Genomic DNA, 120,479 nt, shown 5'->3' with positions numbered 1-120,479 from the left:
AAGTGACAACTCTTCATCCAGGTTTTGTTTAAGAAGATAACAGCATTATCTCATGAACATTACATTATCTCATCTGCTTCGGTAAAGCAGATGAGAGACAAATTGCCAAGAGTCAATTTGAGCTTATCACTGATGTGTTGATAAACACATCATTTACTCATCCAAGATCTTTCAAATACATTTGACTCTTTGGCCCTGGATGAACATCAGGGTCATCAGTGTGATGTGTCATGGCCTCTTCTCAACGGCAGGCAGTTTTCAGTGAGCTACTGTGTAAAGTGAAAAACAGTATGCTGTTCTAAGTTGTAACGGTGTTGTGCAATGAAAAGACAGGGAAAAAAATATATAAATAAATAAATAAATGAATGAACTACCTCTTAAATTTTTCTATAGCTGTATATATGATATTGGCATGGACACTTGACTTACTAACCTTGCCTCTGAATAAATAAGGTACCTATCTATCCATCCATCCATCCATCCATTCACCTGTCTATCAAGAGTGGAGTAAAACTTTATTCATCCCCTCAAGGGAAATTCAAAGCTCATCACAAAGGAACAGATCACAGCCACACCTCCAATTCATCCAAAAGAGCACAAACAAACATAGAGCATAGACAGCACAAGAACATATCATAAAATAAGTTCAAATAAATGAAACTGCAAGTGCAAATTTTAAAATTAGTTAAAACGAATCTTTAAATTGCAGACCGTGACCATTGTAGTGGGTGTGTATGTGTATGTGTTTACATGTGCATGTGCACGTGTAAATGAATGAGGATGACTGTATGTGCGCAGGTGCATGTGTGCCTGAACTAAATTAAATTTAAATTCAGGAGGGTGGGTAGTTGAACAGACAAAGGAGCTCCTGAAACGGTCAGTTCGACAGGGCAGTGAGAGAAGCCGATCGCTGCGGCTGCTCCTCTGCTGCTCTCAGAGGGTGTGGAGATGGTGTCTGCTGTTGTTCATAATAGCTTCCAGTTTGTTGACTGTGCCCTCTCTCCACCACAGTTCTTCACAGCTTCCCTCCCAGCACTGAGCCGGCTTTTTTAACCAGCTTGTGACCAGCTTAGTGTTCTCATCTGTCAGCTTACCACCCCATAAAACATGGCCAGCATCTCCACACACACATCAAAAGAGCTGAGTGTCCGCAGGAAGAACAGTGGACTTTGCCCCTTCCTGTAGAGAGCCTCGGTGCCTATCATCCAAGAGGACCCGCAGATGTTTACAGGTGGGCACCATCTCAGTGTCCTCCCCCTGGACCGAGATTAGTTGAAGTCAACCACCATCTCTTTGGTTTTGATTGTATTCAGGTGGAGACAGCACGTACCCCTCTGGTAAAAGCCACAATAGCTGAGTATTTTTGTATGTGACAGGTCTGGGTGTTGTATTGAAAGTCTGCCGTGTGTTAGTGTAAACAGGAACGGTGCTGAGACTGTCGCCTGCAGGGCACCTGTCCTACTCCCGACCGTCCCAGAGACACAGCTCCCCAGCTTAACAAACTGAGGCCGCTCTGTCAGATAGTCCGTTATCCAGGCGGTCAGAGAGTGGTCTACACCCATTCCCTTCAGACTGTCTGTCAGTAAGAGGGCCTGGATAGTACAAAACATCCAGGCGTCCTCCTCCAGACCAGCAAAAATGGCATCTTCCACCTGTAGTGGATCCGCTGCCTCGGTGACCTCTGACCTCAGGAAACTAAGAACACTCCAGGGTCTAATCTTATGTATTTCTGACATTTTTATACAATAAGGAGTTTTCATGCAGATGTGTATTTCATCATATCAGTCAATCAAGCCAGTGTTACAAACTATTCAACCGAGGTTAATTTTTTCACAGTTTTTGAATTATTATGCCAATAAAAGGTTGAAAACGCCTTTTTTAAGCATAACAAAGCGAAGTGGGAAGTAGGAGGCTTTGAATCCTCTCGCTCTCCGTCCTATGCACTGCTCTTTCGCGGGGGTGGGGCCGTTTAACAGGAGGGCGTGTCCGCCGTCTGGGAACCCGGAAGTACGTGCATGTGTATATATCTCGACTAAATGTTGCTGCCCACCGGCCACACGTCCTTCGGCCGCCTGTCACAAGCTTCTCCGGCTGTCCATCGGCCAGCCCCGGACCCGTCCCTCCATGGCCAACTCAACCGTCGTACCTCGTAAGTTTCAATGTTGATTTGATTTTTGTTGTTGTTGCGTTTCCCCTCTTTCGTTGTCGTCCCCCGTTTGGGCCTTAAAGTGTGCTTTGGCACCGCTGTCCGGTCACAGTCGTCCATATTTCTTGTTTCCAATCTCTTCCTCAGGAAAAGTTAGCGGGTTTTTTATACTTCAAAGTTGCTAATAAAATCAAAGAGAGGATGTAGCTAACAGCTAGCCTAGCTTGTAGCTTGTAGCTAGGCTAGCTTTTAGAAAGGTTATTGCTTTAGCAAAGTAAGTAAATGTAAAAAAGAAAAATGCACATAGGCTAGATTTTAACCTTGTCTGCAGCCCGCGGAGACGCTGGAGGAAAGGAGCTGAAGAAAAATAAAAAGATTGCGGTTACATATGAGAACTTCGCGCTGCCATTGCAAACATGAAGTGTCAGAAAGCTTTTACATGATATCCTCTTCTTCTTCTTTCCTCAAGCAATTTGGGGTTGTGTGTCCAGAGGCCAGTTTTAAATTATTATTTTTATTTATTATTTTCAGTAGGAATATTGACTCAGTCAGTCCTGGTTTATTTAATAAGGGCCATAAGGCTACAGCTGATGCTTCAGCTTATGTTTCTGTATTAGCTCATTTTTCATTTTTCACAGTTTTAATGCGATGGATCCTGTTGAAGCAGAAAAGGGGTTATTGGTACATTGTTACTTCACAAAAATCCTGAAGTAAATCTCTGTTAAACTCTCAAATTCACCCACAACAGAATTTAAAGTGCGCTTTGCAACCTAACAACTGTTATTTGTCTTCATGAGAGATCCAAAATCTACGTTGTAAACCTCTTGACATTTTCCAGAGGTTGAATTTGAACTCATTACCTTTAGTTAGCTCTCAAACTGAAAAACATCAATCCTACTTTATATCTGTTCATTTATATTAGTGACTTTCAGTTTTAAAAAGTGCATTGATAAGGCACTTATTGGATGTATCTAATATAGATTAGTACAGTTATGTGGTATACTTCAATAGTGCTCTGGTAAAAGAGCACAATTGAGCCTATGGGAAAATATTTATAAAATAAAAAAAATATATTTTTTGTATTAGTTTAGTGTAAAAGCATTTGTACAAAACCCAGTTCAAACATGTCTATAAGACTGTTGAAGATGTCTCAGAAGCAACAAAGGATTTTTTTTTTTTCGCAGAAGTTGGCAGTGGGTAGTGCCTTTTGAAAATAAGATGTAAAGCACCGGTGGTCAAGTGGTTTAGAGTGCGTGCCGTGCAATTGCAGTTATGGTTGAATCCAGTCAGGGAAACTTGCTGCAGATCATTCTCACTGTCTGTTTCCTGTTTGCCTCTGACTAAAATGAAGGCATGAAAGCCCGAAGTTGAATGTTTAAAAAAATGTAGTCAGGACTATTTATGTGCCAAAGTTGACAACTGTATATGTGTGTGTATCAAGAAAAGCTCAGACAAGCTCAGACACTTACAGACCAGACTCGTGCCCCACTCTTTGGTTTTCTTCATGAACTTTAAAATGCTGTTTCCATTTTCCATGGAGGGTCTGTGGTCTTATAATGGCCAGGACTGAATCTTCATTTTTATTCAATTACACAAGTCATTCAGTATGTTGGTTAGGAAATTAGAGTACACACAGAATGTGAATTGTACAAGAATGCTGAATGTCTTGGAACCCTCTTCATGGCTTCATGCTATGCTGACTTTGTCATCTAGGTCAGAGGCTCCAAACCTGTGGGTTCCTCAAGATAAAAGTGATGGGTTACAAGCTGATTAGAGGAATAAGAAAGGATATAAAAACATGAAATGATATTTATTCAATTCCCAGGGTTTTTTTTATGTTAATTTAATACATTTGAGTATTAAATTCACAAAGCTTCTCAGGGTTGGTAAAATGCTTTCAAATGAGACATTATGTGAAGGGAAAGCTTGTATTCAGGTCCCCACACAAGAAGACTAAGACTTGTTTCTAGGGGTCACAATGTGTCACTTTGTTGGACAACATTTGTCAAACCACATTCAGGAGTTTAATTCCAAGTGCTCACAAACTGAAGAGATTGGGAATCACTCTCATCTACATGCAACATTTTTCTTTCCTGACTTGTAAAATAAAACCAAACATTATTTTACTTAAGAGGGGTGTTAAACTTGCCTATTGATAGCATCATGTTTGGTATCACATTTAAGATTGATTTATCAGTACAGATTACTGAAGATGAGTTGTTTAATGTATGCAGGAATTTAGGATATCTTCAAAGCAGACATTTGTCAATTGTCTATTTCTACTTCTCAGACAGGTATTGATAAATCCAACATGTACTCATGTTGGGCTGCAGTATTACCTATTTACAGCTTGATTAAATTCAGATTTTTGTGATTTACATACCTCAGCTCTGTATGGTTTGTAGTTGCTTTGTTTCATGCCCTCTGGTCAGGATGTGTTGTGAGAATTCGATTTGGCAACTTTCTTTGCAAGTGTGTGCTTGCTAACAGGCTGCGTTCTACTGAATGAACATTTATGATACATATTCATCATCGCAAAAGTTTTGCCATTTTGTAATATATGCTTAAAGTCACACAACCATGACTCAGATGAAGACATGATTATTTATGGATGACTGTGTGTCATCTGTGAGTGACTAGATGGACAAATGGAAGTCTCATGCTCTGACATATCTGGATGTGAGTCTTAGATTTACTTTTCTAGCTGCGCATGGTTCCCTGAACATGAGGAAATGGGGAAGCGACAGTCAGACAGTCTTAATAAACCATTAATATTCACTGCAGAACTAGAGACAGACTGGAGTCTTGTATTTACTGTCACTCTCAACTGTTCACCAAACTATTTGGAATAACAGCTATGAAGTACATATTTACAGCTATTCAGTATCTTCTGCTGGAATAATACTCAGTGTCTTACCAAGACAATAACAAAAGATTGGAAGTGTGGAGACCTTATTGAGCCTCTATCTATCTTTTATCCTTGAGGTTAAATGAACCAACTCAACTCATTTTGAAAAGGACAAAATTATGGGAACAAACCTGCACTTAGACACTATGGAATCGATGCGTCTTGTTCACAGTTAAAAATAAACATAATTATAAGAAGTAAAGATGTTATTCACCAGGCAGACATTAGGGAACTGAGAGATGTAGCGGTTTCCATTTTCTTCCTCTCTCCTTCCCAAGACAGCCAAATGGAGGAGAGCAAGGCAGTTACATCTCGTAAAGGATCATGTTCCTGATGGATAGCTTCCCACTTTAAAAGATTCCATTCATTATTCAAGAAAGTGGCTCACGCAGTTAGAAAGGATCTGCAAACTGAAATAAATCTGTTTAGGTTTTTAAACAAGCATTGTGCCTCATTATGTAATGAGATCTTTTCTACTGGTCACCTGCATTAACCGCTGATTGGAACTGTGCATGCTAGCAAGGAAATTGCCATGTATGAGATTCAGATTTTCCAGCATACACAAGTAGAAAAAAAAAATGATGTTGGCTTTTTAAAATAGCTACAGCAGTTCCTCGTTAATGTGTCTCAAGTTCAGGAGAGGAGACAGGAAAGTGCAAGAGCAAGGTTAACAAAAGGAGAGATGTAGCTCAACTGTCTCTCAGTTCAGTTTTTAAGGCATTTCCAAATCACCCCCCCTCCCTCCTTGTGTGTTTTTGGAAAGATTGATTTTACATCATCCTGTAAGAGGCTGTTGCAGCGAAGATGTCAATAACCTTCAGACAGACAGCTTCTCCCAGGCTCAAACCTACTTAAACTGCAGGAGATTATTCTAGAAGAACAGTTATGGTGACCTACTGTATTCAGGTAGAGTTTGCCTCAGATGCTGGATTTGGATGGAAATTGTTTTGAATCAGAGAGGAATGTCACTTGTCAGGATGAAAGTTAACAGTTCATCTCAGTGAACTTCTGGTTTGTCCAGTAACTCTCCACTGGAGAGTGCAGTTTGACATTCCCCTGAATCTTGATCCAAAGTATTTCAGGATTGTTCAGCACCACGTAGATCACAGTGTGCAATGGAGTATTGTTTTTATAATATATGAACCTAGGCCTGAGTCCCTCTCTCTCTCTCTCTCTCTCTCTCTTTTTTTAAGTTTCACAGTTGCTCCCCCACTTTTGGTGGACCTGCAAATCTAATGCTCACCCTAAAACTATTTTACGCCCTTAATATGGGCGTATGTCAATGTGGGTTACATTATTTAATAAAACAATCCAACACACTCAAAAATATCTAACTGAACTCTACAGAAGTTCAACATCTGTTTCTGGTTTTCTACAAAACTGGACACAAGCTGGAGAAAAAGAAAAATATCAGAGTTAAAAGCCTTTTTTCTTTTCCTTTTAATTCATTCAATATGAACTTGTATACCTATAGTGTAAATTTACACAATAGGAATACCATCTAACTTCATCTGTATGGCCTTCCGCATTGATAAATGATAACCTGATATTGATGAATGGTAACCTCCATTTGGCATTTGGAGGGACATGGGACTGCTGGGACAGCCAACTAGTGTGGTCCTCACCAGATATCAGCACGTAGACACACAACAGGCGGTCACAGGGCGGTCAGTGTGCAGACAATGGTCTTTATTAGTGTGTTCAGTCTGGGAACTGTGACAATGGTGGAGTGTAAATGCCTGTATGCATCAGGAGGCACATGATTTGGTGTCTGTACACCCAGTGCGCTGATCATTTTTCAAAAGGCATGAAGATATAGTTTAAATTAATGACTGACATTTTGTTGTTCAGCTCCAGTTGTTGTTTAGTGTCCATCTCTTTTGGTCTCCCACTGACTGTCTCTTTCTCTCTGTCTCTCTCATGCACATACACTGATGTGAACAGGAAAAACGGACAAAAGCCCCCTTGTGTGTCGTCCAGGAATGCTTCACGTGGTGCTTCAACAGCAGTAACCAGGGCAGCTTTCACTTATAGCTGACCAGAGGTCATAGTCTACACTTTGAACTTTAACCTGACCAGTTTCATATTTTGTCTAAATCATATATGACAGAATTCAGTTATAAATGTAAGCCTTCAACAGAATCATAGATTTGCTTGGATCTTACAGTGAAGGAAATAAATTCTTAACAGTTTTGCGGCACCCTGGTGGGTCTAAAGTCCGGTGTGTGGGTTGTGGGCATATGGGTGTGGGAGCAAAGGAAGCTCAAGGCTTTTGCAGAGTTTTTAGTCTTTCTTTTTGCTGCAGGCAGTTGTGTAAGAAATTTGGCTTTTGGATGTACATGATATAACAGGCTGCCTCTCCACATTTATCAAGGATGTTATCATTTTAAAGTTGATATCACTTCAGGAGTTAGAGCATCTATTCTGTAGGAAAGCCCAGTAAATGAAAAAGAGGAGTTGAGGACTGATAAAGTAAAATCCTTCAAAAGCAGTGTTTAGCTTAACAGTATAAAGTTCAGTCCAGTTTTGGGCTCATCTTGTCTTTCTGCTCTCTGTCCCCTGCATGTGACACTAAATGTGTCTTCTGAGCTGCGGAGAAAGGACAAAGTTAGAGGGCAGAGACAGAAGCAGACTCGACTCATCCTGGGAGAGATGTGAACGCTCTGTCATGTTGCAGCTGATAGCATTTAAATCCTCTCAGCTGCTCAGCTGTCTCACTGTGGATATCAGATTCCCATCAAGGGCGTTGAAATGACAATGTGTTAGTTTCATTTTCTTAAAAAAAAAAACAAAAAACGACCCTGTGTCTTCTCCCTTTTTTACTTTTCCAGCGAGTCTAACTTCAGTTACTGGAAAAGGTGAAGGTGGAGCAGCGGGGGACAACCCAGATTACACAGCCTTTGTCCTGGTGCCTGTTTTCTTCCTCTTCGGGCTGCTGGGGGTGGTGATCTGCCATGTGCTGAAGAGGAAAGGCTACCGGTGCACCACTGAGGCTGAGGATGATGATGATGAGGTTTTCAACGAGGAGAAGGATCCTGAACTGGGTGGCGGTAGGAAAATCTGAGTAAAATGAGGGAGTACTTGAAATTTCCAGGGACAGACACCATTATGATTTACTTTGTGTTTATTACAGCAACAAAGTCATTGTCCTTAGAAAGTCAATCATCTATATACAGCACACACCCAAGGTTTATTGGTCAGCCAGCTTTAAGTTTACTTAGAAGAGATTATGAAGGTCTGACTCCAGTACAGGAATGACAGGACTCACAACTAATAATGAAAACTATAATTGTTTTACTTAATCTTAGCTCATTAAGTCATAAAGTCCAGTCTGATTAAACATTGAACAAAGCCACACTGCCAGCCTTGGGATGGTGCTGTTTTTCTGTCATTTGGAAGATGTGTTTTCCTATCAGTCTCTAGTCATTGGTCATCGAGGTTTTCCACCGTGCTGCCAGCTGTTTTTTGGAAATAGAGCTCATGTGTTACTTCAATGCTCTCACCTACTCTCGAGTACTTACAGGCTTGTTCTACATTCTTAACTCTTAAGTTAAGTCACATCTCGTAGGTGTGAATAAATGATAAGAATAGCCTGTGATGTAAATGGCACCTTTCTCTTGCCAAAAATCAGTAGTTGTCACTGTTTATCTCTGCAAAACTTGCACAAGTCAGAACGTATCTCAGGAATAATTTACATTTCATGCGTCACCGAATAAGAAATTTTTGCTTTAACCAGAAGGCAGTCTTTAACCAGAACAAGGTCTCTTCAAAGCCATCTTCTTCTGCTGGGCAGAACAAATTGAAACCAGGAATATGTTTGGCATTCAAATCACTCATGCTCTGACTCACTAAGGTGTGTTAAGTGAGGTGTAGCAAAAATAGTGTCTGCACAGGGTCTCTTTTAATTTTCCCTGGTTTGCAATTATAGTCACTGGTATTTCTCCTTTCTGTGGCCTTTCAGAGAACGAGGCTGACTTTCTGAGCTTACTAGAAAATGAGACAGAGTTAACTTTAGAAGTTTGGCAGTTTACTTTTTTAACACATTTTTTTGCAGCCTCCGTGTGTGGCACGGTCTGATAGAGAGGGGTAAGATTAATGCTTCCTCCTCTCTTTCTAGTAGGCTACACCTCGTGTGCTGACGTGAATCTCCTGACTGTACTGGTTTGCCCTGCACTATGTCACAGCTATGAGAAATGTTATGGAAAGAATGAAGTGTTTATACTATGCTGCCAGGTTTGGCCACAGACCCTTCTCACTCACTTTGTGTCTATTTTAAGACAACTGACATCTCAACAGTTTTCCTATATAATATAAATCTCTTTTTTTTTTTTTTCTGCATGTCATCCAAAGCCCTGGATTTTTCATTGAACCCTCCTCTTCAAACGACTCAACTGAAATTACTACCAATTCTTTAAATGTGGATTAAGTACTGAAACTGGCTGGTAGAAATGCAATATCCAAGTTTGTGTATATATATCATGAGGGCATTGGGGTTTGCCCCTGTCGTCTTTTGTTTAGCCTTTTTCAAACAGCCCTACCCATTTTGTACATTTATAAAGGCGACATGGGGTAAGAGCTTGTTTGTTTTGTCCTCATTTATTCAGGCGTTCCACTCCTCTCTTGTTTCCCAGTGATCAGGTTTCCTTTTATTTTGTGATGTCTCTCTGCTCAAAATGTTAACTCGATGTAAAGAAACTACCGACAGCTAAGAGTGTTGTGTAAGTTTCTGGGACAAATTCAGGATGCAATCAACAGGAAGCTGTAGGATGTGCCTCACTGGGGTGTGTGCTGCTAGGAAGGGGTAATTTTCAATTTGCCAAGTAAAGGTCGTGTATTTGTGTATAAGGATGTTAGGCGGGTCTGTGCAAGATTTTTCACCAAGATTCATCAAGACTGAAAATGAAAATTTAATTACGTTATTTACGTCTAATTTAATTACGTCTTTTTTTTTTTTTTGCTTCAAAAAACAAAACCTGTATCAATTTTTGTAGTAGTTGGTGGAGAACAAACGAGGGCAACAAAGTGGGATAATATATAAAAAAAAAAATACAGTACAGGCCGAATGTTTGGACACACTTTCCTATTCATTTGAATGAGAAGGTGTGTCCAAACTTTTGGTCTGTACTGTATATCGATAAGAGAATGTAATACCCAACTAAAAATGAAAGTGTTACTCCAAAGACGTCATGACTATTGCGTGCAAAGGCCTTTTGTTTTTTCTCTACCTGTTGAACTGGTAGTATGTTTTCCTGCCAATTAACTAGTCCCTTCACATCTGCTCTTTGTTAAGCGTTGGCCTAAATTAAGCAGAGCCATCTGACCTGCTTGATGAGATTTTGATTTTGAATGCCTTGGACTCATTTACTAAAAGAAGTGTTTCGATGTGTGTGCTTGCTCCTTCAGAGCTGAACGACACCTTCAGTGACAACAATGACACAGTTGGACAGATCGTTCACTACATCATGAAAAATCAAGGTACTTGTTTCTCCTCCTTTTGCCAACTCTTTTAATCTATTTTTTGAGTACCTGCTGTACCCACCTATTTTTATGAAAATACACAGGCTGCTGAAAAATCACAACAAAACTCAATTTCAGTGTCTCACATGTCTCATTTTGTAATAAAGACCTTTCAACACGCCATCACGAGGGGTATTGACCTCGGTCAAATCCAACCTTCTTATTGTTTCACATTATTAAGGAAGGAAGGAAGTGTGTCAGTTTGTGTAGTGGTAGATATGTGTATGTGTAGCGCTGTTGGGAAGTAACAGATTTTCTGAGGTTACTGGAATTGAATGTCTCTGGAGCTTGCTGTTAAATATATTAGTTATTAGATAGTTATTTGTTTTCCTGTAAACTGAATAGTGATAACTGCCACACTACTTTACCAAGTAATTTCTAGCGTTGTGTTAAATTCAGTCAGTTAGAAGTTAGATTGCAATACTTACCTTTCTGGAGTGCAGTTTTAGATTGTAAATTTTAGTGATAGGGAGGAAATTCTGTTTTGCTTGAAAGGTTTTAAGTATATGTGTTTCTATTTGATTATGCAGAGTTGTGGGGTGGAAGGATGAAATGGTGTTTGTTCGGACATCACAGAGGTTTATTCTTGAGTTCTAGCTGAGGTTATTTCAGGTTATTAATAGTTTTATTAGAAGTGTTCAGTAAATGAGATGAAAGCCTTGTCTGACGTGAAAGAGGAGAAGAAAAGAGTTTGAGTTGTTACAGGAAGCTTGGACCTACTGTGGAGAGTTAGCTGTCCAGATAAGTTGTTTTCCACAACTTTCACCTCAGGCACCACAAAACCATACAGATACTGAAGTTTCTTTAACCTCCTATCTGCAGCAAAATTAGACATTTATGAAAAGGGCATAGATCTTCAAGATTCTCATTCTTTTAATGTCTTATTAGTTGCTTAGTGTCCTGAAAGAGTCTTCATCGGGATCAGGTGGCTGGACTAAGTCTTCTTATCTGAGAGAATAGATAGAAGTACGGCAATAATATTTCTCTGTCAGTATTTTGAAGTCTTCTTCTGATGAAAACAACCCGACATCTGATTTAAACAGGACAGTCTAAAGTACCGTAACGCTTCATATCTTATCCAGATGACTAACACGTGATGACAGATGAACAGAGTATTGTCTTATCTCAGTAACTGGCTATCATCACTTAGTTAGAAATGGATTCCCTGTCCTGATTTGTGCATGTTACATGTTTATGAACAACAACAGTATGTGTATGAATAAACAGAAGAACAACTGTGTGAACTGCCATTTACAGGGATTCATAAAATAATTACAGTCTTACCCTGTTTTACTTCATTACACTGCAAGGAATAATAGGGAAAATATTGTTTTCTGTTAGCTTAAAATAGATGTTAAAAATGTACGCTTTGCTGATACAAAATGTGCTTTCTGGCCACATTACATTGAGATTTTGATAGTTCTGAGAAAATTACATTAACAAGGTTGAAAATTGGTGAAGTTAACTATATTTGGTCAGGTGTTTTGAAGCTTGTATGGCTACATATCCAGGAATCTCTGGCAATAAATGTACAGTTAAAATATTCTATTTTGAAGCCAATTTCCAAAGCATACATACGTTCACAATTGGAAAAACTGATATAAAGATGACATCACTTGGAATCACAACATGAATTCTCTCATGAAAACTCCTATATTTACCAATATGAGTCATCTTTGGTTCTCGGTGCAGTTCAGTACATCTTTCTTTTTCTTTAGTCATGGATGAATTCTTTCATTGTGTTTATTGTGAAGCCGGTATCCAGGCCAGGCCTTCGGGAAATCTGGTTCTTGGAGCAACAGATATCTCAGCTGCTGGTCCTACAGTGAGCAGCAGCTGGTGTTTATTGTTGATGTGCAATGAAAAAATACAACACTTAATCTCCCAGGGCCAAACTATTGACGAGAAGAAGGCTCATATCTGGAGTTTTTTTTCGTCTGACAAAAGTTCATTCTGATTTAGTGCATTCCCCCTGGGGTTGGTGTGTACTGTAACTGTTTGGGTGATTGCATGCAATGTGCTGTTTTAATTGTTTTAAGGTGGTAATCTGTTGTAGCCATCTTTCAATAAGTGCTCTGCTTTTGAAGTCACCGGAGCGTTCTCCACACTAATTCCCCACACTACTGTTATCTCTCTCTGTGTAAGTGGGTAACTTTCTTCCTCTCTCTCTGTCTTTTCAGCAAACTCGGATGCCTTGAAAGCCATGGTTAATGAAAATAGCATTGATTCTGATGGGTAAGTGTCCTTTTGACTTTGTACTAGAAAAAAAAACACAGGTATTTCCAAATCTGTCCATTAATACTCCTTTTATTTGCCTTTCTCTGATTAGTCATAAAATAATTGAGGAGGCCTATGCTGGTAACTATTTGCACCACCAGGTGGCGACATGAGCCCTCTTGACAGTCTTTTGGTTTCACTACTGGAGTGAGTGAATGGAGAGCTGGTAGTGCAAGGAACAAACAATCGAGGCAATTGCGCCACATTTCTTCTGATACTTTTCCACACTGGCAGGGCTTGATTGAGGGCGAGTGACTGGGGATACTTCCTGTAATGCCGCTGCGCCCCATATCCCTGTGTTGAGGGATTATTAAAGCATATCAATTGCAGTTCTTGCCATGTTTTCTCGTTGGATTTTTTTTTTAAGCCATTAAACAGAGTGTGACTCTACTTCAAAGGGGAACTCTTGGCAAAGAAAGTGTTTATTTTTAATCTAGAGCTTCAGCGCTACTGAAGACCTCAACACTATTCCTAAAATAAATTGATGCTAAAAGATTTATCAACAATATTGAAAACTGAGTCATCTTGTAAGTACTGTATACCAAATACAGTTAAGGATTCCCAAATGTGAGGTTTCATGTGTTTGCTATCATTCTACCTTTTTTTTTTTTTTTCCCCCCATTGGCCAGAAAAAGGTATTTAGATTTCTTTTTTTATTATACTACAACCATACAAATGCACGCAGTGTGTAAAGTTCTTAGTGTTAAAACTAGATTAATAATGGAATTAAATGATCTACAAAGCTGGGAGAATACAATTGATAAATAGATTTCTTAACAGGAACAATGATCACATCAGTTTCCCTCTGTGTATGTGATCTCAGCATCATTTGAAACTCTTTTCACACATTAAAAAGCATGGTTGATGACAGTGACTTAAAATAACAAGATCTACAATGCAAGAATTGTTTTCAAAAATGTTGTGTGGTTCAAGCTACAAAAAAAAACAAAAAAAGAATAAGGCAGCTTGATGGGACGTGGTAACAGTAACTAAGCTGATGATGAATAGAATCGGCATCTGATGACCGGGATCATTCTTAGTAGCAGAAAACGAATCAGCCTTGAAATGGGTTTTAGAGGGTCATTCACACTGACATCTCAAATCAAAAGCTGTTTGTTCCTTTTGATATGACCCTGCATCACAAGAACGAAGCAGATGGTTTGAATCTGAGATTAGACCTACTCTGTTCATTCCACTGTTACTCTGGACATGGTGCAAGCAGAGTAAATGAGCAAGTGCATTGCCAATTTTCTATTGAGATAAGGGGAGATGCAGATAGATAGGGGGAGGAGCTGCTAGTGACAGTACAGGAGTCTTAAGTAAATCAAGTTAGCAGGATATGTCTTCCTCTCTCTGTCCTCCTGTCGTCTTTCTTGTCCTGGTAGATATTGTTTTGGGAGGATAGGAGAGAGGTAAAGAGAGGAGAGGTGGTCTCGTTTGTTGAGAAGAAACAGTTTGGATAAATGGCACGAACGTCACCTCTGCCAAGAATTAGCCATTGAGGTATTTTGCTCAGTCATATTGGATGATGTGAGGAGAAAAAATCTGCAGAAATCTGCAATCACACACATTTTCATCACTTTTATGTGTTTTGCTTTTTTATGTTATTTCCACTCTGTGTTCTCTGTCCCGTTTCCTTTCCCTTTCTTGTTCATTTTGTTCAAATTGCTCTCTGTAGTAGGCTGCTCTCTTTGTCTTGCTGCTACTCTTCATATCTTTCTCTGTTTCTCTCAGCCAGGTTGGGCAACCTGCCAGTAGATCACTTAGAAATGGAGGAACCGGGGGAGAGGGATAATTTATGGGATACTTGGGGTAGGAGGGAGCACAGACAGACAGGCAGGCAGAAAGAGAAGGAGGGAAAGGGGGGATGGATTGAGAGGCCACAAAGAGGAGAGTGACTGTAGTGTGGCCAGAGCTTCCTATCTGCCTCTGCATATTTGCTACTTAACTTCCCTTCTGCTCATTGCCTCCAGCAGCCTCCATCTTTCTTCCATCCCATAGTCCTCTCTGTTCACATCCCCTTACTGTTCTTGCCTCTGCTCATCAGGGAAAAGTGTTACTTTTGCACTAAGAAGGTAAGGGCCAAAGGTATGAAATGCAAGTCTTGGATTTCCTTGTCATTGGTTGGGCATCAAAAGTCCACTATTTTGCTTTGTGGATGCAGAAACATGAATATGACTTCAATGCCATAGGAACACAATTGATGTGTGCCATGTGCATTGCAGCTGTCGTTGATCTGCTGCCAAAAAAAAAAAAAATATGCACATGCTTTCAAACCCATTGCATTGCTACGTCCTCCAGCTATACAGTGCCAAGGATACTTGAATGGTTAGTTCTCTTTTGAATTAATTTTCTGATTTATTTGGGACAAACATGTCTTTAAAATGCCACTGCTTCCATATGTATGTTGAAAAAATGGATACAAGACTTTAGTCTGTGGCACTAAGAAAAAACTATTAAGCTGGGCATGCCAGTCTCCACGTTATTTTTAAACGTACTCCTTTTCAATAATAACTAAGCATGTGCTATTGTGCTTATTTACATGTGGTATTGATCATATCTTGGCCCTCAATTATCTCCATGTCCATACCAACACTACTCAGAGGAAAAAAAATCAAAGACTCTGTGTCCCTTAGGATTATGTGTATGCATATACACTATATAATAAGTTGTCAGTGAGAAGAAACACTCTTTATTCAACCTTTGTGTGTAAACAATGTGAAGAGCTGCCCAGGCTCATAAAACATGCACACGGGGGGGAAAAAAAGAAAAAGACATGAGAGTAAACAGGCCAGTGAGCTGGCCTCAATTAGTGGACACTTCTTAGATAAATTCTGCATGAAAGTGGAAAAAAATGGCACGCATTATGATAGCTTTTACATCACTGGTACTGCTCAAAGCGTCGCAATAAATAGGTGTCCAACAACTCAGGAAATGCCTCCATCCAGAAAATTGCTTCTATTATTACTTATAACATAATTGGCATTCAGAAGGATTCTCAAACAGCATGTCAGTGGTTTTCTTTGCCCGGGCTGAAGAGTGAAATATTAATGTGTCATTTCTGCAGTGATATGCTGCGATAAAGGAAGTGCTGCTGAATGCATTGAGCTTGAATTCTCTGAAATGGAAATGATTCGCATTGAAAATAAGTCCGTTTGTGACCAGTTTCACTTGACTTGCAATTTTGCAAGCTGATCATAAAATAGTGGGGTTTCGTTTTATTTCATCTTTTAGTGCTGCACGATGTTGTAACAGTTGCTCTCTGACAAATGGTCAATTTCTTTTCTCTGTGGTGCAATCATTGTTCGTGGGCAGAGTTGCATTGTTTTGCTTGTGCTCTGCTTGTAATAATAGTTCATAGTAATTTAGCAGCAACCCTGATTACACAATGTGTAATTGTGTACTATTATGTATATAAATTGGGAATAATTGTGTCATTTTGCTGTGAAATCACTGAGTTTCAGCTCTTCTTCCTTTAGTCCTCCACTCACCCCAACCTCTCCTGGCACCCCTACCCCTCCGATGACTCCCATATCACCAGGGGCGCCCCCTGGAGCTGCCAAACACACCTGCAGCCACCTGCACACCATCGGTGGACTGGGGGGCAGCAAGAACATCTGCAACCGCTGCAGCCAGAAGAAATGGCCGCTGATGAGGAAGCCATCGGTGCGTAAGGCAGAGCAGCGCCGCAGCCACCATGGCGAGATCACAGTCCTGGCTGTGGGCAGGTGGGCAGGTGTGTGTGTGTGTGTGTGTGTGTTAGTCTGCATGCATCTGTCAGAGTGGTGTGTGTTTGTTTGTATGTAGAAAAAGAGCAAAAAGGGTGTTTCTTGCTGCTTTTAAAATGCTTTCATTCTCATATATCTCTTTTTCCCCCTCCCCCTCACTACACAAGCTGGTCTAGCAAGCTGGGATAAATTAAAACTTGCCCCTGAGTCATAGTGAACATGTGCACACACAACATTAATAATCAAACATTAACTCTAAATAATTGCCACTGAGAAATCCACACTTAATTATGAAGCCGGAGTTTTGTGTCCCAACATCAGATCAGTGACCTGGAAACGAACACAGGTGGACGGTCTGGCTGAATCCTGGGAAAATGGAAGCTGCCGAGTTCAGAGTGTGTTGAGGTTCGATGTTGAGCGTTACTGGTTAACCTGTATTGTTTGGAAATGTCCCTTGTTTAAAAACACACTCAAATGGAAAGAAAGTTACATCAACAGAGTGCCATGTGACTTCTAACTGCCTCCCGCCAGAGTCCGCTGCTTCTTAGGGTTTTATTTTGAGCATCTTGTAGAATGTCGATTTACTTTTTTTTTTTTTTTTTTTTTTTTTTGTACATCTTAAATCATCATCAGTTCCAAGCAGGATCTTGCCATTTAGATCAGCAACGTTTACTATAATTAGAACTTGGATATGTGAGAATGTTGATGAAGTCTAGCTGAGGAAGTGCGTGTTATTTGACTATGTCCTTGTGTCGTTTTGCCCTCGATGTTTAAAGTAAAGAGACCATTATTTTTACTCTAACAAACACAGGACACCGCCCTCACCTCCGTGTTCCCAGCGTTCTCATCCTTAATGTCCTGCTGCGAGGTGATTGGGATGCATTGTGGTTGCTTTTCATTTGCACGCCCTGATGAATGGCTATGCACACAGGGGGTCAACATGGGCTGGATATGAATATTCATGTGCTGATTTAATTAAAGTTTTAGAGTGTGTGCACGGTGAAGGGATGGATGGATGGTTGGTTAAGAGAGGTGTAAAGTTGTGTGTATTATTAGCAATGAGAAGAGGTAGTTGCAGATACCAGCTGTGACAAAAATGAGAATTACTGACGCACACTGAGATTATGTGAAGAAAAATGAATTTTGAAAGACCATTTTTCTCCTGCTTCTTTGTGTGTTTAATTACATGCTCTGCTTATTTGTTGTGTGTTCCAAGGTTCCGGGTGACTAAGTGTGAAAAACCAGCCAGGGAGAGGCGGACTCTGTTAATAACGGACTCCAACGGGAGTGTGCCCACATCACCTACAGAGGCGGAGCCCAAGGACCAGACAACGTCTGAGTCCCTGCAGGTTTGTGTCCTGGAAACTTCTTCATGTGGCTCCCAGTTTGTCTTTATCTCCCATTGGGCTCCCCCTTCCGCTGACACCCTGTGTATAAATAAAAGTGTGACTTACGTATGCAAAAATTATTAGTGTGTGGAAGTATTGTAGCTGTGTTAGGACTCAATATTTTATCATGCTGAGCACTGTTGAGAGAGAAAAAGTGCATCCCCCCCTTTTTTTTTTTTTTATTTTTTTTTTTTAATAACTGCTTCTGAACAGCCTTTTCAGACTGTTATTTATTGTTATAAGACTGTTGAGAAGCACAGAAATGTCCGCGTAGCTGATTGCCTCAAAATTGTCTGACAGCAAATACAGTTTTCCAGAAAACAAGCAGGGGGAAGCTGCCACAGCGTTCAGCCTAAACACTCGTCATCAGAGTTATACGTGTTCATTACTGTTTTTTTTGTTTTTGTTTTTTTTAATCCAGTTCATCCTGTGCTCACTTACGTGTTGTAACTTAATAGACTGTTTTAGATAAGTATTGTCTGTGTGTCCAAAGCCTTGCTGCTCAGAAATGAATATGTAATCCAGTAGGACTGGATAACATCATTTATTTTAAGTGTAAAGTATAATCAACATTATGATCCTTAGACAATCAACTGGATTATTTTTCCTGGATCCTGGATTCTGTGTCAGCCTGTTTTCTCGGGTTTGGAAGATTCTTTAGCAAATCCTGAAATCCAGTCTTGGGGATATGCAAGATTAGTGTCTTGGCTTCAGACTTTTGGAAAAGCCTGTTCAGATTCCCAGAATCAATATCGTAGCCTAATTTGTTTTAGGTTGGAGGGAGATTACACACTGGTTCATATTCGGTACAAATCCATTGAATCCATTTACACCGTTGTCATTTCATACTATTGACTTTAGCGTTTTTGTATTGACTGTGAGAGGAAGAAAAATGTCGATGTCCAAATCCTCTCCTATGAAAGAGTGATAGCCCAAAACATAATCAGGCTGAAAACAGAGTCTTGGTTTGACACAGAAAATGATCATTCATCAAGTTTATTTCCTTTTCCCTATCAGATGCATTCAGATGACTTGGACAATGAGAAACGATAAAAGTTCAGGTAAGGTTGTCAGCAACATGCGTGTTTCCTTTTCTTGACTGAATCGGTCTCTCACCACATCTATCCCCTCACGTTACAGCTTTCCAGACAGAGGAAAGAAACAACATCTGGACACTTTTCAAACTCGCTAAGAAAGAGGAAAACATCAGCTCGGGAGGAACAAGAAGCAGCTGAGTCGATCTGAGAATCGTCGCTCCACAGGGAGAGTGAAGTGCTGCTGACGAAGCCGACGGTGGTTATTTTACAGGTAGAAGAGGATAAGGTGTGTCTGTTTGCGATACACTCATTTCCTCCTATAATAGATTTTCAGTAGTGCCTTGCTCAAGAGCGTTTAGGCAGCGTAACTGCTTGATGCCAAGGAACTCCAGTCCAGAGCTTTCCCAATGAAAAAAAAACTCTCACTACTCAACATGTTGTCATGTTTTTTAATGTGTATATACACGTATGATCCCCCCCCCCCCCCCCCCCTTTGTAATGACCCTGTTAATTTATAAAATTACACTGCCATTAACAGGTAGAGCTTATGTGAGATAAAATTCTATGCTCAAACAGGAAGAAAGTAGTCAGGAAATAAACTGGAGTATTTTTCAGATGTGATAAGAGGAAATCAACAATACGCACATGCTGTAAAGGCGTGAACACGATGTCGAAGTGTTCCCTGTCAGCGTGGCAGTCTGACCTCTATAAAACAGCACGCAGTATTCTATGTCACTTAACAAATAAGACCCGCTGACTGTTTTCTGGCGTTGTAAGTGACATCCAGCAAACAGAGCGACTTTGACTGAAATTTGTCCTCACCTGATTCATGGAAATCCAAAGGTCGCTCTCCTTTTAGATTTGGTGCTTCTCCACTGCCTTTACCTGCTAGTTGCTAACTCTGTCTGCCTGCTGCCTCGTGGTGAACAAGCCATGTACAGCTGTTTCCCCAAACCTTTAGTCGGTGTAAGACTCTGCTTCAGATAGAAATAACATGGATCGGAGCTGTGACACTGAACCAAAACAGAGATGCTACTGGCCATAAATCCAAAACAGTTAGCCAAAGACAGAAGAAATGAAATTCAAAGCCACATAGATGAGTAATACTTCTCAGCAGGTTTGTCCAATGAATTATCCTTTTTTCCTTGTACGTTGTCATACAACCTGAAGTAAATAAAAAATATTGTGTTGGAGCTTGAACTCATAAAAATATAGACCTGTGTGCATTTTTGTAGACTATGCTAAAATATAATAATAGAAATTATAGTGGTATTGTATTAACTGCAAAACATCAGACATATTTTTTTTTTATGAAAGATTATTTATAAAAGTTAAAGGGAAGGGGAATATATTTTTGACCTCATGAACCACAAACTAAATTCCTTTTACCTGTTCGTTTTATGTTTCTTTTCATGTTCCCATCGGCTTCACTCTGGTTTACATGTGGATTGAATCTTCATCTGCTGAAGCATAATTAATCTACTTATTTTAATTCAGCCTGGATTCATCATATTTTACCATAAGCTGCCTTTATATTAATCATCAATGTACCGAGGGGGCATGAGCAGATTCTGTACAAATGACTTAATCCATTATGGATGATCTTTCAGTTGTTCTGCCAGGACATGAGCCTAACTTTTACTTTACTTCCAATGAAATGTCCCTATTCACTTCGAAGCATGGGTGATTATTATTATATTATTATTATTATTATTATTTTTTTTTTTATAGTGAAGGGCAGATGTCATTCAATAAGCGTTTACAGTGTCAAGAATCATTTATTGTGGAGAGAAAATCAGTTGGACACACAAATGTTAATGCCAGAATACTGTGCAGTCTTGCCTTAAATCTTTGTGATTGTTTATGCGTGTGAAAGAGAGGGAGAGAGAGAAATGCAAATGAATAAATTTTGTAAATCTTCCTTCATTAAACAAAGTAAAATTGTTTTTTTTAAATTACAGTAATTTTCTGCCTTTGTCTTGCTCTCATATGTGACCCCTGCGCGCCACATTGACTTTGAACTAAATTATTTTAATCTTTAAAATCGAATGTGACACATTAAGTGTCACTCACACTTGCTCCCCCCTCCGGCCTCAGGTGGCTCACCCTGATTAGTCTTGTTATCTCACTAACAGAGACCTACTGGATACATGTTGAAGTGTGACTACATCATAAATCACTACTGAATTCTATTCAAGTGTCAGGTTCCTGAAAACTTTTTTCTGAAGTCACATTTCCTGAATTTCAAGTAAACATAAGCCACAGTCAGAACAGCAGATATGAGATTAAGATCCAGGTTGAGAAATAGTGTAAATTATTTGAAAAGTCATTTCAGTTATTTTTTTTCAGTTTCAAAACAAAGAGAAATGCCAATGAGAATATAAACTCCAAAGTCAGAGTTGAATATTTCTTTTTTTTTGGCCTGATAATGAAAATATCTTAAATCTTCTGCAGAAAGACAAAACAAATTATACCAAATCAAGATGCACACAGAGCTCAGATGTGTTTTGTACTGACATCGCTAGTTTTGTCTCCCTCTTTTGTAAAGCTAAGGAAGCAACATAGGGGCAGGATCAAGCAGCAGAGTCAACTTTAAAGTTTAATATTCTTCTTAGAAAGGCGCTCCACCAACATTTCCAATAAAGTATTAATGCTGTTTCATTCTGATCTCTCTTAAAATAGTTTTGTTTTTTTGTTGTTTTTTTTTTTTTTTTTTTGTGTGTCTGAAGGTCAATCGCCAGCTTGATCCTTTTAAAGACCCCATTGAGGTGAGACAAGCACACAAATTGTGATCACCAAGTATCATGTTTGATATGTTTTATTCCTTCTTGGTATTTGTGAATGTGTCATTGTGATTCTTTAAAGCAATGGATGCATTCTGTTTTCCATAATCTGGGACAGTTTGCAGTGTTCATATTGTATAATAAAGATAAAAAAAAGGAAATAAAGATGACTAATACACATGAAACCATAAATTATTTACCTCAATGTTGTCACGGATTTGTAGCTTTGCCCCTCCCTCCCTAATTTGACTGAACCATCGATCTTCATTTTCTAGTCTCTTCATTTCCTTCGCTCCTATCGGCACCCTCCTCTCTCCTCTGCTTCTCTACTTCTCTCGCTTTGCGCCGTTATGAAAAGATGATTTGTCTTATTCATCTGGAGTAGGTACTCTGATGACCTCTATCTTCCATCATATTATTTCCAGATAATGGAGATGGGATGGGGTAGGAGATGGAGAGCTGTTTTGAGCCGATGCGCAAGACCGAGGATTAACAATCCTCGACTCGGTGTCCCCTCGTGACCTTTTGAGTTTCTAATCTGAAAAAGACCCCAGAGGATCAGAGGAAAGCAATGGAAAACAGTTAATCTCTAATATTAGAATACTGAATTATTGACACGCTGGTCTATTGTGAGCAACAGTAAGGACGTGATTAAACACGGCCTCTGAGGGACACCTCTTTGCCACCGGTGTCACTTGACAGGGCTGGAGGGAGGACTGACTTTCAAAGTGTTGACACGGAAAGGGAGCATTTACATGCAGTGGAAAGAAGATGGGGGGGGGGGAAGGAGAAAAAAAAAAACCCATACCCTGATAGCACACAAGGTGACATCACCCCACCCGTGGCTGTAGGTGCAACATAAACCCGGTTTGTCTAGAGGCGCTCCGGGATTTTAGACCTGTCAGAGAGGATGAGAATACGTAGCAGAGCGACCTGGTGCAAATATTGACTCCTGTAATGTTAGCTATGTATGTGTGTTTACTTTAACTCTGACGGGGTGTCACACTGCATTACAGCGATGAAAAAATTAAACAAGGAAATTAGGTAGGCCCACAAGAAAGCTATAGATAATAATAAAGCTCTGCTCTGTCTCTTTTACACTACTTCAAAAGCAGTAAATTTATCTCAGGCGCTGAATTATTAAGGCCTCCAGGCGACAGGATTCCCATGTCGACGCCAGGCCAAGTGCCCTACATCTTACCTTCGTTTCTGGCTGGCAGCCAAGAGGATGGAGTCCTGACATGAGGGGAATTTTTTTTTTTTTTTCTTTTCTTTCAGAGAGACATTTAGAACTAGTCAATGTTTAACACTGCATCAAGGCTGCAAACACAGTGACCCTCTGAAACGGCTCACCGGCCTGCTTTTACTTAATGCAAACGGCGTTTTTTCACAGAGAATGAAATGTGTTCCACTTTTCAGAAGCTGAAAGTTTAAATGACAAACGGAAAGTTGAGCTGGTGTGCAATAAATCTGGCCGTGAGGAAAACTGTAGACAATAATGAAGCTTCATTCATTTGTTGCTCCAGCTTTATTGGTCGGGTGTCACTGTAACTTCTGGTGCTTATTTATCCACCACAAAAGTTGGTTGGAGGAATAATTCAAATTTAGTATTCAATATTACCCAAAATAAAACAGTTTTAAATGGATGAATTGAAACATGAGAAGGTTTTTATTGTACTTTGCTGGTCAGTGTCAGCAGTATTTAATGGGTTTTTAAGGACAACAAAAAACAATTAGATCGTTGGAAGGTTTAACACTGAATTCCAGACTGTGTTGAGGCGAACTGTAGTCGGAGAGAGTAGAGAAGTCTTCGAAGCAGATCAACAATTCTGGTTAACAACCCCGAATCTGTAAATGCTGTAAATACAATTCTACTTTATCCTCTGAGAAAAGTGTGCGTGTATGTGTGTTTGCCACAATTAAGCGTGACATCATTAACTCCAACAAAGCCTTGAGAAAAACAAACATGTTCAGCGAGAACACACACCTCAGAGACTTCACAGCAGACTGCCTAATGGACCTAATAAAAAACAACATAAAGGAATCTGACACACAAGTGCTCTTTATTCGCCCGCACACACAATCTGCATTTGATGCACAGCATTAGCTCATTGCAAAACTACCTTTGTGCTGTTATCTTGAGGTGGGGCGAAGTAAATGCATTACTGTGAGTCAGCGAAGTGACAGCAACAGTTTAGTGGAACTTATATTATGGAAAACGGCAGTTAACTGAAAGGTGAACTCCATTTCATGCTTTCATTGAGGGACGTTGGGGTTAATTCACTCACACACATAAACCCAACCAAGTGTGTCCTGGCTCTTTGTGATTTGTTATTCTTTCAAAAAAGCTGCGAGAGTAAAGTTGTTTTTTGGGTTTTTTTTTTTTTATGTTTTAATCATTAACACATTCCACGAAAAGACCAAAAACAAAGATGAATGTATCCTGCTAAGAGAGGACAAGACCTTCATCAGGGTAAATGTTTGTCAGGAGGGAATCTCGTGAGCACACTCAGATTAAATGTGGCACACCTGTGCTTTTTCATGCAAGTGCACATGGGAAAGGTGTTTCACAACCCTGACCCTACCAACGCCACAGTAGCTTTCTAAAACTGCAGAGGAGAAAACCGTTCTTTAGAGGCGAATTACTTTCTCTTGTGGATTTATACACATTTGCTATTTGGCTCCTTGATGTTGAGAAATGTTCTGTCACCTTTGTATCCTGTGGCATTTGACGTAGGGAAAGCGCACAGTTACTAACGACATGAAGCGGAGCACACCTGTGCCCCCTCGTGCACATTTACGCAGGCGAATGGTTCAACCACACAGGAAGTTTCACAAATATGTCACAGAGTCCGGATCATTTTTCAAATGTCCTATTTCCTTAACTTCTATCTACAGTGATTATTCTGGACTTTAGAAAATGAGAACTACATTTCCCAGGGGCTTTGTATGAGAAAGCACAGTTGTGCTCTATTTGGTGTCATTATAAACTCTGGGACTCAGTTTGGGGAAAAGCTGATGAAGGCCTGAAGCTGTGACGCTCTCTCTGGTTTTGCTTTTTTATTTTTAATTTTCTTGTCAAGAGTTTCTTTATGCTGCTGCAAAGAGGCTAAAAATAGTCTTCTGTTTTCTTGAGATGGAGTAATGTTGGCCAAAAACAACAGCTCCTCTCTGTCTGATGCTGTCGGAGTTCCACAGGCTGAGAAAATGTAAATTTAGCAGATTGTTGCTTCTGGTCTTTGCCTTGAAGACTCATCGTTACAAAGTCATCCTCAAATTTAAAATTTTAAACTCTTGAAGATACTGACACCCCGAGAACCAGCATTTCCAACGTGGGCAGCTCACACTGTAGAAGTGTTTCTGGGGTTTTCTGTCTGTGACAAATCTTGCACGTCAGCTGATTGCAAATCAACATCACCCAAGAAGTATAGTTTAAATTAATCCGATTTTTGAAATTAGGGTTCATTCTCTTCTGTTTGTATGAAGACAATCCGCCCTTCCCCATAATTTAACTATCATGCTCGTGCATCCTTGAACTGATTGTAATGATCAAAGTAATCTGGTGACGCACAAACTGAGCTCAGCTCTGCTGTTTTTCCACGAAACGCTGCATTGACGAAAAGATGAGTCAGTTGTTGGGTGAAGTGGGAGCTCACCATTCTGCTGTCATCGCACTCCGTAGACATACGGAAACTGATTTTCTAATATCACAAGACAAAGACACCCACACTCTGACATGCACTCGCCCCCTTCAGGTGGGAGTTATCCCTTCCACTTTCAACAAAACACAGGCTGCACAGTCAAAACCTCATTGAGAAGTTGTTGTGTTGTGTTGTGAGACGTGTTCGTCCTCAGAACAGGATTTGTAGCAGCTTGGCATACGATGTGAAAACGTTTCAACACAAAACACTCCTGAAACTTTCCTTCTGTACAAGGTGCTGACTAATCAGCCACCAGCAGTATCCACGTTGTTAGCGAGGGGTGTAAAAATATCGAGCCTCTTGAGAAAGACGCACACCTTTCTTCCCCAGTCTTTTTGGATCAAAGTTTTGGCTGATGAGTGGATGTATCCACACATGGCACTATGTGACATCACACCGTATGTGCCATGTCACCGTCTCCGGTTTCATGTAATCAGTGAAGGGATTTTGTGAATTCTCAAGAAAATATCGGAAACTGTTTTCGTTCATCGAAACGAGCAATTTCGACTTCCAAATGTAGATTTCTTTAGAAACCAACACGTTTAAGAAGTTGGATGCCAAGAGAGAAAAACAAAGTCCAACATCAGTCAGATTTCAGTCTAAAAAGAGCTCTGTAATTGAGAGAGCCAGTGACAGCATGCAATTGGAGAAAAGAGCAAGAGCGATGAAGATGGAAAGTGGTGGGTGAGATGAACAGATACATTTCTAAAGAAAGGGCTATTTTGGTGTCCTCAGAGCTGTGTCCCACCTCCTCTGCTGAGAGACACGGGGACAAACGAGCCAAAAGGCGTCTCCCGCCATGAAGAGCCCAAGTCGGTCAGTCGATCAGGATTTGTCTTCAGCCATGCCTGTTGTGGAGGTTTCCAAGGCTCGCTGTGTGTGTTTGTGCGCACACATGAGTGTGTATTCCTGGCTTGAGCACAAAGCCCTGAGGTGTTTATTAGCCGAGGCTCCAGGGGCCAGAACGTCGCCTGTTGAGCCCTCAAACTGCTGTGATGGCAAGGTTTTAAACACCTCAATCCCTCGGCGAGGACGCGCTCGTAAACACGGATATAAAATCGTTCAGAAACACAGAATTTAGCTCTGATACGGTCATTTACTACCTTTTTGTTATTGTAAAGATCTATCATGGTGCTAAGAACTCCAAAACACACAGAGTGCCCCTTAGTTTATACTGTTTTAAATTACATTTCTTTATTTTACAATACAAATGTCTATCAAGTAGAAATGATTTGGCAGGCAAACTTACTGAGGGGGGCATCGCATTGAAACAGTTCAGAACTTCATAGAGAAAAGAGCTTATTTAGCATCAACACAATCTGAACACATTCAAAAAGAAGGTTGTCATTTCTTCTGCGCTGTCTGGCCTCAGTTAGTTCATTATTACTGAACTCTGAGTGTAACTAATGTCATTGGCCAGACAACAAACACAAATCCTGACCTATAAAAGTGAAAAGAAAAGCTGCAGGGGTTTGTGTATTAATGGGCCCACTGAGGTTTATTCAACAGATTGGAGCTGGTCTTGTCAGTGAAATGTGCAGGTGGCAGTTTCCATTGTGTCTTCAGTTAACCTGCTCAGAATTTGAAATGTGCATAGCTCTTCTGAAATTTCACCACATGACACGGATTCGCACACATTTTGTGCGTGGAAATGACATATAAATTGACAAAAAAGCACTCAGAGCGGTGAGTGTACATGTGTCTGATAATGTAAGCTCGGTGTGTAAACTAATTTCTATGTTTCCTATGAGATTAATTCTCTTTCACTCTGATTACATCAGTGTTGACACAAGTGGGTAAATAAGGAACATTTCCTGAATCCTCCCTCGCATTTTTCTTCTGCAGTTCCTTCTCACACTAGATCAAAAATGCTATGAGTGCAGATATAAATAAGAAGTGAAGATAAAATCTGATCAACAATATGGGTAGAACATGAAAAAAAAAAAAAAAGAAGAAAGGAACTAAAACCTGGTGACCATCCTTGTTTCACTTTCTGGAAATAAGGCTGAGGCTATAACAATGGCCGAGTCTTCATTATAAAGGCAACAAGGACTTCATCGGCTAACAGTTTACATACTTATGACAAGCAATGACAAAAGCAACAGTTCATTCAGGCTTTTTAAGGCTGTGGAGTGTTAAATACGTTATTACAAGGACAAAAGGGCTGATATGGCAACAGGCGATATTCACACTCAACACACTGATGCCTCTTTGTTTGGGCTTCATGCAAACCTCGAAGCGTTGGAAATGTTTTCTCATTCACAAGGCAGACGTTATCTTCTGTCAGTGTGATCACAATAAAAAAATATCCAAAACTTTAAGTTCAAAAATAAATCTGTTCTTTAGTTTGTAAACAGAGTTTTCCTTCATTCATTCCATATCCTGATTAAGAACACGAGCAGTGTTGATCGGGACTGTGGCGAAGGTTCGTGGCGTCACATTGGAGCCCCAGTCGCTGGTTTTGGGTGATAAGTCTGTCACTCACAGTCCTCCCCGGCGGTGGCGGCTTCGAGGGCGGCGAGCGCCTCGGCCACCATTGACTCTGTGACGCTCTGCACCTCCTCTTCCTCGTCCCTCGCCTCCTCCGCCTCCTCGTCCTCACTCTTCGTCACCGAGATCCCGCTCTCCAAGGTGGAAACCTCTGGAGTCTTTGGTGGTCTGAGCTCGTCCCTGGTGTCGGCTGAGGACAGGCTGGTGGTGCTGGTGTGGATGTCCACCGACAGGACGCTCCCCTCGTCCCCCGTGTCACACAGATACTCCGGCGTCCCTCCCACGCCTTCGTCCACCTCGATCTCGTCTGCTGACAGGCTTTTGCCGCCGTTCACATACTCCATGGTGGAGGTTTCCCACCCATTCTTCGTTGCTTGGTGCTCCAGCTCCCCGTAGCTTCTTTGGTTCTCGTACTCCTGTATGTTGGGGTAGACCGGCACCTGGCTTGGGGTTCTGTCCTGGATCACCCATCTGGGTCCTAAAGCTTCGGGCTGGATGATGTAAACGCTGCAGTCTGCAGCTGGTGGCGGGCTCCCCTGCTGGAGCAGCCCCTTCGTAGGCGTCGGTGCCGCGTGCAGCCGGTGGTTGACGTGGTTGTTTTCCGCCTCTAGCCTGAGGGTGCTGTCGTTGGACTTGCTGTAGCCCAGGTTGTGGAAGCCCTGCTTCTGCTTGTCGTGGCCGCTGAGGGGCCCGCCTGAGAAGTGTTGGGGCTGGTAGAGCGAGCTGCCTGCAGAGTCGGCCTTCCTCACGTCCACCGCCACCGAGGGGTCATAGATGTAGCTGTGAAACAAACAGACGGACAAATGTCTGTAAATGTAGGAGCTAATATTCAAATTGTGGCCGACACAAACAAATTCAGTTCAGCCACATTTGAATGAGAACAACAGCCATCACAGCCCGAACTCTATTCATCAAAATATTTCAAAATACTTGGCTTGGTTGGTTGGCTTCCTGATCTATCAAAATAAAGGCCAAAAATATTCAGCAGTGATGCCTGGTCCAGCAAGTTTAGAGTTTAAACTTTTAAATAGCCTGCAATGACCGTTCATGGTCCACAGAGGAGGAATCCTAGTGAATTCAATGATTTAAATCAGGTAGAGGTTTTGACTGAAATGTCTCCACAGCTAAGTGCAATATGAAGCTATAACCAAGACAAGGCTAGAAGAATTAACATCTTTTTAACCTTCAAAGGAGTCAGAATTACACTTGAGTTGGCTTCACCGTTTCATTTCCTGGCTCAGTGATGCGACAGACGGAAAGGACTATTTCTGTCTATCTGACTGAGCTCAGAGGAGTCAGATGTTCCCGAGACAATCAATAAAAACACCCTCACGCACGGTACACTGCTGGTAACAAGGATTCTCCCCGTGCAGTCGATGCAGCGCTCTAAATGCCGCTGTTACAGCCAAGGCACACATGCACTTTGATTTTTACACAGTGGCGAGTGGTGCTCGTGTTTGCACTGCTCATGTGAATGTCAGTTATATTATGCAGAGACGTGCCGGAGGGAGGAGGTGGAGGTATACGCAGTCCTGTGACTGAACTCCTCTCTAGTTCAGCCTGCAAAATACTGACTGTCGTTCCGTTTGGGCTGGTAACATCCAACAACAGGGTGGGAAAATGAATCACAAAGTTGTGTGTTTTAGGCTTTTTGTCACAACCCTGCATGTCCCTTTAGTTTTTTTCCATTAAACTTTAAATATCAGCATAAACACAAATTACTGGTGAAGTATCTTTTAAAACATGGAAAAATCCTTTTGATCCAGACTTTTTAATTTCTTTACTTCTCCTGACTTTACCTTGTATGCCCTCAGAAAAAGGAGGCCACTTTTAAATCTGTGTTTTATGCTAATAGCTGGAGAAGTTAGGAGCCCCGCTTAGCTTAAAGACTGGATGCAGGGAAAACTCTTTTTGAAATCTGATTTACAAGATACGACGTGTAAATAAGTTCATTTTTATGTGCTTTTTCATCACTGAGTTGGCTCTATCAAAGGCAATTATTAAAGGCTTCTGATTTTAGTGAAGTGAAGGAAAAAAAAAACCCAAAAACACACATTTACCAAAAAAACCTTTTCTTTGAAAGACACAATAAGATACTAAAGAAGACGGCCATATATTATTTTTTATTTTCAACTGGGGAAGCTAATGATACAAGTAATTGCTTCCTTTGAAAAATACAATAAAATACCCCAAAATGCTCGAAATTATATTTTCCTTTTGTAAAACATAAACAAGGTCCTTTTGTGACGAGAACGGCTCAGAAAATACTGGCAACGGGAAGCAGCAGAAGAAACACAAATGAGCTGCTGATTATGTGCAAAAATCTCTATTGAACAGTGAAAGAAATAAATAAATGATAAATTCACAAGAAAACGCTATAAATTCAGATGGCTTTTATTCTACTTCTTTAAAGGGACTGGAAATAATGAGTCCGAGTTATGCCAGTGCGATAGGCCCTTAATCAGCTCATTAAAATGAGTGACAAATGCCTCAGAGAACATTTTCACCTTCAAATAGCATAATAAGAATGTATTTTCTCAGCAGACAAAGTGAATGACAAATAAGACTAATGCATTTTTAAGTCTCGATGTGATGTATTTCCTGTTCACTATGCCGTCAGACGTCTGGGCTGAGTCCCCGCTCTCATCTGCCATGTTTGGCGGTGTTGTTCCAATTCCTCGTTAGGTAGTCGAGGTCGATCAAGGTCTGAGATTAATTAATGAATGCTCATCTGAGCTCTAAACCTTAAATAGCTCCCCGACGACTGGAGTGACTGATGCCACCGTTTCGGAGGATTTTCTTACGAGAGGGCTCTCTTGCGCGCACCTAGACAGGTGTTCAGAGCGTTGGCAGGGGGGCTCTCAGGCCGTCAGACGTCGCCTGCTGAGAGAGCCTCGTGCTTTTCCATCACCTTCTTTTCTTCTTTTCACTCGTTTTCTCCTCCAAACGTGCCAGCCTTGTAACCTCAGGCAGCGCTCGCTTCATCTTGCGCCTCTCCAGGTACCTCTCCCCCTCCACCTCCACCTCCTTCACCGTCACTGAAATGCAGTTGCGGCTCTCTAATCTACTATCCCTTTGCACTTGACTTCTCCTTGATTTGAGCAGTTTCCCTCGAGCTTTTTTCCATCTATTGTCTCGCTCCCTCCCACCTCCTCCTCCTCCATCTTTCTCAATTTCTTCTCTTTGCTTGTTTCCTGTTATCTCACCCCTTTCGGCTTTACTTCAGACAGTTTATTCATGCATTTAACACAAACATGAGTCCAGAGAACGAGGACGATAACTTTCTGATACATTGATCGACTCGGTAACGGGCTCCTTTCGCCCCTGCTGGTTAGCAGACGCATGCAAACATCACCCACGCATTTGTCGACATAAGCTAACGCACACACACGGTCACCCTCTGACTTAAGCATCTCTTTTCTAACCTTGAATCTTTCCCTGCATCTCCCTTCACAGCGGAAGGCTGAGAAAATGAATATTTTCCATTTCTCTCGCTCCTGGGCAGCACTGCCAATGTGTCCTGCAGCCAAGGTGAAATCTGAAGCTCGCTTTTAGACAAGCCAGAGACACACAAGATGTTTTGCCAGAAGTAAAAAAAAAAAGAAAAGGACCAATAATTCATAAAGCTGGAGGAAAGCTGTATGAGAAAATGGCAGCGTATTTTCATCAATGGCTGGAGGTCATCTGTTCTATGTAAGAGCAGAGCCAAATGAAATGACAAGTTGTTTCTGAATTTCGTTTTTTTTTGGTGGAGATGAAAAGAACTAAATGCCTTAATTGTAGGGCGGATTGAGTTAAACTTCACAGCTACGTAACCAGGCCTGTGGTTTCTCCGAGTGCTCGTCTGTGTATCGGCCCCGGATCAAACAGCTGATCCAAATCTCCCCTGGCTGTTAAAAAGTCTTACAGACAGAGAAAAGCAGCCCACTTCCAGTGCTGAGCTCACATTTCAATACCAAAAGAGCAGTTTGAAGTTCCTTAGGAATCCCTGCTTCGCTCCGTCTTCTGGGATTCCCCCTTCCGCCTGGTTTTGTTTGTAAAATAGTTTTCTTTATGAGGCAGCTCCATCCTGAGAGAAGCCGTCCTTTGCATATGTTTGCAGAGTAGCTGCTGTGTCAGGTTAGGCCGGCTAGAGATGAAGGCATTGGAAAACATTTCTCCCACACCTGCAGGATGTGAGGTTAATACCAACACACTATGGTTGTATCTGTTTAACAATATAATGCAGGGTGCGGTGGTGACTATGGATTTTATGCCACCAACACCATTAGACTTGTGATAAACATCCACAGGCTTTTTTCTTTGTGCATTGTTGTCTTAATTGGATGGGGGAAAAGGTGTGATGCTGCGATGTGTAGCTGCTCTTGAAGTGCATGATGCACTCAAACAAAGAGATGCTCATTGTGTAGCACATGCAAGCGTGTTCAATATTTTATTTAGCATTGCTTAATATATGAATATATCACATTGGAATATTACTATCACAGTTTTGGACGCCTGTCTGAAGCCAAATGAAGACGTCTCTTCAACAAATTGAATTAAAAGTGTTTTATTTAAAAAAAAAAAAAAGATGGATTGATAACTATGTGTGAAACTGACAGTTCTCCCTGTTCCTACAGATCCTTTAAAAAACAAACAAACTATATCTGTCTCATGAAATGAAACAGATCTGGAGATTAGCAGAGGATCGGATGGTCACACCTTCAGTGAGCTTCTTCAGGGTTGTTGCTGATACGGAGGCCATACTGTTGACCCAGTAACCCACAGGTTCACCCCGCCAAACCTCGAACACCGCTAAGCCGAGAAATGTGACACTCCAGACAATTAGGGAGGTATGTGTGCGTGTCACAAGCATTCATATGTGTATTTGACATGGGAAAGGGAAAAAAGGGGGGTAGGGGATGGATTATGACTGGTATGTGAATCTCAGTTTTTAATCTGCAATCAAAAGCTTGCTTCGCAGTTCTGCTCTCTCCTTATTCACATCAAATACAGCGATGTCAGTCCTGACAGCGGCGTCTTGTAGGCTTTTAATGAACAGACATTCCTGTGAGGAAATACAGTAACCACGGGTGATGGCTATTGGCATATTGACTCACAGTTTGTACAAATAAAGATATAAAGAGTCCAGGTAAGGCAAAGGGGGGAGGCATGAAATGAATTGCTCACTGTCTGCATGAAACAAGACAAAAAAATCATTGTGTGCCCGAGGAGATATTTGAATCAGCTCTGCGTATGTGCAGATAAGGAAATCCACCATGAAAGGCTGGTAGGGAAGAGGTGGACTTTTTGGTTTCAGGCGAATAAACCACACAGTTATGTCACAGAGCAGCTGAATTAGCACAGGACATACTCACTGATTTATCGGAATAACAGCAAGCTTTTAAAGAAACAACTGATTTCAAACAATGAATCAAATGACCTGACTGCCACATTTGGAAATAGCAGTAAAATGCAGCTCAATACTAATACCAGCTTTCCATGGCAGTGAACATCCTGATGCCTGCAGCTGGAACAGTGTTTGCCATGTTCACCATATTGTTGCATGTTAACATTTTCGATATAAAAACATTTATCTCCCGATTTTTGGATTGGGACATGATGATGATATAGATTACCGTAAAAAAACAGCTATTTGGGTGAATTGAACCTTTGAATCACAAGAAAGAAGTCAGTGAAAGAGTGTTTCCTGACAATATTCATCAGTAGGATGGTAGTAAGGCGTAATTCTCACCTTTTTATCATCCTGCAGCATTGGCACCCCATTTGGCCAGTTGTGTTGAGGAGCTGTAGAGGGACATAAAAAAAAAAAAAAAAAAACTTTAGCGAAAAGGTGACAGAGTGACAAAACTACTGAAATAAAAATAAAAAAGTTGTAAGTTGTATTCAGCCAATGACAGTCTCCCACCTGAGTCTCAGCTGGGAAGGAAAGGTTACAGTTAGCTCCGTCGGTCTGTACAATGATACACGCGGGCTTTGACAGCGTCTGAGCGTGCTATTGATCGGACAGTTCACCCCCCCTGACATGTGAGTGGTTTTTAAATCAGAGTTGATTTTTTTTTTTTTTCAGGGGTCTCTTGAAGATTTCGCCTCATCACTCAAGTTTTTGCTTCGTCCTTGGTCTCGGCGGTGTTTGGGCACGAGGATGAAAACTGTCTGCCTGAAGCACCGATAAAGATGTTATTGCCATCCATCACTGTTGTGCGTGAGTGCGTATTGAGGAGTGTGTATCTATGCGCAAGACTGGAATGACCTTTTCTCTCCTGGTGGTGTGTTTCTTTAGGCTTTGGCATTTCATTGCCTGGGTAAATAATTAATCACTGAATCTTGAATGGGTTTTGTCTCCAAGCGAAGGAGAAAGAGAGCAGCAGAGGTAGAGGACAGAGTATCTCTTTGTGGAAGAAAAGGAAAGATATGTGCCCACGAGACAAAACTGTCTCTCGTTTTAACCTCAACTCCCCAACCCTATAGGCCTTCAGTTTACCTTGAACAAACCCCACCAGGAATCAGCTTCTCAAGTGCGCAGAGTGGGTGGAAATCAAATGAGGGTGACACTGGCGCTCACACATGTCGTCAACAAGCGATGAATTATAGTCCTCGCCGAGCATAATGTCATGTTCATTAGTGGCACGCAAATTGTGACCCTCATGATGGCATTTTGGGTGCAGCGACACCTCATTACAAATGCTGTGTCTTCACATAAAATCAAATCAAACAGCCAGACTTCATTTAAATTATGACTCGGGGATTATTGTACATTTTTCTTGCTGTCAACAAAAGCCATGAGAGCGGCAAGGTGAGCAGCGACCGAATCCGACTCTGACGACTTTCTGACTACTCAGGCGCATTTTTTCCTGCTGAGGATGTAAATTTTCCACTTAATTCAAATTGCCAAGTAATTACTTCAAAAAACTTGGGCACTGTGGTTTTTAATTTCACACAAACAGGTGTAAAGCGTGCATCTGTTTCAGACTATTTCAACACATTTACAGCACTACTGCATATTTACAAGAAGGCTGAACATCATTTTCATTCAATTTTAAAAATGATTACTGCTGAGGAATAAAAAGTTTACATTTGATGTTATTCTCTGCCAACATGCAGTAATTAATGAACAGATAGACAGACAACACTCAGCGGTCTACCGTTTTGTATCTATCAGCCCTGAACATTTTCAAGCTGCAATGAGGCCAGCAGGCAACTATGATGTAAGAAGCTTTAGTTATGCTCTGGGACTTCATATATCTTTGTGCTAAGTCCTGGAGGGAATGAGCTAAGAGGTCCAAGTGGACTTTGCTTGGGGGTTTGGTTTGAAAAATGCTTGTGGGACTGATAGAAACACAGACCTTAAAAAAACACATTGATTTTAAAAGGCTAGCGGATCTGAAGAGGAGCTGTATGAGATCTGTTTTCGCAAGCTGCCTTATAAACAGGGCTATCAATCAAATCTCATGAGAAGGCCCGTCACAGTTTGGGTCACCTTTTCTTTTTTCCAAGACTGTACGTAAAAGCAGCAAAGCCTGTCCTGGCTATCCCAAGACGTCCAATTATCCCGCGACAGATCTGCTGCTGTTTGCAGTGAGTATAGTTAGTGAAGAGAGACAGCGAACAAACCGCAGTAGCAACCGCTCGTCTCTTCACGAGGAGAGTTTGACTCTAACCTGGCTGAAAACTAACTACACTTTTGTTGAACTTCCATCACATCCACAGCCACTTGCGAGAAAACCAAGTGGGTATACCACTCCAAGAGCAATTCAGGGCAGCCGGGAGGGCCTGGCATTTTCGACAGGCTGGGCTTTAAATAGAGGACCCTGTTTCACACACTGTTGCTCTGCCAAGCACCCACCCAACTGGATTGTCCCTTATCTTCCAGGAGGGAAGCAAGAGAGGAAGTAATTTCCCAGCGGGCATCGGGAACTACTCCATTAATGGAGTCGGTGTCGAGAACAGGATTGGCGGACCTTTACGGGTGCTAGTCACATTCAAGCAGGTCAATAAACGCCCGACAAGCTCTGATCGCTCGCGGTGCTGCTGCTGAATTTTCCCATCGCCACCATCAGTTTCTGCCTCCTCCTTGTTGTTTTCCTGCTGTCAGTGACATCTCTTGCACTCTGCATTATGGATAGTCAGCCTCTCAGTGATCTGTGTCTGCTGCTTTCTGCTCTCTCTGGACCTTGGGGGCAGCTGGGATTCGTTTGAGGAGCAACCTTATGCCAAATGACCGTATCTCTGTTTGCTGCGATAAATGGTCTTAAACCTTTTGACTTAACTGTCTCTGACTAAACTGTGATGAATAAATTACGGATATGAAAAGGTTTATTTCCTGCCTGGCACTGTGTTGTCAGTTTCGACAGTACGTGGATTATTAAGTATCGTGACAGTGGCGTAATAAATAAAAAGTTAGTTGACTCACTCCATTTCTTTATAGTGTAATATAGAAGTTGTAAATATTTCAATTAAAGATTTCAATTAGGATTTAATTACTGAACAAATGCCGATCCTCCCAGCTGAGTCAATATTTATTTTACAGAAACAACAAATGAATTATGTTAAGCGTGAACAAGGTTACTCATAGAACTAAGATAAATATCACTTGACTTTAGCTTCTGTTGACACTATAGAGCTTTTCAGTGCCTTCCAGTTTATTGTTTTGCTTTCAGTCAAAGCAGCAAAGCTAAATTACCAACAATGTAAAGTGAACGCTTAGAAATACCAGTTTCCACCCAAAACCCTCTTCCGACATGCTAAATGTTGATGAACTGCTTCAGCTCGTGTCTCACAGCCCTAAAAAATTAACAATACTTAAAATGCAAAGCGGCTTTCTTTTTTTGTAAAGTGAAAAATGTTTATGCAAGTAGTATGCAAGAGTCAAAGTAAAGACAGCACAACGCGACCTTTTAAAAAATATTTAGCCCTGAAGTCAATCTCATGACTTTCCCTCTTGTGCCAAATCATGGGAGTTTAATGAATGTAGGAAAATCTGGAAACCGCAGGAAAAGTTTCAGTTCAGTTCTGCATCTAGCCCTGAAGTAGAGAGTTTGTGACACCCATTTTCTTCAGGCTTACATAAGTCCGATTCAAAATGAATCCACCGTAGCTGTTAGGAGGCATTCGTACTGATACCTGTTACAGAAAATTGGTCTTCATAGGAATTACATGAACGCTGCTATCTAAATCTTCCTGCTGGGGTTTAAAAAACGATTGCACCATTTCATTCAGCTGCATATTTATCAGGCTCTTAACTGACATCCCTGAGTTTTATCTCAAGAGGCTAAATTTGCCCGAAGATCCAATGCTTTCAACTTTCTACAAAGCAAACACTGATGTCTGAAATCTGTGTTTTATGTGAAACACAGTATATTTAATAGTGGAATAACAGAAATCGGATTTTTGGAATGTTTAACATGAAAAAAAAAAAAAAAAAGGGAAATTTATTGCCACCCAGTATGTGCTTTATTTTAATAATGTGTAAGGCACTTGGTTTTTCTCTGATGGGTTTTGTTTGACACCCAGCGAGGAAGCAGAAGTCAGACAAGTGGACTAATGAATGTCTGACTGAGTCGGAAAAAGCTGGTTTGCATCGGAATGGAGCTGGGTTGCGAATTTGCAAGGCAAAACCGGGCTCTGGGTTGACTGAGTGCTGACAATGTGATTGTGGTGTTACCTGCCTGAGGCTAATCATTCTGCTGCTGGTCAGCAGAAACAGCTCCGTCAGAGGGGAACTGGTCCTACAGGGCAGAGACGACACAGTGCCATCTTGGCCTGGGCCGCAAACAACAACCTCGAAGCTACAAGGGGCCCATCAGCTAGTTACATCACCAGACTTATCTCCTAAACTCAAAGACAACTCCCAAGAACTGTGCTTAGAGAACATGACATGGCAAACATTACTAAAAAGGCAGGCTGATGTATGTCCTGGCTCCAGTGTGTCTACTTGCAGCTGTCATTTTTGCCACAGTGTGTTTGCAGAGTAAACAACTGTAGAGATACATGGAGAAGAAGAAAAGCCAAGAATATGCACACAGGACAGTGAACACACCATGGCAACTTTTTTTTTTAATTATTATTATTCTCTAATAAACAAATCTACAGTACACATTATGGCTGCCAAAAGAAACCCTGTCTTTGCCACACAACTTGGTTGTCGACTGGCCTGCCCATTATCTGCCTGATTATTCTTATATTTGTTTAATCCACAAAAAAATTGTATATTATAGGTGTTAGCTGCTTCAGAGCAGCGAGCAACAGCCTTTTCCAAAGCCGTCTCCATTAGCTTTGATATTCATGAGAACACTTGACAGAAAAAGAAAAAAAAAAACATCTGATGTCCTAATTTTGGATGCAGCGAGGTTCAATGCCTTTCCATGACAAAGTGGGAGTCATGCAAACCTGCCAGTAATGAGCATGTGTGAAGCCTCCCACAGCTTTCACAGTTAGCAGCAGCATATGACTGAGGTTCACATTAGAACATCCAGAGGACCAATCATGTTGTTCCCCTGGAGACTTTCCAAAGTCAGAATGAGATCAAGGATTCAATCTGTGCACCAAATGACTATCATTCACTCAGATATTGGCCATTGTTGGCTGGCAATGATAGTTCTTTATCTGCTCTATCTGTCATTCATGTATTATATATTGCCCCTGTTTTTTATGATGGGGAAGATTGTGGGATGATTACTGAAGGGGAGATATTTCAGTGCTGACAGTTTGGCCCAGCTCCCTTTTTTTTGTTCCTATCTAAGTTTTTTTTTTTTTTTTTCATAGGAAATTGAAACATTTCATCTTGGAGAAACAGGTGCAATAAAAGTGAGATTGCTGTAGCGTGTCCTCTAAATGTGGACTGGATTGAAATCCAAGGGATACCTGCAGTCAGGGACATTTCTGAACAATGGCGGTGGGTGGAAAATTTCATCCTGGAAGATAAGGCTTAAAAAAACAAAACAAAAACATTCTCCTTTGGAAAGTGTCCAGGTAAAGTTGGTTTTACCTTTGAAGAGTTTTGTCTGATAACAGGGCTCGTTGTGTGTGGGTGAAACAATTATTTCCATCATAACAGTAAATGGCAGGTTGGTTTTTTTGAGTGGATGATACAACAACCATGGACAAAATTAGACAGCACAACTATATAGTGCATGTATGCCGTCTTATTTTAAGCAATGGAGGAGCTTGGGTCATTTCTATTTTGGGTGAGATTGCACAATGGCTTTCTTAAAATGGATACATGCCAATTAGGGAATTACATGTCATGTAATTCAAGGATGTAAACACTTCTTCAGCTATTAAGAGCAGTGAGAATGGCTGCCTGCTATGGAAACGTCCCAATACGGCATGTTTCACCAGAAAACAAGCTTTTCAAAAAGTAGTTTGATATAAGCTGAAAATGAGATAACAAAAGCAAACAACAAATGATTACATACATCTAAATACCGGAACCATTCATTGTTCATCAGTCGTAATTATGTATGATTGCCTAAAGTGGAACAGTAAGCAGTCTCATTGAACCTGGCCGAGTATAGACCGGCTTGCCAAGAAATTTGCTCAGGAAGGAGAAGATTCTTATTCTGGACTTCAACTTGTTGTAGAATTATACAAATACACAAATCGGGTAATCGTGACAGCCGGTTTATCTGATAGAAGTTGTTTTGTTGTGGATGAAAGGAATTCATACACAATCAATGCTGTATAACTGAGGGTTTGAGTTATTGGTCTAAACATTGTGCATACCAACATAATAAAACATAATACAGGCATCCTGATCCTAATAGATCATTAAATCCTCCTTTCTCCTCCAGCTGCTGCCTCAGGTGAGGATTTGTTTGCTTCTCCCTTTTTGCTGCTGCACAGCTGTCTGAAAAGATCGGCGTATAATGTGTTAGTTATGGTAAAAAACCTTACTTATATTTTGACACCTGCTCTTAGTGTATATGCTGCGTGTTTCTGAGTGTGCAGATCCAACGAGAAGGGGGATCAGGTTCATGTGGGTGACATGTGAAGGGTGTGGTGATGGAAAAGTGGGCTAACTGGTCTGACATCAACCTCGCTGTTTGTTGTTTCTGCTTCTTGCTCTCCGTCTACAGCAGCTGTCTTTTACTCACAGTATATAAAATATTTCTGAACAGTGTTGAAAGTTCTGATTTTGTGCACTTCACATATATTTTTCAGAACTTTTTAGAAGTATCCATTCTCTCTCACAGCGCTGCTCGGAGCTATAGACACACAACCCCAATCTTTTTCAGAGTAACTAACAACAATTCATACCGGCCGCTTAAGTTCGAACAATGACATCTATATCTGAGACGAAGTGGAAGGTATTCAGTTGATGCTGCAATATAGCCACTCTATATTCAGGTTTCAGAAGGAAAGAAATATTCCTGTCGTTATTTGAATCTGATTAATGAATTCCCTAATTCCATCTGCCTGACAGCTGAGTCCATAACCTTTGCTCCGTTTGCTCACTTCAGCTTCAGCTGGGAAAGGCTGTTATCGCTCATACATTATTCCCATCAACACGAAGGTAACCACCAAAGTAAGAATGGGAAACACAGCGCCACTCATCAGCAACCACAGTGACTCTGGGCCTTATGGTGGTCAATTTAGGTCCCTTATCAGCTCTGCAGCTTTTTAAAATCCAGCTGAAATGTCAACACACAGTTTTAAAGTCGGGGCAGCAGAAAAACGACGCTGTCTCGCCTGCTGCTTTATCCAGCTTTTAATAACCAGCATATGCAGTGGATGAGATAACCCACCACACCTGATAAGGCTTCCTGTGAAAGCACTCGGGCTGTTCATCTGAGTGACGTTATTGTGTAATTTTTTCAATTACAGTTCGTACAAAGATGACTGAGCTGCTGTTAAACAAGTGTCTTTAGAGAGAAGACGGAAAGTCTCCGGGACTTCTGATTTCGGCGTTTGACGTGTGCTTGACGGGCTTGACCTTGAATAAACCCAGTGTGGTTGGGCAACTGTATCCATGGTGAGTTGCCACAGCAACCAATTTCTATAAAGTCACAATATGGTTACGTAACAGACAATCAATCATTGGCTCTAATAAGAGTCTGGAATATCGAAATACGCAGTCTAGTTTTAGATGATACCATGAAGATAATGGGTCTGTGCATGTTTGTCTGTGTGTGCGTGTGTGTGTGTGTGTGTGTGTGTGTGTGTGTGTCTGTAATATGATGTGCTGTGTCCAAACATCCCTTTTGGAGATGGCCTTGGGCAGCAGTCTGATGAAAACAAGTCTGTCCTCTCTATTACCGAGCAGCCCACACCTATCAATAGTACGACCCCCCTTCGCTGTCTCTCTCTCTCTCTCACTGCAAACAGTCCTGCTGCCGTTTTTCCTCCTGTAGATCCTCCTGACCCAGGAGCCACAAATTGTACTTTAACAAGTAAACAAACCCGAGAGAAGCCAGAGAAGAGTGCATGTTTAAATCTGATGCAGTGGCAAACAAAGAGGGCAAACTACCTCTCCAAGTTGCTCTTTAACCTTCCAGAAATATTCCGAAAAACTTCCAAATGCATGAAATGAAAAACAGTATCAAATAGTTACCCACAATGATAATCTCACGTCTGTGATGTGAATTTACTTCAGAAACTTCACTGGTTTCTGACTGAATCAATGAGTGCTTTCACTGAGCCATCCATCGTGTTTTCTTGTAGTCGCTTCATCTTTAAATCAATAAAAAGTTTGAAAACCGTGAAATCTGCGATCCCCGCCCAAAGGAAGGATTCCAAATACTTATTTTTCCTTTAAACTATTAATTACCCTGTCAATTTCCCATGAGGCCTCATCTTCAAATTGCTTGTTGTGTTTGACCAACAACACACACACAAAAAACCTGAAGACATTCAGTTTGCAATTATATATTAAATATATTAAATATATTAATATTTAAAACGGAGGAGAAACAGTGAAATCGAAAGGAGCTGGGGGAAGTTTCATATTTCTGAAACTGCGACCAAAACACCTTTTGGTGTTTGAAAGATGTGAAATTGTCTATTTTTTTTGATGCCGTGAAAAAGCCGGCCATGTCTTTACTTTCTAAACAAGTAAAAAGTAAAGACAGCGGGTTTCCCGCTGTTACACAATGTTTCATCGTTAAGTTCCAAAGAACAGCACAATGTCTCAGAGATGTTCAGACCACAATAAAAACAACAGCAGCGAGTCTCAGGCTCATGTTTACATCCTGTTTCATCTTGGTTGGAGTCATCCAGTGGCTGCAGCCTTGTTGCAAAGCAAACTCGACCTTGGGCAAATAGTATTTGCATCCGCTTTTAATGTTTCTTTTGTCTAATGAGCGGCCACATGGGTGGAGTCTGCCACTAAGCGCAGGAATTTAGGCTAAGCTAACCGTAGCTTGGCATTCTATAGAAATCATGTGTCATGATGCCTCCAGCCCGGAGCTATAGAGGAGGCCGGGGAGCGATCGCCTTTTAAAAGACACGTTGACGCATGAGAGCAGCTGCTACGCGGCCGTTAACGCCATGTTGAAGAGCGTGTCACAAAACGACAGACATGACACAAGTTTGTATGCCACTGTAGTTGACACAGGGCGCACTAAAGCTACGTGTTCGATGTGCAAACAAAGCCCAAGGTCATGTACCTGAGCTCTGGTTCACTCAGGCAAGACCGCTCCTCCTCCACCTCCTCTCCATCCCAGCAGAACAAATGACCCCAGTGACAACCTCCATTCACTCATTAACTTCACTTGTGCTTGTGATGGAAGGCTTCAGCCAGTTTTCCCACACAGTTCAACTCATTTTTGGACGTCTATGTAATTAGAGCCGAAGCAATTAGCAGATCAACAGTTTAGATAACTTACACAGTAAGTACAAGAGACCATAGTTTAGCATTTAAAGCCATGAAAATAAAACTCACGGAAAGAAACACTCAGCTGATTTAAATCAGGTTTTTTAAGGCAGAATGCATTTAAAGTAATCAGCTAAAACAGACAGGCTTGTCTTCATTTTCCATCGTTGTAAACTGAATATCTGCGGGACAAAACAAAACAGCTGCTTTGAATATTTCACCTCCAACTCCAGGAATCTGCATTCGCTGCAATTTTCTCCAAACGTACTGACGACATCGTGAGCAACATTGATATACAATAAATGAGTAACAAATCATTTCTGACCCCCCCCCCCTTTTTTTTTTTTTTTCAATTCGGACTCAGACATAGAGTGGCTGTTGAACTTTTATATTGATTCATTCCCAACCTGAATTTGAACTTTTGTTTGAGGAAACAAACTTGACAGAAAATCTAACTAACTAAAGAAAAATACACATATATATATTTTAGGCTCTGGCTCTGCCTGCCACTGCACTTTTATGCAGGTATACAACAACAGGTGTGTGTTTGTGTGTGTTGTTGGAGTTTTACTGTAATATCAGCCAACTCGCTGCTCTTAGCAGTGTGTGATTGTGTACACTTAAACATAAATTGTCCCTCTTTTGTGTAGTAAGCTGAAGTTGTTGTGTTGTTAGAGGCGGCCACTCGCCATATGGCTGCTCATGCCCACCTGCTGCTGTGAATAACAACTTCTCCAATAACGCAGCACTTTTCGCTCTTTTCACGCTCTTTAAGGTGGAATTAGAGACAATAAATATAGAAATGCATTTATTTAAAGCAGCAAATAGGAGCAGACGGTGTTTCTGCCTTACCTGTGGATTAAGCGAAGGTGTGGCACTTTGCCCAAGGTATCAAAAAAGGCCGGATAACTTCAGCTGTCATTTAACTTGTCTCTCTTCCGGTCCTTCGCTCGGCTAGAAATAAAATAATAATAATAATAATAATAATGATAATTAAAAATGTCGGTGGGAAAAGCAGACGCTCCGGTGGACACAGTCTTCGGCTGGACAGGACTTCCTCCGTCCCATGTCTCCGGTCTGACCGGCGGACTGCTGATGGTGGAGAGAGGGAAACTAGTGGACCGGCGTCAAGGTGGACACCGTGGACACCGTCAGCTGTTTCCTGTCACCGCCTTCACAATAAAACAGACGCGCATCAAAAAAAAAATCCAAACCAAAACTTCAAAAACATTATTTTATTTCGCTGAATCATGTCGTCATTTCATTTATTGAAATATAAATATTATAAGGCACTTAGATTTTTATTTATTGCATTTACACACAGCTTTTCCTTTGACTTCAAAGTTATATTAAAATATCGATTTTTTTTTACCTTAAAAAAAGCATTCTAAAAACACACCTTTTATTTAAAGTCCCTAGCACTTTCATTTATTCAATATTTATTTAGGTCACATACTTTTAATTGTGCTAGTGAGTTAGTGACTAGTTTTACTTAGTTAGAGCATTAGAGATGATAAAACACACAAATTAAATTATTTGAACAATGCCAGTGGAGCAATTTTGACCAAACTGGTGCCTTTAGTGGAGAATATAATTTTTTAAACCTAATTATGCAAATTAATATCAGATTTCCTGACAGAGGGTCCCATAAATATGAGCTCATGAACTCAATATTGAGATGCTTTCAATATACACTTTAGGAAATCCTTGAAATGCAGAAATTTGAAAAGAAGAACTATTAAACTTTGATTTAACATCTCACAATCCATGTCACCTTATCTGACCAAATCCACGTCTTAGTTGATTTTCATGTCCATCTATTGCTCTCTATCTAATATTGTTGAAAACCTGAGTCTTTATTTGCCTGCATTTATATTTTGTACTTCATCAGTGACTAAAAGACATTGATTGGGCTTTAAAATACCCAAATTCCTGTCTTGACCTAGAACCCTATATCAGCTTGACATGGCTTAACCTAACCTGCCTCTTCAGTTACCATAGTTGATCATATGACTTAGATGTGATTAGAGTGAAAACACTTTCTCTCCATTTAACAAAACCTGGCTTCGGGCCAGAAAGAGAAAAACGGAGGAAAAGACACTTTATGTTTCCCAGGCAAAGTCTGACACAACAAAACTGTCCAAAAAGTATTTTTTATTTTTAATCCATGAACATTTTCTCATCTAAGGAGTGAGCAAACACCAGAGTTTGAAATATACATTATGTTTACAGGCAGTTTAAAATTTTTAAGGGTTGAAATTATTCATGAAAAATGCTTTTTTAAAGAAGGACACAACACTTGTATACACATGCTGTATAGAGGTCATGAAATGAGCCATTTTTTATTTTGGTAGTACAAACAAAGGGCTGTTTTGTGTGAGTTGATATGTAAATTTATTCACCAGGTGACGCACAACTGAAAAACTAGTGTGAGTGTTTTCAGATGCATACACAAGCAATTTTATCCTGGGGGGTGAAAAACAGACCTAATGTCCTGTTTGATGCAAATAAGAGCGATATTATAACCTTTAACAGAAAAATGTGATAAAGTTTATTTGATTGAATCTTTAAAAGGAGGTGGTATCGATTAATTCCTTTTATTTAAACAGTCCAGTTTAAATAAGTTGGATCATTTTAGGACAATTACAATCATTTTTTCCAATGATAATGTGAGAGTGTAAAATTTTGAGGGTTTTCAGACGCAGGATTTTGGGACATAAATACGAAAACACTGAGAATGTGACTGACAAACACTGGAGAGGGAAATATTCAAATAAAAACACAGGACATGACAGCAATATGACATCAGGTGCAAAGTAGAGATTCTCAAAAGTACAGGTCAGCCATGTGAGTTTTCACTCCACTGCTTTTTCATATTTTTCTTCTCCTGGGGAAAAAAAACAAAACAAAACAAGACTGACACTGAAATATGACTGAAAGAGAATTGCCCAAACTTATTTAACAACCCAACTGGCAAAATCTTTTTTGTGTGCAAAACCAGACTTAGATTGCTATCAGCCTCAACTGTAAAACCATTTCTTCAAGCAAAACCAGGTGAAGGCTAACCAAACTGAGCATATAGACATTAATAGGGACAGAGAAGTGAAATTGTGGTAATCTAAGATAAAACCAAATATTTGATGCTATTTGCACAAATATTAAGCTGCATGTCAGTGACTGCACTTAAAGGTTTCATCGCCTTAAGTCTTGTTTTATTGCTAACTGACGCTCACTGTCTGCTGCTCTTTGCAGCTTCATATTCTGTTCACCTGAACTCGCTGCCTCTCCCACCTCATCAGGACGATTTCCCTTCACCTGCTGCACTCAACTGCTCCTCATCACCAATCAGTCAGTATATAAACTTCTATGCTGACTCGCTCCTTGCCAGATTGTTCTTAGGACTCACTTTCCAGCACGCTTCCCCGGACTGAGTCTGTCGCGGCCCAGGAAAACTGACCAGCCTTCTGCTGCTGTCCTGCTGCCCCCCTTCAGCCTGGTTCCCCTCCCTGGTGGGCCCGGCCAGTTTGGAGCCCCGCGGTCAGCACCTGCTCCAGGTCAGTGGCATCCAGCTTTTGTGTCCATCATATTGGCATGTAAACCACACATAGTGGCTTCGGTCTCTTCGGTCTTATCATTAAGTGTTAAAATGCTACATGTTAAGTCCCTGAGCTTTCATCCATCTGCTGATGGTCATGTGATAACACTGAAAACCTTTGTGGTTTGGTAAGGAATGTGTTGAACATTGCTCTTACATAAACAAGAAAGAATAACCTAAAAACAAAGAAATGCACACATAAAATACAAGACAGGCTTTGTTGTAGTTAATAACATCCAGACACTTTAAACTAACTGGAGATTTTTTTTTTTTTTTTTTTAGTTTCTTGGTCTTATCCTTTTCACCTATTACCGGCAAACAGATTCTCCAACATCTCCCACTTCCTGCTGTTCACCTGAAATCCAAATAAATACAGCAACAGCGTCAGTGTCTCTCCTCCCAGCATGCTCAAGCAGAATTAGGTCAGCGCTTGTTGGTAGTTACTTTTCAAACCACAGTCTAGCGTTGAGGCAATGAGATGTGAGAAGCACAAGATAATGGAGGATGACATGATGGTTGATTCCTAGCTGTTGTGTTTCAGCGATCTGATTTGGTATAACTCACCTCTCAGACGAAGAAGCTTCATCCTCGATTGGCCTAGAATTGACGTGACATCCTTCACATGCCAGAATTGGTGAATATTAGCCTTTTGTTTTTTTTGTTTGTTTTTTTTTTTTTTCCCCCCCAGAAGATGGGTGACTCAAAGGATTAGGAGTATTTCTTTTTTTTTTCCTTGAGCCTGGGTGACTCATAACCTTCCCCATCACTGACAATACACGTTAGGGTTGGAAGAAACAACATACAATGATGACAAAAGGAGGGACCTGGCTTATGGAATACATGCCACTGACAGTGAAGTGGCTATTTTGAGGCAGTGTAAATAAGAGACAAAGCCGTACTGTCCCCACTGTAACACACACTGTGTGACCTATGGAGACCTCCTGCTCAACAAACAAGTGGTGTAATTATATGCCTGTGTGGCGCTGCAGGTGGAATGTGCTAGCGATAGTCAAGCCCTTGTTGTCATAAGGACTAGAAGCTGCCCCAGTAGCCAACAGACATGAGCTCACCATCATTACAATGAGAGGCGGGGCTAAACCCGTCACGGCTGTGGACCTGATGTTGCTGTGGAGACACACACCACACACACACACACACAGATTGGCTTGAAGTGACACCACTGGGAAATTAAAATGGTAACCCAAAGCAACAGGATTTTATTGGCCTGTGTGTGTGTGTGCGTGTGTGTGTGTGTGTGTGTGTCAGGGTACAGGTGCACTGTACATGCATCACCTAATTATACTGACAATGGCAGCCAGCGTTAGAAATATTCACCACACTTGCCTGACATTTGGTATCAAGCGCAGAAGAGCAATTACTGGCCTGTTAATTCATTCTACAGCTCTGTTCTCGCTCCATTCTGTTTGTTTGCTTTTTTTTTTTTTTTTTTTTGAAACAAAGATACAAAACTGATCGCACTGACACAACCGCACACAAACACGACTTACCTGTTTCACAGCACGCAGCTTAACTTATTGCTACTTGCACACTTCAGGACTGAGTTAATTGTAGCCAATTAGATCAGCGCTCATTCACATCAGTCTTTCAGACTCTCTGAAATCAAAGGCTGCAAATAAAAACACGTTCACGTCTAAAAACCAGACATCTTGCAGCAACCGCTAATTACAGTGAAAAGCTCGAGGCGGTGGAGTGGAGGCAAAAAGTGAACCATTTTTATTACATTAAAATGTTTCATACAAACAATGCATACACACTAGTTTCATATTGCTTCAGACGTAAGTTTCTTTTGTTTGAATTCCAGTTAAACAACTCTGTAACAAAATGTAAGTACAACATTTATGAAAATATAAATCTCTAAACAGGTAAGTCAGTCCTGACAATACAAAGAATACCATAGAAACATTCATTACCAGTATGCCAACTATAAGTTGCAAACATGTAAGTTATTAAAATTCATTCAAGTTACTTAACATACAATAATACCATATACTGGCTTCCATATGGACACATTCAAATATACTATAAACCGGCATTCCAATATATTTTATGAGGACTTTTTTATTTTATTTTTTTTACTTTTTAGCAAAGATAGCACATCTTCTCTATCATAAACAGAATCACAGTAGAACACTGAAACAATTTGGTAACAATATAATTACAGTACAAGCCTCAAAAACAAATGAGACAGTCAACAAAATGAAATAAACTATAATTTGGACTTTGGCAATTACAGATTTTTTTTTTCTTTTTTCTTTTTTTTCTTTTTTTCCAATTTAGAAACTCTTGAATTGTATTTTAAAGCTTGATGCTGCTACCGGGTTTTGAAATTTTCCAAGGGCCATAATCTCAACAGTTCAAAACTAGTAAACATACAATAATGTGGAATAGCCCTTAAAAAGTATATGTCAAAGTGTAAGTGTGTGGGTTTTGTTTCAATCATGCCTAGTAGGTGATCGGTCTCATCGGCGCTCCAAACTGCAGAGCACAAATTCTGTTTTGGGTTATTACAGACATGCGTTTATAAAAGCTATCGCGGTACCTGCAAGGTACAACCTCAGACTCCAAAATATTCTTTTAGATTGTCAGCAAACCAGATCTTGACAGCTGTCCCTCTCAATCAGCCAAAAATCTATGGGCTCACATAGAGAAGTGGTCCAAAAGACGCAGAACTTTTACATAATATGGAAAAAGAACATCAAAATCTGTCATTGTTCATTACCTCCGTAAACGTGCACCGGTAGTTTTGCATGAAAAGATCAATTTTGTGATTTGTTCAAGACGTAATAATGAGACTAACTGCTTGTGTGAACATTTGAGTACAGAAATTATCTATTTACAGAGTTAAATGACATGCAAAGAAGTTCTCAGACCAAACAGTGGATGTTATGTGGCATGCACTGTAACGATGTGGCTACAAAGGCGCTCGTTGGGTATAAATGTAAAGCAGAAGGCACATAATAACAATAATAATAATAAAAAAGGAAAGTTTAAAGGGAAATATTTGGCCCTGATTTTGGTTGTAAAAGCAAGGCTTCAATTAGTAACTTAAATGTGTCATTGAAATAACATTGTGTTCTGCTTTGACTCTGTACTCAGTTTCTCATAAGCAGTATTTTATTTTTTATTTATTTATTTTTTTTTAGTGCAGCATCTGTTTATTATGTGTGCCCAAATTGTGACATTCTCAATTTTTTATTTTTTTTTCCAAGGACAATATATATATATATATATATTTTTTTTTTTTTCCCACACGTTTACAAAAGTTTATGTACAACCACAGGTTTTGATTTTCTTTTTTTTTTTTTTTTTCTTTTTCCTTTTCCTGACTTCCCAATGACAGGGTTATTGACCTTATTGACCCTCATTTGTTCCCATAGATTCCCAATTTTCCTGTATCCTGTAATATACACTGAGACTAGCATTTTGAGTCAGCTACAGCCTGCAAGTACCTGGACGGCCACGTGTGTTTGAATTTGTAGGCAAATTGGACACTTTAAACAACTTATACAATGTTAAATATGAATAAATCTAACAAGTTCTCACAAACCACTCGTAAAGTGCTTCCACCTAATATCTAAACCTCAAGATATATTAACACGGGCAAGTTGTTTCAGCGAAACGTTGGGCTAATCACTCTGCCTTTTTCTACTGAAACATTTGAACGAACTCCACTAAACCTAAAGCAAGTACACTGGTTAAGGCGTGAGTGTGTGTGGTGCTATGGTACACTGTATGCTCAATAGTGGTGTTTCCCTTAAAACCAACAGCGCACAAACTGATGGAACAGGTTAAGTCACATCGAATTCACTGTTCCGGGAAATTTCGACAGCTATCATCACAAAGAGCAATGCCCTCCACCTCCCCTGTTGTTGACTCGATTTCAGTACACTGACCGTTTAGATTTAACGCCAATGCAAGTATTATGTAACTGTGTGTTTACTGTGTTTACAAATTCCCTGCATTTTCATAAATCTTGTAATCTGCACATAAAGAACATTTTAAATTCCAGGCACTCACTTTGATTGCATTAAGCACAACGTAACATTTTTAAGGAGTTGCACAAATTGCAGCAGCCAAAAAAGAGATATGTACATATGTTCATAGTTCTTCTATTTTTATACAGTACCGACTGATGTAAATACAAACATAAACATACTCTTTTAAGAACAACATAATGGCTTAATGTGCACAATCTGAATAAAATAAAAGTGTAAAATGAAAGTGGCTAAGATCACTGGAATGGCTCTGAAAATGTTTGAACAAGACATTTGAATAGTAACTTTGTTCTTCAAATGCAAAAGGACACATAATGGCAACTAATAACTCACTGAAATATATATTTATATATTTTTTTCTTTTCAAAAACAAAGTATTTTCCTAACAGTCTTCATGTGTAAAACAAACAAACTGTATCATAAGTTGGAAGTAAGTAATACATCATTTGAGTGCAGCTTTTAAAACGGTCGGCCCATTAACTACCCACAGGGCTGACATCTGCAGCTGAATCACGTGGCTGTAAACAAGAATCAACTGCACCCCAGAGATCCTAAACTTTGTCATCCACCCTCCTGTCCTTACGCCTACTTTTTTTTTGTACCTCACCTATCACTGAAGCAGCTCAGTCTTTTTTGTTGGCGTGGTTGACTCACCCTCACCAGAGTCGGACACGTTGATGGGGCTGTCCCTGGAGAAGACCTCTGTGGACTCCCTCCAAATGCAGTCGGCGACAGACTTAAAGGAATGGTTGCCGCATTTGGGCCGCACCTTCTGCGAGGCATTGTTGACAATCTGTCGGCTGTTGGAGGTGGCTATCTTTATCTTGAGGGCAGCATCCACACGGTCCACCACCGTGTAGGTGCCGATGCTGCCGTCTTCGAAGCCAATGATGATGTTTAGCGCTCTCTGGGAGAGAGACAGGAAGGTGGGAGTCTTGTAAAGTGAGCAAGTACCAATGCTCTTTCCGTCTGCGAGGCGCATCACGATAAGATTGGAAACGACACCGGCATCGTCATCTTCATCACAGTTTCGGAAACAGACGTACACTAGATAACGTCCGTCTCTAGATAATTTCTGACGCCAGATTATACCAGCTGCATGGACAAGCCTCAGCTTCCCACTGTGAAGGTCCAGGACGTTAATATTCTCATCCCCTTTGGAGACAATTCCTAGCTTCCCATTGGGTGAGATCTGAAAGTCCTCTAGATTTTTGAGGAAGTTGGTTGGCAGCTGGACTCGCCTGCAGACTGACTCATCTGCCACACTCCAGATGAAGACGGTCTCTGTGGATGTGATGAACACCACGCAGTCCGGGCAGTCAGGAATGAGCTTGAAGTTGATGATGGTTATGCCATCATCGCACACAAACTTCTTGGATACACTGCCCGACCACAGGCTGACGGCGAGGAGCTTGTTTTTGGAGGTTCCTACAAGGAAAGTGTTTGCTGTGGTGATCAGCGCATTTTGGAGGGTGACTAAAATGTTGCACACTTTGTGACCGGTTGCAAGCCTCCAGACTCTGGAGGCATTCTGCTCACAGAGAGACACCACAAACTGGTCATTGTGGGTGATTAGCAGCTGTGATATTCTCTGTCCGTTGATGCGAAAGATGTTTTCTCCGGTGTTAGTTTGCCAAATGTACTGGCTTGATTTGTCATCGGAAGTGACCATGAGATCCCCTGAGGAGGTTAAGACACAGTTCTCCACTATACCTTCGTGCTTGAAAACTGTCTCAATAAAGCCGGTGCTGAAGTTCCACTTGTGAACAGCTTCCGAGCCGTCCATGGTAAACACGTAATCCTCTCTGCCTGACAGCAGCAAAGTCTGGATCTTCTTGCCTGTTTTGTCTATATTTGACATGGCTGTGATAATGTCGATGTCCCAAACGGAAAGAACTCCGCTGCTTGCAACAGAAAGCAGCATGTTGTGGTGGGCTGATTTGATGAGTTTGACGATAGCCCCTGAGATCTCAATCAGGCTAGCCATGCACTGGCCACTGTCCCTCCTCCAGACAAAGATGGAAGAAGTGTTCTCCATGGAGGCCACGATGCTTTGGCCATTCTTAGAGAGAACAGCAGCAACAAAGCGTTCGCTACGTTTGGCTTTGAACTTCTCGACCATTTTCCAAACTTTAGTATCCAGAACTTCAATACTTCTGGCTTTGCAAATGAGAATGGAGCGCTGGTCCTCCGACAACTCAATGCCTACCACTTCGCTCTCGTCCCCCCTGCAGTCATAATCCTCCATCAGCCTCGGATTGGTGATCTCTTTGGTGTTCCAAACTGACAAACTGCCTTCATTGTCTATCATTACCATTTGGTTGAGGGTGTCCAGCACGAGGATAGACTTCACAAACCCCCCAGAAAACTCAGAGGTCACTGTGGACAACTTGTCCCCGTTTCCTAGGTGAAAGATGGATGCAGTGTTGAGGTACTGGCCACAGAAGGCATACATTCCATCTGGAGAGCACTGAACACAAGTCACCTCATACCAGCAATGAAACTGGTAGAGAGGCCACCCGTAGAGCAGGTCAATGACATTGACATCTTTACTAGCCTCAAGCCAAGCCAAAGCATGATGGGTGGACAAAGTAAAACCATTGATGAAGGCCACCCCACCGGCGACACCACCATGCTTCGACCCCTTTATTTCAACCTCAGATAAAAGGCAGGATTTGTGGTTATCATAGATAAGCAGCGTGTTTTTGGTTGTGGCCACGACCAGATACTTTTCATCAGTGGTGAGCCTGATTCCCAGCACAACGGATCTGGCCGTGTCGATCTGTCGCAGCAGCTGTCTGCTTTCTACATCCCAGGTACTGACAGACCCGTCTTCAAGAGCTACAAGGACTATGTTTGGAGCTAGAGTGGGTAAGATCTCCACAATCTGCATGTAGCTGGTGCAGAGAGGAAGCCTTTCTGGACTGTAGGTGACATCCATAGAGGAGTGAAGAGGCACTATGGAGCAGTACTTCGGACCATCTTTGTCACACTCCAGGAGTAGGTGTCTGAGCTTGGGGAGGGAGGTGACGACTGGAAGGAGCCGCTGCTGCAGTTCTGCAGACAGTGACGCTGGATTCTTCAGCACTTTTACCTTGATGCTACGCAGAGTAGTGGCCAGGAACTTCAGCTCTTTTTCCTGGGTGTAGCTGTACGCTAGGTCAATGTCAGTCAAAGCCTTTTCAAACTGGCCAATCTTGATCATTGTGTAGAGCCAGCTGAAGTTCATGATGACACCAAACATGAGGTCGTCAGTGCGGCCGCTCCTGGTGAGGTGGTACACCAGCTCTGTCATCTTTCTGTGGTTGACAAAGAAAATGTCAGGTTCCAACAGGTTGCACTGGAACACCCAGGGCTGATCGGGAGTCTGCCTGTCATAGGAGTACTTGTCAGAAGATGCTTTTTCGTGTGATTGCTGATGGTGGGGGTTTTTGTGGTGAGATATGTTGAGGGAAGTGAAATGGTTGTTATCGTAGGTGAAGATCTTCTTCCTGCCACCTGACCACGCCCCCAGGAAGTACTCGGCCAGGAGGCTGTGCATTTGATGGACGTCCTCCTCGTTGCTGAGATACAGCTTCTGGGCGATGAGATGCAGGTGTCTGTTGGCCCAGACCATCAGCGTGACGTTGTGTACCTGGCGTTCCACGAGATATCCCTCCAGCTCCTCTTTGAGCTTTGCAACCAAGTCATACGAGATCCTCAAAGGGTTTTTTAAGTACGTTGGCACAATAACATCACCGAGCACTATGTTATCTAGGGATAAAATGTCCTCCAGCTCAACCTCAGTTAGTCCGGCCTTGGCCATGGTGATGTAGCCTAAAGCTCTGAAGACAAATCGTTGACCCAACTTATTCTCTACTGAGTAGAACAGCTGCTCGATGCTTTCATGCACTGTGGAGCACAGGGACCTGTCATCCACGTCTTTGTGAGACCTCCAGTGAACTACTTCTCTGTAGATCAGGTTGACAAACATCGGTAATGTACACTTGGCAAGCGCTTCGTTAACGTAGATCTGCTGGCCTGAGGTGACCTTCCTCTTCACCCCGAGCAGCTGCAGCTTTAATGTTTGGCTACAGACCTTCCGGTCCCTCTGAATCAATTCCACGTAATAGCCTTCATCGTGGATGAGGTTTCGGAGCTTCTGCAGGATGCCGTGTTTATTTGGCAGCGTGGAGACAACGATGCGAACTGTCCGAGGCAGGTGTACGGGGAGCCACCACAGCTTACGAGCTTCATCGGCATCTGAGAGCTGCTCCAGGGAATCGAGGACGATGACCAAAGGCCTGTGGAACGAGGATTCCCCCAGGAGGTTGATCAGGAGCTCCCTCATCTCCTGGATCTTGTTAGGCAAAAAGTGAATCAGGCAGCGGTAGTTTATTGCGATCTGTTCACAGATGCTCTGGAGGAGAGTCCGCAGGTCTGTGGAGAGCAGGCTGGAGCCAATGTAGCGGACGATGACCACTGGGTCGGCTTCAGGGCCCATCTCTGTCTGCAGCCATGTGTAGGCCTGAAAAACAGCATTGAGGGTGGTTGTTAGGACAAATACGAAATATATTTTTCATGAATGGGTTCCACAAATAGTCCACATTTTAATAACAGATGTGATGATTACTAATGACCAAGGTCTAAAGGGAGATCTGAGCGATTGCTTTCCAACAGCACAAGATCATATCATTAGCTCAGCACAGAGGAGAGAGTTAATAATTTATCGTTTTATCTGTGCTGTGCAAAATTTAGAACTTTGACGACACCGAAAATGTATAAAACTCGGTAATGTTCATTGTAAAGTCTTTCAAACAAAGTCATATATTTTCTGATTATTCTGAATAATCTTACCACAGTGGGGAGTATTCTATGAACGAGAGCTACACCAGTTTTGAGACTTCATGATTCAGTCAGTTTTTCTGTGTAGGCAATAGTTGTTTAGAAGTAATTTTTTTAATAAGTCAGCCACTAATCACAATCATTTGAATACATAATTTAGATTTTTTTTGTCCAACCACTTTTTTAAATTGTGAGAATTACTAGTTGAACTTGTGTTTTTTTTTTCCCAGAAAGCAGATTTTTCTCTCTTTGCAGTCATTAAACTTGCTTTCACAGTATGCCGCTGTGTTGCTGTCAGCAGGTTTCAAGGAAGCATTTGAAACATCCACCAAAAGTTATGCCACAGAAACCAGGACAGGTGCTAAAAAAACAGCAACGCTCTCACAATAGGAAAAAAAAATGTGTCAGTGTTGCATTGATACCAAAACCATTTGTGGCTGTATCAGCTGAAACGACAGATAATAGTGGTTTACTAGAGGACCTTTTCATGGCTTTCATTAATGTTGTAAAACATGTTGATCTGTAGGTGTTTTTGTGTCTTGTAACTATTCATAAAACTACTGTACACTGAACATGACAGGAATGTCACTTAGAATACAAGAATCTTATTTTGACATCGCTTTTTTTTTTTTTAAACAAAAGTTGAACAGGAGGCGTCTGTGTGTGTGTGTGTGTGTGTGTGAGAGATCTGGGCTGCAGTGTGTGATCCTAATGTAGGTGGACAACCAGATGGCACACACAAAACTACAGAGTGAACACAGAGTATGTTGCATGCGCACAAAAATAAAGCTACTCATGTGCACACAGGTATCAAACCAGGAAGAGATTCCTTCTTTGCAGGAATCATAAAACATATTCACAAATGTTAAAAAAAAAAACAAACAACCCACTGATGTGGACATCCGAATATACACACACACACATACACACACACACACACACACACACACACACACAGTGGCATGACTTCACAGGAAATTAGAGACATGCACTGGGCGATGGACTTCTCCTTTGGCAGACAGACAGATGGTCAAACAAGTGTTTGATGGGAAGAGGTGAACAGCTGCCAGCCTCCTCATACTCTGATGTCCAAAGACGGACACATAATCTGACCGGACGCGTGAACGCACTGGGGTTAGGGAGAGCAGGCCAAAGCGAGACAGAAAGAGGGACGTGGTGCCTGGGAAGGATGCTGGGGGTTACACAAAAACAGAGAGCATAACTAATGTCTCACCTGTTTGGCCACCTCCGACAGAAGCAGCGTCTTTCCAGTGCAGGGTCCACCATACACCACCAGAGGGCTCATTCTGCTCCCCTTGGATGGCAGAATGTACTCCTGCACGTAATCCAACGACTCGGCCTTGTACTCGTAGAGCGCCGCGTAGCTTTTACAGAGAGACAGGTGCTGTAGGATCTCGTCATACAGCTGGTCGGTCTCTGTGTCAAAGTTTTGCTGGACCGTGGCCTGGATGATGTCCACCATGTCCTCGTAGAATTGCTTGCACAGACCCTCCACATAGTGGCTCTCCACCTCCTGGGAGTAGCCCAGCTTCATGTCACAGTGAGTGACGGAAGAATAGACGCGGAGGTTGGAGGCAGCGACGACCGTTGGGATGAATTCGTCCCGTACTTTCAGGAGACGTTCGTAGGACTCCTGGTTGCGCATGATGCGGTCGCCGCTGACCACAATATCCATGTAGCGGGCCATGTCTGGGAGTCTGGCGAAGCGATCGAAGTTGGAGATCTTGCGAATGTAGCAGACACATTTCCTGAGAAAGGCAGGAGTTTGTTTCCCAAGGGCGAAGTCTAATTCATCTTCCAAGGCTGAGGGAAGAGAAAAACAGGTGAAATATTGTGACTTCTCATTCTTGAATGGCCTAATTGTATAATCTCTCTAAGTAGCTGATAAAGTCTGGATTGTAACGTGCAACCAGTAAAGATAAAAGTCCAACAGATTCAGGATTCAGATATTTGGGGACAAAGCTGAACAAATTTTAGATGTCTTTACCCTCCGATTAGATAGCTTTTCTCCTGAGCCTTATTTAAGAAGAAACAAAGTTGATAAAATCACATAAGCCAGCACTACTGACTTGCATCATAGGCTCCCCCACAAAGAGCTGGTTCACTGAAATTCTGCCAGCATCTCCTGCGTAGTTTTGGTAGCCTGCTAATTAGGTGGGAGAAAGAGGAAAAAAAAAAAAAGTGTGAAAGGAAAGTTGGTTGTGAGGAACGGCACAACTTCCTCTAAACAGTATGACCAAGCACCACTTAAAGCCCAGTGTGCTCAATTAAAGTGCACAAAAACTGCCATTTCCTGACATCAAGCAGGACTTCCTTTACTTGTGGAATTACCTAATTAGATTTGTATCGCGCTTTATTTCTACCATTTAAAAGGCTACAAGCTGTGCTCAGTCTGTAAAACAAAGACTTGTCATCAGATGCTGAAAGCGTGCAGCGCAGGTCATCTCCCCCAATGGCAGTCTGGGGAAAGGAGACGTCTGAAAAAATTACACGGGAAGTTTGTTACAGACAAGAACTGATTTGGAGCATATTGGATTAGCCTTGGAAGGATGAAATAAACAGCGGGAGGACGTATCAAATTTCAGAGAGATGTACTTCGAGAATAATGTTTTTGTTCCGCATTCATGCATTGCATGCTTGTTCTCTTAAAAGAGCACACAAAGGCCACAGTCGTGGCTGATGTTTGGTTTTGTGACGAACACAATATACCGAAGATTTACACATTAGTGAGCCTGATGCACGCCAACGTGACCGATCAATCACTGTCATCTGCTGAGCCGACAGGTCACGATCTCATCTCCTCCCTTGTCAATTTAAGTAGAAGACACCAAATAAGCTCTAAGTCAGCTTCAGTCATTAAGAAAACAGCCTTTAAATTTTACACACTGATTATTCCATCAAAGCATTAAGTCCAATAAAAACCCAAAACAAACATGACAGATTAGAAACCCAGACGGACAGAGAACAAGATGGAGAAAGAGAGCAGAGACTGGAAACTGACCAGAGCAAAGGAATTTCTTGGCCTGAGCGCTCTTCATGGTTCCCTTCTCTTGAAGCTGCAGCACCGCCGTTCGGAAGATCCTCTTGATCTCCTCCGACACATTCCTCCAGGCCTTGTCATTCTTGGTCTTGGCTGCACTGCTTGACTCCATCTAAGCAGGACGGGAGGGGGACAGTCTGACTTCACAGACGGGCAGAGGACTCCCATCACGTACAGAGGGAGTCTCACTGTCCTTGTCTTTGTGCAGATACACTTTCAAAGGAGATTTGTTTTGAGTGTGATGTCAGAAGCACTAATTTAGACTGCTTATGCTGACCCCACACTGGAGGATAATTGGGCAGATTTTGGATCTGATTCACCGCTCTTGACGGCCGCGGTTGCTTTTAAGGCGTGCGAAAAGCTTGCAGTCTTGATATCAGTGTCATAGACTAGATTAGAGTCTCCCCTCATTTCTGCATCCCTTTGTTTCGCCCTCACGTTCACTAATCATGCCCGTTTTGGCGAAATCACAAATTAAATATTGAAAATCTGTCATGTTTGTCGTCGCCCATGTTTTTAAAATCGGTTCAGGATTTGAAAGTCATCTGGTTCACACCAGTGTATATGCCCGGTTGATTCTTGTGTGATTTTCCTGTCACATTATGGAGGCAAGTTTATCATGGAGATTTTAAGAAAAGACAATATTTTATTTCCTCTATAAACTTCTGGACAAGATAAAGGCTTCACTAAAGGGTTCAAGAGCTGCCTGACTCAAATATAACTATGACAGAAACAAAGCTGGTTTTCTTCTCTGAACGTGCATATAAATTATTCTTCACAAGAAGTAAATTTGACAGTGAGTGAAGTTGTGACTCTCATGTGGGTGAAATAACACGACAGGAAGACAAATTACCAGGAAAAAATCTCTTCTCTGCCACTGTTGGCTTATATAACAGGGCAGTCTGACTTACTGAGTTCTGATAGTTCTTAAGCATTTGGGCTTTGGGTTTGAGGTAGTATGCGGGTGGCACAGAGTTTTCATCCCTGCAGTACCACTCTTCCAAGATGTGTGTGTCCAGCCCGGCTTCCACAGCCGCATCCAAGATCATCTCAAACTCCGCTGATTCCACTTCCCCAGGCACTCGGATGCTGCCGTACTTTTCTCCAACTAGACCCTGAGGCGGGGCAGGAAGAAGGAAGGAGGAAGAGAAAAGGTAGAGGGCAGGGAGGTTGAGAAAAAGAGACGGGAAGTGTTTATCATCATTATCTTTTCAACAGTTTTGGGGCTCCTTCTTAAATCAGCGGCACAGAGTGAATAGCAGAATCAATGATGCAGACCGTGCGACCGAGCTGCAGGCACAGTTGCGGTGCAGTTGGGAGATCCAGCAGCTAGTTTGTGACATTAGGGAGCTACAATAGCTGCCACCACAGATGTCAAGGTTGTGTGTGCTGCGGTGTGTATTGAAAGCTCCTTCTTGAATGGAAATGACCTTACTCTACGGCCATATGCAGTGGACAGCTTCAATAGAAAAGGTTGAACTTCTCTGCCCACGGATGTACATTCATGTTTGCAGTGAGTGGTGAAAATAACAAATGTTCTCAAACAAGCAAAAAAAAAAAAACTAAAAACAAATAAGCTTGTGCTTGCCCGGTGAAAACGCCATCTGTCTCCCGTACGTCACAGAAAAAACTTAAAGATATGTAAAAAAAAGGAGCTACTGTATGAGGTGTAAGAGGACGATAACAACAACCTCGGCAGTTCAGTAAGAAATGTAGTGCTGTGATATTAAGAAGAAAGTGTTAACCTATAGCAACACAATATTCATGAAATCACTGTCAATTTTAACTAATGTTTCAAATAGAAAAGAGCAAAGTAGGATTCACTTTGTGTTGTTTTAGTCTTTGACATCCCTCATTTATTGGTGTTCACCCCTCTGTCTCACTGACAGCTTTGCTCTCTCTCAGACTAAAACAGCCATAAGATATTTAAATTGGGAAATATCTGTTCAAACTGTAAGCAAACAAAATATCTAATCTTTCCAAACATTCGGTGCAGTGCAGTGTGCTAATCTGGGGCTATGCAGACATTCTGGTCGGTAACACAAAAGCAGGGAGGTTCGCTACGAATCCCTGCTCATATATCTTTGTGTTCAGTAAGAAAAAGCAGATTTGTTCTGCTGCTGCACTGCAAATGTTTGAATGACACACAGTTATGTAAAACCCCCATCCTTGGCCAAATTTCCTAATGCTCAGTAATCAGTAGCATTAAGAGAATGAGCAGATTTGCTTTTTATACATAACAGATGGGGCTGTTTGAAATAAAAAGACATTAATGCATTAATTAAAGGGCGGTATGCTTACTTGTGAGAATATGACTGTGAAATTCCATTTGAATGTGCTTCTATGCTCCATGAAAAGGATATTGTCAGCACAATCACTGCCTTCATAACCATCACTACCACAATCATCATCAGTCTCACAGACCAAAGCCAACACCGACAATCTCTCTGCACGATCTCCTCAGTCAGAAACCAGAACACTCAGCAGAGAAGCTGCATAATTAGGCATTATCGTATTAAATGGTGGCTTTTCCATTCCACTATTGTTTCTCACTGCATGTGGTAAATCTACTGTAAGCTCCAGTGAGTTTTCATTTTTCACCCCAGCATCTATGAACACGCCAGTTCAATACTATTGGAACTGATCGGGGCCATTTCCTGTCACGGCTCATGATGTGCGCTATCAATCACAGTTGAAGACAATGAGGAAAGAAAAAAGATCCTGTGAAGATCCTCCACTACGTGACCAGCTGATCTTTACTCCATGCGTCGTAATTCACATGCAGCAGGGGCCTCGGGGGAAAAGATGCAGCGAGGGTGAGGGACACGCCAAATGACTGTGAGCTCCGATGAGCAGGAAAACTACGTTTGTATGCTCACGGCAATGACGCTTCAAAGCCACTCCATGTGGGACTCCTTGTTCCCTTGGCATTCGCAGTAGGAACAGATGCAGAGAACAAGCAGAATCAGATGATGGCATGTGGCATGGTCTGTAGGACGGCCTATTCTTAAAACCAACAAATGCCCGCGTTTGAGTCATTTCTGTTCACAGTTTTGTGTACATGTCGTAGAAATTCCGGACCAGAGCTTTGTTTTACAGCTTCTTTTGGATCTTGCGTGTACCCTCTGTGTTCAGTCAGCAGTTTTGGAGGATGAGGTCGAGGATGAGGTCTCACTTTACATTGTGGCTAAAAAAGTCGTTCTTTTATTTTCATTGCATTCAAGCAATCAGCTGACCCTTTTATACAATTAAATGTGTGTCACAATAGGAACAAGCTTAAGGGCAGAGGTCAAGAGAAGATAATATAGCAAAAAAAAAAAAAAAATAATAATAACTCTGCTCAGTAATGACTCACAAAACTCACAAAGCCAAATAAGAGAAGAACTCCAACAGAAGAACTGAGCGTATCTGAAAGGCAGGAACGATACAAAAAGCAAATAAGAGGAATTGGGTTGGGATTTCCCCTGGGTGGCACACTTTGTCTTCTCTTCCTGGCAAAATAAATAGATAAGTAGGGCAGGTTGCTCAATATCTTCCCCCGTGATTGATCAGAAAGGACACAAGCTGGATTCCAGCCTGAAATGCTTCCAGTTGAGAGCAGCACGTTTTAGCTCAGGGTGCTTTCAGAAGAAATGTCGAACTGATTGCCTCGTGAAAACGCACAAGATCCAACAGCTCTGTGTTTCATACGCTGGTTAGGCAGACATGATAACATTAACCACTCATATTAGTGGGAGGCGCTTAGGGAATGGTCAATTATTGGCTTTTCAAACTTGCATATATTATATGAAGATTGGCTTTATAGAAGCTGTGATAGGACAGGGATGTCCCACAGGTTCCCTTATTCACCTGCTTTACGCGGCTCTCTATGACTCACTGTGCTGCAGTGATGTGTCAGGAGAGGAAGGAGGCAATAAGCTGGTCTACAGTAAAGCAGAGAAAGAGAGATGTACAGTGTGAGGGAGCGAGAGAGCAGAGTTAAGGCGCCTCCAAGTTCCTGACAAAATCTCTGTCAGCTTGCCTTGTTGGTGATATAGCAGAGTGTGTGAGTGTATCTGGAGATAGAGGTGAGGATAAAACCTACCGGTGTTTCCCATCAAAATGACAAAATCAGGTCTTCCAATGCGAACGCAGACACCAGCAGCACGGCGCAGCACACACACTACAACATTCGCACCGCTTCACCCTTGTGTGTAATTGACTGTCACTTCTGTCATCCACTTGACTTACCAAACTGTAAAAAAAATGTCCAAATATTTCCCAGGTGGTGTTAACACCCCTGCCTCAGCCAGAGAGCGGGCCTGGAATGAGGCCATCTAAAATGGATTACAGCGGCTGACAAGCTAGAACTCCCCCCGTGTGTCTGTGTGTTTTTTGAGAGGTCCAAGAGGTTGCACAACTTCTTATTACACAGAAACACAGGAGGCTTAAGTGACAATGGCAAAGCAAATGGAGCCCAAATGCAATTCTAGTTTTAGCTGCATTCCTCTGCGCCCTCCCTCCCTTCCTAATTCTCCATCCCTGGAAGGGGTTTTTATACTCTAAGTGCACTTTATCTGATGAGCCAGCTGGGAGAGACGACTAAGATATTATATGCAGCTACAGTATGAATCAACCAATCAATCACTCGCACAGTCAATCAATCAATGAAACACACAGTCGACTTTTCTGATAGTTAATGCATCAGCTTTGGCATTGCAGAGGGAGAAAGGATCAGATGGAGAATTATTTAATTTTCAGTTACAATCCCACTCACTCATGTCATACTACATAGTGATTGTATTTAGTATAATTGTACTGATGTACTGTTTTTGCAGCATACAAAAAAAGTTATTTGTTTACTTCTTTTTCAACTGCAATTATTTCACCTAATGTCCCATCTTGTTGTTGTAAGTCCATCAAATATGTATTATTCCATTGCCAAAGTTTCCACTCCAATCCAAATTCTTCCACCTGCTGTCATAGTAGTTTAAATTAATTAACTTTTATACAAACAAGACTTGTTTTTGAATTGTTACATCTTCGGTGGGAACAAGTGGAGTAATATCAGCCTGATGATTAGTTCGGAAAGTTAAAGAAAAGTTTGCAAGATTCTCCAGTTTTGAGCACTATTTATCAAAACTTCTTTAAAATTCACTGTATGGATTTGCAGCAAAGCTTCAGAGTGACTGTGATGCAACATTTGCATTTTGAGCAATCTCTGCACAAGCATCCAGGCAGCGACAATACCCAACATCAAATGAGAACCTCTTTTTGTTGTAATCTTGCAGGCTTCCTTCTTCTGCTGAGTTCCTGACATAAAAGTCTTTGGTATGCACATCAACTTCCACGGAGGATGAGCGTTAAAGCCAGTCTTGCCTATCACATTTGCAGTTACATCATATTAACTGTATTTGATGTATGATGTCTCTCTGCTGCATGTTAAATGTAGCAGAGCAGCAGAGCAGCAGATTCTCAACTATCCTTACATCCAGCAAAGCTGCTGCAAGGCCAGACAAGTGTAAAGAAAAAAGCAGCAAAACTGGACGAGTGGCTGTGTTGTGTTTGCTGATACGTGTCCTTGAGGCATTTATCAAGTTTTAGTGTTTTTTTTTTTTTTTTTTTTTACACGAGGGAATCTGAGACAGTTGCAGAGAAGAGGAGGGAAGAGGAAAGAAGAGGGAGAAATAGAGAGAGAGAAAGAGGGAGAGAGGGGAGAAAAAACCAGTCATGGCTCATTGTCATGCTTAATCTCCGGGTCAGTGACACCATCACCATGCCAACCCCTGCTATTGCCATGGAAACCGGGTTTATTGGATCGACAGGTTAGAGAAAAGCCCCTCTTACCCAGGTGTGTGTGTGTGTGTGTGTGTGTGTTCACTGCCGCCTGTCTTGTATTCAGCCATGCCCTTTGAAAGACACTTGCTGTGACTCTTACTCATAAAGAAAGACTGACATGTCCAATAAAAAGCCCGTTATATAACAGCTGACTGTTTTATGAACTGAACCTTGATCGTCACACACTCCTACTAGATAAAAAGAGCTTGTTTTAAAACAATAACAAGGTTGCGATGATGAGTCTTTAGATCGACTTGACCAAACAGGAATACATAAAAGAGAAAAAGGACTTGACGAGATATCTGAAGTGATTATTTTGATACTAGAGAGCAGGAGGGACTTCACGGAGCTGAGTAGTAAGAGGTTTCCAGTTGTTGCACAGATCCTGCGTGGCAGCAGGAAACACACCTACACTTCCCATGTCAACCCTGTTTCTCAGTTTCCTCTGTGCTGCTTCTTCCAATCCTCAAACTCCCACCCTGCATCCTTCTCCCCGCCTCCCCCTCTATTTATTTCTGTTCTTTGTGACACAAGCACATCACCCCCGCCGATTCTCCAGTTTCATCTGCTTTCTCCCCTCTGATCCATGCTCTGGGCTCTGTGACAGTCATTGTGGGCTGTAGACCCCCAGAGCAGCTTCCCTTTGAAGTCTCCTCTTACTACCATGTGGGTGTGTGCATACATGTATATATGTATGTGTGTGTGTGTTAGCAGTGGTGCCACTTGTGTCAGCAGCCTCTAAGGAGGGCACCTGAGAGTGTGAAGGTGATTGTAACGGTGTGTTGAGACCAGCATGCTTGAGTGTCAACACTTGAGTTTGAATGATACAAAAGATAAAATTAGAAACAGACAGGGACCGCCTGAGCCACATAAACACAACACACCCACAGTTGCAGGCAGCATGCTAAACCTACGGTATGTTGTTGAATTAACAACGAGACCCTAAATTCTGCTGACATTTTCCCTGTCCGCTCATATATATCTTGCTCTGCCTCCCTGTAAAAATACACAACGCTACTCGGGAAATGGCCCAGACAACCCAGAACTGTCATAAGCAAGTCCCTGATCAAAGGATCTGCCACTCGGAGCTCCCCAGTCCCGGAAACAGGGCAGGCCTGCCGGCCTGTGTGGCAACAATGGAGGAACCGGGGGTGCAGAGATCACAGCAGCTGGCTCAGACTCATCTGAATGGGACTTCATTTTGCAGAGCTATTGTGGCCTCCTGTGTTCTCCATTGAGAGAAGAACAGCAGAATATGTCATTAAAGATTTAACCAACCCGGATGGAGAGGACGTGCACTATGGATGCATGTGTGTGTCTCTAGAGTGAGTGTGTGCTGAGGGGTGTAAAGAGTCTGTATCACCCAGAATCAGAGTACAGCCAAGCTGATTCTATAGCTCATGACAGAGAAAATGCCGCGGGTCAAGATGCTCTGTTTGTCTGTGTGGGTTTGTGTTTGAGAGCAGGAGAGAGGAAAAAAAGATGAATCCGAAGGAGTGAGAACAAAGAGCTGTGTCTGTGTGCTTGTACCTGAGCTTGTGTGTCCCTGCTTTCCCTCATTGTGTTGTCTGGTATTGCCTGGGGTCAGTCAGGGTTAAGATGGTGAAATTGCAGCAGGGACAGAGGGCAGTGAAGCTGATGGGAATGAATGAAATCAGTGCGGCGTGTACAACACAACACCAAACACCAAGCCGACAGGAAAATAAAGGGGAGGCTGAGCCACTTAGTTTTTTTTGTTTTTTTTTTTTACCTCAGATATGTCCATTTCAGTTCTGTTTAGCCTGATTGAGCTCACACCTTACAGCCCCAATGTCTCATTGGGCTTTAAATGCCGTGATGTCAAGTTTCACGATGCTGTCTAAAACTTTAGCACAGCTCCAAGACTGCCAACATTAACAGCAGTCAACTGTTCAAAGTGCTGAGCTCACTAACGTATTCAGGTAGTATTCTGAATAAGATGTGAAAAAATACTCTTCCTCGCCTCAAATGAAAACAACGTAATATGCATGTTGGTATTTTACAGCTTCCAAACTGCTCACGCTGTGGCAGATAAAGCCATGCAGCTGCAGCAGTCACATGATCAGCTCCACTCCCTACAACACATATCCAGCACACCTTTTTCTGCAGGGGGCGGTCTTTTAAAGCTGCCCAGGTTTTTTTTTTTTTTTTTTTTTTTCCTTCTGGAGTGTTAGCACACCTGTGAACTTTGCTGCAGGGCAGAAATGCAAAACTATAAAAAGCCAAAATGATTCCACACACAGCAGGTGGTGGTCTGCAGTGCCCCAAACAAACACAAAGAAGAAGAAACTTTGCTGTAAGCACTTGCTTCTAATTGCTGCTGCCCCTGATACAGCATTTAATAAGATAGCAGGCTTGTTAACACTGATAACTTGCCTTGAATGCAGCTTAAAAAGAACATGCCTGTTTGCCCCACGCTACTTCCACCTCTACTGATGTTTTGTCTGTTGTGTTCATCAATTGCTTGTCATCTGTACTCTAGATTGGAGAGGCCATGCCGGGCCTAATTGGGTTTTCTTGTTTGTGGGGATTCTGCTTGGGGATTGTCGGACCTATCGCCGTACTCCACAAAGGTAAGCAACAATATTTCTTTTGTGCACTAACATATGTGAGCTGATGCCAGTGTTCGGTGGTGCGTTATGTTTTGTGAGAGCTGTTGCTTCTGCTACGCTGCGACCTGTTTGGTTGTTTTTCTGCGCATCTGTTGTGCGTCAGTATGCTTCTGCTTCACTATGTGCTGGAATTGAATTTTCTTCTGCCGACTGAGTTTGAGTTTCTCCTTTTTCTGCTGTTGATTGGTCTGTGCTTCATGACGCTTTCATGCAAAGTGCAATGTTCATTTTCACCTGTGCACCGCCTTGTTTTGAAATCTGAAAAGAACACATCATGTCCTTATTTTTCTTAGTTGTCATGGAGATGGCATAATGCACTGTTTTGACAATCATGATGGTCATTCTCTTAGAGACTCCTTATAATGTCTGGATGAAATGTGCTTTGGGCTATTTTTCTTTCTTTTTCATGGACAAACTCCGTTGTGCTCATGTTGTTGTGTGTTTGTAAGGAACCTGGAAGCAAAGTATCAATATCACTATGTCAGTATCTACAAGTGTCTCATGTGATTTCACTGAAAATAAATATTTTTGGTTAGATTAGATGAAACCAGGATCAGAGTTGATTTTCTCTTTTATGGTGCAATGTTTTTTTATTTACCCCCCCGAAGTATCTGTGTCAGTGAGAGCAACAATTTGTGAATGAGAGAGGCAGGAGGAAGCTGCAAATGCAGGTTTGAGAGAGACAGAAATACAAAACTCAGTGCGGGGAAGGAGATTATGCTCCCTGGAGACCGGGGCTCCTGTTCTACCCATAATGCATTACCTCTCCCTGTACTCTCTCCCCTCAATTTCAACCTCTAGAAACGGATCTGTTCCATTTGAATAATTCACCATCAATTTCTCCTCCCACCTTCTTCGTCTCTTCACTCCTGTGATCATCTTTTCCTTTCCTGGCGCCTGACTTTTTATCTGGCCTAAAATTATCTGAAAAATATCACTGAAATGCCAGCTGTAATTACACGTCGTGGGAGCCTCTCTCGCAGCAATCGTTCACGCAAGTGTAATTTTAAGCTTTGTGTGGATTTTCAGTCCTCTACAGGAAAATTTTTGTTTGCATACAAGTTGTTTAAATGTTGTTGCTCTGCATACACTGTGTACTATTTCAAAAGCAAGCAAGGTCTCTTTTTAGACCTCCACGTGTGAAGAAAAACACATGCAATAGCTGCAAACAGAGCCGTAAAATTGGTGACACGTTTAACTGCAGCCCATGCAGCGTGCAATACTCACAACAAAACACGGTCCTGCCGAAGTCTTCAGACACTCCTCCAGGAGCTTCATTCTCAGTCGCTGCAACTCTGGACTGTCCCACTCCTCTGGATCGATGCCCCAGTACAGGTCCACCACCTGAAAACGCACATAAGCGGTCTGCGTGTTGTGTTTCTCAGCTAAAGAGGAGGATAAATAGCACAGTTGCCTTCTGCAGTTCACAAAAGACAGAGTGAGTGGTTGCGTTTCTTTTAAACCGGGGTTATCCTCTTGCTGTTTTGCAGAGAGAAAGACCTCAGGATCTATTTCAGGCTGCTACAACAACCTATTTTTATAGTAAATCCAAACTCCAACACATATTGTTGTTCCATGACAATTGAATATAGGGTGCTCAGTTTCTCAGCACACAATGAATTTTTGTTGTGAGGGGGAAAAAGCAGAAAATCATTTAAGCAACATCTGCAATGTATTTAAAGAGAACCAGTGACTAAGGAGAAATTAAACAAAAACACATCCTGTCAAATCAGCATCAGTTGGCTTAAATTCTGTCAGTTGAACTGTTGTCATTGTCATTCTAAGATTTACCACTCACACCTGGGTAATGTGATGAAAAAGCCCGACACCGCTCTCACCATCAGACACCAGTAGGAAGGTATGACTGAGCACACACTTACCTACACACAAATGCAATACAGGAGGTCTCCCTCAGCACATTTTTCACATGTTTTGGCAGCTGAGACAATTCAAACTGTAAACACACCACAGGGGGAATCTCTGGTGGTGGAGAGAGGTGAGGAAACACCTCAAAATGTGTGTGTGGCCCACGCCACGCTGCTGCTGCTGCTACTGGCTCAGGCTCGCCCTGTGAGGAAAACAAGCCCTCCCACCAGCGGCTTCCTGGGTCCCGAATAGCTTTTAGACCTCTGGTGGGCCCTGACACGGGGATTTAAAAGATGCCTTATAGCCGATAGCCTTTGCTGCTTGGAGGCACAGGATTCAGCCCCCAAAATCCATAATGTGCGTGATTGCATGATTCCTCTCTTCTTCCAATTCTTTTTTTTTTTTTTTTTTTTATTGCAGTTATTCAGCCGGTCTATCTCCCTGATGGCAGAGTGCAATGAGTAAAAAGTAGAGGATTTTGCAGCGAGGGGGGGGTGAGGGGATGTCAGCGAGGGCTGCAGTCTTCCTTCATGCTCTGCTGCTCGGGCAGACTAGCTAGCTCAAATGAGTTTAGCCTGCCACTATGACTGACGCATCTGCAGTGTGGCGGAGAGCAGCAGTGACTGGCATCCCCGTGCAGCTGGACGGCACAGAAATTGAGAGTGCAGCACTTGGTTTTGACAGTCTGGGAAATATTTGCCTCTTCTATTATTGTTGGGAGCAGCAGGAGGGCCGGAACTACACCTCAGCTCATCTGCTTGATTGTCGTTCTGCACCTGCGAGCAGATGTATTGCTGTGGAAGGAGACAGCTGTCAGTGAGCTGCAGATTTCTTGCACGGCGTCGGGCAGCAATTACTAAATAATTTCATTAAGAATCAGTTCAGGGGTTTTCAATCACCTTAAAACAGAACTATATTTAGCTCTCACCACTTTGAGGTTACAGTTCACTTTTACACATGGTGACCAGGATATAATACCACCTTAAAAGGCAATAGCCAAAATATGGGTAAAGAAAATTCGAATATTTGCCCATATTATTTCATGTTTCGCACAGAGTGAAATGGGAAATCCCCAATCACTGTCTGTTTCTCTCTAAATTATATGAAACAGTAGTTTAATACTAATTTAGAAGCAGCTTCATGCACTTAAGAATGAGAGAATGTTTATTTCTGCCTCATTAATGTCAAAAATAATTAACTGATAATCAGAATTGTTTGAAACTGAATAATTTTTGGCACTACTACCAACTGGGATATAAATGAAGTGTGAAAGTTGGATTACAAAATTAAAGATAGACTGATTAGATATAGTTCTGAGCATGCACATGGTGTGAGCCGCCAAGGCTTTTACTTTGGAAAGAAAATCTCCCACTCACTAGTGCGCGCACGATAAGCATCCCTCATGTTGGCCTGTTGTGGAAAACTCAATGTTCAGCCCATCAGTCACTGTGTATCAGTGTCACTAATCTACTTCCAACGCAAACGCGTGGGAGACTGCAATCGGCCGTGTGTTGACAAGGGCCCGGAGGGAAGGGGCCGAATGAAGTGAGATGGACGTCCCCAGTTACTATATGGTTTCTACCGGGTTTCAGCAGGTGACTGGGAGGATGCACGGTAATTAAAAGATAAATGAAGACATAAGTGTTATGCGTGTGTGTGTGTGTGTGTGGGGGGGGGGGGGGGTGGATTAAATTGGCCCAGACGCCCGCTGCGCTTCACTGGAGTATGGAGGGATGATGGAGAAAAGGGAAGAAAAGACAGTCGAGGAATGTTTATCCAAAAATGGGCAAGGACACATAACTGGGGTTAAGAGGGACAGAGCTTGAATGGGGGGGATTAGTTTAAGGAGGCACAATCAGGAAAAAAAAAAAAAAGACTCCTGTGGGACCGGATCTGACTGGAACTGTTTCACAGTTTCCTTGTGTATTTTTTATTTTTTTTCCTTCTTTCAGCCAACTACTTCTTCACCCTTCCTCTGTTTGATGCCCCCCCCACCCAGCCCCCAACCACCATCACCTCTTCCCCTAAACTATGGTGGTGATGGTGCTTTTACTTACATAAGAGCTGAAGCAGCTTCTGCTAAGCAGCTTTCAGATGCCCTTGGAAGGCGTTTGCCGATGGCAGGTCAAGTGCAGGAGAAGCCTTTTTTTTTTTTTTTTTTTCTCTTCTTCTTTTTCTTATTATTATTATTTATTGAATGTTAGACTATTAGACTTTGGGATTTTGCCCAAGATGCCCAGGAAGAAAGGGCATGAAATCAGGCGGGAAAAAAGCAGAAAAACACTGCTGACAGAAAGACTGTCGGGCAAAAAAAACAACAGTAAAAATAGATACAGTGCCAACATAAATATGTCTTAAGCTTTCTACTGCAGGCAGTTTTATTAAGAACATGTGGTAAATCTCAAAGAATTTTTTTTATGAATACAGCTTTCTCAGTGCTTGAGGGAAGTTCAGGTTTTAGTAGCAAATCCGTCACCAAAGACGATATTCTCTTGCACGCAGATCACATAGATGGAGGTTAAGCAGGCTTTACTTTTCAGCGTTAGATCTCTTAATGACATGTTTTACTTATCTCAATAGTCTGCCAGCTATGATAAAGGGTCACGTTTTCTGCATTTGCTTAATAAAGCTTGTCAAAGTCAGTTCTGTTCGCAAATCATCATGACCGTGAAGATATTCCACCTTTTGTGCACTCACAGGACGGTGCATCAGACGCTGCAGCTCAACCATAGAAATTATGGCTAAGAGCAGTCGAAGCCACAAGAAGCTGAGATCACATGACTTCTGATGCTTAAAATGAGCTACCAGCAACAGAAGGAGCTGATTTTCAGTAAAACCGCTCATGGAGATACATTTTTCATGGTAAACACTTCTTGATAGTAACTCTAGGGCTTGCAGTTTCCTCAAATGAAAATAAATTTCTTCAGAGCCTGTCAAAGCAGAGAGCAGCATTGTTACTCAGAGTTTAGGTTTGTTTGCTCACTGGCGCCCACGCAAGATGGAGGTGTTTGAGCGTTAAATGGGAGCGGGCACCACTTGGAAGACCTAAACTCGCAAAGAAAAACTAATCACAGGTGTTGGTTGCCACCGTGCACACACTGCAGTGATTGAGAAAAGTTGAGCTTACTTTCTGTTGAAATTGCAACTTTGAAAACTTTCCTGTTGTTAAGCTGCTCTCCGGGGAGGCTCGAGGAAAGAAAACCTAACAATGAAATGTTGAGAAATAATTAAATTTAGCTGTTACCTTTATGCAGTTAACAGTCTTTGACTCCTCTTGCAGACATACACCGACTCCCAGCTGAGATTGAAAAAAGTTTGGCAAGTACTCCTTGTGCACAATCATAGTACAGTGTATCCACACAATTTTACTTCTCATCCGTCAGCTGCCACACTACATGCACCATAAACCACTATGTTAAAGTGCACTATCTTAATTGCCAAGTGTTATTAGATACTGAATATCTTAAATAACTGAGCATAAGTCCGGCAGCTTTATGCTTTGCAAGTTGACTCTAAAGGTGTAAACACACTGATGCTCAGCTTTGACATTCACAACGTTCACATTCACTTCTCGAATCAGACAAACGCCGCCTGAGCCGGCGCTTCGGTAACGGCGTTCTTCGATCTGCAGGTTAACCGCAGGAAAAACGTGCAAAAGAGGAAAGAAACTTGACTGACATACAGCTGTTCAGGTCTTCGAGAAGAAGCGTAGATGCAACTACAGGAAACACGGAAAACAAATTTGAGTTGCTCTGCAGTTTAATCGCTCTTCAACATCAATGAGATTACTGTATATGGGGGGGAAACCTTAAACAGAATTTACAATTAGGCCTTATATTTGAGTGGAAAAAAAAAACAAAACACATTGCTGTTATATTTATTCAACCAAATTAAACCATCTATCCATCAAATCTAGGAGAAATATGTTCATATTTTCTGAGATAATTGCTGACACCAGATAAACTGACAGGGCAGAAAAAACCTTCATGGTGACAGTAATAAGACACCTTCTCTACAGTTCTCCCAAAGGTTATAAAAATACAGCGTAGCTGAAGCCCAAGATGTATCTCCTATTTGATTATCCTTCCTGACTGCTGGTATAATTCCAGAGGATTCAGCTGGCATGCTTGCGAGTCAACGTAATGGCAACGTAATTGATTAACTTTTAAAATGTGTAAGTGGTTGACATATTCTGAGAGAACTGTGTCTTTTCTGACAGCCATATTTTCCCTCCTCTTAGTGCAAGAATAATAGGCTTTTTGCAAAGGCTTTTTTTAATTATTATTATTTTTTTTTTATTTTAAATCGTTGTGAAATGTTGCTTCACCCCTCATCTTGTCTCCCATCTTGCTGCTTGAGTTGCGAGTTGTAAAAGACGCCTGAGTGACAGCCGTTGAATAGATTTTCACAGCTGCAGCCAGGAAACTTTTATTATAATTGCGTGTTTGTGTGTGTGTGTGTGTGTGTGATGGGCAGTGAGTTTGTCAACTAGAGCGCGCTTTGACCATGTTATTCACAGAGCTGCTTCAAGTAGCCTTAATATTCAGTTTAATTCCTACATGTGGGCGGGAGCAGCAAGATGATTTATGAACTGCAAGATGAGTTAAGATAATATGAACTGTGGGTTTTTTTTTTTTTTTGTTGTTTGTTTGTTTTTGTTTTTTTTTTTGTTGTGGATGAGAGATGGACATTTTCATGATAAAAATGAGACTAAGGAGTGAATTCATAGACTAATCCGTGTCTCACCAGCCGTGCTGTGGCTGCTTTTATAAATCTTCTGCAATAATGCTGCGGTGTTGGTCAAAAATTTTAATTCTGTGCAGCGTTTGCTCGTAAATATTTCCAGAAAATCCTCCTGCTGCATGTTTAGTTTTCACCTCCGACTAACTTGGTACATCATTACAAATGTAAATAGGATGAACAATTTATTAGAAACTAGTTTACTCAGATTCATCAGTCCTGCAAACTACAACCTGCACAATTAGACTAGACCGAACAAGAAATTGGATTTAACCCCACCCCCCGAAAAAAAAAAAAAAAAAAAAGTATTCTTTGCAAATATGTTTTGATGTTTTTCCTGAGGTGGTTTTTCAGACGTGCCGATACAGAAGTCACAAAAGTGTAAGGGAAACCTTTTGATTCTCATTTAGACCTCACTGGGCTTGACATATAGGAGTCACATGACCAAATCCATAACCATGGAAACGTGAAAATGCTTTAATCGATCTCACGGGATGAGAATTATTGGATTTCACAAGACTCAACTTGATGGGAATTAGGTTTCATTTGCAAATCACCCATCAATGGAAATACCTGCAAGCTTCATTTTCACTTTGTCGAAACTTTAGAAATGTCGCTTTTATTTTGCATAAAACTATCATGGAAACGCAACTGATACAAGCAGATAGTGAACGAGCCTTTGGATTTGTTTTGGCAAAAACCAGACCACCAACGAGCAAGAGAAGAGAAGTCACTGATCATTGTTTAACCAATAACACCACATAGTTAGAGACTGGATCGTTTATTTCCACTGATTGTAGTGAGCCAAGCCAGACATGCACGCACACACACACACACACACACACACACACCAGCAATTATCTAGCTTGGTTCCAGACACGCTGAAACCCTGATCCTCATTGTATCATTAGCATCATCACTGTACAGTCTCCACTCAGTGTCTTTGCTTCGCTTTGTGAGTATAAAGAAAGACAAACGTACAGGAAACACAGGACTGGAAATGGTACAAAGGGATCACGGCCCCCGGCTCCTGCTCCTGCACTGACTGAATGAGGATGCAGCCCTCGACCCCCAGGCTGGATTTCCATCCCCTCTTCCTCCCTCTATTTCCTAATCTATCTCCTGCAATCCCTCTCGATCCCTCTTAAGGAAGATTCTGGATGGAAACTGAGTCAAGCGATGAGGGACCGGGGAGAATTGGGTTTCATCAGCTTGCCGTTTGTGTGTCTGTGTGTGCCAGCTGATGTGTGTGAGAGACAGAGGGTGTTGGGGGGTTGATACAAAACCATATTTTGGATGTAAAATTACATCCAGTAAATTGCAGTAAATTGCACTCTCGAGCTCCAGTAAACTGTGATTTTTTTTTTTTTATTTTTTTATTTTTTTTTTTTTTAAGCTAAGATGCCAATCATCACATAGTGTGGGTGAGGATCGGGGAGGGATGGAATTGGAGGAGGGAGAGAGAAGAGTAAGTGAGTCATAGTATTAACTCCCAGGCCTTCTCCCAGGCTAATCATTTCAGCTCATGCTTCGTCACAGTGAGCTGAATCACCAGACAGACACGTGGCCGCAGACGCCGGAGCCAAAACGCCTCTGCCTGGCTTTTCCTGCATCATCTTGCACATCTCAATCACATTCAGATGTTTCCAGAGCTGCCGGGATGTTTGTTGTGTATTTTGTTTGGTGGTTTTGACCTCTAAGAGTCTGTAGGTGGAGGATGTGCTGTATAGCTGAGGCTTTAGGGTCAACATGTGTCACTGCGGGGGCGCTACCTTTTTTCTGTGCAACGACCGCTTCGGAGCTTTTCAATGGATTACGCTTGTTCCAGGGTATTCAGTAACTGGCCTGTCATCCTACTCAACCTCACTGATGGACATGCTGAAGTATGGCGTCATGATCGATTTTTAGTTTTTAAGTGATTTTCATCTGTGGATTCAAAATTTGTAAGACAGGGATTTTTTTTCTTTCTTTTTTTTTTTTTAATTATTATTATTTCTCCTCACAATTCCAGAACAAGGTCTGTGTTGCGGTTTCATCATAAAATGATTTCACTCAAGCAAAAGCAATGCGTTTCTGCTGCATAGTTTAAGTAAGCGTGTTTAAAATGCGCCTGCTCAATGCTAGGGAACTATAATTGAAGATTAGCTCATCTGAATTAGAAATAATAATAACAATAGAAACATTTAGACAAGGCTCATCACAAAGGACCCTTCAGTTCTCCTAAAGATAGGCCAACATTAACAGATCAGTCCAGTCCAGGGGAAAATTAATCATTTCAGGACTTGGTGTTCAAACGCATGAACATTTTTGCACTTTGCGTCAATCTAAGTGCACATTTTTAACGTCAACCTGTGCGGTCTGATTTTACTTGGACTACTCATTTTTACTGATTCAGAATATTAACCTCAAACAAACATATAGCTCCTTAAATCTGCAGCAGGTCAGTGTGGCTTTGGCTTTCAAGGAGCTTTGGTTTTTCTTATTTAAACAGGATGTCGAGAATCTAAGAACATGGCCTTCTAAGAAGCAGCTGATGCCCCAGTGCACATTTGTGCAAATGACTGAACAACCCTTGTGCATAAACAGGAGGTATCCTGAACTTAAGTCTTGTTATAACGCCTTCAAACGGTACGATCCAAGCATTCTTAGCATGTAATGTGACTTAGCTGTTGCCATCCCGCTGACTAACCGACGTCTCACAAAGCAATTCAGGGGTTGCAAGTCGCCACATCAGAAGTCCTTCCAAGAATAATCTACGGCCGAAATCTCTGCCTGACTGCAGGGCTCTCTTGGCGTTGTTCAACGAACGAACATCTGACTGTAATCTTTCTGTACACGCCGGTGCCAATTTGCAATGCAAATGATCGCGAGCAGTGGACACAACAGGGAGAGCGCAGCAATTCTCCGACAACAACAAAGGGTAAGATCTTGCATCATGCTGCCTTATCCATAGCTAGATTTGTGCCAGCACTCACCGATAGAAGCCTTATCTCTGCTGGCCTTCTGGCCGCTTAAAGGGACGGGGACCTCTGCATGTGGCCCCGGGGGAGTGGGGGGAGTGGGGTGAGGGGGGGCTCCTCCAGGCAATGACAGCAGTACAAGCCATGATGTCATGATGGAGATTCTTAACGGTCCGATCAAGTTCTGGCAAACTGCAGCTCAGGAAGTTAAAGGTCTCTGTGGCTGTAGGTGGAGTAATGAGTTGGAAGAGCGGAAGGGAGAAAGTTACCTGGAACTCAATGCCATAGTTCTCCCTGCAGAAGTCTCGTAGTTTGGGGTAGACGTGCTCTTTCAGTGCGCTCCTTTCTGCCTCTGTGTCTGAAAGAAAAAAAAGACACAAAGAACGTGACTGCAGTCCAAAAACTTGAAGCACTTGTGAATATGAAGAGAAGCAATCAATAATTAATTCCATTTCATACGCAACTAAAGAAAGATGCTTAAAAGACTGACACAATGTGGGATTGTGCATTATTACAAAGGCAGTGATCATATTGGACAGTCGGAGTGTGACAGACCGCGCGCCTTCAGGGCTTTGTTGGTCCACTTTGTTTTCTCCATCCCCCTCTTTTTAACTGTGTTTCACATGGTTACTGTAATTTAACAAAAAAACTCTTCCTCATTTGCTGTTTTTCTGAAGGTGGATAGTTAAAAACAGACCACGCCGACCTGAGAGTCCCTGTGTGCCCGAAGAAAACGCACATAGGACGCAGCAAAAACAGCCCCTCAGCCACAAAACTGTGTCATCCACAGCGTGAGTAGAAGGGCCCACAGACTTAGTCTGACGTATCTGTCTCTCATCTATCTTTAGTAAGGCTTTGGGCTGTGACCGCCACATGTATCCGCCCACAGCTACCCCGGCAAAATGTCAAATCAAAGCCGAGCGGCTGTAATGGTATGCAAATGAAATAAATGGCAGTTGCTGCGTCGGTACGGCTCTCATCTCGTTCCATTGGAGACACGTTAGACTACAACAAATGCAAAAATGTCTTACGGTGACACAGCTGACATCATAAGAGCCAAAACAGCGGCGTTCATGCAGTTCAGATGGAACTGTGTTTCTCTGTTTACGAAGGGTTAAGCTGCGGAAAACAAGTGCAGTTTAAATCTGCATCTGGCTGAACTGTGTCATGATGTGACCTGACAGACTAAACTGTGTTGTTGTTTGCATTGCACCGATAACGGCAAGACGCCTCTCCCCCCCCCCCCCCCCTCTCTCTTTTTGTGGGATGATGATGAGTTGTGGCAGCCTGACGTATGTGTGTGTCGGCTGTGTACACACCCACATGCCACGGAACAAAGACAGGATGCTACGTTGGCCCTCCTTACTCACAGTCTGTTCCTCCCTTCCAATTTTCCAATCTGTTTATTTCAATAGTGCCGACCAATCTCATTCTTTTTTCTCACTTCATTTTCTTTTCTCTCTTCCTCCCTTTTGGGAACTCCTGACAGACAGCCACCTTTCTTGTTTCCTTTCTTGTCCATCATTTTTCATTCTCATGCATCTTATGCTGCAAGTAATCATTCTTAATATTTTCAATTATTTGGTTGTTTACGCCAAAAAGAAAGCCCATCAGGACTTTCCAGAGTCTAAGGGGATGGTTTCAAAATGTTTTATTTATTTATTTATTTATTTTTTAATCAAACGGGACAAAACCCAAAGAGATTCAATTTACAAACATGAAACAAGGGGGCAACCCTCCCCACTAATTTCAGTAGTTACAGTAAGTGCATTCTTGGCTTTTCTTTCTTTTCTTTTTTTTTTTTTTTTTTTTTGCTTGATAAATCTATTCCAGTGCTTTGCAGCAGCAATAACGCCCCCATGGCTCCATGGCTAAAACAAGGCAGAAAGTTAAACAGCTTTACAGCACTACGAAATTAGTTCCACTGACATTTCTGCCGCTGGTCCTCCATTCGTCCACGCTGCGGTCACGATACAGCCGCCCTGTCCAAGTCTCATCATCAAGGCTTTGACAAAGCAATCACTCTGCTCTCATCAAGCTACATTGACACTCCAGAGGCACTTGGTATGCACAACTGCTTGGAGACCTCTGATTAAAAGAGAGAAGCGAGCAATGTCCACAGGACAAGTGTCTTTACAAGTAGAACAATGCTGTGGCACAGTGGTTGTCCACACGGACAAGGCTGCAGCGGTATGTGTGTCTGAGGTGCTTAAGGGGTCAGTGTTCAGATATCAACCTTGAAAATTGGACCTGAGGCAGAAATGGAGCCGAAAGTAATTGAATTTACGGTGCACACGGCACAGTGAGAAAGATTTTAAGAATTCTGCAACATGTCTTTGCAGCGAGTGTCTCCTGTTATTCAGGATAATCAGTGCTTCACTGCCTCCACTCACCTCCATTGTGTCGGACTGGAGTGGATCTGCACGGCTGAGTAGCAGCATGAAGGGGTCTCGAGCTAATATTACCCTGAGGCCGGTGGCCAAAAGGCTGCTTTGAGCACAGAGTAAAACTCTGGTGTTTTTCCAACAATAAATTTCAACCATATACTTTCAAAGACAGGACACTTTGTGCTTTCCTCTGCTCTCCCTCATACCCAACAAACAGCTCTGGGTGTGGCTGCACACGGTGAGTTTTCCCCAGTAAGCAGTTGTGTTAGACCTCCTTGCTTAGTGTATTGTGTAGTGTTTATTGCATCAACAAGTGACAATGCAGCGCGGTGCAGCGAACTTGGACGTGTATGGATGAAGCAGCTGCTAAACTATACAACCACGGTACCATCTTATTGGTATGGAGGTCTCGAGCACATTCATCTGGAGTTTAGAAACACAGACATGTTGAAATGATTTTTGGTCTTCACAACTTTGCTTTGGGCCTTTCATGATTACCCCAACGTAACAATCAGACAAGTTGTGAAAGAGATATCTCTTTGAGGAGAGGGTGTGATGAAGGGTTGCAGTCATTGTAAGAGGTGATAATAATATCCATATAATGTATTCAGTGTGCAATGTTCCTGAATGGCCAGAAAATAAATATCCATGATTTCACACGAAGAAAATAAACAGATAGTGTTCTGTTGTTTTTCGTTAGAAAAATGGATATCTGTGAGTTTTGTATGGCTAATGACATACCGAAGACATTGCCTTTGGATTCTGAGAAACTATGCTGTCTCGCTGACTTTAGACCTGGTTATGACATAAAGTAATCAAAAAATAATCATCAGGACTGATGCGTTTGTGAGGATGTGGCAGCCCGCGTTCAAATTCAGCTCATGATTTGCAGCTTGCTACCTTTTCTCACACTTCAACTTCGAAATTCTTAAAATCAAATCCACACAACCAGAGAATAATGGAAGCCAAATACACCCGTTTTTCTGTCAGCATAGAAAGCCATGCACCAAACTATTTAATGTGCAGATGTGAACCTGCACGGCAATGATGCAAACACAGTCAGTGAACAAATCGATACCGAGTGACCTGGAAGACGCTGAGGGATAATTGAGGCTGTGTAAATCAGCACATCCAGAAAAGCCAGATGTGCATTTCTTGCACATGGGGAGACCCCACAGGTTATGTGAAGACCACTGAATCATGGTTAGATATCCACTGGAGGTTATTCTGCCACCACCAGAGCTCCGTGTTGAGGCTTGATAATGTGAGAAACGCAGTGACGTGGAAGTGGAAGTAACAGTGAGAGCAGAACTTCCTCTCTGCCTCTGCCATTAACGTAGCATGTGTTTGAATAAATGACCGGTTAGTCTATCCGACGTAATAACGTACCACAACAAGTTCACTGGGTAACAGCGGCGCTCATACCTGTTCCCTCAAGATCACGAAGACGCTGCTCTGTTTAAAAGAAAGCATGTAACAGTGTGCACATGGCGCGTGTTGCTGTCGTCGTTGTTGTTTTTTTTTTTTTTTTTTTTTTTTTTTTTTTTTTAGGAATTTAATATTGAAAAAATGTAACATGATCTTACATTTTCAGACGGACTGTTTGGGAAGACAGAATGTAAATCCTTAGTTGGTGGTGAGTTTCAGAACTAAAACATGAATTTTTAATCCCAGATGTGTGCAGCATTTGCTTTCTGTCTGTTTCCGGTAAAATCTAGACACATCAACAGAATCTGTATCATATTCCAAGGAAAAGAGATGAGTGAAATATTGAAGTTATTTTTGAAGATAAGCTCCTCAACTTTGGAATTAATCAATATTTTCTTCTTTTAATTAAATATGATCTGTGGGCGGCATGGCAACTGAGTGGTTAGGGTGCCCTGTGCAGCAAGCCTGTGGTTCGACTTCGGACCATTTACTGCAGATAATTCCTCCTTTTCTCTGCCTTGCGGCGTTCTCTGCCCGTGTCCATTGCCGCTATGAAATAGAAGCAAAAAGCTTTTTAAAATGTAAAATTTAGTTTTGAACTGAATTGTCTGAAACTGAAAATTCAGAAGTCACTAAAAGCTTCTGAAAAACTATCCAGAGTGAGCTTCTCCTCTAGGACAAGAGCGGAGGCAGAGAGGAAAACACACAAAGGGAGTTGGGGATTCGGATGCCGCCGAATTGGGCCAGACTCTTTCCCAAATCCAAAACTCACCGGCCCCCGATTAAACAAGACACCCTTGACACAGTCTTTCCACCTGTCCTCTCTGCAATCCCTCCCACTCGCATTCTTTGTTCTCGTTCAGCGGACTCAATTCCAAAAAGTGGGTAGCGATTTTATTTATTTATTTATTTATTTTTTTAAGGAAAACAGCCACTGACCCCTGGAAATCTGAGCTAAAAACCTCCAACACAAACAGAAAAAAGATAAACACATGAAATAGGAACTCTGGGAATAATTCTGGGGTGAAATGTAAGGTAATTAGCGGTCTCTGTGGTGACATACTACAGCCTTGCAGATGGTGCATTGGAGGGTTAGACGATTTTATGCATCGCATCCCTGAGGCCTGATGCTTTTATCAACTTTAAACAGCTTAAGCGATAGCTTGCATACAAATCGCTGCCTATAGCACAGAGCCGACGCCAGGGCCCCGGAGGTGACTACAGCGAGGTAATGGAGTTGTCTTGATTTGCTCGTATGGACCACCATGAACATACACATACACTGACAGCTAATTCACTAAGCTGTACACACACAACCCAATCAAAACTAAATCCTGTTAAGCTTTTCTCTGGGTTGTTGCTTGTGTGTGGCTGCTGGCAAGACCTGATAGCGCACACATGCGCACACGTGCACCCTCAGTGTTTCATTGACATCATGGATGGAAGATGCAAAACCACCCGAGTTAGTTATTGTGGAGTGAACCTTCTATTGTTACATTTTCAAACCACTCCGCTCTGAAAAATCTATCTGAGAAAGATGATGTGCTTTTGTCCAAATGACAGTTAAAATAGAAGGACAGGCCGCTTTATGGGCGACATACACAAAGTAACACAGCAGACGTCCCTGAGACTGATAATTTTGGCTATCAATTACTAATATTGAGCAAAACTCTGAGCACTGTAGGGGGTAATAAAGTCCCTCACACACGTAAACACCCAATGAAAATCTGTTTATCATTGTTTTCTCATTCTGGCGAAATAACTCTGTTAAGTGCAACATTTTCTAATTTTAACTTTTATGAAGCGAGGTATGTCAAAGCAATGAGGATCCTGCTTGGCCTTGAGCGACTATTCCACTATTGAGACCGCTGCATTTATTGCTCGCACACATTTATGTTTGGGAGGAATGGAAGGATAAATTCCCCGCTGTGCCTCCTCAGCATGTTGAGGAAGGGTTAGAGAGTTACTACTTCAATTTCAAGGCCACAGTTTCCCACTCACGAGTGCAAACAAACTCCATTCCTTCAAAAAAAAAAAAAAAAAAAGCATTTTTTTTAAGGGGTTTTCTTATTCTGAAAGAGTAGTGCCAAAATGTGAATTCCATCTATTCATACCATGTTATTGATTGTGGGTCTGAACCAACCGCATTATACTGTACATGTGCAGTGAAATAAGTGCATTGATAGCCCCCTCTAGTGAACATGGAGAAATTGGCTAAGCAGCAGGGCTGAGGGCAGACCGGGGTCACAGTTATGAATATCTGTGTTTTGCTATGCTTGCGTGAGGTGCCAACAGAATGAGCTTGTCAAACGGGATAGAGATTTTGTAAGCACGGCAGCGTACCTGGGATCAGTATGGCTCGGAATCTATTACTGAGAATGTAGCTGCGACTGGGACACTGTAATGGAGCAAAAGATCGAAAGAAATGCAGAGGATATCGCGTTTCAAATTTGATTTGACTGGGTTGAACCTGAGGCGGATGGAGCTGGGTTTTGCATGCTCCTGTCTGAGGAGAGGACACGTGGCAACAGGTAACGGGTTCATTACTGGGATATGGCGCTGGAGATCAGCACCTCGCTTCCCTGAGACAGGCACTTTATAATTAGCTCTCTTTGCAGCTGGGGATGAAATGTGTGTCTTTCCATTTGTGCCGATGGAGTGAAAAGAGCCACTCGCAATAGACCGCTCATTGTTTTTCCATCAACGTGTCTAACGGAGAGGTTGAATTCATGCTGTGCCCGGGATGGCCTGAATGACTGAGTCAGCTACAGGTGGCTGAACAATGCCACACTTTTTTCGCTGTTCTCTGCAGGCCACACCGGTGCAATAATCTGAAATCGTTTCATTCATTTTTTTTTTTTATGGGTGTATAACAATTTGCTCAGTGAGGGCAAGGAAATGACAGCGTTGTGTCGACCAAAGCCTCCCTTTTTAATCCTGGCATGCCCTCCTTTCCCCCCCCTCTCTCTCGTAGCCTACTCTACTTCCCTTGCCTTGTTTACTCCAGTTTTACTGAGCCTATTTTTACCCCCTTGCCCAGAGGGCATATTCAAATTCAGAGCTGCAAATGGGTGTCTCCCTCACGACCTAACTGTCTTGCACTCTGCTCACACCGTGCACTCTGTGCTGAAGGCAATCTGTTGTTTCGTTGTGTTACCGGAATAAATCATGCACCAATTTGTTTTGGGGTTTTGTTTTTTTGTCAACTTGTCTTATGACCTAATGTACCCCGATTTGCAGATCTTTTCCAGCAGTTCCATTAGGTTAAGTGGGTCTTTAAATGTCACAGCTCAATGCCAGATGAAGAGACTACACTATAAACTGGCAGTCTTGACTTTTCCCACAAAGTAAGGCCCAATCGATGGTAACGATCAGGAGCGTGGGCAGTAGCTTCAGTCTGAACCCAAATGCATTAACCTGATACTGTACTATCGAATGCTTGAGCCAAATAATTTGACTGCAGTTTTTTGTAAATGCACATTTTCCTTGTGATTACTTTTCCAAAGGGGGGAAAAAAAAGCGGTCCAGAGGATTTAGCTCTTTTGAACCATGCTGCAGTAATTTCCACAGATAAATGATCTGAGACACAGCAGGGGCTTGAAACGATATTTGTGAAATGAGTGTCTTGTGTTATTTTGAGGGTCGCCCAGGCTGCTGCTGCTGGCTCTTACCGTCGGGGTTGGCACAGATGAAGACCCGGACGCTGCGGCCGGTGGGGACGTGGTGCGGCGGCAGGGCGTTGATATTGCCGCTGATGGCCGCCCTGCGGAGCGCCGACTCCCGCGGGCAGGGCTGCCTGCTCCCCACTCCCGACGGCCACATGGGGGACGACTTCCAGCGTGGCTGTTGGACACACACACACACACACATGAACGCACACAAAAAGGAGCACGTTAGCGCACACAAGCGCACGGGCGGGCGTGCATGTTGGCGCGCAGGTTCCCCCTGATCCATCCACACACACTCGGGGCGTTAATCACGTCAAAGGCACCTCACAGCTTTCTAATTTCCTCTGAAGTTTGGGCACATTTATAAGCGCTCACGTGGAGTTCAAAATGGTTCCGAAGACTTTTAAATTTAAATAGAATTTGGATTAATTCGCTTATGTATCTTTAATTTTACAAAATCTATAAGATTACAAGTGCAAATTTGCTACCTCGCCATACACACACATTCACACACTGGTCAAGTTAGGACAGATCTGCCAAAAAAATCTTCTGCAAGCACTGAATGTGTTTGTTATTGCATTCACGTGCAGCGGATGTGATCATGATAATAATAATAATAATATTAATAATAATAATAGGATATTACGCACAGCCTACTACCGTCATGGTGCATGCGTAATTTGTATACATGTCCTTGGACGCATTCATGAATTTTCATGCCACTGTGGGACAAACAGACAAGCAAAACAAAACGAGACGATACAAAACTGGAAATAGACGAGCAAAAGGCAAGCATCGGTCGTTTTCCCACCCCAGAGACGATGCTTGTAAAGGCGAATAACCCGCTACGGATGGTTATTCCGCCCGGAGGAGCAGATGTCAAGTCGCTCCGCTTTTCCGGAGTTGGTCTATCCTGAAATGTTTGTTTTTCAAAAACGGAAAACCTCGAAAAAAAAGACCACACAAAAAAAGCAGGCAAAAGTTGAGTAGTCCACTAATGCACACCACATAAAAAAATTTATAATAATATTTAAAAAAAAAAAAAAAAATTCCTCTGATTGCACACAACTAAGGATCACTGAGGCTCAGCATCCACAGAGAGGACTTGACTACTAGTGATGCTGGAGACAAGGCACAACGACAGGACACTTCTTTGTTGCTCACATTCATCCGCTTCATTTCGTGGCTTCCGAAAATATCCGAGCGACGAGGGCGGTGAAGGCAGGACGACAAAAACGCCCATCAGAGTGGCCGCGGCCGAGAGGCGACGCCGGGAGAGGGTGAGGAGGACGCCGTGTGTCGGAGCTCTCCTCTGGGCATGCTGCTGTCTCTGCGAGCCGACCGAGCTCTGAGAGACCGGAGCCAGCGTCAAGCCGGACACAATAAGAGCGACACAACTGGCTGACGATTTCAAAATAAAACACCAAAAAAACCCCAAAGCAATAAAAAATAGGTCGTCTCTGGTTTCTTTAACAGCGTGGGGGGCACATGTGGATAGAAATCTTGAGAATAATGATTTACAAAGCTCTGTTGCTGCATATTTCTTTAACTCACACTCACCTGATTATCTTCCTTCTCACGAGTTAGGCCTTTATGTTGAAAACGAAATATTTAATTCCGGTAGATCTCTATGTCTTCATGTCGGGCTTGACGGTGCAGGAGGGGGGAGCAGAGGAGTTCCTGGGATGCTTTTTCGTGTGTCTCCTCTTCCTCCTTGTCTCCCTGTCCACCGGAGGACAGGCCAGACCCGGCCCCTATTAAAAATGACAAAGGAGCGCTCAGTCAGCAGCGAGGAGGCGCTGGATGACGTACCAAAAGTAAAAAATAAATAAATAAATACATACAATAATAAAAATCCTCGCTGTTAACGAGCCTCACATGTCGAATAAAGTTTGCTCACCCACTTTTAAGTTAAAAATACCTGAAATGCAACCACTTTCCGAAGAGAGTAGGTGCAGGAAACGTGTTATTGTTGTACTATTATTTTTTTTTATTATCATTATTACTAATTTTTGCAGTAGCCTCACCTGGCTGTCCTTTGCAGCGGATGGAGGAGGAGGAGCGGTCTGAATTAATTGCTTTATCGATAAACGTACCTCTGCGCTGCACCCTGTGGTTATTCGCGCTGGAAGTTTAAGTGCATTGGATTTGTACTAAACGGAATTGATTACTGTGCTGTTCTTGTGAAGGGGAAACGCTGAAGCACATATTCAACGCCACCCCCCCAGCAGCAAGCACTTCTTTGAATCTCACGAAGAAGAACCAGGCCCCACTGATGATAGTAATATCTACGCCGCTGAGCAGTACAGATAATTAATCTTCTTTGAGTCAAACAGCATTGTAGATGCTCTTATATTTCATTTCATATTTCAGTCATGACATCTGGACAGCCCACTATGCCAAAAAGCACAATATTAAAAATCAAACTTTTTAAATTTCCCTTGGAGGAGACACATTAACATATTATAAATATCAAATTTAACACATCATTTGCGTAATATAAAATAATTAGGCACTAGATGGCTTACTGTTCTCCTGCGGGTCTTGATGATGATTGCGGGGGCTCTACACACTCAGCCCACTGAGGACAATCCTGCAGGGCAACCAACTCGCACCAGAACAAAATTCAGAGTCCGGAAAAGCTCAAGCAGAGCACCAGGGACTGGAGTCTTGTTCCCAACAGCGCTGTGACCTTTCTTAACTTGATTGTTCCACTCCCTCTCATAATCCCCAGTCAGTTAATCATAAGTGCGCCTGAACTGGATTAATGCGCCATAGTCTCACGAAAGGATGCATTTTCCACAGCTTGTTGGCATGATGTGGTTTGGCAGCTGAAAAGTGTGTGTTTTTTTTGTATGTGTGTGAGCAAGGGGTGCTGCTAGAAATTCAAGGCTCAGCGAAAATAGCTCACAGGGCCTTAAAACAGGAAGAATTTATCATCTCTGCCGTGTCCAGCTCTGCCCCTCTTCAATAATTTAAGCATATCTACCCAGTTCGGTGCCCTAAAGTGTCAGGATGTGAGCATGTGTGTGCGCGCAGTCAAGCATTTACAGTAATTGCAGCTTGGTGGGTTTATTGGCTCGTGCATGCGCTTGCGTTCGTGTGCCTCAAAACCCCCGGACCGCTCTGAGGGAATGTGAGTCACCGCCGTGACAAGATGTGATGTGTCACCTGGGAGACACACGGACACAAAGGACAGACACGAGCTATTCACCAACATTCACACACACACACACACACACAAACAACCACTAACTTCACAAATGGCTAGTGATGGATGGTTGTTTCTGCAAAACAGCTGGAAAGAAACAGAGGGAGTGGGAGTCAGATAAGACATTTGGGAGTGTCTATTTTTGTGTGCTACCCACCGACACTACGTTCAATCCTTAATTGAAATGCCCATCCACAACTGGTTTCTCTTCTTCGCTGACTCAAATATCAAGGTCATCACGCTACACGTTTCCTCCTTTGGTTAAGTTATTGATGACAAATCCTATCGTGGACCAAGTCCAACTCATGTGATTCATGCTTTTATTTCCAGCAGTTTGGCGGATTGGTTAAATGTCTGTCCCTTTTGTTTCCTTAAAAAAACATGATGGGCAAAATGGAATAATTTAGAAAATAATTATAACCAGATCAATTTAAGTCCATCCTCTGTGGACCATGAATATCATGTATATATGCAGTAGGCTATTTTTTAATTACCACAAACACGAGTAGGATAATTGTAATTGAGGTGTAGAGGATTTCTAGAGCAATGAACAAGTTGTATTTTAATTAAAATTTCCAATAACTGATTCTGGAGTGAATTTTCTTTGTGCTATTCACTTCCTGCTGCGCTTTTCGCTGCATGTGTGTATTCCCCTCAGGTAGGCTGGAAAGTTTTGTTTCATAATCAAGAAGATGGGCGAGAAAATTAAATCTAGTATATCAAGAGAGTTTAATTTGCGCTTGCAATTAGGGATCATTTGAATGTAATTCATTCACAGACACTATTATAGATATTAGCGTGAACCTTCCTTCAGTGTGTCCTTGAATGCACTCCAGCGTGACCACTCACTCTTACCCCCCCCACCCACTTCATTTCTTTCTTTTAGTATTCAATTCCATAGAGCACTGAATGAATTTGTACTGGACATAACATGACAGAGGAGCGCTGGGACCTGTGATCACTCAGGCTATCAGACACCTTCACATTCGCATATTATTTGCTAAAAATGAAATAGCCGATTGCTACAATTTCATTTACACGTTCAGGTTTGTCAGTAATGTGTGAATAATTCGGTAATTTTCGGGTTTCCTGAGTTCAATTTTAAGCTCGCGGAAGGAACAGATGCTGCTAACCAATTTGTTTATGCAAAGTAGATTAACTGTGGCACCTTGCAAATCACTAGGCTTATTCAAGAGTGAAAAATCTGTGCAATCGATAAACAAGAGCAGCTTTCACTGCTTTGATTGTGATGTGTAAAATTGATTGGGCCACTTTGAGCCGTAGGTATTTTCCTTATTTGCCCGTCTTTCCTCGTCCGCACTTTCCTCTTGACAGTTTTTACATTCTCACAACCGATAACGCTGCTCTCAAAACAAAACCCGGGAGATGCTCCAGCTATAACTGAGTGAAAACCTGGCAGTGTTGGCTTAGGGGGACTCAGACATAATCCCACTATTAGTCAAGACAGGATTCCAATCAGAAGCTCTACAACAACAGTTTGCCCTCGCTCTCCCACTCTTTCGCCAGCAAAACACGAGATTAAGAGGTGACAGGAAACCTCCTGCCCCCATATAGGATCAGCGAAAACACAACCCTGGTGACAGTGACACTATTAAGTCACAAGCATTTCAAATCCCATGAAGACATTATTTCTTTAGTCTTGATCTTCATTGGAAGAGAAGATCTCACAGAAAAATAATACATGAGTTCGTCGCAATGCGCGGATGCATATGTGGACTGTAAAAATGACAGACATACAGAGACTAACAAACAGTCACACTCAGATCTCTGGGAGATTTAACAGTGAGGCAACAGTGCTGACCACTATGTGGTGCATTTTTTTTTTTTTTTTTTAACAAACATACTGAATCCTCGCAGCTTACTTATATGAAAAGAGAGTTAAATGCTTTATCCGAAGCCAAAGTAGGCTGAACAAATCTCCTGTTTCCTTTTGCTAACTTCCCTCAAAGTGTGAATCCCGCACAGCAGCGAGCATCAGCCAAGATGCCGTAGTTATATTTGGTCTCTGGTGGTGTGAGATGCATCCTGTCCTACCTTTGTGCCAAATCAGAGTCTAGGTGAGGACCGCAGAGTTATGCATGGCTGTTTACGGCCAAGTCAGCTGTGGCACTTCTCCTTGCTCACCAATTAGCGGTCCGTTTTGTGCTCCCACTGTGACCTTTGGTGGTTTATTGATTTGGATCTATTGTTTTCTCTATTTATTATTATTTTTTTTTTCATGTGAGTGAGGCTGAAGGTGTGATAGTTGCAGTTTGGTCGAGTGCAAAACGCAGCAGAACATTCTCACCCACGTATTCATCACCCCGTATTGTAACAGATAAGAAATGTGCAAACGTGGCCAAACAATTAACCATTTTAAACAGGTTTTCACCACAGACAAGTTATGCTGCCGCTGAAGTTGCATAAATTGCGTTCCATTTTTTGTTACTTTTCCACAGAGGAAATGTTGATGTGTCCGCAGTGGAAAAAGTATAAAGGTGTAAAACTAATGATGGCTGAATTCCATTTAGCTGCCATATCTGTGCTTTTCCCACCACAACACAACAAAATATCAGATTTTAAGTTTGTTTTCCTCGCATAGTAACTCTATTCTCACATTACTGTGAAGCTTTTCACATAGAATTGCCTCTTTATGGTCAGAAAAAATGGCTTAAGACTATTTTCCCGTTATATTAAAACGTACAGTCAGTACACCAAAGTTGCAGTGTGCACATCACCTGTATGGAAATTAGTTTTGGTTTTGAAGTCTTGGTTTCATAAAGCATTTATGTTGAAGCACAATAAATGTCATCAATCATCAACAGTGGTACAAATTCCTGCAATAGCCCTTCAACATGAGTAGATGCCTTTGGTAGGAGGGCCAACGATGCCTTTAAATAATCTTTTAAAAGGCATCATAGATACAGAATCTTACAGGAGCGGAAAATGGATAATGGTGTTAAAGATGGAAAATTAATGCTGATCAGTTTCTGAAACCAGACAAATTTCTCATGAATATTGTATAAATGAGTAAAAACTGAATGAAGAGCTATGCCCCTCTTTTCATGTGGGCCCAGTGACCACAGATGATTTACCAGCAAGATTATAGCTGTTAAAAGATTCCATACATTGTGTTATCAATCTTGTTTTCAGCGCATGCTGAGGTGGAGCTGGCACTGACTTATACATGCTTCTAAATTGTGCTATACCATATTTCTGCTCTGCGAGTTTTTAAAATGTAGTGAAAAAAAAAAAAAAACTGTTCCAGCTGTTTGCATTTCATCTGCACTTGAACTGCAGGAGATCCATGACAGCAGTGCTAATTGGCTCTGGTCCATTATAGTTCTTCTGGCAGTCGAAGCTTTGCAACGCGTGCGGAAAAGGAGAGAAGAGGAAGCTAGCTCCCGCTCCGATTCCTCATTAGATCACACTTTAAGGAGATGTTATCCGGATCGGACAGGCCAAAAAATTTGTATTTATTTATTTATTTTTTTGTGCTGCTTTGCTGGAAAAGCTGAGGCCTGTTGGCTGGAAGGGAGTCTCAGCGTGAGAAATCAGTGAGTAAGCGGCAAACTGATTTAAAGACAGCAAGAGAGTGTGTGAGGCAGTGACTAAGAAATGGAGGATACAGTAAATGAAGTAAAATGCAGTGTTCTCCACAATTTAAAATGTCAGGCTGCTAAGTGTGGGGATGTCAGTAATGGTCACAGGGCTGCATATCTGCAGGAAAAGACAAAGCCCTCTGCAATTTGTTTCATTAACGTCTTCTCTTCAACCAGATATGCAAAAAAAAAAAAAAAAATCGCTCTTTCTATAACTCACTCAATGACAGCTCATGTCCACCTATAGGCAGAATATTTCCTGTCATGCTATCCCCTTTCAGCAAGCCGACGGAAAAATAATTTTGTTGTGTGTTGGATTATTTATGAGCAGGATGGCAGCAAAGATACGTCGTCTTTAACATGTCATGTCCAATTAGGACTTGGACTTGCATCCGTAGGAAAGGCAAGTCACGCAACGGCATATGTATGGTGTGCAAAACTGGCCTTAGCAGAGACAGACATGAAAGGACTGATGCCAAAAAATAATGAGTAATTAGGAGCAGCACATATAATACACACAGGGAGGAAGTGAGAGATGGAGAGCGACAGTTCAAACGGTGAAATACAAAGCATCCGTAATATACAGGGATTCATATCTGTGCAACTTTGCAACTTTTTTTCATGTTCAATAAGCAGCTCTTGTCAAGTATTCCTGTCCAATTAATCCTGTGGAAACAGATGCCCTGATGTTCCCACCGACCTACTGATGAAAACAAAAGGGAAATCTGCTCGTCAGATCTCCAATGTGGGGGGAATAGCAAGAACAAAGACTTAACTCACCTTAGCGGAGACCGACCAGAGCAGAGCCACGGCACAGTCACAACCAAATGTCACATAAATCTGAAGATGATAGGTCCTCCTAACTCTGCGTTCTTGTCTCATGGGATTAATATGATGTCAAGGCAGGAAATATAACCCTCCATCTGGTGATAATTAGTCATGTCAGCTGCTGGGAAGAAAAGTGTTGGGGGATCATTGGGGCTTAAATCTCCTGCTGAACTTTGACAGAGACATAAAAATATCAACAAAGTGTTAGGCGTGAGAAAGGCCATACATTCAGATGATCAGGATAACGTAGTTAGTATTTTAATAATTCCTTTTTACTTTAAGATTCTTAAACAGGCAATGGAGCTGTTTTTAAGCGCTCATATGAAGAGTGGAGGTTTTTAATTTAAGTTTCATGCAATCAACATTTTTTTAGCACTTTTGAAGTTCAGATGGTAGTTCATTTGTCACAAAGAGCAACCCATGTGATATTACATTTGTTTTAAAGCAGCACCAATAAATATTCTTCTATCCACAATATATTAAAAAGCCAAACTAAATCTCCATCTACACGCCACTGTGCTCATTGTAAATGCTCTCAATAGCTTACAGACTGCTGTGCTGTTCGCGTGAAAAACTTGAGCCACCTTTTAGCCATTCTTGCTTAATTCAAGTAAAATACATGAAGCATGCAGCAACATAAGTTACTACTGAACCTCCCCATTCAGAGCTCCTAACTTGAATGAACTGTGAATCGGAGTGTGTGCTTTATAGCTGTGTGTGTCCAGGTAGCAATAGGATTCATCAACAAATAGGAGCAAAAGGCAGGGAGAGAAATAAAATTCCCTGTTATCTCTCATCTGGCACTAGAACAGTTTCTCTCCATCTCCGTCTTGAAATGAAAACACAGATTTAGTGTTGCAGTCTGGATCGAGGTCAAATAACTTGGGTCACAGCGTCGTCAAAACAAGAAATAAACTGTATCGTTTTATAAAACCTGCAAAGAAAACTGGAGGTTAACTCATGATGAATATTTCATGTCTGTGGAAACCAAAACCCTGCAGCCGTGTTGTAATTACTCTTTTTTTCCAGATAGATGGATAGGTGTGTGGTGGTGTGTGGAAAAAGATGAACTGAGTTTATTATGAGATGGCTCAAAGAGGCAGCCAGACAAAATCGAATTCAGCTGATGGCTAATCGAGTGAGGGGGGGGGGCGATAGATGTGGCCATGTGTGGTTATGTTTGTGTTTCAAACATTTTCTCTCCCCGTATTTAACATGCTTGTTCACATCACTTCTTCACACACTATCCACCGCCGGCTCGAATTCAAATGACGGGCAAAGGTTGTGATAACAAAATGATGGGGTTCTTAGTTTCCTGCTGCAGCTGCGCAAAAAGATGGACACTAAATCCACGTCAAATCTAAACATAATAACAATAATAAAAAAAAAAGATTACTTTTGGGCTGTGCATTTGCAACGTGTGCTGGAATGAGAGGGGCCACCTTTCAGAATTTTATGGTCAAAGTTTTTCCTTTTAAACACATTTCATGTAATTCTGCAAATCAGTGAATTTGAATAATGTGTTTATCTGATATTTAGGTCACCTGTCCACATCCTCCTTTGTCCACCAGCTCATCGCTGTCCCTGATGTCCACGGGCAACCGCATTAAACCCAGATTGATAATATTGATTCGCAGTTTTTTCAAATTGTGAAAAATGTGGGTTGTTGGCAGCAGCATTGGTTAACAAAGAGAAAACCAGAATTGAGGCAGAATTCACCCATGTGGTAACATTACACAACGCTCACTGAAATACATGAGTGATCCTGAAGTTGATCATCCAAAAAAAAAAAAAGCTGCATGAATGGTTGCATTTTATATTTAATGACTAGATAATTAGCTTTCAGAGACAAAGGCTTTCCTTGTGTGTCAGACAATGACCCTCATCGGGACCAGTTAGCTGAACTGTCACTTATGTTCTTAGCTCAGTGGGCGAAGGACAGGAGTCAGTCAATCTGTGTAATTATAGTCTTTAAGGTGGTTTTAAATCAGTTTAACTTGTAGGGGGAAAAAAAAAAACAAACAAAAAAAAACATGCAGTTTCCATTTGACTTTGGCAACAGCTAACAAGTGGTTAGAAGCTCCATCTACCTTTTTAGAGTGAAGGAGAGAGTCTGTGTATTTCATAAACAATATTGAGTGTTCCTATTTGCTCTGCGACGAGCCTGGCAGAAAGAGAGAAGAGAAAATGAGTATGAAAGGCAGTGCGCTTTGATGTAGCTGTACTTCAAAGATCCCATCGCCTTACGGGTGCGTGTCCCTCCACTGTACCCTGGCCTGTGCTCAGCACTGACAGGAAGGACTTCCTCCTTTGCTTCTCCTCTTTCACTCCTCTCCCCTGCCTTTTCACCCCGGCGAATCTTCACCAATCTGTTCCTTTCCCCTCTTCGAAGTGTGTGCAACATCTGACGGCTTCAGCAGAAATGGCAGAAATACATGTCAAGCGTGTGGGAGAGGATTGGGCTCTGATCCCCGCCTGGTTCTGTTCATCGGATTTAGTCTCCTCTGTATGATTCTGTAATTCATACGAGGTTCTCACCGGTTATTCACAAAAACCTCAGTGATGCGAAGGTTTTAAGTGTACCTTTGGTCGTAATGTGCTTGCTATGCAATGTACAACGTGTGAGGGGAAAAAGCTCCCTTTCTGTTGATATTTACATCCATATAATGGCACAGTTGTGTTTCTATTTGGGGGGGCCTGTGAACAAACTGCTCAGCCATTCCCCCAGAGTGCCAGTAAAAGTGACTTGCAAATGGCAAATCTCTTGATTAATAATCCATCTTCCCTGCTATGTGCATGTGGCACAGAATAATACATGCCATCCTGTGATTAGAAATGATCAAACAGCTTTTTTTTTTTATTTTTATTTTAGGTGAGAGTGTCGCGGTGACAGCTTTAACAGCGTGAGTACTTTGATGGCTTACACTCCGCTCCAAGAACTGGTAAATAATGGAGGTGTACATTCACAGAGAGAGCTCATAAAAGTGATATTTTTCATACGGTTTCATTTTTCACGCGTCTCCCGTGTCTTCCCTTTTCCCGTGGTATCACATGAATGGCGGGTAATCACCCAGAGAAAGTGTTTGCATCTGCACGCTCTCATGAAATATCATTTTGAAGCCCGATTCCTGTTTATACAATCCATATGTCATGAACATCATATCCTCTAACAAGAAACCTGATTGGCTCCAGATCCAGGAGCAAAGCTTGATTTCCACTGAGGTTGCATACTCATTACTTATCATTAAGCCAGCGCAGGCAATCCTGTCTTAATAACCCGCCTCACACAGTTGACACCCCAGTTAAGAGGCCTCTAATTAAAGTCCATATATCACGATCCACGGGTGGGTCTGATTCATTGCTGTCAAAGAGTGCCACAGAGACACGATAGAGCATCATTTCCAGAGAGAAGCTGCCTTTCGCCTCCACGTGTCTATTAATGTGAGAATCCTCAACTGTTGGCTCACCTGTCTTTTTTTTATTTTTATTTATTTATTTTTTTTCAATAGCTCGGGGAGCTGAAGTGTAGTTCCGCTGGTGCGGGATGGAGATGTAAACGTCTCCCAGGCTGTCAGGCAGAGAGGGCTAATTGTAAGAGAGAAGCAGATGGCGCACAAAAGCTTTGACAAAAAGGCGAAAACTGTTAAGCCGGGGAAAACTCCTCTCTCTGTTCGCCTTCTTTCGGGTTGACTTGCCATTAAAACGGGTAAAAAGCTGGAAGAAAGTTGAAGGAGGTAGCTACCTTCAGTCAGGAGACAATCTTTTTGGTGGAGAGCCAGGTTAGAAGTTTGCATGAGGGCTTTTTGGCTCATTGACAGGCTCTTGTGAAGTGAATTTTAAAATCATTTTAAAAGAAGAAGCTTTAAAATAAAATGATGTAGGAGCATCATGTTAAATAGGAAGGGAGAGAAAACGGGAATAAGAATGGAAGCGTGACAAGTGTTTGTTTCCGTCTTTGGACTCCCATTCATTCAAGGCAGGACCACCGGGGCGGCATGCTAAGCTAATGAGCTCCCGCAGGATAGCGCCTGTTTGGCACACTGACAGATTACTCTCTACAACTCCCTTATTACCACCAGGCTTAGTGTGGCCCAGTCTAGCCTTAGCTTAGTTTAGCTTAGCTTGCCAAATCCCCCCAGCAGATCATCAGCCTTGAACTGCAGGCCCACACATGAATTACTCATAAATGCGTCTCTGCGCCCCCGTCAAACTTTCATTCCCCTGCTATATTCAACAGTGGTGTAAGAAGCACAGCTTGAAATTGTCTTTCTAATCTAATTTTGCGTCGCAGCCCTGTTGTGTGCCAACATATTAATCACACTCAACACACCTGCTGCAGGCCGCTCAAACAGTTACAAGAACACACACACACACTGAGATGGATCTCGAGTAAACCACCAATTTATAATTGACTGTACTTTGCTTCCAAAAACTAAGAATGGCCAGATGGGCATACATTAATCAGAGAGTCTTGCATAACTAGGTCAACGGGAATCTAAACATAAGAGTGGTATGAGGTTCAAGATGTGAGTTTTAGTTAAAAATGTGAATAAAGATGTCGTCTTGCAAAGAGAAATACAAACTGGATCAACACATGGTTGCTGCGTTGGTGTTTGGCTGGTTCGGGCGCACACACACTCCACTCGAATTATTGCAAATGAAGCAATTCACAGACCTTAAGTTTCGTTTTTTAAACCCTTTCCCACCAACTTCAGATACATTACAATGTGACCGTAAAGAGGGTGATACTTTTTCTTCACCTGTTTTTCTCATATGAGAAGTGAGATTCTGTCCTTGCCCCCCGCTGGTGAATTTGAGGCCAGTTGAAGAGCATTTTCAGGCATATGGATGGAGGAGAGTGGAGTTGAAACTCTCAAATGCAGCAAATGAAGATGGATTCCTCTGAGACGTGGCTCGGTGTGTTTGTGTGTGTGTGTGTCCGTGAAAGTGAACAAGTGCACGTGACAGCATGATAGAACGTGTTTGCTTTTGAGTTTAAACACAGGAATGATGTTAAAGTGCAGTACGGTGAAATGGTTGTTTCTGAATATTTTAGATTTTTAACGAAATTGTGTGTGCGTGTTTGCGCGTGTCCGCCCTTTTTGAACCACATTTGTGTGAATCTGAAGGACGGCTGAGCTGTGTCTACCTCTGCTTGTGTACACGTTGAAGAGGAGGCCATTGCCTGAGAATCATTTGGATTGAATTGATAAGAAGGCCATTAGCTGCCGCTTCAGCCCGTTGCCATGGCGACGTGTCTTCTGTGGAGAAAGGCATGGTGCCTCCATGGTCTCTCTCCTAAACCATTATATATGTGTGTGTGTGTGTGTGTGTGTGTGGGCTTCTCTGGAGTGCGTCGATGGGATTATTTTGTTGCGTGCTCTTCATTAGCTCAGCTTTCCAAAGACGCTTCCATCAGTCCATGTCACGTCCATCACATGTAATTAAAATAACTCTTTCACATTACGATCTGCGTGTCTCCCGCTGATTAGCTTTTAAAGCGTTTTCCGACATCTGGACCTGCCATTCACATCATCTCCTGAGTATCAGTAACATCTGTACATGCCACTAGTCATCCGTTTGGCTGCGACTGAACATCTGTCTGTTATAATGCGCCATATGATTGGCGGGAGGCACGAGCGGAGGTCGGGGACTTGCATTTCAAAGCCTGCTTTGTTTTTAAATGGCCGCAGCAGATGCTTAAAGGTCAGAGGAGCTTGTGACTGGAATAATGCTCATTCTGCGAACAGAGAATATGTATGAAACCTGCGCCGGAGAAGGCGAATAATCAACACATTGTGAAAGTGCCTTTGAGCAATGCAAAGGCAGCTTTTCTGTGATTGGAGAACCGAGCTGTATTCAGTGAAAGACTAGCAAGCAATAGATATTAGCAAAGAAGAAGAAACTGTATGCCTTGCTGCTCGAGATTCAGATTAAAAAATATGCGTGAACATCAGCGTCTGTGAAGAAGAGAGAACAATAGTAATACACATTTGGCTTCTAGCGTCAGACTGCTTTTACCTCTGGAGGTGGTTACCCCTCCCCCCCCATAATGTGAAGAAGACAAAGAAAAAACTAATCTTTTAAACCCCCAGTACGTGTTTAGGATCAGGCCTGTTAAGCTTTGGATTCTCTACAATATTTCTGGCCTTTGGATCTAAAGGTTGCTTCTTCTTTTTTTTTTTTTTTTTAGCCTTTCAAAATCAAAAATACAAAAGAAAAAGCAGATAGAATTGATTCATCAACATTCATCTGACATTCGCACGTCCAGTTGATAAGTTAACTGCAGGGTTTTCTGTTGTGTATCACTGGTTGTAGCAACAAACTGGCTTTTTCCCTTAAAACACTTTGCAGTAACAGTGAAGAATTAATCTCACCGCTGTCTGTATTAAGAACTTGAAATCTCCAGGTGTAACTGAAGAAAATCTGTTTATTTTCTTGACTTTTACATTAATGATCAACTGATGAAGATGCTGGCTTTTTCCTCGTATATGCAGCTTTTTCCATTTCAGGCATGTGGCCATCAAGTGCACATTTGAGACACTTTCAGAATTTTCAGAATTCAGATTTTTTTCATTTCTTTCAAAAAAAATAAATAAAAATAAAGCTGCTATCACCATAAGTGAAGAAAATTAAAAAAGTAGACCAGAGTAAATGGGGCCGACCTCAGTGGGTGGTGGACTCTTAATTTTTAATAATTTATAAGTGAATTAAAAATAATGAATGATTGCCCGTGGTTTATGCCACCACGTATGCATATCTCTCTCTTCCTGTCACCTCCCTCCCTCCTCATTTTCTCTTTTATGCTCCAGCAACTCCTGGAGTGCCTTCTAATTAATCAGTATTTGAACGGAAGCTGGTTGAATCGTCAAATTCAATAGTTGCTTAACATGGATTCAGGCTTCTCCCCTCTGAGCTGAAAATATTGATATGTACAGTATACAATGGTGGTACGCTGCATTATTTCAGCATCCACTTCAGTTTGGCAGTTCAGTTTTTTTTTTTACATTCAAGAAAATGAGGCTCTTGTCAGTGTTGACTGCACATTACTCCTTTTAGTGTTAGGATGTACTGCTCTTATCATGTTTCATCACGTTTTATTTTTCAGAAATACTTGATGCTATTCTGTTAGAAAATGCAGGGGAAGAAGCAGGTACTCTGTACAACTTATAATACGGCTTTCTAATGTTTTAATGCTGATGTCTTAATTGATGTTTGGTATATAAATGCTGTTTTGAAGGACCTCAGTGAAGTCAGTCAAGAACCATATTGTTTGTGTCTATTTCTCTCACAGGCATTACATGTGCAGATTTTTCATTTGTTTCAAGAAAAACAATCTATTTATTCAAATTGAGCCTCAAGGATACACTCTAGTGAAACATGGTTACATATTTTAGCACACATAAATAACACAATGTACATTTAAAGTCACAGAGCCTCCCAGGGTCTTAAAAATCATGTGCATGTTCACACACTATGTAAACAAAATTTCTTCTAAATCAATTCAAATATTTACTCAAGTTGAAGGCCACCTATGATTCGTATTGTATTTTGCCGTATACAACAACATTTCCTGCACAAATGACATTTCACATTTCACACCTTTTCAACAACAGGTAACCCGCCAATTAGTGGCTCGGGTGACCGCGCTGATGCTGGAAACCCTTAACGCAGCAGGGGCGCTGCGCTGTTGCTTGGTTTCTACGGCGATGTCAGCCATCACTTCCAGGGGTTGCACCTGTCAAATAAACCATGACCGCTGCAACCTGTCATGAGCCCTCCTCGCTTTTCCTGTTAAATGTTGTGCTGAATCCTGTCACTTTAACACACACACACAAACACAAACATACCATGGAGTGAGAGTGCAGCCTCAGCTAACAGCAGTCTGTCACCTCTGATTAATGGGACTATCAGAGAATATTGCTAGTTACAGACGGTGGCTGCACGCATGTACTAAGGCTGTTAGCGCCATGATGTATGAGCAACAATAATCTGTATTTTCAAAATGAGCCAGACATAAATTCGACTTAAAGACATTTACGCTCACACCATAAACACGGCGTAGTAAATAAGCCAAAATTAGCCAGTGAGCGTTCTCATGTTATCCAACTGAGTCATCGTAATTATTTATCATCTCTGTAAAAGTGGCTCCTCCTCGAGTCCCATCTGAACACATGGCTGATACTAAATGAAGATCTGTGGCCATCAAAAACTAGATTTGCCGTAAATAAAGATTGTGCGTAAGAGAGAGTGAAAGCAGTGTGCGATGAAACCGTTATCCAAGGCCAGAGACGTGCGACGTAGATCGGGAAATTGGGCTCATGTGTCCACGTATCACATGCTTTCATACAGATTTCAACCTGTTGGAGGGTTAGAGTTGAATTTGTAGTTTGTAGAAATAGAAATACGGGCAAAGATGGGAAATGTACATAAACCTGGACACAGTCAATAGGTACTTTTCTGTGTTTATTCCTATCGAGATTTAATAAACACAGTAGTAGTAAAATCGGGCAGTGTGTTCTCCGCTAAACAAAGGTTGGTCCACTCCTGGCTCCACCAGTCTGGTTTCCTTTGGCAATGGACCTGATGTCTCATTGGTCTGTGAACGCTTGGCTGCGCATCAGAAAAGCCCTGAATGTATCTGTGATCGGGTGACGGTGCTTTCCAGAAAGGTTCAGTCCATTTACCATGAACCACGTGTATGTCCACATTCAGTATGTGATGTTGGTTCTCGTTCTGTTACATTACTAAAAAGGCAACCCACGTTTAATTGCGTTCAAATGAACAGAGCTGTGTGAAGAGCTTTTTCACTTAAGTGATGTGACAGACAAATTGGAGCCGGTCCTGCTAGCAGCTGCCCAAAAAGCACGCCGTCCTGCTGGAGACATTTAGAATCCGTTTGAGTGCGAATGATATCAGCACCGGCATTTAGTGATAATCAGCGATTTGCCCCGTTTGCTTTAGAAAGACTCTGCATGAAAAAGCAGAGACGAACAAGTCGCGCACATCGTCCACTGCCAGGTCTCTTTGGTAATGTTTGGTGGAGTGTATCCTTCACTTCCCCTGAGGTGTTTCTCTGCCGTTTGTCTTAATGACACAATAACACATTGCCGGCAATTATAACGTTTCCTCCAAAGGCTTTCAGAGAGGCAGTACCCAGATAGTATGCCCTTGTCATCTCTTGAGCGAAACCATCAGAGTGTGTACAGGAAAAAGAAAGATTCAGGGTGACCGTGTGTGGTTTTGGGAGTGTGTATGGGAGATGAAAACCAGAGACTAAAACTGTCTCAGTGAATGTGCTTCCTTAGAGGGTTTTTGTGTGTGCTTCAATGCCACTCCACAGGATAAGGGACATCACGGATGCATTGTTAGTCCTTGCATTTCTTCCCTCCTTTTGCTGGGTAGTGCTTTCTTTCCCTTGTGGGATGGAGAAAGCTCGGCTGTGAAGAGATGACAAATGGGCGCGAATGCAATACCCATTGTTGTTGTAGCTCGGTCCATGGCGAATGGAGCCGAGCTCTCCTCATATTATCATCACACCTATCTGCTGCCGGGGCTATTGGTGTTTTCTGTGGGATGGACTGCCCTGATTTCTGTGCGTTAGTGTGCATGAGCTTTTATTGTCAGCGTTTTGTTTGCTCAACAAGAGTTCAGGGTCTCTGTCGTGGTGACTTTGATGGCTCCAGCAGCAGCAGTTATATTGAGTCTTTGTCACTTGCGAATAAAAGTGTGTGTCGCAAGATACCAACTGGCAATGATGATATAATTCTGTCCAGACACATAAAAAGTTACAATAGAAGGACTGAAATGCTCAAGGGGAGACAAACCTCTCCAGTTATGGACATTATATGATACAGGCCAAATGGAATATTAATGGGAAGAAATCATGTTTGGCAATTGGCCCAACAACATCTGTGACAATAAGAAAGCCCTAATCACCCGCGGCCTCTCAATGATAATTATATAATTAGATTATATTATTTGCGACAGTGTTTCATTCTCAATTTGCATGGCCAAATGGAAACAGCAAAGCAAGAAATCGTAAGACACGGTTGCACTTTCCACCACAGTCATTCTCACATAAAATGTGACTGGTGCTGCGTTAGGAGTTTGGCTCTCACATCTCCATTAATGTCAGCGGGATTTCCAGCTGCTTGTCAGGACAGAGTTGTTTTTGATAAGTCTCCACGCTGACAGTCTCACGGGGCAGGAAATGAAGCAGCAGCGCCCACAGTACTTCCTCTGATGTGCCGAAGCCATTTGTGAGAATGCTGCACTCTTTTTAAAAGGCTTAAAAAAAGAGAGAGAGCGAAACAGACCAAAAGACGGGTTCCTCTCCTTCCATTCCCGCTCTCCAAGACAAGACGACATTCTTTTATTTTCTTCCCTTTTAGCAGCGTGTCAGAAAGATTCTGTCCAGATTCTTCTGCACAAGACAGTGAAATTCTATTACAATCCTCATTTATATGGCTTTGACAAGATTATACTATGTTGCTGAAGTATGTGTATTTTTACATTTTCAGCATTATTTCAGAAAAGGAACGTCGTGTCGTGTTCATTTGCATTTCAGATTTAGACATACAACTTGTTAAATTATTGGTCTGAAACTGCTGACAGAGTTCTGTTAGCAAAAGTATTTCTACAGAGTCCACCTATTTTGTGGCAATCATGTCCCAGTGGACAAAGACAGCAAAGGGCCCTGAATGCATTTAAAGATTGACCAGTTTAAACAGGCTAATACTGACTGGGTACTTTCTGCCATTCTATTGACTGATTTTAATTGTTTATTGCTCTGTAAAGCCCCTAAATGGCCCAGGATAGGGCTTTCTTAGAGGTTTTATTGAGCTTGTGCTGTGCTTTTATTATGTTTTTGGACTGATCTTAATTGTTTGTGGCTTTGTAAAGGACTTTATATACTTTCCTTGCTTACTTATTAAATGAGAGTCTTTGTCAAAAGGATAATTGCATCTGTAAATAGCTGTTAGCTATCTCCTGTTACTTCAGTCAGAAGGATGGGTTTTAAATCATGCGACGTGATTGCCAATAAAAAGCTATGTGCAAATCTCGGCCTGTTCGTGTTGGATGTCAGTGCTGTGAGATGTAAATTACAAAATGATTGCACGACAGCAAGGTTATATTTTTTAAATGGTGACAAAACCATTGCCCGTATGAATCCAACCCAATACAAAAGCCCGAGTAGCTGTTTTAAATTAATTTGTTTTGTTCACTGTCGCTTTACGAAATCACAGGATGAGGATGGAGACTGACAGGGACAATAGATTTGATGGTGTATGTGATTTAATGTATTTCAGTATTTGTGTGTCTGGCTTCCAAGTCAATTTAAGTTGAGGAACCTCCCTCAGGCTCTTAAAACCAAAAAAGAAAAAGAAGTAATCTTTCAATCCCTTTGTGGACCTCAGCCTATACATCAAACCCAATACCAAGTCGCTCCCCAAAGAGGCCTATCCCTTCCCTAAAACACACATGCAGACACAGCTGCATTATCCCTGCACACACCATATCTTCACACGCTGATATGCTTGTACTCTGTCAGCAGTGGGCTCGAGTCCAGCTGTGAGGCGCCCTGCAAATTGCCGGTGATTACAGCAGTTTCACAAAAATTCAGCGGAGGAGAGAGGAAAAAAAAAAAGGGGGGGGGGAGAAGAAGAAGAAGACAGAGACAGAAAGGGAAGGCAATCAATAAATTCTGAGCACAGCGTCAAAGAAACAGACTTTCTGATCCATTTCTCCTCGTCTGTCCGCGGTTTGTGCTTTGATTAGGCAGGGCTCGGCAGCGCATGGGGGTTTAATCAAAGGTCTGTGTTGATGGATGAAATTTCTGAGATGTCTTTTCATTTTTTTTTTTGGCCTGGGAATATTCCAGAAAGGGAGGATAAAGAGGGGATCCGATCGATAATCATTTAAGAGCTCATTTGATTCCTCAGAAAATGGATGCAACCTGAACAGAGAGCGTTCGATTGTTGAGGCAGCGTTGTGTGCGTGATGCACAGCACTGTATGCTTTATACATTAGTTACTGTCATTGAGAGACCTTCCTGCCTCAGAGCACATGGAAGTATGAAGCTCCTCATTGAAACACTCACTTCACTTCCTTGTTAAATTACAGACATCTTTCACATTTTGTTTCCACCATCTTGGCCGTGCCCAACTCTGTCTAGCTCCCAGCTGAGGGATTCATATATATGTATTTATTGTATCATATACGTATCTTAGAATAAATGGCCTCAAGTGAAAAACAAGCAGTTCAGTGATTTTAAAGTTCAAATGCTGCTGCAAAAAACTAGACAAGCACCAGCTGGGTTCATTACTTTTTAATGTGCCCCTGGAAACACCTCTGTTGTGTTTGCAGTGCATGTTTTGTGAAATTAATGAAGATATTTTGTGGAATCATGTGTATTCTTAAGTTGCAGTGCATTGAGCTCTCAGGGCCTCTGCAGGAATTAGCCGTAGAGACTAAAATAATGGTAAATGTGTAATGTGTGTTTTTTTTTTTTTTTTTTTGGTTCTTTTGTTTTCAAACTCTCTAACTCGACCCGTACAGGCTGAAGTTGTCAAATGTTGAGATCTGGAAGTTTTTAATCAAAGTCAAATCGCATTTTCATTTCAATTTAAACCTTTCCTAGAAGTGTGGACGCCGGAAGGGATCTCCCTCTCTCATCGCTTCCACCCTTCACTCCCTTTCTGTTTCTTGATCTCACTCTAACCCCACCGCTTTTAGACAGCTGCTAAAAAGAGCCCCGTAAAAAGCTCAAATCGAGAGGAAGGAAGCTGCCGTTGGGTAAAGGACTCCTGCAGCAAGAGGAGGCTCATTTCCACACACTGCCACGACGAGAAAGGGGGATTTGGTAAATCACAGCTGGGCTTTTGTGACAAATTGTCGATTTTGCCAAAGCAAGAGAAAGGACAGCAATTTGATTTTTTTTTTTTTCTGCTTTAATTTTTGCTGCTTCTTTTTCCCCTGTCTGCATATTTTTCTTTTTTTTCCGGCTCTCTCTTTGTCCTTGTCGCTTAGACTCTTATCTGTCATATTTAATCTCATGCTCGCTACGTTTTTCTCGTCTCTTTGTTGTGTACACAGTCACATGCACTGGTCTCTCATGGGGCACTACTGTCCACTGCCTCCCCACCTTTCCCTGGTCTTGCTTTCTGGCTGTTTTCTTTCTTTGTGCCGGCGGTGAACAGAGATTCAACAGAGACTCATACTTGGTGGTTAAAAGCTCAGACGGCTATGTTTTCTTTATTTTGTGCAAGTGTGTGTGTGTGTGTGTGTGTGTGTGTGTGTGTGTGTGTGTTCCCCTTGGAGCCTTGACTCTGAGGCAGGGTGGGGCTGAACTCTCTGTAACTGGGTATTGATGTAGCACACACACACAGACACACAGTGTTCATGCTTTGCTGAGAGGAGGCCAGCTGACCTGAGATCAGATCAGACACTGATTCAGTCTCCTTCTGAGATGAACATGCTTTTGGTTTGCCACACTGTACCTCTGTGTGTGTGTGTGCCGGGGGATGCACAGCATGGACAAATAACAATTTGCCGACCTTTCTTACCAAACATAGCAGCCAGCCACTGACAACATGGTCATGGTTAATTAGAGAAAAACAGTATTTTCCACTGAAAGTGACATTAGTTCCATATTATATGAAGGTGGCATAAGGACACAAATGTGGAAAGCATAAATCCTTCAAAATGAATGACAGCAAACACGTTTGTCATAGAAAACGCATCCACCGCCTCCATCCACAGCATGAGTCTTTCAAAACCATCAACAAAGGGAGTTATTAAATACAAATGCAAGGCCACTGGAAATCAGGACTGATGAAAATTGCATTCGACATATGATTCGAGTGTTTGTTGTGCATTTGTTGAGCATTTAATTAAAATCAGCCTGGGTGGGTTGGATGGTTAGCCACACAATTTATCACAAACCCGAGTGGAATATATTAATATACAGTGCATGACCATTAGTGAACATCCATCCATCTTCTACCGCTTTTCCGTTTCCGGGGAGAACATGCAAACCCCACACAGAAAGGACCCGCGGCGGGAATGGTTGGTTGCAGCCCCCAACCTTAACAAACAACTTAGTCCAGCATCTGTTATTTTTCTTGATTATGATACTAACCAAGCCTTTTTTGTGCAAGCCTATGTATAAATGTACTGTTCCACGTAAAGGCTTTATTTCTCCTGAACAAGTAACATTTGATCGGACTTAATTTAGAGGATGCGTTGGTCCTCGGGAAGTTTTGCTCCCTCCACTTTTGTTCTGGACCAAAATATAAATATTACACCAACCTTATCCGCATGCATGCATTTTAATGGTCTGTCTCATAATGGCTAGTATCCTTAGCCTTGTTTGGGCTGTAATTATGCAACTTGGTGCACATAACAGTGTATTATGGAGACCACTGAGTATAATTAGCACTTGTTTTGTTTCCTTGTGTGCACAATGTAATTATCTCTTGAACTCGCATAACAAGCCATCACACAGTTATATTTCTGTAAGCTCAGGGGAAGATATATTTATACCAAATAGCTTCAAAATACTTATTATTTAACTTATTATGTTGACATCGTAGATTGTAGAGAACTTTTGCTTTTTACCTGCTGGTGGTCTTTGCACAGCTCGTAATGGCATCACTCTTAAATGCTCCCTGTATTTTCGCTTTCTTTCTCCCTTCTTCTTGACCTTGGACCACACTCCTCGCCACGCACTTTGCGCTCGCCTTGCAAAGCCATCATAAACAATCCCCAACTGCTAATTTTGTGCTGCAACTTGTGTACCATAAATCAGCAGTCGGCTAATGAATTTCCACAGATTTTCTGTGTGAGGGTGAATGACAAGTGTAGTGAAAAGGGAGACAGCGCTCCTGTTTTTCCTCAAGTCTCCAAAGCTCCATCTGTGTTTTCATTAATTGTGCTTGCCCCCCTGCACGGAGAGCGGTAGGGAATGACTGAATGATCGCTGCGCTGGCTTGCTGCAACAATTAGTGTGTGGAAATAAGAGAATGAAAAGAGGAGAGATACAGAGGGCTGTAGTCCATGAACCGGAGATCACTAAACCATGAAAGGCTTTTTTTGTTTGGATTGCAGCACTCTGAAGAAAATTTTTAGTATTCAATTTTTAAAAAGATAATTTAAATGTGTCTGTGTTTAAAATGAACCTGCCTCAACACTGTCTGTGAATATAAGAAGCCAGATGTGCTTGCTTCGTTGATGAAATGGCAATAAATTGAGTTCCATAGTTCCTTTTTTATTTTTTTTTCCATTATTTTCCTTCTTATGAATCTGTACGGACCGTAAATAAGGAAGTGAAAGAAAATCACACCTCTTTACTTGACATTTGCTTTTCTTTTACCACTTTTACCTTTGGTGTCCACATTGCTAGACATTTGAAAACCTTTGCGTTAGTCTGGAAAACCAAGAGTGTGGACGATTCCCAACGTATGTGCTGCTTTCTCGAACAGAATAGACAAACTGCTCGTGCCCAATGTAATACAACCTTAAGCAGTCCAGTTTTGTTTTGATTTTTTTCTTTTTACTGCGGACGTAAACCACTTTAAAACCAAGCAAGCAGCTTTGTGAGACTACATTTTGACAAAGTGGTGCTTCGAATGAATAACAGTCCAATATTTCCTGAGATAGTCTGGACCAACATGATTTGGATATTGTTACTTTTAGATCTGTGCTGCTGGCATCCGCTCCAGATAGTCATCACGCTTGCCATGATGCGCATTGCAGCATGTGAAGGGGTAAATGGGAATGGTGCTCTGATGCTAATGGTTGGGAGACCATAAAAATAGAGCTGTTAAAGTGCAAAGCCTGTCATGTACAATGATTTATTCAGATTAGATGCCAGGACACATGCAGCAGCCACACAGACACTTGCAGGATGGAGCTAACATTGGAACTATCCTTTCTTTGTGTCGAACGCCTGCACGCCACATTTATTTGTTTTCCAGGAGCTTCAGGAAGGGTCTCATGAAACACACTAAGGGGCCCTGCTGTGAGTCAAACTGTGCGTTGCTGCATTTTGAAAAACAAAAGCCTCTTACCAAAGGCAGTCGTTATTTTCAATTGTCTGGATTGCCGGTAACCACTGAGCTGCTTCCAGGTTTCACATCCCTGTCTCCTGTGAATAAGTTCAGTCCACTGACATTTCTGCAAATGTCATTAATTGGACATGGTGATGTATTGTCAGCAGAGCATCATTATTTTCAGAAGCTGCCTTCTGAAATGGCATTTACATCAGAAATGCTCTGAAATGTGCTCAATAAATGCAACAATTCAAACATTGTTGCCTGAGTGTGGCAGCTTGTCTCCTCTCTGTGTCTCTGTCTTTCTCTTCCTCCCTGTTTGTGTCTTTGTCTTTCTGCATCTCATTTTTAAGCTGCCTCCCTCTCACAATATTACCACTCTATTTTGCTCTTACCCGTCTTTTTCCTTTTTTAATCCACCAATATTTCTCAGTGTCTGACCGACAACGTCGCCTCCCTATCCCTCTCTTCTTCTTTCCTCTTTCTCTCTCTCCAGCTCATGACATGAGTGAAGAGGCCCGCTGAGATAAAACACAATGTCAGAGCATGCCTCAGCTCTCTCCGCTGAGTGGGAAAATTGACTGGGATTGTCTATGGCAGTCCCCACTTGCAGCAGTCTGTGGCCCGTGATGCTTAAAGTGCTGTGCTAATTAGTTTTCTCTCTGCCCCCCCCCCACCCCTCCATCCAAAACGCTCTCTCTCATACACACACATCACAATAGTCTCCCTCATTCTTTTGTGCCGCCTTATTCCTTTGCCAAAGCCCATCCATTATGTAACAGTGTGGAAAGTGCGGATGCACCTTCTCAGGGGTTTTTCTGCGCGCTGCTTTGCGTGTCACACAAGCGATGTCTCTTTCTATATTTGCCTAAACAGCACATAAAGGCAGCAGTGGCGACAGAGGCTAGCACAGCAGAATGACACAACAAGACATCATATGACAGGGCACAGTATTTGTTGGAAGGAGACTGAAGTTAAAAAAAAAAAAAGAAGCTAAATCCAGTATGAACCTGCTGTTGGCCCCAGTTTGGTTTGAGTTGCACGATGACAGTTAGAAATTATCTTTTGCAGCATAATCACGCATGCCACGTGCCTGATGTAAAATCCTCATATTTTAAATGAACAACAGCTGCTAATTGCTCCACTGTGCTCGTGGCTAGCTTTATCTGACAGAAGGCCTATGGTGTCTGATTATTCCTGTTGTAGGTGGGACCTACAACTAATCTACCTCAAACACAATGCTTTATAGAGCAGAAGGAAAGGTCCAGCAACAATGACGGCACCATGTTCAAATCAATGTCTTACCCCCCCCCCCATCCCTTCTCCTGTCATTACAAAACCCTCCATGACACTTTCCAGTCTACAGTCATTATTGATTCCCATCAACCAACAACAGCAGGTTAAAAGTTAACAGTCTGCATTCTGATCCACTGAGTGTAGCCGGTTCATCCAAATGGCGAAATTCACTTTTCACAATGTTAAAAGAGACAAAACAATGTGCACTGTGAACTGTCAGTTGTTTGAAGCACAGATGGCAAATAAGCAGCACAACATGAACCTTTAGTCGAGATTGGGAGCGTTTCCTCATGTTGCCATCAATTACTCAGTGAAATCGTCAGTCTGGCTCTTGACTTTGCGACCTGCAAACCTTGTTAGCAGAGATGCTACCGGCTGCAGCAGCCTGTGGAGCATTCAGAGCTGGAATGAATGAGCAGCATCTGTTGCAGGTTTTGCGAATTTGCCGTTTCTCTGGGTTGGATTGAATGGTTTCAGTGAAATGTGGAGGCTTTATTTTGAAAAGTACAAGACACACCTCTCTTATATTCATCAAATTACTGACTGGCATTCTAATGGGATGCAGGAGGCATCACTAAGTTTTAAAGGTACCCAAGATCACAAGATAAATATATATTTCCTGCTGACACCACATGCAGCATCGCTTTTTAGCTTTGACGCGAAACATCAGACACTCTAACTCGGTGGAAAAGGCATCGATAAGGTGGATGGGTCCTCCGAAGGATTTTATCTGGGTTGAAGTGTTTCTCTCACTGTGCCTTCAGCTCACCATGATCAGCAGAGGGAAACCAGAGACACACATGACTGAATAAACCTGAGACATGATGCAGCTTATGAATATTACATCAAGACAACATATCATGCAAAATGTCATTCAAATAGCAAAAGTGGTCATTTATCTCTATTTTGTTCCATTCTGTCACACATGAAAAATAGTAGTGCGGCGTTTGTCTCGACATTAGAACGATGTCTGTAGGATAATTATGAAGCCAGTAAATCATCTTTTGTTATTCTTTTCCCTTTGTGATGCATTTGTTCATTTATTTTGACGGTCACAGGGAAAGAGAAAGGAAAGTTAAGTGAGGGGAAATGGCAGTATAATTTGTACCCAAGGTGTTAAACAAAGATTTTTAGTTGCTTGCCTACATTCGGGGTTCAATTATTTGATATAATCAGCGTGATTGTTTTATTTTTATTTTAAGCTTTCTTGAACTTTAGCTTGTCAGTGAATGATTTTTCGGACACAAAAGGAAAAGATGCAAATACATTGACATAACTTTTATCCTGTCAGCAACTGAGCTGCATGCAGGAAAAAGGCTTCGATCATTTTTCCACCACTCGTTATATGAACACATCATTAAATTTAAGTCATTTACAATCCTGGATGCGAAATGCCAAGTGCAGGAAACAACCCAGCCCAGAAAACTGAAATAGCCCAGAAATGCTGACACTTTTCTGGCTTGCTTGCTTCTTAGCAATTGGTTAGCCCCATTTAAGCCATGCAAGTAGTCCCTAAAATAACCTAAATAACATAAAGTCAAATTTAAAAAATTCAATGTAAATTGCACATGCAAGTATTGTAGTCAATGTTTGCTTCCATAAGGGACAAAACTTTTTTTTTAGATTTGATAATCAAACAGAGCCAGTGAAAAGTTCGCAGAATGGCCAATACAACCCCCCCCCGTGCACATGCTGCTCTGTCCTCTGAAAGCGCTTTCCTCCTGTAATCACACCCAAACCTCCAAAGAGCAAGCTGACACATTTTCCCTACCCCCCAATTCCATCCACCCTCTCTCCGTTTTGCTGCGCACACACACACACACATTGCCGCTGCGTCAAAGCACTCTGCGTGAACAGGCAGATTGCTGCGATAGCTAATGAATTGTGCTGTCAGGGAAGTAACAGATTTATTTACATCTAGCAATGGATATCTCATCCAGCCAATTCTAGAGAGCTGAGCGGGTGGAGCTGTACACTATTGGGCTTGCTAATGGACTGGGAGGCTGGGTGGGGGGGAGTGAAATATCCAGGAAACGGCATGGGGTCAGACAATGTGCTGCACCACTGGGAATTAAGGAGAAAATAAGACAGCAGCGTGAGGATGGGAAGAAGTAAGTTTAAGGGTTTTAGCTGAAAATCCACCTTAAGAGGTGGACGTGCACATTTGTTCACACAGCAGAGTGGCCTTGGAGATAGATAGGGAAACACATCTGGCTTATCTGGTGTGTTAGATGGTGTTCCCGACTGAAGGAAACTGTATCCACCATATCTACAAAGGTAATGAACATGGTGAATACTTTGATATAAACAGGATGTTGAACTAAAGATATACATGTGTGCGGCTGCCATCATCATCGTCGGTCAGCCACGCTCAGACCTGTCAGAGGGTCTTATGTCACGCTCACAAATGCTCACTTGCACAAGCACGACCCTTGCAACACAAAACACGGGTTATGTTAGGAGAAAGAAAAGGAGAGAAAAATCCTGAGAATGAGCGAGAACAGGTTAAAAAAACAAACAAAACAAAACAGTCGGAAGAAAAGGTAATCCGTTTTTCATCGTTCTCTCTGGAAATCTCAATCCATCTTTTGATCTGTTTCTTACATCTCCCATCTCACTCCCTGACTGCCTGTTTTCGTGTGTGTGTGTAAAATTAAAGAAACAGCTTCAGCTGTGTGCGACGTTGTAGTGTATTTTCGAGTATTTATTGTGTGTCGCTGTGTTGTATTTGGGTCATTTGAAGAAAATGGAACCCTACACTGGCCGCTGCACACTTTCTCTTTAAATATATATATATATTTTTTAATCTGAAGAAGGTGCAGCTCGCTGCTAATCAGGGTGCAATTTAGCATGGTGTAAAATTAAACCCTGACAACACCGTGAGAACAGTGTTGGAGAGGGCAGGAAAAGACGAGCCTCCAGCAGTGTGCATGTCTGCGTGCGTGAGCGTGCTCTTGGATGTTATCAGTCATGTCGGCTGCTGGCCACGGATGAGGTCATTAGGCCCTTTAGCAAGGCAGATTTCTTCCCTCCTGTCTGCTTCTGTTAATAAATCTCCTCGGATGCTTACATGTTGTGCCGGGTTGTTTGTGCGCGTCAGCATGTGACTCTGTGCATGCAGCTTGTTGAAATGCGTGTGTGCCGCATGCGTACAGGTTTATTTGCTGATGTATGTGTGCTTGCTTTGGCACATGCCCATCACACGGTTGTGTGTCTGGGGAATCCCTCTCTTTGTGCATGTGCGTTGATATGTCTGTGTGTGTTTGTGCAACGAGGACTTTGTCTGGTTGCATGACAGTGAAGTGGCCTGGGGAATCAGTGCAGCTAATTTTGTCTCACCGTGTGTGTGTGTGTTTGTGTGTGTGTGTTTGTGTGCATTAGCATGGAGTCCTGCATTGTTTGCAAATGGCATAAAACACTCAGTGGACGTCTCTGCTAACAAATTAACAGATTATTTATTGACGGCTGCAGTGATTCACGATTTGTTGCATCATTGGATTTATTGGAAAGCCAGACTGAGTGGAAAATGTCTGTGTGCTTGTATGTGCGTCTGCATTATAATCGCAGCATGTTAAAGGCCCCTCACACCCCTAGGTTGAACGTTTGCACAGCTGTAGTAGGAATTATCCAAGAATGGTTGCTTGCCATCCACCATTTCTCTGGAAACCCTCCATTGTGTTTCACTGTGACCACACTACTACTGCTAGGATGACGTTTAAATGTCAGATAGGGAGATTTTAAACAGAAAAAAATAGAAATGTACACACACACACACACACACACACACACACACAGAGTCTTCGGAGAAGGTTTACAGGTCAATCAGAAGAACACCTGTATTGCTCGAAACAAATCTATATTTTCATCTTCACCATATTTCAACTATGACTGCTTCAACAAATGAACCATAATTTCAAAATGTGGATGCTTTTTGTTAGCTGTTGTATATTTTAGGACATCCTCTCACTTCCTGTGTCGTTCTTTCTATATTTTCTATAGTCTATATATTTTTTTAATTCTACTGCCCTTTTACAGCAATATTTAAAGGGAGCGTTCTGATGGGCTGAGCAAATTTCTGTGTGCAAAGATAAGTGGCTTCGAGTCTGAGGAACTCTTGGTAACAGTGTGTGAATCACAATATTTAAAAACCAATTATTTTTCCTGTCATATGTGGAAATGCAGTTGTTCTTACTTATCTGTTTAAGAAGCCCACTTCAGTGATGGGGCTGTGCAGCTTGTTGGGAGAATTAAAGATATATTACCTCCCAAATAAGGACTAAGTGCTGTGTCTGCCAAAGCTGCCAGGCCAAATGAATTCCAATGATGAGGCAGCAACATGGAGGAAAGGAGGGGAGGGATGGAGAGTAAAATTCAGCCTATAAATGTAACAAGTGCTCTTTGGCTCCTTGTCAATATGTCACCTCATACCTTTCCTTTCCTACTCTGACTTCAGGTTTTCATCTCTCGCACCTTTCTCCTCCCTCTTCCTGTCACTGTCTCACTCCGTACAGGTGTGCGTTTCTGCTTACTAAAATTACAAAGCGCCCACGTGATGCCCCCCCCCCCACTCTTTCAGACCAAATTCTTCCATTTCTTTTTAACTGCAGTGAGAGTAGTCAGACATCAAAGAGGCGATAATAACTGCAGGTGTGAAAGGGAGGCAAGAGAGGTGCAAACTAAAGAGAGATGAGTGCGTTCAAGTTGAAGGGAATGATGGAAGGAGCGTTTTTCTGTTGTTTGTGTACCCTGTGAGGGGGGATAACTGCACCTCCTGATATATTTATGTGCTTAATTCTGTCTTTTTCTTACAAAGGAAAAAAAAATACATATAATACTCAACACCACAGGCTGTCTTGTATCTTTATGTAACCTTCATAAATTTCCCCTGAAGTTAAAAGTTTCTCTGAAGCTGCGTCTGAAGGAGGAGTAATTACCTCATCCTTAGTGGCAAAATGTTTCACATAAAATGGAAAGAAAGAGATTGTGAAGCGAAAAGGAAAAAAAAAATTAGGTTTAACGTTTTACTGCAGCGTGGATCAGACAGTCAGTCCCCTGACAGTGGCTCACGAGGACGACGCTAACTCCAAATGAGACTGTAATCCGTCGACGCGCAGAGCAGGAGAGCAGGAAATACTGTAATGCTCGGGAGGAGAAGAAGAAGTAGGAGAAGCAGTGTTGACAAACTCTGGGCTAGTGATATGGTGGCTCATTAACCATGTGCACTTTTCGTGTGAGCACGTGTTTGTGTGCTGGTACGCCGGATCACACATTTTAATTGGATTTTAAAGTAACATACGAAGCGGAATGTGTGCTCACGTTTTAAGACGAAACATTTGCACACATTTACATGCAAGCACAGATGATGAGATGTTTCTCCGGTGTGTGCTGCGCGTGCATGCAAATAAAGCATCTGAAATGCAGCACGTCCTCGTCACCTTCTGTGTAATGACGTGTGGGACAATATTCCAGTGTGTGGGAAGTGGAATGGGGGACTGAATCTGGAGGAGGAAGTAGAAAGGAGAGTTGCTTTGTTAAAACAAGCAGATTGGCCAACCTGGAGCGTCTACCGTTCCTGCTCAGACTGGCTTTACATGCAAAGCGCCTCTGCGTCTCGCCGAGGTTTAGCATTTATCTACAGTCGGGGTTTGGAGCTGTTTACCTGCTGCTGCTGACAAAGGCAGCGAGGCCAGGCACGCAAAGTAAAATATCAAGTGTTTCTGTGCATTAATGTGTCTCACACTATGCATTGGACTCATTATATAACAGGGCCAGGGTACTTCTAAAACAAAATGAATCATAGTGACAGGAAGACAGAGGCAGGTTAATTTGCTGGCGACAAAAATGCTAATCCTCATGATTCAGTGATGACGTTTACACAGAGACAAGGTTTACAGTGACTGCAGTTTAGATTCTGCAAGCATGACAATGTCTGGCAGGCATCCATAAAAACTAACGATAAATGGATGGATAAAAGAGGAATGCCACTTACTTTGGCATCTGTTGCTGTTGTTAATTAACAAGTCAGAAATCTTTAGGAAGATATTTAGAGGGTGAGTTTAGTTTTCTCTGTCGCCAAATCAGTTCAGCCACTGGTGTGTTTATGAGACAAGAGCTTCGAATAGGCCCTGTGAGAACCGTAGCATCACCACAGCAGATTGGTAAGCTACAGCGAGTTGATATCAGAAAGTGATGAGATCTGCCACGGCTAGCTGGTTAGAACACCGACCTCAGTCCATGAAAAGAGGTGATGGAGACAAGTTAACCCCGCTTTTAACTCCTGAAGACTCTCTGTGCGTAAAGGAATGAAGTTTGAATGTCTTGTTTTTTTGTTTTGTTTTCTGGACTGGAAGAGGCCAAAAAATAAGGCGTCAACACTGATGACATTACACAAATTAACTGTGTGTCAGTGGGTTGAATTTGAATTTGTGACATATTCAGCCACGGATAGAACAGTTTGACACCACTGAATACTGTTGCATCGTAAATGTGTAAGCTACAACAACACAATCAGCGGTGCAACATCAGCGAAGTTCAAAGGAATTCAGTCACTTTTCTTCAAAGATAGTAATCTGAAATGATCTCAAACAAGACAATCTATGGTCTTGATAAGTTGTTTGTCTCTAAAAAACAGTGCCACTCCTTCAGAATCACCTCTAATGACCCATATGTGTGTCGTTCAGCAGCACTCATCAGCAGTTGCCGTACAAAATCACTGAAAAGGACAAGTCAATACAAATATGCTAACAAGGATTATTGCGAACACGAGGTGAACAAACTCTTGCGAAAGCTCAACAGAGCTCTGTATAATCTTGATTACTGTGCGACGTCTGACAGTCTGTGAGCAATTTTTCCCAGAAGCCATCCTTCCATCACATTAAATTTGCTAAAGACGTGATTATGCAGATTTTCCCCCAGATAACACGAGGCAGGTTCGACGATATCAAATAATGAATCATCGACTGTGTCGCTACAAATTTCATATCCCTGCTCATACTTCAGCCTGAAAGTACCCAACGTCTTCTGTGTTAACTATCAAAGTGCAGTACTTTGCGTGCTTACTTTGTTTGTAATTTGCTGGAATCAAACACGGGCCGCACCAATCAATAACAGTTCACTGTTGTTGATTGAGGCTGTAAAAAGTAGATGTAAAATTGTGGTAGCCCGACATTCTGTCAGCTCTTGGTGATGAGCCATCACCCATGTACAGTGCATTAATACTCCTTAAGTAGCATCCTATTAGAGCCTTATTACAAAGAAGCTGAAAAGCTCGTGAAGAGGATTGTAAGTGGTCAATAAATGATGACTGATTGCCGGTATTTGCTCTTCGTGTAGGCTATGAATGATGGGAAAATGGCCTCCCAGACTCGCCAAAATTCATGGCACACGAACGACGGATCAGATTCGATTTGCGATACACCCCAAACAAGATAAATGCAGACGATGATGCACGCTGCACAGTGGGAGCAACATGACCCCCCCGCTCCTGTCTCTTTCAGTTTCTTTAGTCATACAGCCACTTCCTGAATCACAAACAGACTTCAAACTTTAATGTGGCTCAGAGAACAACTTTTGCTTGTTGAACCAGAAAACAATATAAAGTGCAGACTCCAAGGGTTTGAACAGTGAAGAATTTTCTATTGATTCGGCTTTGTACTCGAGAACAACTGCATTTCAGATTAAACAATGACTGAGGTGAATATGCTGAGATTCCGCTTTAGGTAATGCATGAATATTGGATATTGTTTAAGTCCCCTTCCACGTGACTGTCCAATCATAGGTTGCTACTGTAAATTAGCATAGCAGGACTGAAGAAGACAAGCTGGCCACTGATCTAATCTAAGCTGGTTCATGGAAGTTTACGCTCCAGAAACATTTGCATGAGAGGTTTATGTTTGTGCATGTCCTCTTATTTCAGACATACACTGAATATAAAAAATGGATACTGAAAAGAGACGCCAATGTCGAAAAGCCTTAAATCTGCATCCTACCAAATGACCATTAGCTGGTGGATCCCACTGGTTGCAAAAAGAAGAACTTCTCCGAATGTGTTTATGGTCACCGTCTCCACACAGCACAACGTTCATTTTTTTTTTTTAAAGTTATACTAATTGAGCAACTCTCCAACTGCATTGAGTTGCCACTTGTATACAGCACATTGGAAAATCTTCTGAAATGCCCCCCCCCACTGTGGGAAACAGTAACAGTATAAACCTCAGACAGTTTGTTAGATTACCTTAAAGGGACAATTTCTCAGTTACCTGATTTGCCATTAAAGCACATTTAAAAGTTGCACAGCAGCACATCACCTCTTTCATTTCTCCACTGAGGTAAAGGTTGAGAAATATTAAGGGTCAAAGCGTTTGCAGAAATCATCTCTCGTTGCCAGCGTTTCTTGCAGATTTATTTGAAAATGCAGCGTGTTCATATTGTGTGAGGCTGACATGGACAAAAACATGTCATACTCAATCCAGCTTTGCTGACAGACTTTTCTGGACTGTTGGAGAGGCTCTTGTCAAGATTATTTCCAATCATGCCGGCGCATTTATTATCAGCAACCTCTTTTCTCTCCCTCTCTGTCAGATAATGACAGTGCTGGAGAAACGACGGGTGACCTTCATCTAAACCCTCCACAGTTTAGATCACTGTGCATGCATTCATGGTACATCATGGTCCTGTCACTCCTGATGGACACTGGTTGCGTTGCGGAGGAAATTGCAAATATGGTGTTTCCCTTTCTGGTCTCACTGCTTTGTCTTACCGCTTTTCTTTCATCTCCAGATTTTTTTTTTTTGCCTTTCGAGACAGTTCTCAGAGACAAACTTTAGATTAACTGCTTCCATTCATTAACAAACCCAATATTTTAAGCCGAGCGGGTTCCCATTATTTTTCTCCCAAAGAGCGAACTCTGCCATGCTTTCATTTATTTCCCCAATGTATGAAATAATATCCTGCCTAGCACAGCCAAGCCATTGAGGCTAGTTATACCGTGGCATGATAAGTGGCTGTCTAAAGAACAATGATTAAATGATCCCATCAGCTTTTCCTTCCCCTCCTCCTTTCCAATTCACGACGACCTTTGACTGCAACATTAGACAGGGATTTTCCATTGAGCATTTTGAAACTGAGAGTGAAAGAGAAAAAAGACAGTGCTCTCTAAGCACGGGCAGTCGCTCAATAATCTACGAAACCAACAACGACTTCAGCAAGGTTTAAGTGTCTTGTTGTTTAACACTGATGAGTAAATCCTGCATGTGTGCAAAGCTTGGTCTTCCATTAAATTCAATTGATTGGTCATCAGAGAGATGAGAGAGAAAAAGAAAGAGGCAAACAACATGCATTACATTATTTTTGAGCATTTTTGTTTGACTGGTAGTTTTTTATGGTCCTGGGAGGGCGATAGTTTTCTTTTTAATTAACAGAGACCTTTGATAGAAATCCCTCTTACTAAAGTGGACAACTTATCACTTATTTTCTGATGTATAGGCCAATACCAGAGAGCCTGCAGTAAGCTAATATTAGCCTGAATGACTTATCAGATGAGCTCAGACCATTTTAGATAAAAATCTGAGAATAACAGCCAAAGTGGGAACAACTAAAAGATTGCTTTAGTTCTAAAGAAAAGCTCCAAGCTTTCATATTTTGTCACAAACAAACTGGCGTGGTAAGTTATACCCCACTGCTGGTGTCTGCTAATGATCAGATTCGGTTTCCAAGTGATGCTCTATATGACCCCGAGTCTGACTCTTCTTTGTTGCTGAGCTTTGGCACAGTTAAAATGTTCAGTCTCACTAGGCAAGAGGCAAAGCAAAGCAAAGCCAACCACACTGTGGGCTCCGTCTCTCAGACATGCTGATTCACTCCTCCTTAGCAGTGGGTGCTTTGCAACTCACTATTTATTCCACTGGCTCTGAGAAGGATTTACATTATCTCCTCAATTAGCAAATGGGAGTGAAATGTGCTCCATTTTCCTTGTTGCCCATCCTTTTTCTGCTCATCTTGGCCTTGAGTTAGCACCTACGCAGCACCAGCCCAGTGCGTCTTTGTTCCCTCCCTCGGCTCTATTCGTTATGTTTTTAATCACTTTCGATTAGATTCTTGCCTATTAGCTTTGGTTTAGATTCATCAGATCAGCAGAGTGGATTTTCCTCCCAATGAGATGCTCATACATCAGTGTCAGACCTGCAGCCTCTGAGCGAAAAATAAATAATGAGTTGTCTGTTCAGGCCCTTACTGACTGAGCCGGAGAAATGCACCCATCAATAGGTCCTCTTCCAGCACCAGGCAATGAAGTCCCTGTGGAGAGTTTTAGAAAAACACTCACCTAAATACAACTTGTGATATCAAGCCGACAAACATACAAGAATTCTTCAATTCAACCATGACTGTGCGTTGGAGGATTTTTAACCTCCTCCTCCTCCATTTGTAATGTCATTTCCAGGTTTTTTTTTTCCACACACAGGGAGAGATACAAACACTATACACACAACTTTCCAGTTTCAATTTCAACTTCATTATGTTTTGGGTCATTTGAGTGACATGTTACATGAGAAAGCGAAAGTGGCCAGGAAGTCGAAGAAAATTGGAAAGACAGGTCACCACTGAAAGTCAGGGAGAAATTCAGACACCGCTGGGACAGCGATCTGACATTTCATTCTCTGCACCTGCTAAAATGCTAAAACAAATAAGATCGACTGCTTTGCTTGAGAAGGGTTTTACCAGGATACTCAAGGTATTGGATAATATAAAACAGGATTAGCATCACATTACTAAAAAAAATAATATGAAGCATCTCAGTTTCTCTTTTCATGTCCTTAAAGATAGAGATGCAGGCTAATCTTTACATATAGATCAATGCCAGACTACGCATTCACAATATTTAGGCTTTGGTGCCAATGAGGGGAGGGGAAAAGAAAAAAAAAAAGAAAAACTGTAATCTCTTTCCAGTTTTCCAGTAATTCAAATTGTCTTAGAACAAGCTAAAGCTAGTGTTGGCTCTGGTTTCAGGTCTTAAGACATCTAATCCATGACTGCAGACTTTGGCCAGGTCTTTTAAGAGAGAGAAGGATCCTATTAGCTTCAAGTCAATAGCTGCAAATACAGACGGATGCGTAAAAGCAGTGGAGGTTTTAGGGAATCTTTTCAGTTTTCAGTGATCTGTTTTGAAGGAATTCAGTTGCAGAGCAAAGACACAACAGGCTGTTGCAAAAGTCAAAGCTGCCAAGCAAACAACAACGAAAACAATTACGGTGATGTGACATTTGCTTTTTTTAACTTTTGAACTTGGTGCATGCTCCTCAAACCTGACCAAATCAAACCCTCCGTTCACCTAATTTGTTTTTGTCCACATTTTTCCTGCCGAGTTACAGTGGCACCTTTGCACGCAACTTTGATAGCTGTAGGAAATATGTGTGAGAGTGAGCGAAAGCAGGTGTGTAGGAGCCGTGGGAGGACAGAGGAACATTGACACAAGGTTCGTGACAGAGGAGACAGACTTTTCCTTCAGTCATATGCTTGTATGTCTCACTTTTTAGCTCTTATGTTGACCTCTGTCAATCCCTATCTCTGTTTCCTTTTGTGAATTGCGGGCTATGCGGGCTGCTTTGTTTGGAATTAATAACGCAACTGTTGCAGAAGTGTTCTTGTGAAATATTCATTGCTTTCAAAGGTTGTCTGCTTTGCCTGACTTGTTGGGAAATGTCTGGAATTAG

The 120,479-nt window shown here is 41.9% G+C and overlaps 3 protein-coding genes across 4 annotated transcripts; 1 reads left to right on the top strand and 2 right to left on the bottom strand.

Moving 5' to 3' along the window:
* The first annotated feature begins 2,006 nt into the window (after positions 1-2,006).
* Positions 2,007-21,951, top strand: rell1 (RELT like 1). The gene is made up of 8 exons (XM_029526770.1): positions 2,007-2,149; positions 7,886-8,104; positions 10,458-10,529; positions 12,752-12,806; positions 16,328-16,576; positions 17,793-17,925; positions 18,982-19,025; positions 19,105-21,951. The coding sequence occupies exons 1-7, from the start codon at positions 2,125-2,127 to the stop codon at positions 19,015-19,017; spliced, it is 789 nt and encodes a 262-aa protein (XP_029382630.1). The 5' UTR covers positions 2,007-2,124; the 3' UTR covers positions 19,018-19,025; positions 19,105-21,951.
* A 4,687-nt stretch (positions 21,952-26,638) lies between these two features.
* LOC115059000 (uncharacterized) lies at positions 26,639-43,876 on the bottom strand. Its single transcript, XM_029526582.1, has 3 exons — positions 43,640-43,876; positions 33,710-33,762; positions 26,639-28,755 (listed from the first exon to the last, which is right to left on the bottom strand). The coding sequence occupies exons 2-3, from the start codon at positions 33,739-33,741 to the stop codon at positions 27,963-27,965; spliced, it is 825 nt and encodes a 274-aa protein (XP_029382442.1). The 5' UTR covers positions 33,742-33,762; positions 43,640-43,876; the 3' UTR covers positions 26,639-27,962.
* Positions 43,877-48,093: 4,217 nt separating this feature from the next.
* Positions 48,094-85,075, bottom strand: nwd2 (NACHT and WD repeat domain containing 2). 2 transcript variants are annotated; one of them, XM_029526804.1, is made up of 8 exons: positions 84,944-85,075; positions 83,783-83,954; positions 76,566-76,654; positions 67,958-68,074; positions 59,195-59,398; positions 58,245-58,395; positions 56,457-57,046; positions 48,094-54,905 (listed from the first exon to the last, which is right to left on the bottom strand). In XM_029526804.1, the coding sequence occupies exons 1-8, from the start codon at positions 84,956-84,958 to the stop codon at positions 51,009-51,011; spliced, it is 5,235 nt and encodes a 1,744-aa protein (XP_029382664.1). In that variant the 5' UTR covers positions 84,959-85,075; the 3' UTR covers positions 48,094-51,008. The 2 variants fall into 2 exon arrangements, with proteins under 2 accessions (XP_029382664.1, XP_029382663.1); XM_029526803.1 differs by lacking the exon at positions 84,944-85,075 and having other exon boundaries at positions 83,783-84,050.
* Between the last annotated feature and the right edge of the window lie 35,404 nt (positions 85,076-120,479).

This window comes from Echeneis naucrates, chromosome 18 (genome assembly GCF_900963305.1).
Source record: "Echeneis naucrates chromosome 18, fEcheNa1.1, whole genome shotgun sequence".
Taxonomy (NCBI): Eukaryota; Metazoa; Chordata; class Actinopteri; order Carangiformes; family Echeneidae; genus Echeneis; species Echeneis naucrates.
Note: the sequence above shows the minus strand (reverse complement) of the source record. Positions and strands in the feature narration are given on the sequence as shown.

Bases quoted from the DNA above. Each gene is read 5' to 3' on its own strand.
- rell1 (XM_029526770.1), top strand. From the start codon at position 2,125: ATGGCCAACTCAACCGTCGTACCTC. The intron at 8,105-10,457 runs GTAGGAAAATCT...TTGCTCCTTCAG, and splicing joins GGATCCTGAACTGGGTGGCG to AGCTGAACGACACCTTCAGT. The intron at 16,577-17,792 runs GTGGGCAGGTGT...GTGTGTTCCAAG, and splicing joins ACAGTCCTGGCTGTGGGCAG to GTTCCGGGTGACTAAGTGTG.
- LOC115059000 (XM_029526582.1), bottom strand. From the start codon at position 33,741: ATGGGGTGCCAATGCTGCAGGATGATAAAAAG. The intron at 28,756-33,709 runs GTGAGAATTACG...TTTGTTTCACAG, and splicing joins TGCTGCAGGATGATAAAAAG to CTACATCTATGACCCCTCGG.
- nwd2 (XM_029526803.1), bottom strand. From the start codon at position 83,981: ATGTGTGTGTGTGTGTGTGTCCAACAGCCACGCTGGAAGTCGTCCCCC. The intron at 68,075-76,565 runs GTAACTTTCTCC...GTGCGTTTTCAG, and splicing joins ACTATGGCATTGAGTTCCAG to GTGGTGGACCTGTACTGGGG. The intron at 59,399-67,957 runs GTGAGTATTGCA...GCCCCGCCTCAG, and splicing joins CGGCAGGACCGTGTTTTGTT to GGTCTAGTTGGAGAAAAGTA.